Source organism: Thamnophis elegans, chromosome 16 (assembly GCF_009769535.1).
Source record: "Thamnophis elegans isolate rThaEle1 chromosome 16, rThaEle1.pri, whole genome shotgun sequence".
NCBI lineage: Eukaryota > Metazoa > Chordata > Lepidosauria > Squamata > Colubridae > Thamnophis > Thamnophis elegans.
The window spans coordinates 35,739,556-35,883,169 of NC_045556.1; the positions used below are offsets into that span (position 1 = coordinate 35,739,556).

At 45.5% G+C, this 143,614-nt stretch overlaps 1 protein-coding gene across 3 annotated transcripts; it reads left to right on the top strand.

The window, feature by feature from the left end:
* The first annotated feature begins 1,234 nt into the window (after positions 1-1,234).
* LMX1B (LIM homeobox transcription factor 1 beta) lies at positions 1,235-119,423 on the top strand. 3 transcript variants are annotated; one of them, XM_032233545.1, is made up of 9 exons: positions 1,235-1,373; positions 4,357-4,543; positions 103,640-103,872; positions 105,022-105,200; positions 105,877-105,954; positions 106,042-106,124; positions 106,986-107,011; positions 110,771-110,908; positions 119,266-119,423. In XM_032233545.1, exons 1-9 carry the CDS (start codon positions 1,235-1,237, stop codon positions 119,421-119,423), a joined length of 1,221 nt encoding a protein of 406 aa, XP_032089436.1. The 3 variants fall into 3 exon arrangements, with proteins under 3 accessions (XP_032089436.1, XP_032089437.1, XP_032089438.1); XM_032233546.1 differs by lacking the exon at positions 106,986-107,011 and having other exon boundaries at positions 106,042-106,108; positions 110,768-110,929; XM_032233547.1 differs by lacking the exon at positions 106,986-107,011 and having other exon boundaries at positions 106,042-106,108; positions 110,768-110,908.
* Positions 119,424-143,614: the final 24,191 nt, after the last annotated feature.

A 143,614-nucleotide genomic window follows, 5' to 3' on the forward strand; every position in this document is an offset into this window, starting at 1 on the left:
CAGGTTAGAAGGAAGGGCGCATATCCCCCTCCCCAGAAAGGAAGAGGAGCAAAGGAGCTTACCTGCCAAGCGAGGTGAGCCGGCTGTGAATTTAGGTGGCTGCTTGGGCGCAGGAGATGGAAGGTGGGGGGCACAGATCCACGCAGTCTTTTTCTTCCTTCTTGCTTTCTCTGCATCCCCCTCCCCGCCCTGTTCAGTTGACAGGAGCTGGGTAGTCCCTAACTACCCCCTCCCATTTGCAATCCCCCCCCCCCTCCGTTGCCTTACCCAATTATTAATTTTAAACCGCCCCACCGTAAACGTCTCTTTCTCCCTCTCTTCAAGTTTTCCTCTCCGGCATTTCTCTGCCTCCCACTCCCTCCCTTTCTCTCCGCAGCGCCTACTCGTCATTTACGTCTCCGGACGGGTTACCTGCCAAAAATTCCCCTCCTGTTCTCCACCTGGCTGAGGGTTCCTTTTGTCACGACTGACTGCCCCTCGAGGGAGGGGGCTTGCCTCGTCTTTCTCTCTCTCTGCCCCCCCTCCTTTCCTCTCCTCCCTGCTGTTTTCCTCGATCCCTGTCGCTCCCTTTTTTCTTTCTTTCCCCCGTTCACTTTTTTGGGGGCTGCCCCCATTTTTTTCTCCCCTGCGCGTAAGCGGCGGCACTATTTGACAGGCGAGGGACCGCCTCACTGCGGCGTAGGGATATTAGGCACACCGATTGGGAGTTCAAATGTCAGCAAGTTTTTTTTTTCCCTCTTTCCTTTAGCCCTCCTCCTCCTCTTCTCCCTCGGTCTCTCACTCTCACTCTGCCCTCCCCACGCCTTTTTGGGAAAAGGAGGGGAGGAGGAGGGGAGGCGCTGGCGGGGCGGATGTATTCCTCCGCAGCAGCTTTCCGCCGCTTGTAAACGGAGCGCCTCCCGGCTCGTGAGTTTTGGATGGCATTTGGGCCGAGGAGAGCTCCAGAGGAGACAGCTTGCGCTCGCGGGTGCATGCGTTGCCAGGCGTCCCCCTGCTTCGGGGAGGGCCTGGCCGCCCCCTCCACCCACAGAGGGGCCCCGGAGGCGCCTTCAAGCCAGCAGGTGACCTCCCCGGCCACCCCGCCGATGGACGGCCGGCTCCTTCGGCCTCTAGGCTGCGCCCCGCTCGCCTTTGCCCTCGGCACCGTCCCGCTTCTCCGCGGTCCGGATCCCAGCCGGGGAGGCCACTAATCGCCCGCTGCCTTCCCCTCCTACCGTAGTCCGCCTTCCGCCCCATGGACGTGGCCGCGGGACCGGAGGCGCTGGAAAACTGCTTGAATCGCGGCTCGATCAATTGCGCCAAGATGCTGGACGGGATTAAAATGGAGGATCGGCCGCTGCGCTCGGGGCCCGCGACTTTGGGAGTCCTGCTAGGTGAGTTTGGCTCTTCCGCTTTGCTCCCCTCCCAACTTTCCTGTAAGTTAAACACCTTCTCTTCCCCCCCCCCCGCGCCCAACATATATAGATAAAACTCGCCTTCCTTGACCACGATCCTGAGGCGGTTGGAGCAGCCCCGCGCGCCCTCCTTTCCTCCTCTCCTCCTTTCTCCCCGGTTTCCAGCGCCGAACTATTCCCGGCGAGAGATGCTTGGCAACTTGGCGAGGGAGAGGGGGGAGTTATCCCGGCCGAGAATCCACGCGTAAAGCACGGGGCAGATTGGGAGGAACCACTTTCCATGCCACTTGTGCGCCGGGCCTTGACTTACATCATTCCGGATTGAGTGGTACACAAGTATGTGTGTGTGTGTGCTTTTCTTCCCGCGTTGATGCAAGACTTCAACCGGAGCCCTTTGCGATTTATTTGATCCCTTTGCCAGCTTCCAATCCATTACGGCTCCCCCCCTCGTTTTGGAGGGGGCTCGCCCCCCCTTTAAAAACCCTGGTACTGATCGCCAGGCTACGTTTCGCGCGCGGTCCAATTTTGGAACCCGAATGGCTAGGCTTTTACCTTTCTTGGCGTGGACGATTAAAAAGAAAAAAATGGGAGGGGGGAAGCGAGCTGCATTTCAAAGGCCGCTGGTCTCACTTTCCTCTCGGGCTGCTTTGCACGTCAGAAGGGGCACCCGTGTTGACAGTCCCCGGATTCCAAGAGAGTTCGGTCGTTTGGCACGCTTGTTTTAAACGCCGGCTGAAAACGACCGGGCAGCAGGAGTGACGCCTGTCGGACGGGCTGAAGCGCTCAGCTTAGGCGTTATCTCCAAGGGGAGCCGTAAATTCGGATTGTGTTTGTGTCTGCGTGTGTTGTGCGCCTCCCCGATACTTCTCGCGGTGAACTGATTTTAATCTTGAACTTCTGGTTCTCTGAGGAAGCGGAGAAAGACGGGGCCCATTGCTTTCCTTCCGCCAGATGCGCTCGCGTTTTGTTCTTTCCTCTCCCTTTCTTCTCCCTCTTCTCACAACCTCTCAGAGTTTAAACCCGGCTCCAACCGGGCCTCAATCCCCACTGCAACTCCGCCTCCCCCCCCCCGCAAATTCCTTCCCTCCGCGCGTGGATCTTAAGCTGGCCAAGTTAAATCTTCCAGCCGCCGCCGTCCAAGAACACACGACCGTTCCTTAAGGCAAACTTTCCCTTAACTGTCTGCAGCGTTTTCCAGCCACCTCCCCAGTAACAACCGCCTGCCAAATTCCGAGAAAACTTCTCCCCCCACACCAAAAGAGAGAGATTTGTAGGCTGTCAATCCAGCCAAGGGCTCTGTAGCTCCCTCGTTTCTTCTGATTTGCAAGGCCCGTTCTTCCTTTCCCCCTTTTATCTTGATGGTGTTAATAGGGTTCCTCATCCCCACCATGCAGTTAATAAACCCTGGTATTTAGGCCACCCATACCTTAATAATGTACCAATTTAGGCCAGGGCTGAATAGGGAAAGGCGGTTAAAACTCTGTGTTTTTAACTTGGTAAGCATTGCGACAAACTTCTTGGCCTGTTTGTATAGTTGGACAAATGCGATTATTACTATTATTACTTCTTTTATTAACTAAACATGGGAACTCAGTCAACTGAACATTTAAAGATGGGTCACAAATACCATTGACTGGTGCTAATGGTTGATACGAGTTGCTGCCAGCGTCCTGGGTATCAACCAAGTAGTGGAACTTATTATTATTATTTCTTTTATTCATTAAACATGAAACTCAGTCAACTGAACATTTAAAGTTGGGTCACAAATACCATTTTCTGGTGCTAATGGTTGATTCGAGTTGCTGCCAGCGTCCTGGGTATCAACCAAGGACCTTCTTAAAATATACGATGTTCCGAGTAGCACAGGTTTTTTTTTTGCAACTCCGCTGATTTAACTGCAGGAAGCTGCAATTTCTTGATGTGTTTTGTAAAATTCTTGGACATGTTGCCAAGTGCCCCGATGACGATGGGTATCACTGTTGCATGTTTCATCCATATTATTATGGATTTTATTATTGGTATATACTTTATTCATTAAACATGAAACTCAGCCAACTGAACATTCAAAAATGCATCACAAATACCATTGACTGGTGCTATTGGTTGATACTGTTTGCTGCCAGCGTCCTAGGTATCAACCAACTACCTTATTAAAATTATTATTATTTAAATTATTATTATTAAAATTATTATTATTATTATTATTATTATTCCCCCGCCATTATCTTATAGTTTATTTTTTTTAGCCAGGCCGAAGGAGACAATAGTCATAATGACAACTGTGCGCTACAGCAGTACTATTGCTAGTAAAAGAGAACTGACGATGGTAACTTCTATGGTACAATAAATGTGCTTTTGAGGGGATGATTCCAGGCGAAGGAGTTCAGGGATACAAATGGCCAAAGGTGACTTTTGCCTTGACCACGATCCCAGACAGGTCTTCTTGGAAGTGAGCCTCAGGTGTTCCTTCTGAAGAGACCAGCAGTGGCAGGAGAGGTCTTAATAATCAAGAACAGAGATTGTACCTTTTTGGATTCCCATCAGAAACTCATCCCTGTCTCCCTTAATCTGGATTCTCTTCTCCTGGTGTTGGGCGCAGGTTGAGGAATGGAGAGCGGAGATTTTTAATTGTCTGCTCTTCTTTCCCAGACCAGTTGGCTTCTCCAGCTCAGATTCGTTTTGATCCCCCTGAAGTCCATGGCTAAACAACCAACGAGTAATTGTAGGAAGGAAGCCTTCAGATAACTATATCTGGCGCAATTCTAAATCTCGAGTGGGAATTAAGGAGGATTGAGCCATCCAGGCGTTTCAAAGCCAATCCTTCTTAAAAACCCTGTGATTGCTGCTTTTTCTTTTATTTTGGTGATTCTTGCCTTGCTTTTTTTTCATACATCTTTTTTTTCCTACCCCACTCCCCGCACCCTCTCTCTGTCTCTTCTCTTGCTTCCCTTCCCTCCTTCAGGGTCCGATTGCCAACACCAGTCGGTTTGCGAGGGGTGCCAGCGTCCCATCTCCGACCGCTTCCTGATGCGTGTCAACGAATCCTCGTGGCACGAAGAGTGCTTGCAATGCGCCGCCTGCCAACAGGCGCTAACCACTAGCTGCTACTTTCGAGACCGGAAGCTTTACTGCAAGCAAGACTACCAACAGTAAGATCTTCACCTTTATTTATTTTTAAACCTTTCCTTTTTTTTTTTTTTGCCACTGGAATTCTTCACCGCTGCTTTCCCTGGTTTGATCTCATTTATAACTGTATCCTGGTGGAATGGGGTAGTAGCGGGAGAGGCCGAAAGCAGTGAAGGCGAACATTTGAGGAGGATTTCCAAGAGAATAAGCGGGCTTTCGGATCAAAGAGCTGGAGCTCCACCCTTTTGCTTTAAAACCCCATTGTTGCTTCATCCAGCAGAAGTTCCATTGTTGCTTTAAGTCTCTTGAGTGTCACCATCCTGGGGTTTAACTGATTTCCCCCTCCGGTCTCTCTCTTCTTCCTTTATCCTCCCCTCCTCCTCTTTGACCTACTCTGCTGGCTTGTTGTGCGCAATTCAAAAATTAAAAAAAAAGGTCGCATAGGGTATTTGGGGTGGATATCGGAGGTTGGATCCGCGAAAAATGCTTTGACTTCACCACAAGTGGATTTGGTGTGTGTGTGTGTGTGTGGAGAGAGATGGCCCATTCGCTGCATATATGTGTCATTAAGTATTCCCAAGCGTATTAAGTTATTTTTTCGAGTAAAGGCCGAGGAAAGTAAAAGATCCAGCTTGGGTCGCTTTTGAATTTCATTTCTGGCAGATTTTGGGCCACTTCCTAGTCAGAATCCCCTCTGAGTTGCTTGCCTTCACCTTGGGTTATTTGTATTATTATTATTATTATTATTATTATTATTATTATTATTATTATTATTATTATTATTGTTATTGTTATTGTTATTATTATTATTATTATTATTATTTTCCCAAGGGAACAATTTATAGCCATCCCTTTCTCTGCCTTTTTCCTTCCTGTTTTCTCTTTTCTGAAATCTGCCTCTCCCCAGTTTTCTTTTAGATCGGGTATATTTCAAAAATCGACTTCTACTACTTTCCATGAAGCAATTCAAATCCCTGAAGGAGAGAGGTGGTTTAGAAATAGGGAATTTAAATAAACAAATCCAAATATTACTTTCTTTAAAAAAAAAAAAGGATTTTTAAAAAAAGTTTTTATTTTTTAATCCCTTCTATATACACATAGTTCACTATTCACGTAGTTATTATTCTTGTTTATCTTCATCACTTTTACAGTTTTTCCAGATAAAAGGTTAAAACATACATTCTGGCTTTGCTTTGCTTACCATGGTAAGCAAAAAAAAAAAATTATTTTTGAAAGCAAAATATATAAACACTCCCCCCCCCCTTTTTTGTCAACAATCCACCTGTGGAGAATTTTATAACTGCAATTGAAAATCCCATCCAAATTTTGTCCTTCCTTAAATAAATAAATAAAAACAGGGCATCTCTGCAAAGGAAGGGGTTATTATTATTATTATTATTATTATTATTATTATTATTATTATTATTTTCCCAGCCTGTTTTTAGGTTGGTATTTCGATCCTTGCAGTCTTGGGTAGAAGCCGCTAAAAACTGTAAACTGGGGGGGGGGGAACCAAAAGGAGCAATTAATCATCATCATCATCATCATCATCATCATCATCATCACGTTTTAGTTTGCATGCAAATGCATTTGGAGGGGGGTGGAGAAAGGCGTTGCTTATTCCCAAGGAAAGTTATGCAATAGAAGAAAGGTTTCAGGGATCTTTATATATATATATACTTAAAGTCACAACCCCTGGTATGCCCAAGTATGGGAGGAAGGTCACACTTCCACTCTGTGTCATTAGGCTCGTCACAAGAGACCATCCAGACAGAAACCCAATATTTTTTTTACTGTTGCCTTTTTTGTACTTAATTTATATATATTTATATATATAAATCCTTCCTGAATATGGTGCTGAAAAAAAACTAGAGCGCGGGCGTCTGTGTATGTGTCTAAAAGGAAGAATTTGATTTTGTACGTGAGAAGGCGGCCTTCTCCGAAATAAGCTGCCTGCGACTAAAAAAACGATTGGAGCTGGATTTTTTTTTCTCCCTTCGAACTAAAAAGTTTGGCAGTCAGGATAGAAAAAAAAAAAGGGGGGGGGAGGCGTAGATTCTCTGGAATCCATCTTCCCAAGATCGATGGCCAAGTAAAACCGAAAAGCCTCTTTTTTATTTATTGTATATATTTTTTTAAATCACGCATCCCGGTTTCATTGTGGCATTCGCTGATCATTTAGTCTTTTTTCTTTTCTTTTTGGAAGTTCTTTTGTTTTCCATCTTTCTTCTGTTTAACTCTCTCTTTTTTCCCCCCTGTCAGCCTACCCGGGACTCAGCCTCGCATGGATTAAACAACCCCCACCCACCCCGCTTTTTAAGCGACCCGATTCAGGAGTCACCCTTCTCCCAACCCCGCTTTTAACCAACGAGGTCGGGAAAGGCGCCTCCCCTTAATTCGGAGTCGGCGCGTGGCTTTTCAGGCCTCCAAAACCGACGCAGTTTTCGCGACTTTCGGGCGTTCGTTTCTACACCCCAAAACTCTAAAGCGGGAGCTGGAAAGGAGGGGGTGGGTGGGACGGTTGTTAAAAGTCTCTCCCCCCCCCCCGTCCCTGCCTTGGGTAAAACTGGCGACGTGTTTAAATGGGGAGGGAGGAATTATTGGCTTTGCAAGAAGCAACCAAAAAAAGCGCGGAATCTCTCTCCCCCCCCCCATCTCCAAAAAAAATATATATCTGAGTTTGTAATCCGCACAAGTTCGGCCGGAGGGAACGAAGGCGAGGAAGCCGAGCTGCCTGTTCGGCCCGGCCGCTGGCAGTCGGCTTAAGGCTGCCCGGTGAGCGCGTCGGGAGTGGAGACGCGTGGCTCGAAGGGAGGATAAGAAAGAGTGAGTGCTTCGCAGCCAAGAGAAGCCCCCCCTCTTCCTTCACCAGGCCTGGCGCTTTTTTATGGGGGGGGGGGGGAGAAGGAGCTGGGCTATCTGTTCCCCCTGGAGAGATTTCGGGGGGCCCTCACCAGCTATCTTCTTTTTCTTTCTCGCTTTCCTGTTATCTTCTTTCCTTCCCTTTCTTCTTTCCTTTTTCTCATTCCTCCCTTCCCTTCATCTTGTTTGTCCGTTTCTCTGCTCCTTACCTTCCCGTTCTCTCCTTCCTTCCTTCCTTCCTTCCTTCCTTCCTTCCCCTTTCCCCATTCTCATCTCCCTCTCCTTCCTCGTCTTTTTACTTCCTCTTTCCGTAATTCACTTTTCTGTTTTTCCTTTTGTCTCCTTCTTCCCTTCTCCCTTTTCTTCCCTTCCTTCCCTTCCTTCTCTTCCCCACTCTTTCATTTCCCTTTCTTATTTCTCCCTGTTGCCTTCCTTCTCTATTTCCCTTTCTCTTCTTCTTTCTACTCATCCCTCTTTTTTCCCTTTTTCATTTCCCTTTCTTTGCACTCGCTCTTTCCTTTCTTTTCCCTTCCCTTCTTCTATATTCCGTTCAGTTCCTTTCCCTTCCTTTTCTTTCCTCTCGTCTTCATCCCTTTTAAAGAACTGGCCCTTCATTTCCCATCTCTATTTAAAATTTTCGTGCGACCCCCGCCCACCCGACGGCAGACTAACCAGCCCTAGCTAAATGGAGCCTCTTATGCACAGCAAGCCCAATTCGCGGGCGCGGAAGGCAGCTTTCATGCCACAAACCAACCTTTAAGATCATCTCCACTGGTCCTTCTCGCCTTTGTTCTTGGTGTTTATCTCCACCCTCTTTATCAAGGGTGAGGGGGGGATGATTCCATGGTCATCCAGCTCTCCACCCCAAGTCCAGGCGGTCGCGGTTCCCCAGGCATCCCATAGTCGTGGCTGGTAGACAGACCCTCCAATGAAGCCCACCCGCCCCCAAGAGAATACGCTCTCTCTCGGGGAGCATAATTAGGCATTTTCGTTTGACTGACTTATTATGGAGGAGGCATCGTTCTACTCCCCCTCCCCGTCTTAACCTGAGCTTACACTGAAAGCCGGCGAGAAATCCCGAAGAAGCCGTCGAAGTTCGCCGGGGAAAGCGCGATTACGCACCTGCCGCGGGGACTCCGCTTCGAGTTGCGCCGCTTTAGGGGGACGTGACGGGGCCACAGATGGGCGGTGGGGATGATGACCGATCCACACCGCCCGGGGCCAAAGCCGAAGAGCGCCTTGGAGAGCGGGCGGACGGGCGGGCTCCCGAGGTCCGTCCTTTTGCGGGAGAGCCCGTTCGCTCTCGGTGGAAAACCTAGCACTGGCGCTGCGCTTTCCCGAGTGGCTGACATACCGAAGGGGAATCGGTTTCAATGGGCCCTCCGAAAGACCCTGGCGAGCTTCTGGGCCTTTTCCCCCAAGGGAGAAAGGCGGTGGGGCTGAGCCCAGGGCTGTCGCCTCCGGAGAGCCCCCCAAGAGCGAAGGCCAGGCGCCGCGACGCCCACGCTTTCTTGGCATTGGTGCGCAGCTTTTGGATAGCTGCGGGGGTCCTTTAAGGTGGGAACCAAGAAACAGAGAAGGCAGGGGACAGGGAGGGACCTCTGAATGGCTGTTTCGTGGTCGTTTAAAACAATAATCGGAGCTGCCCTCGCCATTAGGATCAAATGTGCCCTTAGCGCTTCCCACTAGAGCGGCTCCTTTTCCCTAGAGGTCCTTCCCCCAAACTGCCCGGAGTAGGGCGGCTGAGAAGCAGCTGGTGCCTGTCCAAACGAGCATTATTATAGCCAATATCCACCAGTCCTTCAAAGCGGGGCAATTATTCATTGCCAGCCTTTGCTTAAACCTGGGGAAGGCGCTTTATTTCGAAAAGCAAACAAAACCAGCCTGAATCAGATGCTTGGGTCTCCTTTGGGATGCTCTGGGACCCGCGGTTCTCCAAGGACAGGCTACAATTGCAAGAGGCTAGTCCTCAGGATGTCAAGAAGAAATTTGAGAAAGCTCCAGGAGGTCAAGAAGAAATTTGAGAAAGGTTCTCCCTTCCTTCCTTCCTTCCTTCCTTCCTTCCTTCCTTCCTTCCTTCCTTCCTTCCTTCCTTCCTTCCTATCCTGGGAGATGTCCTTTTTTATTTAATCTTCTCGTTTTAGACATTTGCTCATTCTTGATAACCCGGCTGATTCTTCAGACTGACCTAACATCACAGCCTACCCGGTTAAAACAACTCACCCAGATTTCATGGTTCCAAAACTGTGAAGCATTTCATTTATTGCAGCCAATTTCTCTAGTTCAGGATTGCATAAGCTAAAATTCTCTAGTTAGCCAGCGGGGAATACTGAATTTTGCAAGCCTTTACCCAGCATAGCATAAGCGGCTATTTAAATTTGCAACTGAACAAGAGACCTCATCACAAAGAAATAATAATAATAATAATAATAATAATAATAATAATAATAATACTCAACCCTTGTCAAATGCCAACCAGGGTTTCATTGCAGACTTTCCAAAGTTTCGCATGTATGATAGACAATTGCACTGAAAGCTCAGCTAAAGGGAATTCCCAGGTTGACTTTTGAAGTGGGAGCGAAATCTCCACAGGGCTGTAGGACATGATTGGCGTAAGGTGTTTTTTGTCCTTGAAATAAATAAATAAGTCACCACTTTGTGGTTCATCTGGACATCTATACTTCGCTTGGTGAGATGAAGCCAATTTGCTGGGACATTTTCTAGAGCATAAAATTGATGCAGGTCAAAATGGGGAGGGGGAGGGAAATGAGGCATTCTGTGGTGGGGTCTCCCCCCTGGTACATTAACAACACACTCAGAAATGGGCTGCTTCTTTCTGGTGTGAAGGAATTTAATTCGACTCCAACAAACCGGAATTTGAGTTCAGTGTAATCCTGAATTCTAACTAGGAAATTGTTTTTTTTCCCCCTCCCCTTCCTTTTTCTTAACACAAAAAAGTATATCCTTTTAAAATAAATCATTCATTTCACTCTCCGTAGTTTTTCTGTGCCTGCTGCTTTCCTCAACTCATCTCCTTTACTATGTCCCATCGCCACACAACAACAACAACAACAACAACAACAACAACACAAACACACAGGAAAAAATACATGGCCCTGTAAGCTTTCTAGGGTAGTGTTTTTGTTGTGATATCGCACAAGTTCTCAAAGTGACAACACATTCTCAAGTGTACACAGTGACAATCCCAATTCCATATTGGCTGTACGGTCAATCTAAGTGTAGGATGCCCAGAGATGTTTTTTTTTTTTAATTATTGATTTAATCTTTTTTTTAAAAAAAAAAAATCTTCTCTGCCTTTTTGACTTTCGGGCTGCTTCTAATCTCGGCCCCTTTTCTTTTCTCCCTGGCCTTTCTTTCCCACTTCACGCTTGTCACTAAAATTTAGGGCTGTCTTTGTGCCCGGAGTGGGTTAAAACATGGTCACTTCAATCGGCGCGACATAATATGACTTTGCAAGTGGTCTGCCGGCAGACAAAAGAGGACATTTCTGGTTGTACATCAGCTTTTGTCTAACATTCAGGAGGTTCTCCCCCCTCCCTCCTCATGATCGCCCCCAAAGGTTTGGGAGGGGTGGGCAGTTAAGAGAGAAACTATGTGTATTTCATAGCAACAACTCCAAAATCCCCTGCTATGGAAACCCGGGGGGGGGGGGGATAAGGGGTGTGTGTAATTGGTAAGGAGTAACTGCAGAGTATAAATATTGCGGAGTTTTGAAAGTCCTAGCTGAATAGTTGGAGCCACGAATGGCTTTTTTCCTCCCTCCCTCCCTCTCCCTCTCTCTCTCTCTCTCTCTCTTTTGCAAATATTGCCTGTCCAAAATGGACTTCTGTCTTCAACATGTCCATTTAGGAAAGCTTATGCTGGGGTTGAAAGATGCGCCTTTAAAAAGACATTTAATCCGGACTCGAGCAGAACCGGAGGGTTAAGGGGAAGCACACGTGCCATTTGCAATATCTCTGAACCAACCAAGCGAATTGAGACTCAATTGACAAAATAGAAAAAAAAAATTGTAAGCTGCCCAGAGTCACCGAGAGTGAATGGGAGGCCGTATAAACTCTCTAAATAGATAAATAAATACTTTTTAAAAAATATTAAGTGGGCAGGATATTTCCATGTGGCCACAAAGAAGCTTGTGCAAGTTTTATTTTTTTTCCTCACTGAGTGTTTCTAACTTGCCTTTTTCTCTTGAGAGTTTTCCTAAAGCTGCAAATGCTTATTGGACTAAAACCTCAGCCAGAATCACCATACGTTGCATAATGTGTAGATAATTCCTTTATTGAATTTCAAAATGGATAAAATACAGAATTACCAGTAAAATGTTAGAAAGAGAAAGAAAGCAAGAAAAAGCAGAATTATAAAAAAAAAAAATAAGATGGAAAAAGAGTAATCTCCAATTTCCTTCAGTTCAGATACATAATAAAACATCTTCCTTTAGGTTTAAACAAAAAATAAAAGTGCAACATGTAAAACATACCTAGCAAACCCAAAGCAATAAATAATAAAACACAACGTATCTCGAATCAAAATTGATCCAGTTCTCAAAGCATTATGCGCTACACCAATTTTGCAGGGTTTTTGGTAAGGACCTAGCTAATTTTTCTTTTTCAATGTTGTACCCGGTCTTTTTTTCATCAATTTTAGTTATGACAAAAATCTCAAACTGTGATCCTGTTTATGGAAATTCTCAATCATCCAGGTCATGGTTGTCTCAAAGGTGCTTTTTTTCCCCTTTCCCAAAAGCCAATCGGACTTCTTTGGTTTTCCCTCGAAGACGTTTTGCTTCTCAACTAAGAAGCTTCTTCAGTTCTGGATGAGAAGCAAAACATCTTGAAGGGGAAAAAAAGAAAGAAAGTCCACTTGCCTTTTGAAAAAAAGCATTTTTTTGGGGACAAAGTGTGACCCTCTTTTCTGGAAATCTGTCCTTTCAGAGCTGAAGTGATACTTTGTGGTCTTTATGGCCAATTAGTTAGTTGTCTTTGCATTTTTCCCCCCTGGTTGTTTATGTTTATTTCTCTGTTGTCCTGCTTCTGTGGGCATCCGATGCTTGTTTCACTGGAAGATGCGTAAACTATTAATAAGCCCTGAACATTTCATTCAAAGGCTTTGCTTGAATGCCAGTGTGCAAAGAGAAAACTTTACCAATAAAGGAGAATATTTGTAGCTCAGGATTGAAATGGGGAGTTCTTGGTACTCTTTGAACATGGTGATTTTCTTGCAAATGCATTACCCCAGCTAGGTAACAGAGTAACATTTTAATTTCTGTGGGGGGAAGGCTAAAAGGTTTGGCCCATTTCAAAATTAAAATATCAGACTTAAAAGCTGCTTTAAGAGTGGGGATGGAAGGGAGGGAGGGAGAGAGAAAGAAAGAAGTACTGTTGGAAGCTAGAAAACGAAATGCAGAAACCAGCGATCAAGATTGGCATTTCCACAGGGCAAATGACTGCAAATTACTGTACGTCCTTTGATCTCCTGTGTAATAATCTATAACTTTGAAGCCATTGGTTGTGTAGGTGTTAGGAGGAGCTGGCTTAAACGTACAATGGTGTGTGGGATTTTGTAATCGCTGTTTTGATTCTGTGGCTTGACTGTAAAGAAGCACGAACAAAGCAAAGATCACAGCTTGGCCCTTTGTTCTAACCTGCGCTGGTTTTCCTGAGCTTTGGAACAAATATCTTTAATTACTGTAAAGAGACGTCCTATTAACTACCGCAGAGTTATTGTCTACCGAAGTCAGGAGCATGCAAATGTATCTGTATGGTTGAGATACATTCGGTTTCTAGATTAGCCATAGGCGACTCACTTCTGAAATGCAGTGTGTGTGTGTGGGGGGGGGGGGAGTGGTTTGATAATGAACTCCATATCTTTAAAGGTTGTTACAAGTGAGGAAGCCTGAAAGAACAAATGAGATTTTTTTAATTTCCTTTTTAAAACTCAAGTACAGCTGTTTTCATGGCAGCTTTAGCGTGTTCGAAGGTGATTGCTGACGTTGGCCAAATATTTGCGAGCTTGTGATGACTTGCATTAACACGTGTAAACAAATATGTGTGACAGTTGAAAAATATCATCGTAGGAAAAACTGGACAGGCAAACAGGGCTAGCCCAGCAGTGTTAAAAAGATTTTTTCCCTCTGTGTGTGTGTGTTTTTTTTTTAAATGCAACCTAGATCTACACATGGCAAAATTTCTCTAGTTAAATGAACCTAGGCCTAGAATTGGTTATATTGCCCTGCAGATAGATAGATAGATAGATAGATAGATAGATAGATAGATAGATGATAGATAGATAGATAGATAGATAGATAGATAGATGATAGATAGATAGATTGATTGATATATAGAATTATATATAGAATTATCCTAAAAATAAGAGTTCCAGGTGTAGCTATAAGAAAAGAGAGAGACATCATGATAATATAATTTAAGTTCCGGAGAACGTGATGTCTTTCTCTTCGTGTGTGTGTGTGTGTGGTGTTGTTTGTTTGTTTGTGTGTGTGTGCGTGTGCATGTGTGTGTGTGTGAACCGGTTGTTAACTTTTTGAGCAGTTTGGTGAACTGGTTGTTGGAAGAAATCATTAGGACCGAGAACCGGTTGTGGCATTATTTGAATCCCACTACTGCTGAGCATCCTTTAGAAGGCATATGCATACCCTGGGTATTTGTAGGAATAATTTAGGGCACCAGACATTCAATGGGAACTACAAAATGCCCGCCCATCAAAAAAAAAAAACATTTCAATCGGTGGAATGGCTTGTCTCCAAAAGCTATGGATGCTTCGTCAGTGGAGGAGGTCTTCAAAAATAGACTGGAAAACCATTTGACCAGGATGGTGGAAAGTCAATGATGGCGAACTTTTTCGGCACCACGTGCCCAAATCAGAATGCATATGCCTGTCCGTCAGAGGTCGGTTCCTACCAGTTCGCACCTATTCGATAGAACCGGTTCGTCAAATCTACCGAACTGGTTAGAAGAGGTTCTACCAGTGGACCTGGAAAGCAGGCCACACCTACAGAAGAGGTTCCAAAATTTTTTGGAACCCACCATTGCTGTCCGTGCACCAGAGCACTGGTAACTTGAAGACCAGCTGTGCAGCACGTATGTGCCTGTTCTTAGGCTGTTTTCAGATCATTTTTCAGGCTGTTTTTTTTGGCCCCAAAATAGCCTGAAAATGACCCAAAAGACAGCCTGAAAACAGCCAAAAAAACAGCCAAAAAAAAAAAAAAAAAGGCCCGAAAACAGCCTGGTTTTGGGGCATTTTTATTTGGCATTTTCAGGCCATTTTCCAGTGTTCCAGCACACACGTGCCCCGAAGACCAGCTGGCAATGCTGTGCGTGCCCATAAAGAGGGCTCTCTCTGCCTGCCACTTCTGGCACACTTGCCATGGGTTCGCCATCACGGGTATAAGTTCTCCTGCCTTGAGCAAGAGGCTGGGCTAGAAGACCTCCAAGGTCCCTTCCAGCCCTACGATTCTAAGTTCTATTTCTTTCTTTTTCTTTTTTTAAAGAATATTTTTTAAAATTATCTTACATACCATTTTAAGTATACATTCACATAATTGCTACTCTTCCTTACATTTATCATTCTTATAGATTTGCTATTTCATTTAATAGGTTATAATATACAGTTTGGGTTGTTTTATTTACCATCCTTTTCTCCTTTTGTAATGCCACCTTCTTTTCCTTTTCTTTTCTCCCTCCCTCCCTTCTCTACTTCCTTCCTTCCTCCTTTCCTTTCTCTTCCTTCTTCCCTTACTTTTCTCCTACTCCTACTCTTCCTCTTCCCCTTCCTACCCACTCTCCTTCTCTTCCTCTCCCTTCCATCCTCCTCTCCTTTCCCTTCCTTCTTCCCTTCCCTTTCTCCTTCCCCTTCCTACCCTCTCCTTCTCTTTCTCTCCCTTTCATCCTCCTCTCCTTACTTCTTTCTCCTTTCTCCTTTCCCTATCTTCCTTTCCTTCTCTCCTCCTCTCTCTCTTTCTTTTCTATTATTGTAGGTGTCTCTTTCAGGTCTCAGTTTATGTTTCCTTGGAATGGTATTTCCACAAACCCAAATATAATTTGATATCACTACCTTCGCTAATCCATCCTAGCTATATTCCCCCCCCCTTTATGTCTCGCTCTTAGATATATACTTATATATTTAATATTTTCTTTTCGGTTTTCCCCTTCCCCCCTTCCTTTTCCATTTAACAATGCATCGCGGGGTTCTATATCTTCTCCCTACTTTCTTTTCCAGTTTAGATTCTAAGTTCTATTTCAAATTGCTGGCCCTATAAAAGTCTTTTTTTATTTTTTTTTTAAAAAACCTGGCTTCCATTTTTCTAATGCGAAGGCTCCCTGCGAGAGAAGTCTTCACGCGAGAGCAAAGCCCTGCAGCCTGCTTAGCTCTTCTTATAGCCGTTCTAATTGGTGGAATGGTATTTCCGGGTTGAGCCGAAATAAAAAGATATCAACTTGTTTCGGCCTTTTGTTAGATCTGACAGGACAAGCACACCTGCTGAGTGTGGGTTTCTCAACCCTGGACGAGGCCCGGAGGAGCAGCAGGAGGGGAGGCGAATGAAAGCGAGGGAAGAAATAGCGCCGGGCCCAGCCGTAAATCAATTCTCCCTTCAAAAGTTCCCCTTTTGAAAAATGTAACTGGGTACAGATTAAACAGTGTACGCCCTCCTAAAATCCCCCTTTCTCTCCCTTCTCTCGTGTTTTCTTCCAGCTCCTTGGGAATGGTTTGGCTATTCTGTTTTTCTCATCCAGGGACGGAGTTTTCACATTTCTAGAAATTTGGGATCTGTTGTGGCGGAGGACATTCCCTAGAGAATACATGTTCTAAGTGTCCTCTGTACCTTCTCCAGTCCTACTTATTTATTTTATTTAGTTTGCCAAGTACAAGATAACAGGAATAAGAAACACAGGAAATGGGCACGAATAAATGGGGAGAGTAGGCACGCTGGTGGGCTTATGCACGCCCCCTTTATGGACCTCTTAGGAATGGGGTCAGGTCCACAGTTGGACAGTTTGAGGTTGAAGCTGTGAGGGGTTTGAGGATGTAACAACGGAGTCAAGCAGAGCATTCCAGGCGTTGACCACTCTGTGGCTGAAGTTGTATCTTCTGCAATCGAGTTTGGAGCGATTTACCTTGAATTTGTATCTATTGTTTGCCCTGCGCTGGCTACCTGTTGATCTCCGGGTGCGCTTCAAGGTGCTACTTACCACCCATAAAGCCCTTCATGGTAGTGGATCTGGGTACTTGAGAGACCGCCTCCTGCCAATCACCTCCTCGCGACCAATTAGATCACACAGATTAGGCCTCCTCCGAATTCCATCTGCCAGTCAGTGTCGACTGACGACTACGTGGAGGAGAGCCTTCTCGGTAGTAGCTCCGACCCTTTGGAACGATCTCCCCGTGGAGATCTGTACCCTCACCACCCTCCAGACCTTCCGCACAGCCCTTAAGATCTGGCTATCCCTTCAGGCCTGGGGTTAGATTGTAATCCGTCCCCTCCTGAATGATGAATGTTGTGTTCTATTTTTAATTATGTATTGTTTTATGTCTCACTGTTTGTATTCCCCTCCCCATGAATTGTAAGCCGCCCTGAGTCCCCCCAGGGAAAAGGGCGGCCTATAAATAAACTTTCCAATTCCAATCCAATTCCAATTCCAATGTGTTATTTCCTGCTAGGGACAATTTATTTATTTAATTTATGTCCCACTTTTTTTTAAAAAAAAATAATCAGCTCAAGACGGCAAATGTTATTGAATGCTCTTTCTTCCTCCTGTTCCTCCACCCCACAACAACCCTGTGAGATGGGTTTGGTTGAAAGAATGGGATGGCTTTCACCCCTAAGGCAGGGCTAGAACTCCTGGTGATTGGCCCAAAGTCACTCCACTGGCTTTCATGCCTAAGACGGGACTAGAACTCCCAGTCTCCTAGTTTCGAGCCAGGTGCCTTAGCCACTAGACCAAACTTTGATCTTTCCACAGCACCCAGAAGTTTTTATAATGCTAAATCTGGAAGTCAGATTCAAGCTAGGATGACATGTTTTTGGAAGTCAGATTTGAACACTTCAGATACAGTTGTGTGATATAACATACAGTTGGGTTATATAACATTCTAGCCTTAAGCCCTTTTGTGTGTTCCCAATAATGGGGATGCGGTGGCTAAGACGCTGAGCTTGTCGATCAGAAAGGTCGGCAGTTCGACTGTTCGAATCCCTAGCGCCGCATAACAGAGTGAGCTCCCATGACTCGTCCCAGCTTCTGCCAACCTAACAGTTCGAAAGCATGTAAAAAAAAATGCAAGTAGAAAAATAAGAACCACCTTTGGTGGGAAGGGAACAGTGTTCTGTTCGCTCTCGGGTGTTGAGTCATGCCGGCCACATGACCACGGAGATGACTTTGGGCAGAACTGGCTCTTCGGCTTTGAAATGGAGATGAGCACCACCCCCTAGAGTCGGGAACGATTAGCACGCATGTGCGAGGGGGAAACCTTTAGGATGGGCAGGGGAGAGAAGAGTATAATATTTATTTATTAGCCTTTATTGTCATTGTACATCATGTATACAACAAAATTTGTTAGAGAGAGGAATGTGAAAGATTTTTGCTAGAGCAATCCACCCGTTCTTAAACAAACTTCAAGTTTGCATAATGTAAAATACTGAGGTTTTGGTCTCATTTCATCTAAGTGTGAGGAAGTAAATACGTGGCCTGCAATACCTTTGTGGCAAATTGCATTGAAAGAAAAAGTTGTCGGTTGACAAGGTCCAGAGGTGGGTTGCTCCCGGTTCGGCCCAGTTCAGCTGAACCGGTAGTGGAATTGTAGCCTGAGCCCCAGAACCGGCAATGACCCAGGCTTGTCACACACCCCCAAACCAGTTCCCCGATCTCTTACGCCATTGCCGGCATGTTTGTGCGCATCTGCAGAGCGATATTTAGCCAACTGTGCATGCGCCAGCAACATACGGCAAAGCGCACATGAAGCGAACCAGTACCGACCGGTATAGAAACCCACTCCTGACATGGTCCCGTTAGAAATATTATGTTGATAGCGTTAAGATAAGTTAGGTGCCCCAGTTGCCTTCCTCTCCGGATTTGCATTTAAGCCAAGAGAAAAGGAGTGCAGGCTTTTGCAAACATTTTCCCTCGTTTCGTCTTCCTCCCACAGTTTTTAATAAAAGTAAGATAATGCGGGTTTCTCCTCCCTAATTTTCCTATTCAGTAAAGCAAGCACATAATAGGCTGCCTCAAATATCTGGGTGGTAATTAGAAAAGGCAGCCCTTGGCTTGATGATTTGAGAACACAGCAAGAAAAGTGCTTAGGACCACATTAAATGCGAGATGTTTTTTTTTCAGCCGGGGGGTGGGGGGAGACGTGTTAGCTTCAATTGCTGGAATCCAAAACATTTTCTCTTGGACTCCCCCACTGGGATAATTTTAGGAGAAGTGAGGGTTGAAGATAATTTCTTTTTTTCTTTTAAAGGGATGGCGTGCAAGTAACTTCCAAGAATGGCATTCTTTTTACAAAATTATGTTAAAAGAGGAGTGGGAGCTTTTTGGTATACAGGTGGCCTTTATAACCATTTGATTAATTTAGAATAACAGAGTTGGAAGGGACATCAGAGGTCTTCTAGTCCAACCCCCTGCTTAGGCAGGAAACCCTACATACTTCAGACAAATGGTTATCCAACATTTTCTTAAAAACCTCCAGTGTTGGGGCATTCACAACTTCTGGAGGCAAGTTGTTCCACTGATTAATTGTTCTAACTGTCAGGAAATTCCTCCTTAGTTCTAAGTTGCTTCTCTCCTTGATTAGTTTCCACCCATTGCTTCTTGTCCTGCCCTCATGTGCTTTGGAGAATAGCTTGACTCCCTCTTCTTTGGGGCAGCCCTTGAGATATTGGAAGACTGCTATCATGTCACCCTTAGTACTTCTTCTCATTAAACTAGACACCCTAATTTGTTCAGTGACCGATAAAACAGCTGTAAAAATAGTGACTTTTGACCCTCTTTTAAACACTTATGACTGTTGCAACATCCCCGTGGTCATGTGATCCAAATTCAGACACCCCGACCACTGTCTCATATTTATGACCGTCGCAACTCACGTTTTTGCAAACTTTTGCAACCTCCTGGCGAGTGAAATCAACAGGGAAGCCCAATTCCCTTGGCAGCCGTGTTGCTAATTTCACGAGCGCGTTGGTTCACTTAGCAAACAGGTCGTAAAAGGAGGCCAAACTCACTTAATAACCATCTCGCTCAGCAACAGAAAATCTTGGGCTCAATTGTGGTCGTACGTGGAGGACTCCCTGCCTTGGTAAATGGAAGAGGACAGGAGAAACTTTGATTCTGGTCGTGACAGTGAATGGAATGCTTGCCCTGAATTCAAAGGGATGTCAGAAACAGAATTTATTGCCAAAATTTCATTCCTATGTGTGTGTATATATATATATATATATGTGAGATAGGATCGAGTACAGATCAAGAGTTTCTTGCATGATGCATATGCTCCAGGGGCAAAAAGCCTGCGAGCAAAACTCGGATGCTTTCTGTTGACGATGAAACGTCTTATGTTTGTCCCAGTTAATGCAGCTGGAATGAGCCCTGAGCTGAATGTGTCTTGAGATGCTGCATATTTTGAGTTTTGCCACTGGACTGAGATACCAGATGTGTCCTTGGTTCCTAGAAGCCTCATTGCATGGGATGTCTCAAGAGGGAATTCAGGAGCTGGAGTTGACCCAGGAATCACCTAAATCCCCCAAACTACCAAGTTACAAGGACTCGTCAGCTGAACCAAACACTTTTGCAGACACTATGGTGCGCTGAGGATGTTCCCTAGTTGGGTCATCAAACGTCTGCAAGAAAACAACCAAGCTCAGAGAGCACCAAGGACCCCACAGCCATTCTCCTCCTCTTCCTTCTCCTCTTCCTCCTCCTCTTCCTCCTCTCTGCAGACCCCACTCCTTTCTAGCACTGATGATGTTCCCTAGTTGGGTCATGAAACATCTTGCAAGAAAACAACCAAGCTCAGAGAGTACCAAGGACCCCACAGTCATCCTCTTCCTCTTCCTCCTCTCTGCAGACCCCACTCCCTTCTAGCACTGATGATGTTCCCTAGGTGGGTGACGAAACGTCTGCAAGAAAACAACGGGGCTCCGAGGGCACCAAGGACTCCAAAATTCAACCTTTAAGTACAAATATTCTCTTCTATTGAGACACTGTTGTCCATAGTCTAGAGTGCTCTAGGGTGGATGGGTGGATGGATGGATAGATAGATAGTAAAGAAGATAATAGATCAATGGTTAGGTAGCTAGACAGATAGACAGACAGACAGATAGAGAGATGGATGGATGGATGATAGAGGTAGATAGATAGATAGATAGATAGATAGATAGATAGATAGATAGATAGATAGATAGATGATAGAGATAGATAGATACTGTAGAGATAGACAGACAGACAGACAGACAGATAGACAGACAGATAGGTAATAAAGATCTCAGCATTTTAGCCATTGAGCCACTGTGTGATAGGAAGTAGGTGATAAATGTTTGATACATAGAACATAGAATAAAAAGAGTTGGAAGGGACCTTGGAGGTCTTCTAGTCCATCCTCCTGCTCAAGCAGGAGACCCGGCCTATACCATTTCAGATGAATGGGTGTCCAGTGCCTTTCTGAAAGCCTCCTCTGATGGAGCATCCACAACTTCTGCACTGGTTAATCCACTGGTTAATTGTTCTCACTGTCAGAAAATTTCTCCTTAGTTCTAGGTTGCTTCTCTCCTTGGTTAGTTTTCATCTGTTGTTTCTCCTCTCTGGGTGGGGTGGAAAAAATCTATGATGCAACCAGAGGTTCTGTTAAGGCTTGGGGAGGTGTCTCCTGCATGAGTAAGGGGTTGGACTAGAAGACCTCCAAGGTCCCTCCCAACTCTGTCATTCTGTTGAAGTTGGGGAAAGTACATTCTGCTTTGCTTCCTTCCAAACTCAAAAGGTGCTCCTGTGGATTTTTACCAGCCCAACAAAAAGTTCTACCTTCTCGATTTACGAAGGAGACTTTCCTTTAAGTCCGAACTTAAGAGGATCATACAGATTTAGTAGATTTAGATTAATAGATTCAGCTCTACTAATTACTCATAAGGTGGCAACATTTCCTTCCGGGAAACCTTTAGTGGGAAACAAACGGACTTAAAAGTGATGCAGTGATGTTCATCAAAGTAGTTCTGCTGTTGGCCTAGAAAATAGGAACGGATGAATTTATTTATGTTTATGCGACTGTTCCATTCTTTAACATTAGCTGTTCTTTTCCCTTCTGCTCTGTTGTGGGTTTTCTCTCCTTTTTCTTGGAGTGATTTCAAAAGTTCAGGTTACATAAACCTGATGGATTATTTTTCTCCCTGCCCCCCTTTCAATTTTCCCCGAGTGCAAATATTTGGCATGTGGTTTTGCAACCAGAAAAGTTAAACGGGTGGGCTGTTTCTTGGAACAATGTGATGGGAGAGATTAAAAACTGCAACGACTGATGTATCCTAAGTTACATTAACAGAGGGATACAATCAAGATCAAGGAAACGTCTTAGCCACTGAGCCACCGTGTCCCTTAGGTCCTAATATTGTGTCATTAAGAGAAAAAGGCTGACTGTGGGTCTAACACAGGGGTCCACAACCTTAAACACTCAGAGCCAAAAAGGTCCTAACTGGAAGCCTCCCCCCTCAATTCTGGAGCCAACCGGAAGTCCGGTTCCCCCACCATAGAGTCTCCTCCTAGCGCAGCATCCTTTTTCCTCTACCTGTCCTAACCCAAAGCCCTATCAATTGTAGAACCAACCAGAAAACCCGCCCCTTGCCATAGAGTCTCCTCTGCTCCCTAAAGAGAAGCTCGTCTCAAAATGCTGGAGTCACAGCAGAGGGATGAAAGAGCCACATGCAGCTCCAGAGCCACAGGTTGCTGCTGACCCCCGGTCTAACAAATGGATAAACGTTGAAAGTTAAAAAGAGTTAAAAATTGCAAAAAATCAGCTGCTTCTCTTGTGATATGTGGATTCATGTTGGTGCCATGGCAATGTTACCAATATTTTATTACCCTTTTAGTATTATTACTCACTGTTTTATGGGATTTATGTCCAAATTGGAGTTTCAAAGCTTTTGTTGGTGCTGTAAAACACCAAGAGTTGGTTCCACTTGGCAGTTTATAAATCTACCAAATAAATCAATGCATTGACTTTATTTCCAAAGACCCGACATCAAATTCTTTAAACTCTTTGTTTGATGGAGAATATCTCCCCCCGCCACACTTTTTTTTCTCTCTAATGTATCCTTTGGCCAGGAGCCCAAATGGAAAAACAGTGAATTGACATTGCTTTTTTGTTTTCCTTTTTTTAAAATAAAAACCATGCATGTGTAATGAGTCTCGCTGCTCAAACCTCAAAATATAGGAGAGGGGGGAAATAAGGAGATGCCTGGATGGTACGATCCTCTCTAACGTGGATTCTTTTGCCACTCCCTCAAAACTGGAATAGAAATAATTATTTATAAGGTGCTTTTGTTAGAAAGGATACTATTCTGACCGAGGCTTCCCGAGAGCAATGGGTTGTACTAGAAGACCTCCAAGGTCCCTTCCAACCTATTATTTATTCTGTGTTCTATATCTGTTCCCTGGTTATTTTTAAGCCTTGTTGTTAGTTGCAAATTCATGTCTGACCTATTGCGACCCCATGGACAATGTTCCTCCAGGCCTTCCTGTCCTCTACCATCCTCTGGAGTACGTTTAAGCTCACGCCGGCTGCTTCGGTGACTCCATCCAGCCACCTCCTTCTCTCTCGTCCCCTTCTTCTTTTGCTCTTCATCGTTCCCAGCTTTGGGCTCTTCTCCAGGGAGTCCTTCCTTCTCATTAGGTGGCCAAAGTCTTTGAGTTTCGCCTTCAGGATCTGGCCTGCTAAAGAGCAGTCAGGGTTGATCTTCTCTAGCACTGATCGATTGGATCGCCTTGCAGTCCAAGGGACTCAATGCAGGAGTCTTCTCCAGCATTTTTAAGCCTATTCTTTCACTATCAACTCTAGGTAGACGCAGAGCATACTATGAAGAACTATTTTTACGGAAGGAAAATATGACTGGTAGCTCTTGGATCCTTTGCTCGGGATTCTGAACAACTTCGGAAAAAAGTCATGGTTTGCCTCGACTTGTTTAACAACCTGGGAGCTGCTGGGAATCTTTCCACGACTCCTTTTATGTCCAAGCCTCAGGGCTTGTCTGAGCTCAATTCTCAGCTGACAAATCTTGGTTTGGGATCTTTAAATCGAAGTGGGGCTTCACGTCAAAATCTCCTTTTTACTTAGGGAAATATCATTGTTAATGCGCTGCCTGCCTCCCCCCCCCAGAACACAAAGCAAGTGGTAGATCCCAGAAGCATGAAGCTTAGAGCAGCAAAAATAGAGAGTTTTCAGTTTAACTTTACTTGACCAGCTTCTAGCTGGACTAGATTTTTGGATTCTAGGAATGAAATTTTTGAACTGCAACTTTACGTGTGGTTTTGATCTTCTTCTAATCTAGTCAACTAAAATTCAGTACTAAATTGGTGCCAGAAATGAGTCAATGGATCCAAGAGGGATTGGAGTTGGGTTGTTTGTGGCAACGTAACGATTCTAGGCTGATGACACTCTTCACTCCACCCCCAGCTCTGCCTGATCTTCTCCCACCGATGCAAAAATGATGTCCCAGTTTTGTCTCCCTTCAAACAACATGGTTTGACGTGCCGAAAGTGAGCCCCCAAATACTGAAGGTGCACATAGGGAGTTGTTACTGAAGCTGAGAAGGACATTTCTTGACTCATGTTTAATAGCTCATGTGCTTGGGAAACAATTGCAGATTTAAATGGGGGGGAGAGCATTCTTCGAGCCACACTCCTTTAGCGATAATCCGCTAAATCTATTTGATAAATGGAGCATGGAGCCTAGAGTCAGCTGTCAGTAGGGCCACCAATTCGGTTGGTGAGATCCTTTCTTTTTCTTGAGCAACACGCAGATAATTGGAATTCCTCTTTGCAGAAGAAAGTTAGACAGTTAGGCCAAAGATACAGTGGACGATTGCTTGATGTAGAAAGCAAAGAGCTTCAAAAGCAGATGGCATCAGTGGGCTTTGAATTCAACCTCACTTTATACCTCATTCCTAACCTGCAGAATTAGGTGTGCAGCTCTCCTTTCCAAATTAAAAAAAAGTTCTTTTTTCCCAAGTTTTATTTGTTTTATTTATATAACATCCAATTTTCATCGAACAGTGTGTGTCCTGGGTACAACTGTGCTTAAGTAATCCTATTATACATTTTTGTTGTTATACTTCCTCGCCATCATATTAATAATATAACATAATAATACCATAACATTGATATTTAACATTTAACATCATCTTACAGGAAGATGATTCTTCTAACAGAAAGATGATTCTTCCAACAACTCTCCTGTTTATCTCCAGTTTTATCGCCTCCTTTCCAACTTCTATTATTTAGCCATTGATAAAATGTGTCCCATATCAAAAAGTATTCCATTTCTTCTTTATCCTTAATAGCAAGTGTTAATCTATCCATTTCTGCACAGTCTAATATTTTCTTGATCGCGTTTCCCTCAGAAGGGACCGCATCATCTTTCCATTGATACGCAAATACAATTCTAGTTGCAGTTAAGATATGCAGGGTCAAAATGTGGTCTGTTTATCCTATGTTTCAGGTAGGATGCCTGGAAAAAATCATCTCTGGTTTCAAATCTATATGTTGTTTTGTCATTTTTTCCCCAGCCGTGTATGTATTTTTGTCCAATATTTCTTGCTTTGGGCATGTCCACCACATATGACAGTATGAGCCTTTCCAATTTTTTTAAAAAAGTTCTTTTTTAAATTAAAATAATCCTTACCAAAATCAGACCAGATGGCTTGGGAACTATCTTGGCTGACCTTGGACATTAACCACAGTGGACGAGATCGACGCTTAGATGGGAAACCACTGGAAGAGCCCAGCACTAATTTGTGACGTTTAAAAAAAAAACATTGGCAGAAAACAGGAATCACTTTCCGCAGGAACAACCCATGCAATCCAAGCGAGATTTAACTGATTTATCCCTCACCGGAACTTCCTTGGAATTATGGAAGGATCTGCAAATGTTATGCTATATTTCTCCTCTTCGGTTGTCTCTTATGAGGGTGCAAGTCTTCCCTCTTTTTCGGGGAACGTGCTTGCCACCCACAAGGATGCACCGGGTGCTTTTCCTGTTGCTACACATTGAACACAAAGTGCCTTTGAAAAGTTGGCGTGCCTTTTTCAAGGAAGCTTTTTTCCCCCCCCCCCTCTCTCATCTTTGGTCTTTTCAACACCTTATCCAGAAAAAAAACAACGTTGGCTTGTTCCCTGAAGCGAGATTGGATCTCTCTCTTTGCAAAAGGAGACAGTTTCCTACACGCACCAGTGGGTGGGAAGAAGCAAACAGGATATGTGCATTTGTGGGTGATATGCCCAGAGCGGTGGCTCAGCGGCTAAGATGCTGAGCTTGTCGGTCAGAAAAATTAGCAGTTCGGTGGTTTGAATCCCCAGCACCGCATAACAGAGTGAGCTCCCGTGACTTGTCCCAGCTTCTGCCAACCTAGCAGTTCGAAAACATGTAAAAATGCAAGTAGAAAAATAGGAACCACCTTTGGTGGGAAGGCAACAGCATTCCATGCGCCTTTGGCATTGAGTCATGCCGGACACATGACCACAGAGACGTCTTCGGACAGCGCTGGCTCTTCGGCTTTGAAACGGAGATGAGCACCGCCCTCTAGAGTCGGGAACGATGGGCACATATGTGCGAGGGGAACCTTTACCTTTAGTCTTATGCCCAGAGCAGGTTCTTTCACACAGTAACAATTCTGGAATGGTTGTGAAAACAGAAAGGCTTTTTTCTAGTACATTTATCTGGAGTTGTTGAACTTTTTTTTTCTTTCTTCCTTTTTTTTTTTTAATAAAGCGGTTTCAGGCTGAAACTTTTCATACAGTTGCAATTACTGCTCCTGCTGACATGTTGTAACACTAAGCATCTGTTTGAGTCTGGGTGATTCATAGCGTTAGATACTTTGGTGTTTTTATTATGTAACCATCCTCCTGTTATTTAATGCTTCTGTACAGCTTGTCAAGGGGACAGGCAACCTCACGGTTCTTATGGTGAGGAAGCTATGGCCATCCTTCACTTTTGAGGGGCCGTGTCTTTGGATGGGAGAAGAGCCAAAGCTGGACAAAGGTCAGGAGGGCAGCCAATTTTAACTGGAGGAGAAGGAGAAGAAAGAGGGTTGGAGGCTGAGAAGGAGAAGGAGGAGAGGGAAGGGAGATGGAGGAAGAGAAGGAAGGAGGATGGAGATAGAGAAGAAGGAAGATGGAGAAGGAGGAGAGATGGAGATGGAGAAAGAGAAATGGAGAAGGAAAGTTGGGGAGGAAGATGGGCCAGTCCTGGAGTCTGGGGAAGGCTCTGATGAGGGCTCTGTGTCGAAGGCAGAGAGGGGGCCAGAGCCGCATGCCAGTTATCAGCTGCCTTTGGAGTCAGACATCAGTGAGGCAGAAGAACAGTTGGAGCCTGTTCCCAGTGTGCGCATGCACAGAGTTACCAGAGGAAAGGAACAGCTAAAGAACAGGGGTCGACATGGGAGTATGGCCACAGGTGGGCAATGAACGGCCCCTCCCACAGGAAATAAAAGAGGAGCGAAAGGGGAGTGGAGTTTGCAGGAGACCATTAGTTCGCTTCATTGGTTCGTGACTCTCCGAGACTCCTTGCCAAGTTCTGCAGATCTCGGCCTGGCAGCTCTCCAAGCCAGAGAAGGTCTGTGACTGTAAATCCTCCCTTGAAAGACTTGGCTGGATGCGAAGTAGCAGAATTCACAGTCAATTAATAAAAGGTTTTTTTTTTGTCAGGACCAGGAGTTTCCTTCATGCTCTCGGGAAACCTTGGGCATGAACATAGTATCTGTGGGCAACTCTTTAGAGTGTGGACACCGTTTCTCTGCCACGTGAGCCAGAGAAAAGACACTGGTGCTTTAAAGAGTGGCAGATAGGAGTCAAATCTGCTCCTGAAGAGGTAGCTAGGAGTGGCCTGTTTGGGATTTTAATCCAAAGCACCTGAATTTGTGGTTTCTGTGTATCTCTTGCAAGGTATCATCTGGGGAAGAAAAATCATGCCACCAGCCCAGCATGCAAGTCCCAACTTTCAGTTTCTTAAGGGTTATGGCTAACCCTGGAATTTCCCTCCCTATCCACCCGTTTAACAATCCATTCTGTGTTCTCAGCCAAGCGGAAAAGAAACAACTTCCCAACTTTTTAACACCAATTTTCAACACCCCCACCCCTCCCCTCCGCCTCCCTTTCTTCTGTCTTCGGGGACTTTTCCGAATGGAAGTACCTTTCAGTGCTCTGCATTTATAGATTTTGCAAAAAAAAAGGAAAAAAACTGAGGAGTTGAATGGGATAAATGACGTTTTTTGTTCCTGGCCGTTGCAGCCAAGGGGAGAGGGGGGGACGAAAGACCCTAAGAAGGGAGGAAGTTTTATTCCGGAGGTTGAGCGGGGTTCAATTGCCATAGCATCAATCTGGCGGTGAGAAGGGCCTCGTCTTGTAAGGTGGGTGTCATTTGATGCCAAAAATAACACTCCCGAGCGCTCAGAAGGCTGATTGAATTGCCTTCCTCATTGCTTTCAGTGTTTATTTGTTAATCGTAGACCCCTATAAAATAAAAACAAAAAGAGAGCTGGTCTTGACCTTAAGACTACACGTGAATTTATCTCCTGTCTTCCCTGGTGGGGGGAGAGGTGGGGAGAGGGAAAAGTCAGATTAAGTTGATGTAATTTTTCAAGAGTAATCAATACAACTGAGGCGGGGGTGGAGGGAGAATTTCTCTGCCTGTTTAAAATATATTTACTTTTTTTTATTTTATTTCTAAAGCCGCCCGTCTTACATAAGGGACTCTCCATCATAAGTTTTTTGAGGTTCATCCGCAGAGCAAGGAAAAATTTCACTGACGATTAGAACTTACAGACTTATCTTTATTTCTATAGCTGATCAACTCACATAAGTCCCACATAAGAGGGTTGTTGTTGTTGTTGTTGTTTTGGCCAATTCAGCATGCATTCAATCATTGGCAGAAAAACTCTCAGGGCTTTTCGGTGCAACTCTAAGGTTTGTAAAGGTAGAGGTTCCCCTCGCACATCTGTGCTAGTCGTTCCCGACTCTAGGGGGCGGTGCTCATCTCCGTTTCAAAGCCAAAGAGCCAGCGCTGCCCGATGACGTCTCCGTGGTCATGTGGCCGGCATGATTCAACGCCCGAAGGCGCACGGAACGCTGTTCCCTTCCCACCAAAGGTGGTTCCTATTTTTCTACTTGCATTTTTTAACGTGCTTTTGAACTGCTAGGTTGGCAGAAGCTGAGAAAAGACACGGGAGCTCACTCTGTTACGCGGTGCTAGGGATTCGAACCACCAAACTTTCTGATCGACAAGCTCAGCGTCTTAGCCCCTGAGCCACCGCGTCCTTCCATAGATGTATAATCCAGTCTAATTTTCGCATCCTGTGCCATTACGATTTCTTCTTTCTTTCCCCTTTTTCCCTCACTTTCAAATCACCTCACTGAGTGACCCTGTGCGATGAAAGTACATCTAAAGTGGCGACAATCATTCCCTAATTTTATTTTTTAAAAGAACAACAACAACCATGATTTGCATGGCTGAGAACCTCCATAGACAAATCCCCAGCTAGTCTAGATAGAAGGAGTCTTGGGGGTGGATTTGGGGTGTGTGTGTTTGCGTGTGTGGAAATGCCAATGGAATTTATCTCTCCCCCCCTTTCTTTCCTTCTTAGAGGGCTGCTCTTGTGGGGGGGGGGGACAACGGGGACCCCAGCAACCAAATACAAAGCTTACCATGTTGTTTGAGAGGATGGAGGGAGTGATCTTGTCAACCAGGACTGTCTTAAGCTGGGCCCCTTTTTTGTAACCGGACATGAATCAGGGGATTAAAACCTCCAAATTTCCGCTCGTTCACTCTCAGGGACAAAAGACAGTGAAGGTTTTAGTGTCACCCTGCCCGATAAAAGTATAGGAGCCTGTCACTCAAACAGGCTCTGCAGCACTTGTGCCCCGTGACATAATCTTATTAGAAGATAAACCTGCAAAATCCCTTTCATCGGGGAAAGTTACATTTAATTACTTCGACCCTCCTTTTTCCTTCCTTCCTTCTTTCTTTCTTTCTTTCTCCCCTCCCCTCTTCCTCCCCTCCCTTTCTTTTGAATTCCTCCTCCGTTTGCATCCAACCAGCTGATGTTTTACTTCCAAGGCTGAGTCCCGTGTCCCCCCCCCCCCCAGCACCGCCCTGCAGGAAGCAAGCAGGGAGTGGACCAGCTGGACTTAGGCTAATGAAAAAAAAAGAGCATCGGTGTTTTTTTCCCCCCTAGACTGAGTTTTGAAAGCCATGGTTTGGGCTTCACGTGTGATGTTAATCCGGGGTTGGGTGATTAAACTGCCATTGGCTGGGTTCGCGCGGCCCCCACTGAGCTGCCAGCAAACGAGGACTTGGATGGCTTTGGCTGTGTTCACCCAGCGCGTAAATGTTTTAAGTGGAAACTGCATCAAACTTGCAGGGGCTATTGTGCTGGCATGAATGGCTCTTGCTAGCTTAAGTGGAAACACAAATAAATATGTTTCTCCTCTGCTTTTTGAGGGACCCTTACGTTGAAATCCATTGGGAAACTCTTAGAGCAGAGGGGGGCCTGAAATCAGAGTAGAGTAGAGTAGAATAGAGAGTAGAATAGAATAGAATAGAGGATAGGATAGAATAGAAATTAGGAATAGAAAAAAATAGAATAGAATAGAATAGAAAATAGGATTGAAAGACTTTGCTGGATGTGAAGGAGCAGAATTCACAATCAATGAATAAAAGGGTTTTTTTCAGGACAAGGAGTTTGCTTCATGCTCTTGGGAAGCCTGGGCAAGAACACCGTTCAACCCTGAGCTACAATTATTCCCTTTTAAAAATCCATTTTAGAACTGAACATCTTTTCTTGTGATTACCTGTGCATACTTAACTGAATTCGAACTCCTTATTTAGCTAGGCCAGTAAATATTCCCAGGTTCCATTAATGGGCCTGGCGAGTTTGCCAAGTATTAATTTTCTCTAGTCAAGCCAATGTTGTTTTCACCTGCCAAGTTTATTCATTAACCTTATGTATCATGCTTCTCTTTCTCAGGCTATTGAGACAGATAGATAGTCTGAAGAAGCCTCTCTTGACTAGGTGGGCAAACTCAGACCAACACATACATATAATGTGTGATAAGGCCATACTGCATTCAGTGTTGGTCGCCCCGATGTAAAAAAAGATGCTGAGACTCTAGAAAGAGTGCAGAGAAGAGCAACAAAGATGATTAGGGGACTGGAGGCTGAAACATAGGAAGAACGGTTGCAGGATCTGGGCATTTGTAGTTTAATGAAAAGAAGGACCAGGGGAGACACGGTAGCAGTGTTCCAATATCTCAGGGGTTGCCCCAAAGAAGATGGAGTCAAACTATTCTCCAAAGCACCTGAAGGCAGGACAAGAAGCAACAGATGGAAATTAATCAAGGAGAGAAGCAACCTAGAACAAAGGAGAAATTTCCTGACAGCTAGAACAATTAATCAGTGGAACAACTTGCCTCCAGAAGTTGTGAATGCTCCAACACTGGAGGGTTTTAAGAAGATGTTGGATAACCATTTGTCTGAAGTGGTGTAGGGTTTCCTGCCTAGGCAGAGGGTTGGACTAGAAGACCTTCAAGGTCCCTTCCAACTATGTTATTCTATTCTGTTCTGTTCTGTTTTCTGTTCTGTTCTATTCTATATAGACACTTTCTAAGTGTTTGAGACTATCACTGTCATTATATTTGAACCTGGATGAGGTTGGTGGGACCTGTAATGTCCACTTGGCCAATAGTGGCTAAACTGATGTCCACTTCTTCCTTCTCCTCCTCTTTTGGTACTTTTATCCTGGCTTTTATCCCAAGTATTGTGGCCCTAATCATTCCCAGAAGTTCTTGGGTATATGCAAGGTTAGGTATCCAGTACGTAGCAAACAGAACTCAGCAGGACTTTCTCGTGTGGCTGTTGATAAAATTAGGATTGCCAACATCCGATGGAAGAAGAAGAAGAAGAAGAAGAAGAAGAAGAAGAAGAGGAGGAGGAGGAGGAGGAGGAGGAGGAAGAAGAAGGAGAAGGAGAAGGAGAAGGAGAAGGAGAAGGAGAAGAAGAGGAGGAGGAGGAGGAGGAGGAGGAGGAAGAAGAAGGAGAAGGAGAAGGAGAAGGAGAAGGAGAAGAAGAGGAGGAGGAGGAGGAGGAGGAGGAGGAGGAAGAAGAAGAAGAAGACATAGCAATTATTAGCGGTATTTTTGTTTAAAGGCAAGTTTATAGGTCTTTCCTCGTAGCGTTTCCCCATCCTGAGATGGATAAGAGTAAGGAAAAAGGAAGCATTTGTGTTGGGGGAATCTCATCATCTCCTTGCCCATGAACTCCAACCATTCTTCTTCTTTTTTTCAAAAGAGAACTTTTCACCCTCGCAGAGAAAGATACGAGTGGTAGAAATCTTTGGAGATTGAGTTTCAGAGCCTCCCAAACGCCATTCCTGCCCCTCCACCCCCACCCCTAAATCAGAATGATTTGCACTCCGAAGTCTCTGACCTTGAGACACCTTTGGACAGATGGGCAGAGAAGCCCAGGAGTGCTGGTGGATGGAGAGGTCCAAGCCAAATGGACATGGTTCAAATCAGGAGCCCCTAATGAGTGATGACAGAAAACAGCCGATGGCTCTTTGCCCTGGGCTTGGCAGCCAGGTGCGTTACAACCAGATCTAACTTGGGAATTGGGGTTTAGAAAACATTATCAAAGAAGGTAACACCATCAGCATTGAGCTGAACCTGTCTTGAGATGTTGCATATTGGAGTTTTGCCACTGGACTCAAGTGTTCTGATCGAGGCTTCCCAAGAGCATGAAGCAAACTCCTTGTCCCGACAAAAATACACCCTTTTATTAATTGACTATGAATTCTGCTCCTTTCATATCCAGCAAAGTCTTTCAAGGGAGGATTTACAGTCACAGACCTTCTCTGGCTTGGAGAGCTGCCAGGCCGATATGTACAGAATTTGGCAAGGAGTCTTGGAGAGTCACGAACCAATGAACTAATTGTCTCCTGCAAACTCCACTCCCCTTTCGCTCCTCTTTTATTTCCTCTGGGAGGGGCCATTCATCGTCCACCTGTGGCCTTACTCCCAAGTCAACCCCTGTTCTTTAGCTCTTCCCTTCATCTGGCAACTCTGCGCATTCGCACACTGGGAACAGGCTCCAGCTGTTCTTCTGCCTCACTGATGTCTGACTCTGAAGGCAGCTGATAACCTGCATACGGCTCTGGCCCCTCTCTGCCTCCGACACAGAGCCCTCATCAGAGCCTTCCCCAGACTCCAGGAACCGGTGAACTGCCGATCTTTACAAGCTCAGCATCTTAGCCACTGAGCCACTGCATCCCTTTATTTTTTTTCTTTCTTTGTTTTTTGGTGTAAGGAGGGCAATTAAAACACTGAAAAATGTGTAGGAGAAGGAAGTGAATAGCAGTTGGGGAGGGGGGGTTTGAAGAGAATAGAGAAGGACACAAATGGCTGCAATATTGACTTTCAGACATGCCATGCTGCAATATCTTATTATTTTCATTACACCTACTTGTGTATTTTCAATTGCCTGCTTGTTTTTGTTTCAAATCCTCTGGCTTTCCCCGCCGTCGGATAAAATGAAACTAATCTGGGTGATACAAAAAGGGAGTTTTGGGACATAAACTAGCCAAGCGCTGTAAAATGAGACCCCGAAAGCTGAAACGAACTTTTAAACAGTCTTGTTATTGACTATTTTTTAAAAAAACACAGCGGGTTTTCCAGAAATGAATAGGCAAGAGAAAGAAAGAGGGGGGGGGGAAGTCCCAAATATTTCCATCCAAAATGTGCGGGGAGGACTGTGATGTTGGAATTTGCTGCTCGCTCGGCAGTTTTTGAAATCCCTGATGTTGACAAGCGAGCGTGCTTAGCTTTTTAAAACCAGGGTGTTCTCCTTCTGTCACCGGGTTGTGCTGTTCAAGGCAGGCTAGCGTGCACATTCCTGGGCTCACCAGCCATTTCTGAGAATCAGCTCACCTTGGTTTGCTCATCTCCATCTGCTTCCCATCTGCGTTCCGAGATTTTGCTTTTCAGAGAGGCCTTTACCTTCATTGAAGGCAGGGGATATTTTAGCTTCAAGGCCTGGTGCAGGCCTTGCTTGTCCGCACACACACACGTGTGTGTGTGTGTGTGTGTGTTTGTGTGTTCTGACCTAGGCTTTCTGATACAGTAAAAAGCACACACTTAGTTCCCCAAACTCTCTTTTTATTTCAACTGCTGTGAATTATGTTCATTCACAGCCCTTCATGAGTCACAAATAGTTTGCAAAGAGTCTGACAGAAGTTTGCCAAAGTCTTTCAGGATAAGGCTGATAAGCACCCACCTTTATTTCCCTTGAAATGCTGCCGAAGACCAAATTGGCAATTAGCTTACAAGGACACCAAGAGCACAGAGTCAAAAAGGAGCTTCAGAATTTAAGCCGAACAGCATGAGCAAAGTTGCTTCCTGCAAAGGCTCATGTGCCTTTGCTCCCTCACGGGCCAATCACTTCCAAGCCTTACTCCCGAGTCATCCCTTTTGTCTTAACTGTTCTCGCCTTCTGGCAGCTCTACACATGCGTGCACTGGGAACAGGCTCCCCCTGCTCCTCTGCCTCGCTTATGTCCGACTCTGGAGGCTCCGGAAGCAGAACATAACTCCCAGATGGCCCTGGCCCCCTCTCTGCCTCCGACGCAAAGCCCTTGTCCGAGTCTTCCCCAGACTCCAGGACTGGCCCATGTTCCTTCCCAACCTCCTCACTGTCCGAATCTGCTGCCAGCTCCACAGACTGCAGGTTCCCCATTGGCTGGAGGTGCGGCACGCGGCAAGCCTCTCATTAGAGCTTGATGAAACCCTAAGCCCAATTGTAATTATGAATGAACACTTTAATCCCATTTGATGGCTTTCTGCAGATGATGCAGGTGGATTTATATTGGATGCAAATTAGACTTCCCGTCAGGCATGAAGAATCGAGATCATACATAAGTTCCAGTTCAGATGATGTATTGCTGACGCCTGGACACAAGAATCCAGTCACCTAACAGCATTAAATTGGCACTAAATAAGAGTTAGGGGCATGGCGGCTCAGTGCCTAAGACACTGAGCTTGTCAATCAGAAAGTTTGGCAGTTCGAATCCCTAGCGCCGCATAACGGAGTGAGCTCCCGGATAGGATGGGAAGCCAAACGTCTTCAAATAAAATTGTCCAGAAAGTCCAGTTGCCTCTTGAAAAAAACACCTTTGGGGAAACCATGACCTGGATGACTGAGAATCTCCATAGATTTGAACAAGCAGAATCTGAAATCAGGGTGAACTCCTTCCAAGCTATGGAGTGAATTGCATCCATTCTCCAACTCCTTCTCCGAATCCTGAAAACCCTTCCCCCCTTCTCTTGCAGATGTTTGACCTGTCCTGTCAATCTCCCTTCCTTAAGTGACCTTGCGTTCTGGCAATATAACCAAGGGTGAAATATCTATCTATCTATCTATCTATCTATCTATCTATCTATCTATCTATCTATCTATCTATCTATCTATCTATCTATCTATCTATCTATCTATCTATCTATCTATCTATCTATCTATCTACCTACCTATCTATCTATCTACCTATTATATCTACTATATCTATCTATCTATCTATCTATCTATCTATCTATCTATCTATCTATCTATCTATCTATCTATCTATCTACCTACCTACCTACCTACCTACCTACCTACCTACCTACCTACCTATCTATCTTCATCTTTTGGGGAAAATTCTGGCCTGACCTCTTCCCCTGTCCTCTTCTCCTACCTTGCCCACAAATCAAACCAAGCTGAACTACGCAGCTTATTGTAACGCTGGGAGAAGCCTGGTTTGCAATCTTTATTAGCGTTCTCCAAAAGTCATGCATAAAATATGACTTGGATATTATGCTTTCAGACCAGATGTTTCCTCTTTCCCGTGTCTTTTCTCAAGCGATCTTCGGTTCTTTATCAAGCTATCTCCCACCTTTGGAGATGATGGGTTGGAAAAGCTTCCAAATAGATCCACTGCAAAGGTTTTTGTTTTTTTTAGTGGGGGATGGACAGCAATTTGGGGTGGGTGAGAAAAAGGAGGGATAAAAAAAGACATTATCTTAGCTTTACGGGCACAAATTGCATCTGGCTATTTAGCTTTTACCACATGCTGGATTTATTTCTTCTGGTTTTGAAGGGTATTTCTTTGTGATAGTGTCTTCAATTAAGTCGAAAAAAGGGATCCCTGCTACAAAATGCGTTTTTTTTTCTCCTGAAATCAGGGGAGGGAAACAGCTCTTACAACCACAACATTTACTGTCAAAACCTGTTTCCAGTCAAATCTCGCTTAACCGCAGCCCAGTGTTTTTCTGTTTTCTTGGACGAGCTTCAGCTCTTTGGATAAACAAGCTCTTGAGATGCGAAGATGGGCTCTTTGCTTGCCATTATTAGGGTGCCATTCCAGTCCTTGCCTGATTCTTTGGAGGAGATGCTGTTTTGGTCTTGGTCGGGCTAACCCACTTCGAGCTTGAGATGATGTTTCTAAATCCTTCTGGTGGGCAACCTGTTGACTCTTCCATTCCTGTGGTTGTTTGCAAAGGAAGCACCTCAACAAAAAAAATCTGGCTTGGACCGCTGACAAAAGAAAGCTAACCTTGAACCTGGGTGGGGCAGGGAAGTCCGACAATTGGTGCGTGATTGTGAAATTTTGGGGGTTCTTTTTGGGCTGAGGGCCGTCGCTCGGAGTTCTGATGTTAAAATCCATAGACAACGATCACCGTTACGATCTGCCTATCCCAGGTCCTTGGGAAGGACTCGATAGGTGGATAAAAAAAAAGCCAGATCCAGTCTAAACATCTGGTTGGTGATGCGATCCACCACAATAATAGACTAATAAAGTCCACACCATTTTTGTTTCCTTCTAACTTCACTACAAAAAAGGGAGGGAGAGAAGGAAGGAAGGAAGGAGAAAGAGAGAGGAAGAAGGAAGAGGAGAGAAGGAAGGAAAGAGAAAGAAGGAAGGGGAAGGAAGGAAGGAGGGGGAAAGAAAGGAGAAAGAGGAGAAAAGGCAGGCAGGAAGGCAGGAGAAAGAAAGGAGAAAGAGGAGAAAAGGCAGGAATGAATGAAGGAAGGAAGGGAGGGAGGGAGGGAGGGAGGGAGGGAAGAGACTTATCTAAGTGACCAATTCTGAATGACTGTGCATATATGCATATCTACGTATAGATGGCTGGATGAATAAGATAAAGCTGCACCTCCTGTGAAAGTTCTTCTGATAGGTTCTTCTTCAAAGAACAGAAAATTAAGTTTCTGTTAAGAAAAATTAAGAAAATTAAGTGAAGGAAGGAAAATAAAAGAGAAGGAAGGAAGGACTGTAAGATGCTGAAGGGAAGGAAGGAAGGAAGGACAGATCAAAGTCAACCCATCCACTTCAAATGGAGGTGGATATCTTAGGTGGAACTCCACTGTCACGTTGATGATCATTGATGTTGTGGAACCTTCTCAAGGGATCCAGTAATTCTCTGTGCCCATTCCTGCTTCCTTTTCAAACTTTTTAACATTAAAAAACCCCACCTTTCTCCATTCCTGTTCAGACCTTGGTAGCAACAGGCCTTTCCTTGTATCACAAGAGAAGCTAAGTCAACCTTTCTGAAGGACAACATTGCCAAAAGACAACAGGGCCCTCTCCCAAATTCTCAGAAGACCCCAAGGAGGCTTGCTGAGACCGTTCTAGAGAGACAATCTTCCCAAGGTGGAAAGTTGCAGGGACAGGAGAACCCAACAGCAAACGAGTCCATTCAGATTTTTTTTTGCAAGCAGCTCTCGGCTTTGAGTCCTTGAGCAATTGGCACATACATGTTTAGGCACCAGCTCTGGCTGCCCTGGGACTGAACCCTGGTATCAGCATTGTAGAGACTTGAATTGTGCCCCAAACTTGATTTTCTGTTCTTTGAAGAAGAACCCATCAGGAGGACTTTATCTCATTTATCTATCCATCTACAGTATATGTAGATATGCATATATGCAGTCATTCAGAATTAGTCACGTACTGTAGATATGTCTCTTCCCGTCCTTCCTTCCTTCCTGCCTGCCTGCCTACCTGCCCCGCCCACCTGCCTGCCTTCTCTCCTCTCTTCCTCCTTCTCTCTGCTTCCTTCCTTCGGGCCTGCCTGTCTTCCCTCCTCTCTCCGTTTCTCTTTCTGCTTCCTTCCTTCCTTCCTTCCTTCCTTCCTGCCTGCCTGCCTGCCTGCATGCCTGCATGCCTGCCTGCCTGCCTGCATGCCTGCATGCCTGCATGCCTGCATGCCTGCATGCCTGCATGCCTGCATGCCTGCATGCCTGCATGCCTGCCTTCTCTCCTCTCTCTCCTTTCTTTCCCCTTCCTTCCTTCCTCTCTTTCTTCTTCCTCTTTCTCCTTCCTGCTTTCTTTCCTTCTCTCCTCTCTATTTCTCTCTCTTTCTTCTTCCTTCTCTCCTCCCCTCCGTTCCTTTTTGTAGCGAACTTCTTCAGAACCTAGAAATAAACCAAACTCTCCTTACAGACACCCATTCGAAAAGGAAATATGGTTTTTGCAACCTGGCGCGTTCCCCTCGAACCACCCTCCCCAACGCATGCAGGAGTCTTGATGATCCCCACCACCACCACAGAGCTGTACCCTGATTTTCACCCTTGGTGGCACAAGGCCAGCTCTCTGGTGCCAAAGCTGCCTTTTCATCGTCTGCGTCTACTGCCCTCCTCATGCCAGCTGGCACCCTTCGGGGCCCCGGCAGGCGTAACAGCCTGCCCTTTCTGGGCCGCAGCTGGGCTCGCAAACAGTCGAGACCATAGTGGCATCTGGTAGGAAGGTTTGGGTGATACAGCACCATGCAGAATAGGGCCCGGGAGAGCCACTAAATAGATGGAGGCATGGTGCTGGATGAAGCTCAGCAGAGACTAGGAATTCTTCCAGCGATTGTCAGCTAGGAACATATAATCCAGCACTAACTATCTAGGCAAGATGGACGTTATGTTTGGAAGCAGCTGGAAAAGCCACTAAGCAGGGTTGGATAGAGAGAGCAGTTCCCAAAAAGTTTTAGGTTGTCTGTGGAGAATCTCCATCTCAACCAGGTCATCCAGGTGTTTTTCAAGAGCCAACTGGGTTTTCTTGGCTTTTTCCCTTGAAAGTCTTCCTTGAAAAAACTTCTCATCTAAGAAGCTTCTTCAGTCCCGACTGAATAGTGAGGAGTAGAAGGATTTACATTCTGGGTGTTAAGGACCAAGATGGCTGCAAAGAATATAAATCCTTCTATGAAATGAGATACAGTTAGTCCTCGGCTTAGCCCAAAGTTTCTGCTGCTAAGCGAGACACTTGTCGGGTGAATTTTGCCCCGTTTTATAACCTTTCCCAGTGGTTAAGTGAATCTACAAGGTGGCTCAGCAGCTAAGACGCTGTGCTTGTCAATCAGGAAGGTCAGCAGTTCGGCGGTTCGAATCCCTAGCGCTGCATAACAGAGGGAGCTCCTGTGACTTGTCCCAGCTTTTGCCAACCGAGCAGTTTGAAAGCACGTCAAAAATGCAAGTAAAAAAATAGGCACCACCTTTGGTGGGAAGGGAAACAGCGTTCCATGCGCCTTCGGCGCTTCATCCAGCACCATGCCTCCATCTTATTAGCGGCTCTCCCAGGCCCTATTCTGCATGGCGCTGTATCACTACAGGACCACGGAGACGTCTTCGGACAGCGCTGGCTCTTCTGCTTTGAAAGGGAGATGAGCACCGCCCTCTGGAGTCGGGAATGACTAGCACAGATGTGTGAGGGGAACCTTTACCTTTAAGTGAATCTACTGCAACTGTTAAGTTAATAACACTGGTTACTACATGAATCTGACTCTCCCCTTGAGTTTTGCTTGTCAGAAAGTTGCAGAACCTGCAACCCTCATAAATACGAGTCAGCTGCCAGGGGTCTGGATTTTAATCACATGACCAGGGGGATGCTGCAAGGGTCGTAGCTGTGAAAAAAAGTCATAAGTCACTTTTTCAGTGCTGCTTTAACTTGAAAAGTCACTGAGTCATCTTCTCTCAATGACCCCTTGATCCCTTGTGTAACTGAATGAAGCAGGAGTGTTTCCTGGCCAGATGCTTTTCCTGTTGCCAATGCGGAGTTTTGTTCTGCAGACATATTCTCATTCTGCCCAGAGAGAGAACTATCTGCCTCTGCCTAGGATCGAATTCACAGCCTCCTTGGAAAAGTCACTGAACGGACGCTTGTAAATGGAGGACTAGCTGCATTGCTTGAGTCCTCTGATAAGCGATAATTTTTTCACTGCCAATTCCACTTTCCTCCTAAGAGAAACTTATATGTGCTTTGTGGAAGAATATCTTGATTTATTTGAGCATTGAAAGGCTACAAGATCCGTTCACTATATCAAACTTGGCTTGCTCCTTCATTCCTTTTTCTCAGTTTGCTGGGTTAATTTGCATGAGTGGCTTTGATGCTTTCGAATTGCCTGTCTTGTTTTAATTTATCCCCGTCTTTTAATTTATTACTGTCATATTGTGCAGCTCCCTGGGAAGATACTTTGGGGGCTGAGAGTGGGGGTGGTTGAAGCAAAGGATGTAAACAATATATTTTTTTTAAAAAACCAAGCAAATTGGTCACAAGCAAATTGATTAATAACACTCCAAACATAGATAATATCAGCCAAGTTTTGGAAAAAGCGCTTTTTAAAACAACACGAGAAATTGGCTTAGCGTGCGATAGACATGGTAACAATTTGATCTAGTGGTTAAGGCATCAAGCTAGAAAGCAGTAGACTGTGATTTCAGGGCCCAGTTTAACCATAAAACTGGCTGGGTGTCTTTGGGCCAATCACCAGGAGACGATGAGTTCTAGTCCCAGCCTGGCTATTAAAGCAGGCTGGGTGTCTTTGGGCCAATCACCAGGAGACGGTGAGTTCTAGTCCCACCCTGGCCATTAAAGCAGGCTGTCTTTTCGGTCTTGAATTATTTGTAAAAATAATAAACTGAGGACACAAATAAACAAAACTCTTCTTTTAGAAAGGCTGCTTGCAAAGGTAGATCTTTTGTGTGCGTGAAGGAGGAAAACGTACCGTAGTTTTTTTATTATTATTATTTTATATTGTTTTATATTGATTGCTTGAAATGTGATGGGCTTCATTTATCTTTTCCTTGGCGCGGTTGTCTAAAAGCAAAGCAATGAATCACAGGCGCGGGGCTGTGACCCCAATAAAACTTATTGACTGGCCGAGCAGGGATGTCCACACCCTCAGTTTGATCCGAAAAGCCACGATCAATTGAACTAGAAAGTCGATTCCGTTTGTCAAAAGAATTAGGGCTCGATCCTGATCTTCTGCGTGTGACATCCATATCATGTACCGGTTGGTTTTTCTGAATGGAGCTAGTGATTTAACAGTAACAAGAGTTGAAGGGACCTTGGAGGTCATCTAGTCCAGTGTTTTTCAACCTTTTTGTGCAAAGGCACACTTTTTTCATGAAAAAAATCACGAGGCACACCACCATTAGAAAATGTTAAAAAAATTTAACTCTGTGCCTATATTGACTATATATAAAGTAATTTTCCCACGGCACACCTTACACTATGTCACGGCACACTAGTGTGCCGCGGCACAGTGGTTGAAAAACACTGATCTAGTCCAACCCCCTGCTCATGCAGGGGACCCGTACTAGGGATTCGAACTGCCAAACTGCCGACCTTTCCGATCAACAAACTCAGCGTCTTAGCCACTGAGCCACCGAGCCAGTTTCTGAACTGCAACCGTGATTCAAATGAATTCCTCCTGGTTTGCACCAGTTCGCGATTTTTTTTTGCCTTCTCAACATACTTGCCAATATGACTCAGAACTTACCAAAATATAGAAAATATTCTGGTCCCTTTATTCTCACCATTAGGTCATTTTGAGCTTTATTGAATGTTGCCAAGAGGCTAAGCCATCTGAAAGGCCGTCTAGGTCTATGAAATAATTGAATAAAACAACTCCAAATGGAGACCTGGTTTCTCTCAGACTTTCTTAACAACTTTTTAATAAGTGAGAAAGGGAAACAATTCCTCCAAAAGGGTCAATTAGAATGTTCTTTCTGCTGTTACCGAGTCTCAGTTTTTGGCTTGTTTTGCTGAGTGGTAAATACATGGTCAGTCTATTAATATATAGCAAAGTCTAGCAGAGAAAAAAAATACCTATTTTTAAATTGCATGAAATATATTCATTAAAAAGATAGGACTACACTTTTGAAAAATGAAGTAGAATATTTCCTTCCTTCCTCCCTCCTCTTCCTTCCTACTTCTTTCCTTCTTTCCTTTCTCCTTCCTTCCTTCCCATTTCCTTCATCCTCTCCTTCCTCCCTTCCTTCCTGCCCTCAATCCCATTTCCTTCCTTCTCTCCTTCCTTTCTCATTCTCATTTCCTTCCTTCTCCTTCCTTCCTATTCCATTTCCTTCCTTCTCTCCTTCCTTCCCATTTCTTTCCTTCCTTCCCTTATTCCCATTTCCTTCCTTCTCCTTCCTTCCTATTCCATTTCCTCCCTTCTCTCCTTCCTTCCCATTTCTTTCCTTCTTTCCCATTTCTTTTCTTCTTTCCCATTTCTTTTCTTCTTTCCCATTTCTTTTCTTCTTTCCCATTTCCTTCCTTCTTTCCCATTTCCTTCCTTCTGTCTCTCCTTCCCATTTCCTTCCTTCTCTCCTTCCCTCCTTCCCATTTCCTTCCTTCCCTCATTCCCATTTCCTTCCCTCCTTCCCTCTTCCCTCTTCCCTCTTCCCTCCCTCCCTCCCTCCCTCCCTCCCTCCCTCCCTCCCTTCTTTCTTTCTTTCTTTCTTTCTTTCTTTCTTTCTTTCTTTCTTTCTTTCTTTTTGGCAACATTTCTCTGGGAGTGTTAAGAGATATAAACAGACCAGACACTCCCCTGGAAATCAACAGACACTCCCCTGGAAATCAAATTTACCAGTCGATTTTTCCACTATTTGATGCCCGACTTTGCTAGAAGCTGTCGCAACTCCATTCAGTCAGCATTTGACATGGCACCTCCAATGCTAATATCCCCCACACATCTGGATCCAGCCAGCTCAGAAGTGAGGGATTTCCTGCATTTTTTCCACCTTGGATACTGAGCCTGGGTGAATTCCGAATTTGATCTTGGAAGTGGGGTTTGAGTCACCAGGTGTGACTTTGGCTTATCCACACAGAAAGCTGAACATTGTCCTGGATGTGACTAGTAACGAGCGTGTTTCTGTCAGCAACAACTGGATGTGTGGCTGTGCTCCTTAGGAAAATAGCCTTTGGGTGTGAGATGCAGGCAATGCCATATGAGTTAGAGCATTTTCTCACCATATTCCAGATGTGTTGGGATGTCTCCAATCATCGTCATTCGCGCCTGGGCAAACTCTTGCTCTTTATATTCTAGGTCATTTTTGCTTCCAAGATATGGGGATGAAATAAGAGTTTTAGACCAAGGATGTTTTCTGTGGATTCCTTGGTGCTCTCTGAGCTTGGCTGTTTGAAGGTGAGATCCTCAGATACCTGGAGTTTGAAGATGTTGCCTAGGCACATCAGGGAAAGTCTGCAAACCAGCTTCCTTCTCCTCTTCTCTGCATTCCCCTTCTAGCACTGATGATGTTACCTGGTTGGGTCGTGAAATGCCTGCAAGAGGACAACCAAATTCAGACAGCACCAAGGATGCCACAGGTCTCCTCCTCTTCCTCTTCCTCCCCCTCCCCATTTCCCACTGCCTCAGTTTACAACTAAGAAGCTGGAATGTTAGGAATAATTTAGTTGTGGATCCGCAAAGGAGCTCCCACATACATAATGCATACAGCCAGCTTTCAAACAGCGGATGGGCAAAAATTTGGGGACGTTCTGGTGGCTGATAGGGGGGGCGGGATGAAGGAGAGGACCAGGGACACACAAGAGTTGCTGAGATTTATCTTGTCTTTTGGCTGACAGTCAAATCGAGCGATTGCCAAGGCAATCTGGCAGTTTTTAATCATTTTATCTTTCTTTCCCCCCCCTCTCCGGGGAGACAGACAGCGTTTAGCAGTCTGCACAGAACACCTTGGGCGATTTTTCCGCAGCGGGGGGGCTCTGGGGCCACCAGTTATTAGCTCTGCTCCTAGGAGCACACTCGGATCTCTCCCCCGGGGAGCCGGTGTGAAAAATTAACACCCGCTCGGCAATGGATCGGCTGCGGCAGGAGCGATGTTACTGTAATTACTCCATTGATATTTCTCGTACAATAACCGCTGTCATCCGTCATTTGCATAAACTTTGTTCTGCCCCCCCTCCACTGGCTGAGACACAGCCGTGTGTGTGTGTGTGTGTGTGTGTGTGTGTGTGTGTGTGTGCAAAGCACACACATGGATGGCTCCTTTTGGGCCCAAGAATTGTTCCTCCCCCCCAACCTTCTTTCCCTTGCTGGTTTTGTTCTCTGTCTTTCTAGCATCTCTAAAAAGATGGGGCGGGAGGAAAGAAGGAAGGAAGGCGAGGGAGGAAGAAGAAAGACAGGGAGGGAAGGAGGGAAGGAAGGGGGCAGGGAGGGATGGAGGAAAGAAGGAAGGAAGGAAGCAGAGGGAGAAAGAAGAAAGACAGGGAGGAAGGGAGGGAGGAAAGAAGGAAGGAGAGGGAGGGAAGGAAGGAAAGAGACAGGGAGGGAGGGAGGGAGGGAGGAAGGAAGAAAAGAGACTGGAGGGAGGAAGGGAGGAAGGGAGGAAGGGAAGAAGAAAGGAGGGAGGAAGGGAGGAAGGAAAGAAGAAAGGAAGGAGACAGGAGGGAGGGAGGGAGGAGGCAGGAGGGAGGAAAGAAGGAAGGAAGGAGACAGGAGGGAGGAAGGAAGGAAATAAGGAGACAGGAGGGAGAGAGGAAGGAAGGGAGGGAGAGATACAAGAGGGAGGGGGGTATTGAAAGTCTCTAACCTGTGGTTCTGTCATCAAGAGGTGAATCCCTGACCTTGATAGACCTAAATTGCTACGTGTTGATGTAGGAGAACGATTACATCTACGGCCATCTAATGAAACGGTGCAGGGCTCCCATACGTTTGTCAGTACAAACTCCCCCCCTCTCTGCCCATCCCTTTTAACTGCTCCATCCTTTAGGTTGAGTCCTTCCTAAGTTTCTTCCTCCTACCAGACCGTTAAGTGGCTGAGGGCTCCTGCCTCTCTTCTCTGAAGGCTTCCTAGGCAGCATCTCCACTTCTTCTTCCCAAGATCCTCTGCAAATTCCACTACAGGCATGAACCATTTCTTGGGGAGGGGTGTGTGTGTGTCCAAAGGGGTTTATTGAAGGGGTGGGCACCATTCCCTTGCTCTCCTTCTCTTTCTTCTCTCTCCAGTCCCTATAAACAGGTTAGATGACTCTGGAAAAAAGCACCTTTAGTGATGTCAACACCAAAAAACTGTGTTGCTGCATGGATTGGGGTTGTGTGTGTGTTGTGTCTTAAGAAGGGAGGCATTGATGGAAGGTGTGTCCCTCTCCCTCGGCCCTCCCCTTCAATTTTCACCTCCTGAATCTTTAATGAAGGCCCAATCCTGGGTTTTTATTTGGCCCGCATGTCCATTTTTTTTTATTGTTCCATCAATAGCTTCTCATCCAGAACGCGATGATGCTTAGCAGCTGCTCCCTGGGGAGACCTCGCCCGTTAAATGCAATTATGGATTTTTGGAGGACTCCCGCAAAGCCTCGGATATTTTCCTCGCTGATCTAATTTGCAGGCTGGTCGTTTATTGTCTGGCATTTTTAATGGCGTCAGGATGCTACGGGAAAATTTGATTTCTCGGGATAATTTCTCCCTTCCCCTCCCACAATGATATTAATGCGAATTGTCAAGCCGCGTGGATTCTTGAGAGGAGCTGTCCGTCAGAATTCCTAGAAACCGAAATTAAGACAAAGAAGTGGAAGAGGGATGGGGGTGGGGAATAATCTGATTTTTAATACATAAATAAATGTTGGATGGCTTTGACTTTCGGGCACATTTTCGTACCGTGGTGATTTTTTTTTTGTTGAAAGTGGGGAAAAGAAACAAAGGTTTTGAAATGGCTGGATCCACTGGTCTTTGAGGTAGAGTTTGTGTGAAGTTGAGATAGGGTTGGAAAGTGGGAATAATTAGGCGATTGCCGGGCAACAAGACAAATATGGAATCGAAAGAAAATAACATGAGCACCTCAGATGTTCCCTCACAAAATCAAGGGAGGACAGATTCTGTTGAAACCAAATATATGTCCATCTTCCCCCCTTCCCTCCCTTCCTCTTTCTCTCTCCCCAGTTATCTATATACAGTATCTATCTATCTATCTATCTATCTATCTATCTATCTATCTATCTATCATCTATCTATCTATCTATCTATCTATCTATCTATCTATCTATCTATCTATCTATCTATCTATCATCTCCCTATCTCTCCAATATCTCTTCACACACCCACCCACCTACCTCTCTTTCTCTCTCTCTCTCCAATATCTCTTCACCTACCCATCCACCTACCTTTCTCTCTCTCTCTCTCTCTCTCTCTCCCTCTCTCTCCCTCTCCCTATCTATCTGTCTGTCTGTCTATCTATCTATCGCAATAGCACTTAGACTTATATACCACTTCATAATGCTTTTACAGCCCTCTCTAAGTGGTTTACAGAGTCAGCCTCTTGCCCCCAACAATCTGGGCCCTCATTTTACCAACCTCAGAAGGATGGAAGGCTGAGTCAACCTTGAGCTGGTGAGATTTGAACTGCTGAATTTCAGCTAGCAGTCAGCAGAAGTAGCCTGCAGTATTGCACTCTAACCACTGGGCCACCTTGGCTCACTCTATCTATCTATCTATCTATCTATCTATCTATCTATCTATCTACCTACCTACCTACCTACCTACCTACCTACCTACCTACCTACCTACCCACCCACCCACCCACCCACCCACCCACCCACCCATCCATCCATCCATCATCTGTCTAGATCTATCTATCTATCTATCTATCTATCTATCTATCTATCTATCTATCTATCTATCTACCTACCTACCTACCTACCTACCTACCTACCTACCTACCCACCCACCCACCCACCCACCCACCCAGCCATTCATCCATCCATCATCGTGCATCATCTAATCTATCTACCTACCTACCTACCTACCTTTATTAGATCTGGCATAATAATAACTACAGGGTGAACTTAAAATGAAGAAGCGAACATAAATATCCATGTATTTATTGACTGCAGTTCTTTCCGTTCCACTTTGGGAACAAAGTTTTCCACCATGACTCGCGAGCAACCTGAACCACTGCAAATAGGAAATGCCATCAATAGTCATTATGTTTTTTTGGAAAATGTTTTAGCATTCTTCCCACCGGGCAGCTGTCGGTAGTGACTGCCTAATGTGCGCAACTGACGGTATTTGCAAAATTGTGTTTTGGTTTAAATCAGCAGTCGAGCCACCAGTGGCCTCTTGAGCTCTTTTTTTTAGCATCCTCAAGAGCTCTTGGCTGACCTCTGTTTCTAGAAATCAAGAGCAAATTCCTTGACACTCCAACATAATATAAATGCCAGGACAGGCTCAGTGCAGACTGAAGAAGGAAATTTACCCCCTCAACTCCTCTTCTGAACATTGGTACTTAAACAAGCCTACTCATACCTTGATGTGAGGCTTCCGCCTTCTTCCCATTGTTATTTCCCCTCGGCCAAAAAGGCAAAGGAAGGAGCAAGTATGCTAAGAAGGTGGATGAACGTCAGGGGTGACATTCAATTTTTTTTTTTACTACCGGTTCTGCGGGTTGTGGCGTGGCTTGGTGGGCGTGGCTGGGGAAGGATGCTGCAAAAGTCTCCATTCCCACCCCACTCTGGAGCCAGCCAGAGGTGGCGTTTGCCGGTTGTCTGAACTACTCAAAATTTCTGCTACTGGTTCTCCAGAACCTGTCAGAGCCTGGTGGGTTTCACCCCTGGTTGAAGATGCTAGTAAGTGAAAAATTCCTTCTTGGTGACCAAGCACCGTCGTAAGTTTGAACCGGTGTAAGTTGAGGCTTGCTTCTGAAACCTTGAATCACTCTTTGTTGGTATGTTGGAGATCCAGCTCTTCTTTTGCTTTTGAGAGTGAGGGGAATCCATTTGCGGTTTTATTTGCTCAAGGCATAAGGGGATGCTCCTCCCCTGGTGATCTGATCTTAGGGTTTCTGGATTGTGCAAACAACAACCCTTTTTTTTTACTTCCATGCCCCCCCATCCCTCCTCTCAGGTCGAGGGTCCTATGTCAGACTTAGGAAAGTGATCCGCTTCGGATGGGGGAGGTGCCTCTGTCACCCTTCCAGTGATCTGTCAGTAGATGATGGATGAATCTGGCTTCTCACTCAGCGATGCCACTCGCCTCGCAGCATTTGCCCGAAATATCTGTCAAGACGTCAAGTGGGTGGCGGCCCGTTTGCAGGGGGATAAGACCTGTGTAATCTGATGTTCCACTTAAGAAAGAAAACACCTCCCTACACCTTCAGTGTGTCATTAGAACATTAGAATAAACAGAGTTGGAAGGGACCTTGGAGGTCTTCCCGTCCAACCCACTGCTTAAGCTGGAAACCTTACACCACAAATGTTATCCAACATCTTCTTAAAAACGTCCAGTGTTGGAGCATTCACAACTTCTGGAGGCAAGGAGTTCCACTGATTAATTATTCTCACTGTCAGGAAATTTCTCCTTAGTTCTAAGTTGCTTCTCTCCTTGATTAGTTTCCACCCATCGCTTCTTGCCCTACCCTCAAATGCTTTGGAGAACAGCTTGACTCCCTATTCTTTGTCGCAGCCCCTGAGATATTGGAACACTGCTATCATGTCTTCCCTGGTCCTTCTTTTAATTAAAGTAGACATACCCAGTTCCTGCAGCTGCCCTCGTCACCTCAAGACTGGATTACTGTAATGCGCTCTACATGGGGCTGCCCCCTGAAGAGTGTTCGAAGACTTCAGCTAGTCCAGAATGCAGCCGCGCGAGCGATTGTGGGTGCACCTAGGTACACCCACGTTACACCTATCCTCCGCGAGCTGCACTGGCTTCCCATTGGTCTCTGGACAAGCTTCAAGGTGCTAGTCGTTACTTTTAAAGCCCTACATGGTATCGGACCTGGCTATCTGAGAGACCGCCTTCTGCCAGTTAGCTCCCAGAGACCTATTAGGTCGCACAGATTAGGCCTCCTCCGGATTCCATCTGCCGGCCAATGTCGGCGGGTGACCCCCCGGGGGAGGGCCTTCTCTGTAGCTGCTCCGGCCCTATGGAACGATCTCCCCGTTGAGATCTGGACCCTTACTACCCTTCCGGCCTTCCGTAAAGCAACTAAGACCTGGCTGTTCCGGCAGGCCTGGGGCTGTTGACTTATCCAGCCCCATCCTAAGTTATGAATGTTGTGGAATTTTTAATGTTGTTTTTTTATTTTTTATATCTCCCCTTCCCTTTTTATTTGTAAGCCGCCCTGAGTCTTCCGAGAGTGGGCAGCATACAAGCTAATTAAATAAAATAATAAATAAATAAAATAAAATAAAATAAATGTTTTGGCCTCCAGTCCCCTAATCATTTCGGTTGCTCTTCTCTGCCCTCTTTCTAGAGTTCCCCACTTCCGAATTAGCTCAGGGATGGTTCATTCTTGGGTGAGACACAACCAGGAAACCCTTGACTGGAGGCCTGGCTGTGAAATTGGAACAACCCCTAAAAGAACTAAGTGACAAAACCACCTCTGCTGCCAAGACCATTTGATAGATGTGTCCCCTTTAGCAATTTGGGACGCTTCAGATGTTGTAACATGAAAGTCCCTGAAATTCTCCTCCAGCTTTGTCAGACCCACCCAAAGAGGACTACAGTGAGCTTCTGTTCTGCGTTTATTCTATACGCCCCCTTTTCTATGCAGATACATTACTGCAAAGACCTACATGTAGAGAAGGAAGTAGGTTTCTCTGGGAGGTCAAATGGATTTTGGCCCAGCGATGTCTTCTCTATATATATATTTAATGCTTGCCATTTTATGCTCCTTATTTTCTATTCGTCTTGGCCAACTGGCAGGGGAAAGGGAAGCGAAAAGGGAGAATTGGATTTAGTTTGATCTGTGTAATTTAATTACACGGAGCAGGCTACAATTTCCATGCAGGCATAATTTCCGTCCTTTTGTTAATGCGCGCGGTTTGTCCAAGTTCTGCTTGGTCACCCCGCTCCTCACCCTTTTCCTCGCCATCTTCAGAAAGCAGTCTTCTAGAACTTTTTCCATCTCTTTCCAATCTTGTCATCCAGCTTCGCCCCCCCCCCCCCCGAAAAAAAACAGAATCATTCGTAAGGTTGCAAGCATAGACAAGAGCCAAGGTGGCGCAGTGGTTAGAGTGCTGTACTGCAGGCCACTTCAGCTGACTATTATCTGCAGTTCAGCGGTTCAAATCTCACTGGCTCAAGGTTGACTCAGCCTTCCATCCTTCCGAGGTGGGTGAAATGAGGACCCAGACTGTGGGGGCGATATGCTGACTGTGTAAACCGCTTAGAGAGGGCTGAAAGCCCTATGAAGCGGTATATAAGTCTAAGTGCTATTGCTAACTGCTAATTGACGGGGGAATGAAGGGGGAAGCACTTGGATCTCTTGCAATGCAAGGATTCCAAACAGATGACGCATTTAACACACACACCCCCCCGCTCTGCATGCTCCTCCTAAAATTCAGATTATAAATATGAAAGTGCTTACGGTAGAGTGCAAACTGTAGCCTGCGCGCCTTAGCCTGTTGTGTATCCGCTGCTAATTGTGACTTGTTTAATAAACCGTGATGAAACAAACTAGGGCTTACCATAACTTTGAAACCTTGCTATTTTCTTTTTATTGGGGGGGGGGGGAGAAAAGTAAAGAAGGAGGCTTAAATGTTTTTAAGACTTGGGGAAGGTCCTTGAGTGGGTTGCATTGTCATTTAAGTAAAGAAAAACAGAATAACAGAGTTGGAAGGTACTTTGGAGGTCTTCTAGTCCAACCCCCTACTTGGGCAGGAAAACTTACACCACTTCGGACTGCATTTCAACTGCACTTTTCCTCCTTTTCAAAGGTCCACAGTGACAACCCATGTTACATGGGTTGTTATTATTTTATATACAGAGATCTTTTTAAATCATAGATAGATAGATAGATAGATAGATAGATAGATAGATAGATAGATAGATAGATATAGATAGATAGATAGATAGATAGATAGATAGATAGATATAATAGATAGATATAGATAAATAATAGATAGATAGATGATAGATAGATAATAGATAGATAGATAGATAGATAGATAGATATAATAGATAGATATAGATAAATAATAGATAGATAGATATAATAGATAGATAGATAGATATAATACATAGATATAGATAAATAATAGATAGATAGATGATAGATAGATAGATAGATAGATAGATAGATATAATAGGATAGATAGATATAGATAAATAATAATAATAATAGATAGATAGATAATAGATAGATAGATAATAGATAGATAATAGATAGATAATAGATAGATAGATAGATAGATAGATAGATAGATAGATAGATGGATGGATGGATGGATGGATGGATGGATGGATGGATGGATGGATGGACGGACGGACAATAGATGGATGATAGGATGGGCAGACAGATCTTATTTTAAGGGGAAATATGTTGAACAATGTATATTTCATAAGTGTAGACTTATGAAACCCTGGGCAGAAAATGTCATGGCCATTACCTCAGATGGTTTTAAAAAGGCAGAAAATTGATAAGAGTCCTGGTGGAGTTCAGCAAGGGCATGCTGTGACCTTCAACCATGGCTGAACCCCTGGTGACCACAGGAAGCTTCCTTCCGTGGTCAGCGTCTTGTTGTTCATTGTGGGACAGCAAAGTGTTTTGCGTACTATGGACCATTGATCCTGATCCACCAATACTTCCACGAATTCAAGGTTCTGTTGGGTTTTTTCTTTCCATGAATTCCACAAGGCCGTCAGAGTCTTTCTTCAAGGACTCTACCTTTCATGAAGAAGAGGTTTTCTGTTTTCTTGACCTTCTGCAAAAAGGGTCAGGCTAATCCCCTTCCAAAGAGGGAAGGCGACAAGAGCAATCCAAGAAGAGAGGCTTGTGAAGCCAAGCAGAACACACACAACCTTATGCACAGAAACACACAGACACACAGACACCTACCTTCTTCCTAACCGGAGCATTTCGCAGCCACCAAACTCAAAACAGATGTAGAACTATACGGCAACTGTGGTGGCCGGCCGTTGGCCAGCTGCTGAGAGTTTTGTTTTTGGGTAACTTGGAATGAAAAGAGGATGGACGCGCCATGCCAGGGATGAAGCTGGTGGGACAGAGGAGATAAAAGAGCCACGTGGCCGAAAGGTTTGGGAAGCAATTGGAGCAGGAAGACAGGCAACCCAAATCTGGACCCCAGAGCATGCCATTTGTGTTTGTGTGTGTGTGTGTGAAGGGCAGTTGCTAGAATGGAGACTATGCTCTTGCTGTTGTTAGTTGTGAAGTCATGTCCGACTCATTGACCACATTCCTCCAGGCCTTCCTGTCCTCTCCCATCCTCTGCAGTCCATTGAAGCTCACGCCAACTGCTTTGCTGACTCCATCCATCCACCTCCTTCTCTGTCGTCCCCTTCTTCTTTTGCCCTCCATCGTTCCCAGCATTGGGCTCTTCTCCAGGGAGTCCTTCTTCCTTCTTCTTAGGTGGCCAAAGGATTTGAGCTTCCTCTTCAGGATCTGGCCTTCTGAAGAGCAGTCAGGGTTGATCTCTTCTAGGACTGACCGCTTGGATAGCCTTGCAGTCCAAGGGACTCAATGCAGGAGTCTTCTCCAGCACCAGAGTTGAAAGGCCTCCATTCTTTGGTGCTCAGCCTTCCTTAGGGTCCAACCTTCACAGCCACCCATTGCAACTGGAGAAACCACAACCTTGACTAGACACACTTTTGTTGGCAGAGTGATGTCTCTGCTTTTTAGGATGCTGTCTGGATTTGCCATCGCTTTCCTCCCCAGGAGCAAGCCTCTTTTCATTTCTTGGCTGCCGTCCCCATCTGTGGTGATCTTGGAGCCCAGGAAAGTAAAATCTGCCACTCTCTCCATTTCTTCCTCTTCTATTTGCCAGGAATTGAGAGGGCCGGATGCCATAATCTTAGTTGTCTTAATGTTGAGTTCCATGCCAACTTGGGCACTCTCCTTGTTCACCCGCATCAAGAGACTCTTTAGTTCCTCTCCACTTTCTGCCATTAGAGTGGCATCATCTGCACATCTGAGGTTGTTGATATTTCTCCCGGCAATCTTAATTCCAATTTTTGATTCGTCTAGCCCCACCTTTCTCATGATTCTGTGTCCATTTTCTCACTGTTGCTTCTTGACATATGCATATGCTATGCTCTTAGACGGGGGCAATTTTCAGAGTTCAGAGGTGTCACTTTGCCTAGTCCTTCTTTTCATTAAACTAGACGTACCCAGTTCCTGCAACCGTTCTTCCTATGTTTTAGCTTCCAGGCCCCTAATCTTCCAGCTTCCAGCCCCCTAATGATCTTGGTTGCTCTTCTCTGCACTCTTTCTGGAGTCTCCACATCTTTTCTACATCGTGGCGGCCAAAACTGGATGCAGTAATATACTATATATTAACCTGAAAAGCTTCTCCTAAATCAGAGAGTGTTTTGGAGGGTTTCAGTCTTTGCTTTCTGCTTCTCAGTTCATATTCGCAGAGGATAATGAAATAACACTTGAAGCCAAAAGAAGGAGGTGGGGAAAGGCCACCTCTTTTCTAGGCGTGCAACCTGACCTTGAGTTCACAGTTGTTTATTTTATTAACATACTCTTTTTTTGCTAATGTGAAAGCAAAACCTCTTTTTTTCCCCACCCGTCTTTAATGCCTCCGACATCCCCCTCCCCGTCCCTCCAATCCCTGCTGTTCTTAACAGGCAGCTGAAGACAAGAGTAGCTTGATAACTGCCTAACGCAGTAGAAAATTGCCAACGCAATAACTCCAGACTGCCTTGAAAAATGGCTTTAAGCTCTCTTAGGTGACGCTTCTGGGTTATATCCAGGGAGAAAGAATGTCCTACGGAGAAGGAAGGTGGGAGGGAGGGATGCAGTAATAGGGTTATATCAAAGGGGGGGAGGGTTGGAATTTGGTTTTAATTGGGATCGATGCTCGGCCCCAAAATGGCTATTTCAACAAATGTCAGAATTGATCGGGGAAAGATCTGGCAGATGCCTTTTTGGGATGCGTTTTTCCCCCCCTGGATGAGGGAATTCAAAAGGGATAGGTTTCAAACAATCTGGAAGAGAATTTTAGGCTTCAAAGGGATTTTGGGAGGGAGGGAGGAAGTGAAGAATGCGAAGGAAGAAAAATAAAGGAGAAGGAAAGACTGTAAGATACTGAAGAGAAGGAAGGAAAAGGGAGGGAAGGAAGGGAAGAAAGAGGAAGAAAGGAAGTGAAGGAAGGAAGGAAGGAAGGGAGGAAAATAAAAGAGAAGGAAGGACTATAAGATGCTGAAGAAAGAAGGAAGAGGGAAGGAAGGAAGGCCTGAAGAGAAGGAAGAGGAAGGAAGTAAATGAAGGAAGGAAGTGAAGGAAGGAAAATAAAAGAGAAGGAAGGACTGTAAGATGCTGAAGAGAAGGAAGGAAGGAAGGAAGAGAGTTCATAGCTTGATGGGAGATTTTTTTTCTTTTTTATTATTGCATTACATTTATGTGGGATTTCCTGCCTCAACATGGCAGGGAACTCTTCACCAAGATTTGGCAGTTGTGGTTAGTGAGGGATAATGCACACACAAAGGGTGGGGGCACGTGCTCTATCTAGCATTGTTATCTAAAATTTGAAGAATTGCTCCAATCATTTTCCTGAGCATTACATTGTGTTGGCCAGGGCTTGATGGGGGAGGAGGGAATTCATCAACGATGACGCTATCAAAAACTAGTCATCATGTAGACTCCATGTTACCTTTGAGTTGACAGACAGCAATACTTTCAAGCCTCAACAGGGTTATGTCTCCATCTCCTGCTTGTCAGCATCTCCGGGGCATCTCATTGGCTTCTGGAGAAAGATGAACCTTGGTAGAAGAGAATATTTGTATCTTGAACAGTGGAGTCCTTGGTGTTCTCTGTGTTTGGTGGTCTTCTTGCAGATGTTTCGTGACCCATCATCAGTGCTCAAAATGAATGGGGTATCTGGAGCGAAGGAGCAGGACGACTGTGAGGTCCTTGATGTTCTCTTGGAGGTTTTCTTGCAGATGTTTCCTGACCCAGCTAGGGAACATCATCAGTGCTAGAAATGAGTGGGGTGCCTGGAGTGAAGGAGAAAGATGACGGTGGGGTCCTTGATGTTCTCTTGGTGGTTTTCTTGCAAACGTTTCCTGACCCAACTACTGAAGCACTGATGATCTTACCTAGATGGGTCATGGAAGGAGAGCACCAAGGGCCCCACAAGTATCCCACCGCATTTCCCACTGGAAAATGTTCCTTTGCAACTTGAGTTAACTTACTCAACTCAATGTCTACCCATAGGCTACACACACAGTTTGGGCTACGTTGGTTTGGGTTTCCTTGCAGACTAAAGTACTAGTAGGGTATGAAATTCCTGATGATGTTACCAAGTGGGGTAATGAAACATCTCCAAGAAAACCACCAAGCTCAGAGAGCACCAAGGACCCCAGAGATGAAAGCTTTGACCTAATCCCGAGAGGCAGCTTCCAGGGCAGTTGAAGTCCATCCTAGTTTGGTCGGCTGCACATTTAAGCAAGGCTGGGGTAAGTCAAAGGTGCCCTTTGGCTCGACAGGGTATCGCCCGAAAGAGTTTTCCTCTCTTGAACTGGGCGGGAAGAACCTGGCATCCTTCCAGGAGCCGTGGACCAAATGCCAAGCTTCCCTTCCCCCTGCTCTTCCCTTGCGGGCAGGATCAAAGCTCTCCCCAAATATCGAGCGGGTGGGCTGTGAACCCGATACAGTTCTGCAAGGCCCGATAGTCACGGATAATATCCATTTGGATAACCGAAACCCTCTTTTTCTCCTTCTCCCCCTCCACTGGGTATTCCTTTTCTCTCTCTCTCCTTGTTCTTCATGTAACCCAATCCCCTTCTCTCTCTTTCTCTCCCTCCCTCTCTCTCTCCCCCCCCCCCCGCTCCTACTCTTCTCCCAGCCTTGGTGACCCCCCTCCCCAGCCAAGGAACCGGACAGTAGGAAAACATGTCAGGCATGAAAAGCGGCCGAGCCACCCCCACCCCGCCGCTCCAGCTCCCCGTTAAGGGATCTTCTCAGAGAGCGTCAAGTCAGCTCAAAAGAGGAAGAGGGAGGGAGCGTGAACATCTTGCAGCTCGCAAGAGAGCCAAGTGTTTTGTTTTAATCACGAGGGAGTAGGGTTGGCACAACCCCTGCGAGAGCCAAGCTTTGCAAGCCGGGGCTGAGGAGGGCTTTCTCCAAACAGCTTGGAAAAACAGGAGTCAGCAAAGGAGGAGAACCAGGCCAGCAGGTTTTGAATGGGTTTTGATAACAAGAAACATGGAGGATCTCAGAGAAGAGCCAAATTAACTGAGCTGGGAGTGGAGAGACCTTTAGCTGCTTTGGGCTCTACGCAAACAAGGTTGTTTGGGAAGGTGACACCTGTAGAAAGTTGACCTTCTTAGCTCAGCATTATAGCCCATGAATGCCAGCCTCTTCGTCTCTCTCTCTCCCTCCCTCCCTCCCTCCCTCTCTCTCTCTCCTCATCCTAGTTTACAGGTCAAAACCTGGCCAGCTGCTTGTCTGAATTGCCAGAACCTTCTTTCCTCTGGGCCTCAAGGATTATATGAACTCTTTGAATGGAGATGGCCATGGATAGGAATAGCAATAGCAGTTCGACTTATATACCGCTTCATAGGGCTCTCAGCCCTCTCTAAGCGGTTTACAGAGTCAGCATATCGCCCCCACAGTCTGGGTCCTCATTTCACCCACCTCGGAAGGATGGAAGGCTGAGTCAACCTTGAGCCGGTGAGATTAGAACCGCCGAACTGCAGATAACAGTCAGCCTGAAGTGGCCTGCAGTACTGCACTCTACCTACTGCGCCACCTTGGCTAATGGATGGGTGCCATTTTGTTTTTGGTTTTTTTTTAAATCAAAACTGTCAAGAAACAGTCCTTCAAATGACCTTTTACACTTAAAAACTTCTACTTTATCTCACCCTACCAGCCCTGTTCAGCCAATAAGACCTTTTGTGGTTTAATTATGACACAGTTATATCAGCCAGTTGTGTTTTTATAAATGGGGGGGGTAGGCTTTAGCCTGTTGTGGGCACCCTAGTCAGTATTGTTTCATGTGTTAAACCCAGCTAATGCCGCCAAGTTCACTTTTCTCTTACTCTTCTACTACTCTCTTCAAATTGTTTGACATTTTGAGGCATCAGCTATAAAGGAGGAAAAAAATAATTTCTCAAGATTGCTATGGTAATTTGTCAGAGTTTGTTGCAGCACACACAATCCAGAAAGCGCACACAGATAACTGATTCAGCAGGATTCATTAACTTCTCTTTATATATAATATAATACATGAAGTAAATATACAATACCAAAGGCAGGTTTTCCAACATGGTAGTAAATACAAGCAAAAGACAAGTAGGGGAGAGAATAGTTTCAGAGCAGCAGCTCAGCACAGACTTGTCGCTATAGAGCTAAGCCATGCTCAGGCTCCTTGCTGGCTTCTTGTTGCTCTCACAGCAAATACTGTTTCAGTTTCCAAACAGCCCTCACTGGCTGACCCAGTTGCCATGTTTCTCTTCCAGTCATCAACTCTCAATACTCTGACAAATACTCAGGGGTTGCCACAAAGAGGAGAGAGTCAAGCTATTCTCCAAAGCACCTGAGGGCAGGACAAAAAGCAATGGGTGGAAACTAATCAAGGAGAGAAGCAACCTAGAACTAAGGAGAAATTTCCGGACAGTCAGAACAATTAACCAGTGGAACAACTTGCCTCCAGAAGTTGTGAATGCCCCAACAATGGGAGTTTTAAAGAAGAGATTGGATAACCATTTGTCTGAAATGGTGTAGGATTTCCTGTTTAAGCAGGGGGTTGGACTAGAAGACCTCCAAGGTCCCTTCCAACTCTGTTAATTGCCTTAAAAAAGGAACACACAGCCATTCAGGTCTCAGTTGCCCCTCTCTTTCCCTCCTCCCCTCCCCCATCCTTTTCTCTTTCCTGGGTTTCCATGTGGCGGAAGCGATGAGCATCCACCTATCTTAAACACAAGTGTAATGGTTTATGGCCCATGGAGGGATAATTACGAAGTACAGAAGAGCAGATTTTTTATCGCGGTCTTTCTCCCAAGGGCGCCGTTAAAGGAAACCGTATGTGTCATGTAGCCAATTTAGGTAATGATTCTGATAAAGATAAACGGAATTGTTTATTATAAGTAATTGGGGCGGCCATGGATCCTACTCTTCCCCCCTCCCACAGCCCTTTTCTTTTCAAAAATTAGACAAATTATTGGGATGGTAGCTCAATTTCATGAATTGGGGGAATTTATTTTAGAACCTGTTTTTCTTTTATCTCCTTTTTCTCCCCTTTGTTTTTTATTGTGGTTCCAACTGGAGTGATGCCTCCATGTTGGATAATTTCTCCTAGATCAGTGATACCACATAGATGTAACCCAACCCTTTGCTGGTTGAAAGTTTCTTCTGCACAACTTCTAATATTGAGGGGAATTTTTCTCTTCTCTCCTCTCCTCTCCTCCCTTCTCTTCATCCTCATGTTCTTCTCTCCTCTCCTATCTTCTCCTCTCCTTTCTCCTCTCCTCTTCTCTTCATCCTCACTTTCCTCTCTTCTCTACTCCTTTCCCCTCTTCTCTCCTCACTTCACTTCATCCTCACTTTCTTCTCTCTTCTCTTCTCTCCTCCTTTCCCCTCTCCTCACTTCACTTCATCCTCACTTTCTTCTCCCTTCTCTCCTCCTTTCCCCTCTCCTCACTTCACTTCATCCTCACTTTCTTCTCTCTTCTCTTCTCTCCTCCTTTCCCCTCTCCTCACTTCACTTCATCCTCACTTTCTTCTCCTCTCTCCTCTCCCTCACATCTTTCCTCCATCCTCACTTTTTCCTCCCCTCTCTCCTCCCTTCTCCCTTTTCTCTTTGCCTCTCTTTTCTCCTCTCCTCCACTTATAAAACTGGAGTGGGGGGAAGGGGAAGGCGGACAGCATTTTTCCTTCTCTTCTCCTACCAAATGCTTCCAGGCAAGAAGGAGTCGTGTTTGCCACTGGGAAATCCTGACCCTCTCAGGTTCTTATCTCTCTCCAGATAAGATGCAATCTGTCATTCTTGAGTGGGGCACCTTGTCTGACTATTAGCCCAAGACAACTTTCTGTTTTCCTCTCTCACCTCTCTATCAATCACCAAGGAATATCCCTGATTATCCCCTAATAACCAGACCTTGAGCTGGTCTGAAACCAGACTGTATTCCTACAAATAAGAAAGATTTTGACTTGAAACTTGAGGTGTTTGTTCAAAGGGTGATGTATCCATGTGGTTAAACTAATGACAGAGTCGCTCCAGTTTTGCAACCGAAAATCCAGATGGAATTAAAAGGAAAACCGGGTGGAGTTTAAGTCACTCCTTTCTATCCGACTTGAAATCTTCTTTGTCTTTTGTTTCTTTGCGTGGTTTATGGTGGCAAAAACACCACAATATCCGAGATGAATTCTTTTTCTTTTCTTTTTCTTTTCTGGATAAAGAAGTCAAAATTGAATTATTTCATAGTTGTTAGTAAAGATAGGTGGTGGCTCAGTGGCTAAGATGCTGAGCTTGTCGATCAGAAAGGTCGGCAGTTCGGCGGTTCGAATCCCTAGCACTGCGTAACGGAGGGAGCTCCCGTGACTTGTCCCAGCTTCTGCCAACTTAGCAGTTCGAAAGCACGTAAAAAATGCAAGGAGAAAAATAGGCATCACCTTTGGTGGGAAGGGAACAGCGTTCCATGCGCCTTCAGCATTGAGTCCTGCCGGCCACATGACCACGGAGACGTCTTTGGACAGCGCTGGCTCTTGGGCTTTGAAACGGAGATGAGCACCACCCCCTAGAGTCGGGAACGACTAGCACAGATGTGCGAGGGGAACCTTTACCTTTATAGTTGTTAGTGAGTATGGCTTGTTCATTTGTGTACAGCAGCAATAAGACACCCAGGCTGTAAAATTCTCCGACGAAGCAATGAAAACCCATGTCATTCTGGGGCATTTGTCTTGAGCAATGAAGCCTATCCTCATAAAGACTAGAAGCTTTTTTTTTTTTAAAGCAAACTTTGGCAACATTGGTAGAATTTATGAAGCGGTGTCACATTTATTGGAAAGTGCACTGTAAGAGCACAAATAGCTCAGGCCCACGTCTCTCTACTGAACATGAATGCGCTTGTGTTTTACACCACTAGTTTTACCTTCCTGGATGGATTGAACTATTATGTAGGTGTGCACAAAACATTCCATCAGAACACAGCTGGGAGGGACCTTGGAGGTCTTCTAGTCCAACCCCCTGCTCAGTCAGGCAGCCCTACAGCATTTCAGTTATCCTACCCCTTCTTAAAAACCTCTTTGGGTTGGATCACCCACAACTTCAAATGAATACAAGTGAATAGCACTTTCAGTTGACTGATTTTCTGTAACAACATTACTATAGTACAGCCTTTATTGTCATTGTACAAAATAAATACAACAGAATTGGGTATTACTAGAAATACTCCGGTTTTGAGCTTAGATTGGAATTAGAATTTAAAAACGAAAACAAAACAAGGCTCATTTATTTGCATAAGAAGGCAGCGGATGGGTTATATCAGATTCATAAAATGAAAGCATCACAGCAAGGAATGGAAACCATCCTTAGTGGCTAAGAATATTCAACATTCCAGTGACTTTCTTGATTTCTACCACATCACAGGGCTATTCAACAGCTATAAAAATATTGCAAGCATTCGTCTTCCCTTCGCCACCTATTGAGTATTCCCTTAAAGTAGCTTTAACTGTTATGACACCTGGCCAGCAAGAGAAACGATATAAAAATTACCAAGCCTGAGATCTCTGTATCACAAAGGTCGGAAAATATTCCCCAGCAAAAGAAATCTTTATAGATGTAAAGGTGAGCGTTCTGTTATTAAGACTCGGAGGCAAAATCGATTTTGCCATAACAGGATCTGACTTCATCCCGACGTTTACAAACCTTCCTTCCATCGATCGGTCCCCAGCCTAATAAAACCTAAGGTAATGCACATATGAGCTAGTCGTTCCCGACTCTAGGGGGCGGTGCTCATCTCCCTTTCAAAGCCAGTGCTGTCCGAAGACGTCTCCGTGGTCACATGGCTGGCATGACTCAACGGCGAAGGCACACGGAACGCTGTTCCCTTCCCACCAAAGGTGGTTCCTGTTTTTCTACTTGCATTTTTATTTCCATAGAAAGTTTTTATTTTCCATTTTCATAACATATAATCACATGTATACTATTACATAGTCAATATCATGTTGTATTATTAAGTACTTACATCAATTCATCTTACCATCAACTACCAAAGGAAAAAAAAAGAAAAACCCAGTTATTGGCTCTTCTGCTCTCGATACACCATATTTATACCTTATCCGACACTTTCTTCCCCCTCTCTCCTCCCCCTTTCTACATCCTGTCTTCCCTCCATCATTTTCTACTCTACTTCCCCTTCCTTTCTCCTTCTCCTCTCTCCCCTTACCACTCCTCCTTATAGACCTCATCTTCCCCCTTCACCCTCTCTCCTATTCCTCTCTTCCTACTTGCATTTTTGACGTGCTTTCGAACTGCTAGGTTGGCAGAAGCTGGGACAAGTCACGGGAGCTCACTCCGTTATGCGGCGCTAGGGATTCGATCCGCCAAACTGCCAACCTTCCTGATGGACAACCTCAGCGCCTTAGCCACTGAACCACCTTATAGTAAAACCTAGAAGGCAGCAAATTAATTTAGAATCGACTTATTGCAAGCGATCGGTGGGAGGGGCATACCATTGGGTGTATCCTTTGGTTGATGGAGCTGAAACAGCCAATAAAATGGATCTTGCCGATGTTTCGGTGCCAGGTTTTCTAGGGAATAAAACCTCCCTCGACGTGAGATGCTTCTCCAGGACATTGTATAAATGTTAGGCTCAGTAGCCCCATGGATGTCTCCAGAGCCGGAGGCAATCTGAGCTTAAAGGAGCTTGGATGGGCTTGAGTGATTTGTAACAAATAGAAGTCCCTGATGGATGAGCTGTGGTAATGTTAGATCCAGTGGATAAACTTGATGAAAGAGGCGAGGGTGGGTTTCCCCCAACCCTTTTCTTCTTTTCAGCATGGCCCAAGGCGCTCACCCATTGTAGGAAAGGAAGAGAAAGAGAGAGAGCAGCTTTAGAAAGAAAGAAAGAAAAAAGCACAGTTTAGTTACAGCTTGACTAAGAACCGGTTGTCATTTAGCCCTGTTTACGGTAATAGGTTGGCTGGTTGCATGTCACTAAAAATAATAAGAGTGAGGAGTATGATTACACACACACACACACACACACATTCAAAGTGGCGCTGATCTTCATTTAGAGGGTAGTGATGGGGAAGTAGTAGTCCCCTGGGAGTGAGCAGCATCAGGAAATGTGCATTTTCAGGCTTAGGTCTGTGAGTAGAGGACTTTCTGAGAAAGGCGATGGAGAATCATAGAAGGCAAGTAAAAGGAGGACCTATTCCGACTCGCTTTCCACCACTGCCATCATCCCTTCTTCAAAAGGGCCTGGCTTTGAGATTCACTTCCTGGACAGAGAACAAGCAGGAATGCCAAGGGAGAAGGAGGAGGAGGAGAGGGTGGAGGAGAGGGAGGTGGTTGCAAGAGGAAATAACTGATGAAGTATCTTCCGCTGAAGGTGGCCCTCCAAACTTTCTTGTGGCAGGGAGTCAAAGGCCTACTGTTCCAATTGAAGAGAATATTTGGAGCTCAGGGTTGGACGGTGGGGTCTTTGGTGCTCTCTGAGCTTGGTGGTCTTCTTGTAGACGTTTCAATACCCAACTAGGGAACATCATCAGTGCTAGAAGGGAGTGGGGTTTGGGAGGAGGAAGAGAAGGAGGAGGAGGAGGAGGAGGAAAACTGTGGGGTCTTTGGTGCTCTCTGAGCTTGGTGGTCTTCTTGTAGACGTTTCAATACCCAACTAGGGAACATCATCAGTGCTAGAAGGGAGTGGGGTTTGGGAGGAGGAAGAGAAGGAGGAGGAGGAGGAGGAGGAAAACTGTGGGGTCTTTGGTGCTCTCTGAGCTTGGTGGTCTTCTTGAAGACGTTTCGTGACCCAACTAGGGAACTGAAACTAGATAAGGGTCTTCAGCCAAGGTTTACACTGGAAAATGTTCCTGACTACTCAACTCAATGTCTACCTACCCTTAGGTTACACACAGAGTTTGGGCAACATTATTTGCGATGGGGAAGAGGGGGAGAAATGAGATCTAGCCTCTTTTGTGAAGTTTGAAGGTCCCATCCCAGGAAAGTTAAAGCTTTGATATATAAAGTGCCTTTTTAAAAATGTAAAACTGGAGTGCTGGAAATAGCCTCGTGTAAATGAACTGTTAGCTTCTTCATCTTTCACAACGGCCAGCCTGAGAAGCAAACAAATTTGCCAAATCTGACTTGGAGTGGGAAATTTTCCCTATAAAATTTTGACTTCCACCCCCTCCCCCACCAGAAACATTTTCATCTTTGAAATGTTTCCACCTGGCACGGATTTGGACTAATCTGAGAGATATGGAGACCGTATCTACTACAATCATTACTTGACCCTGAAAATTTTCTTGGCACCAGTTTATGATCCTGTTGCACCTGACTTTGTTATTTTTTTTTATTTTATTTTTTTTAAAAAGGGTTCCTTTAATTTAAAAGGTTGAGTGATCCCCGCGGGAAATTGTGCCAACCTGAAGCAGATTATCTTGAGACTTCTATGCCGCTATTATATTTGGGGGGTTTGCTTGGCTGCAGAACAGCAGTCAGACAGCTGCCCTCTTCATTTCCACGGCTAACCAGGAAAGTGGGGTTCCTCCCCCCTTTTCTTTGAGATCCACTACAAAAGCAAAACTATTTCAATTTTACCAGTAGAAGAGAATATTTGTAGCTCACACTGAACAATGGTGTCCTTGATGCCCTCTTAGCTTGGGGGTTGAGAGGAAAATCAAGGACCTCGTTTGATTCCCCCCCCAAGCATTTCTGATCATGGAAAGTCTCCCAACCAGGGTTCCCCAACCTTTCGGATCTCAGGGACCACTAAATTCATAATTTTAAATCCCGCTCACCACTAATATGATCTGCCTAATGACCGTCTGGGTGGGCATGGCTAGGTGGTTATGTGACTGGATGGGCGTCACCAACTCAATGTCACTCACGTCGAGGGGTGTCTCAATGGCCTCTATTCGCCCCTCCCCTCCCAGCCCCTCCTCGCCTGCCCGCCAGGGCACCTTAGGGCCCCAACAGGAAGCAGTTGCTGGAGCTAAGCAGCCTCCAGGAGAAAGAGTGGGCAAAACAGCTCAGTTCAAATTGGATCTGACCGAGAAGGAGGCTCAGCAGAAGCACCTCACTGAGGACTAGGAGCATAAGCTTTCCAAGCAGAGGAAAGACCTTCGGAAGTGCAAGGCCAGATACAGGCACCTGGAGGTTCAGCGGGCTGAGAGGGTCAGCCAGTTCCAGGCCGTGATGCAGTCCCACTGGAACGAGGCCCTCCGACTCTTCGCCACCAGCGGCTCTTCCCTCCAGCCTTTGCCCAAAGCCCCCCACCAGGAGGCTAAAGGAGACCCCAAATTGGAATTTCTACCCCCCTCCGACCCTCACAAAAAGACCCCAAAGGGGGAGACTCTCTGCAGCAACACAAGCCTTCATTGCACGTATCCGTCCCAGGGTCCGTAGTTTGAGGACCCCAGATTTAGTGTAATATAAAAAATGCAAATAATTTTTCTGCCAACCACCAACATTTTCTCACGGACCACCAGTTGGTTACCGCTGCTCTAAAGAGGGAGTCGGATTGGGGGGATTCGAAGTATTTATACCTGAAAACTGATAGATTTCCTCTTTATTTTCTCCTGGGTGAATTGGATGAAAGAGACAATCTGGGTTGTTTTGACCCTGACAATTGGTTCAAAACCTTATGAAAGGTTGGAGATAGTTTTTTTTAGCCGCTAAGATCTTTGGGACAAACCTTGAAAAATGTATAAAATGGGGTAGAAGTGTGAGCTCCTTGGTGATCTCCAAGCTTGATTGCTTTCTTGCAGACGTTACTTTACCAAACTAGGTAGCATCACCAGTGCTGCCATCTGGACTAGCACTGATGACATTATCTACTTGGGTCATGAGATGTCTGCAGGAAAACCATCCAGCTCAGAGAGCACCAAGGAGCCCACAGTCCTTTTCCTCCTCCTCCTCCTCCTCCTCCTCCTCCTCCTCCTCCTCCTCCTCCTCCTCCTCCTCCTCCTCCTCCTCCTCCTCTTTCCCCACCACCACTGATGACGTTATCTACTTGGGTCATGAAATGTCTACAAGAAAACCATCCAGCTCAGAGAGCACCAAGGAGCCCACAGTTCTTTTCCTCCTCCTCCTCCTCCTCCTCCTCCTCCTCCTCCTCTCCCCCACCACCACCACTGATGACGTTATCTACTTGGGTCATGAAACGTCGCTAAGAAAACCATTCAGCTCAGAGAACATCAAGGAGCCCACAGTTCAATCCTGAGCTACAAATATTCTCTTCTAAGGGTAGAAGTACCCAGCCACCTATGTAAGACTGGCATAAAACATCCCGCTTATGTGTCTCATACCAATGCTGATCATTGGCTAAAGAACGCTCACCCCTAGAATCAATGCAACTTTATTTGCCACTTGATTCTTCTTCTTCCATGTTGGATGGAAGACGCTTCGTTTCCAGACTAGAAAAGTCTTTCCGAGCTTTCTCTTTTCATTGTTCCATTGTTTCGGATGACCAGGGCGAGGGCCCCCCACGGTATTTGCCTCCAGTCTGATTTGATTCCAGCGACGGCATAATGACGACGGCCCCCATGTTTTTGCGAGAAAAAATAATAATAATAATACGGCATAATGGCGAGAGTTTACATTCCCAATGGAAAGGATACATCTGTTAAGATGAGTTTCATTAAAATTTTAACCGAAACAGGCGGGCAAATTGTCAAATTGATTCCATCTTCAGGCAGCTTGCTAGGGGCTCTCTTTGGAGAAGGACATCCCAAACACACACACACACACAAACACACACACACACACACACAGTCTCTCTCTCTCTCTCTCTCTCTGCGTGTCTCTGTCTCTCTCTCACACACAGACAAACTTTCTCTGTCTCTGTCTGTCTCTTTCTCTCTCTCACACACATACACACACAAATACTCTCTGTCTCTCTGTCTGTCTCTCCCATTCTCTGTCTCTCTCTTTCTTTCTCTCTGTCTGTCTGTCTCTCTCTTTCTATGTGTATGTGTCTTTCTCTCTCTTTCTGTCCTTATCTCTCTTTCTCTCTTTCTCTCTCTCTGCCTCTCTCTTTCTCTCAGTCTCTGTCTCTCTGTCTCTGTCTCTGTCTCTCTAAAACAAACAAAAGAAAACAGAAAAGTGAATCCCGTTCCACGAACAGGACTCACCCTTCCCACAGGTCACCATTTCAACCTCTCAATTAGATTTGGGATCTGCTAATTAGATATAATTCATTAGCGGGCGAAAATGAGATCAGAAATCAAGAGCGGCTCTTCAGGATACAAAGGGGCCGCCCCCGCTCATCCATCATTGTTTTAAGTAACCAATTTAAAGGCAGACAAATGCATAACTGGCATTATTGCCTTGTCATAACTAGTTAGGGGAGAAGGAGCTGGAAAGAGCTGGCGTTATAAATGGTTTTTATCACATTACTTTACAGTTATCTGTCAGCCCCTTTGCTTAAGATGAATGCGGGGCAAATAATCAAATGATGAAGCTGGGATGTAGGGGGCGGGGGAAACAGGGGTTGGTGGAGGCCTTAATTGCTCTTTGGGGCAAAGGGAGCAGAGGTGTTATTCAGCCAGTTCTGAGTGGTTCTTGCCAACCAGTAGCAGAAATTTTGAATAGTTCAGAGAACTGGCAAATGCCACCTCTGGCTGGCCACGCCCCATCTATTTACTGCCTCCCGAGTCCCAGCTGATCGGCTAGGTCTTTTTTTGTTGCATCTATCAGCAGGTGGGGTACCAGTTCTCTAATGATCCATTTGTCCCTCTGACCTTCTTCCCCTGGAGCTGATATCCTAAATTATCTCCTTCGTCCTCCTGCCCCCCAACTCCCTCTCCAACCTGAAGAAGGACAAGCAGAAGACATCATCGAAAACTTTCTCATTCTTCTCTTCATTCAGTCCTTGTAGTTCAAGCCACCCTTGTCCTTCCTCCCTTGTGGTTAACTGTGATTCTTCCTCCTCCTTCTCCTCTCTAGATGCATAACTTTGACAAATGGTTAGCATTCATCTCCAGAACTTAATGAATGCCAGTCCAAAACCACACAGCACTTGTCTCTTTTATTGGGTGATTGTTTTTCCCTTCCCCTTTCTTTTTTCCTTCAAACATGCTTTAATTGCAGTGTTACTTATGTGATGGAAATGTTACTCTCAGAGGGATTATTTGAATGAGAAACGATGTCTCGGGGAAAGAGGAGAAAGCCAACTTGGTCTGTACTAAATTACAGGCTTAATAATGAACACACACACTCTCTCTCTTTCTCTCTCTCTCTCTCTCTCTCTTTCTCTCTCTCTCATTCTGTCTCTCTCTTTCTCTCTGTCTCTCTTTTTCTCTTTCTCTCTCTCTTGTCTCTCTCTGTCTCTCTTTCTGTCTCTCTGTCTCTCTCTCTTTCTGTCTTTCTCTCTCTGTCTCTCTTTCTGTCTTTCTCTCTCTGTCTCTCTCTGTGTCTCTGTCTCACTCTCTCTCTTTCTCTCTCTCCCTTTCTGTCTCTCTCTTTCTATCTCTCTCTCTTTCTCTCTGTCTCTTTTTCTCTTTCTCTCTCTGTCTCTCTCTCTCTCTCTTTTTGTCTCTCTGTCTCTCTTTCTTTCTTTCTCTCTCTGTCTCTCTCTGTGTCTCTCTGTCTCTTTCTCTTTCTCTCTTTCTCTCTCTGTGTGTCTCTCTGTCTGACTCTCTCTTTCTCTCTTTCTCTCTGTCTCTGTCTCTCTTTCTCTCTGTGTCTCTCTCTCTGTCTCTTTCTCCCTTTTTCTCTTTTCATTGAGCTGTCTTAAAAGAAAGGAGAAGACCCTTCTGGAATATTGGATTCCCCCCAAAACTAGCCTGGAGCACAACTGATGGGGATGTCTCTCTTTTGTCTCTCATATTTTGGGGGTCCTCTGTTTGAGGAGGGGGCCAGGCCAGGCGGAACAAAACACCTGGGGATTCAGCTGCCTGGGAGGGGCATCGCACAGCTCATCAGGGAAATAAAAGATGACAAGTTGCCCTAGGCGGACGGGTCATGGAGGAGGGGAGGGTGAGACGCACACACTTCGGATTTCTATTGTAGGTATTAGTCAGCAACCTGCCCCCCCCCCCCACGCCCGTTTGACACCTGGGCAGCTCTGGGTTAGGAAAGGGAGCTGGGAGAGACCTCCTGCCCCCTTGAGGTCGAGCTGGTGCCTTAGGCGGTGGGCTGCGGATTGGGGGGCGAAGGCCTCGCCTCTCGCGCTTGCCGGTGGCAGGGCCGCGGCATTGAATATCATCTCCATTATTCATCGGGGCGCTCCCAAACAGCTGGTCTTCAAGGGAAATTACCTAATGAATCAACAATAAAGCCATTTGTGGAGGCGTGACATCGCTGATAATAAATTCAGGGCTTGGGGAGGCGGGCCACCCCTGTGTTTTCAAGGCCTTCAGCTGCACAGAAGAGGAAGAGCCAGAGGATGGGGAGGGGGAGACCAAGATGATCATCAAGCCCCCTCCCCTCCCCAAAATCTCTCTCTCTTTTCTCTCTCTCTTTCTCTTTGCCTCTCTGTCTCTCTCTTTGCCTGTCTGTCTCTCTGTGTGTGTCTCTGTCTCTGTCTCTTTCTGTCTGTCTCTCTCTGTTTCTGTGTGTATGTGTCTATCTGTCTCTGTCTCTGTCCCTCTCCCTCCCTCCCTCCCTCCCTCTCTCTCTCTCTCTCTCTCTCTCTCTCTCTCTCTCTCTCCCCCCGATTAGTCCTTGGTTTCTTTGCCAGCCTCATTTCATTTGATTTGGGCTGTTTCATCCAGGCCACCTTGTTGGAGATGTCCTTTCCTTCCTTGAGTTTGACCTCTTCATTAGGTCTGATTTTTCGTTAAATACAGTGTGGAATTTGAGTTTCAAAGGGGTATGTGTGTAAATAGGGGGGGGGGCCTCCGGAGTGTTAGGGAAGGTGGAAGGAGGGGCTGCAGTCCTCTTCGTTTGAGCCGGCTGGAGCTGTCACCCAGACGCTGGGGGTACGCGGTGTCTTTTTCTCAGAAAGTTTTCCAGAAAATCAGCATAATGACATGAAGAAAATCCAACCCTTGCTTCCACCCCACAAAAAATGTCTGGATAAGCTTTCTGTTTTGAAGAATGCCTTGGCTCATGGGAAGCATACTTCCCAGATTACTATTTGAAAACAAGCGTTTTGTTTGCATTTTTCTGCTGTAGCATTTCTGATTATTTTGAAAAGGGAGGCATGAGATAATTAGAGAGCGATTAAACACTCTTTCTTTCTTTCTTTCTTCCCTTCTGTCCTCCCTTTCTCTCTGCTTGCTTCCTTGCTTCCTTCCTATATTCTCCATATCTTTCTCACTCCCTTTCCCTTCCTTCCTTCCTTCCTTCCTTCCTTCCTTCCTTCCTTCCTTCCTTCCTTCCTTCCTTCCTTCCTTCCTTCCTTCCTATATTCTCCAGATCTTACTCCCTCCCTTTCTCCCCCTTCCTTCCTCCCTCCCTCCCTTCCTTCCTTCCTTCTTTCCCTTCCTTCCAATATTCTCTTTCTCCCTCCCTTTCTCCCCCTCCCTTTCGCCCACCCTCCTTCCTTCCTTCCTTCCTTCCTTCCTTCCTTCCTTCCTTCCTTCCTTCCTTCCTTCCTATACTCTCTAGATCTTACTCTCTCCCTCTCCCCCTTCCTTCCTTCCTTCCTTCCTTCCTTCCTTCCTTCCTTCCTTCCTCCTTTTCCTTCCTTCCAATATTCTTTTCCCCCTCCCTTTCTCCCCCTCCCTTTCTCCCACCTTCCTTTCTCCCACCTTCCCTCCTTCCTTCCTTCCTTCCTTCCTTCCTATATTCTCCATATCTTCCTCCCTCCCTTTTCCCCTCCCTTTCTCCTTCCTTCCTTCCTTCCTTCCTTCCTTCCTTCCTCCCTCCCTCCCTCCCTCCCTCCCTCCCTCCTTTCTTCCCCCTTCATTTCCTTTCCTTCCCTTTCTTTCTTTTGACACTGATGGTTCCTGGTTAAGAGGGAAAGTTGAATCCGCTCATTGTTTCTGCTGAAGGCTTCTTACCTTTTTTTCGTCTTCATCCAATATCGTGGAACCAGTTTCTTAAGGGTGAATCAGATGCGCTTTTTCATAACCACCTTTAATAAGTCTTTTCAAAAAAGAAAGAAGAAGAAGAAGAGGAGGAGGGGGGGGAGGAAAGCGTTGAGTCTTTTTTTTGCCAGATTTGCCAGGGGGCAAAATGCATACTTTGATTCACATTCTCAGGGAGCAGAACATGATAAGTAGGAAGTTTGTATTCTTAAGCGATGGGAAGCAAAGCTGAGATCTAAGGAGAACCAGCATGTTGGAACAGGTAGAGCATTTTCATTCCACCTTCTCGGTTGTTCCTTGGTGGTAGCTCTTTTTCACAGAGCATTAACAATGCTCTTGGTTCCCTGGTTACCATGATCCATTTAGTGACTGTTCAAAGTTATAATTGCCCTGTTCCTACCGAGGCTTCCCAACAGCAAGAAACAAACTTCTTCTCCCGACAAAAACCCCTTTTATTAATTGACTGTGAATTCTGCTCATTCACTTCCAGCAAAGTCTTTTGAGGGAGGATTTATGGTCACAGACCTTCTCTGGCTTGGAGAGCTGCCAGGCCGATATCTGCAGAACATGGCAAGGAGTCTCTGAGAGTCACGAACCAATGAAGGGAACTAATGGTCTCCTGCAAACTCCACTCCCCTTTCGCCCCTCTTTTATTCCCTCTGGGAGGGGCCATTCATCGTCCACCTGTGGCCTTACTCCCAAGTCAACCCCTGTTCTTTAGCTCTTCCCTTAACAAAGGTCTCGCTTAGCAACCTGGAAGCGTTGGGATGAATCTTAACGGTCAATCTCTTTGGGGTATCACTGAGGACTCAAACAACGAGTTGATAACACAAACCATTTGTCTGAAGTGGTGTAGGGTTTCCTGCCTAAGCAGGGGGTTGGACTAGAAGATCTCCAGGGTCCCTTCCAACTCTAAGTGTGCCTGCAAAAGAATTCATAATTTGCAGCTCAGGGTTGAACAGTGAAGCGCTTGATGCTCTTTGAGATTTGTCTGGCACTTGAAGTCACAACCAACTAGACATGTTTGGTTTGAAGCTCTTTGCTCCAACGTTGAAATATTTCCTTCTGGTCAAAATCTGGCCTTTTTAAGCTCCATGTTTGCTCGCAGAAAGAGAGAGAGTCAAATGCACTCAACATTGTTCTTTGCCCAGGGCTGAGATTCATGCAAAGGACAGGACAAGAAACAGCAGCTCTAAGCCCCTTTTAGTCTTCAACAGTGGGCTCTGGAGGATGAGGCCTAGTGGGTTGCCATGGCAATGGTGGCAAATTCTTTCCAAAGCGAAAGACGTATTTGTTTTTCGGGCACGATTTTAAGACACCCCAAAACTCACTCTGTTGGCCTCTCTCTCTTTCTCTCCTCTCTTTTTGAGGGGATGGAAGGTGGAGAGCAAGGAAATCAGAGTTTCCAACACCTGCCGATCTCTATTTTGTCCTTCTCCAAACCTCCTGCTGATCAGAAATTCAAATATTCTCCCCCTTCTTCACTAATCTCCATTGTAATCTGGAGAATGATGGGTATTTCATGGTCTCCGGTTAAATAGGTTTTTCTTTTGGCTGTGATGCTGAAGGGAGATGGAATAGAGTATGGAATGGAATGGAATGGAATAGAATAAGAGAATAGAATAGAATAGAATAGAATAAGAGATTAGAATGGAATGGAATGGAATAGAAAAAGATTAGAATAGACTAGAATAGAATAGAACAGAACAGAACAGAATAGAATAGGATTCTTCATTGGCCAAGTGTGATTGGACACACAAGGAATTTGTCTTCGGTGCCGATGCTCTCAGTGTACATAAAAAGACAAGATACATTCATCACAAATCCTAACATACAACACTTAATGATAGTCATAGGGTACAAATAAGCAAACAAATCATATTAGGAAACGATCAGTATAAATCATAAGGATACCACCAACAAAGTAACAGTCCTGCAGTCATAATTGGGAGGAGATGGGTGATAGGAATGATGAGAAGACTAATAGTAAAAGTAATGCAGACTTAGTGAATAGTTTGACAGTGGTGAGGGAATTATTTGTTTAGCGGAGTGATGGCATTTGGGAAAAATAGTCTTTGTGTCTAGTTGTTATGGTGTGCAGGGCCCTATAGTGTCGTTTTGAGGGTAGGAGTTGAAACAATTGATGTCCAGGATGCGAGGGGTCTGTAGATATTTTCACGGCCCTCCTTTTGACTCCTGCAGTGTGCAGGTCCTCCGTGGAAGGCAGGTTGGTAGCCATTGTTGTTTCTGCAGTTCTGGTTATCCTCTGAAGTCCGTGTCTGTCTTGTTGGGTTGCAGAACCAAGCCAAACCAGACTGATCCAACCGATTGCCATTATCTGCCCCCCTTACCCTGCCTCTCTGCATTTGCAGTGGTGTCTTTTCCTTTGTTTATTTATTAAATCTATTCACCTCTCTGTCCTATGTTTCATGGAACCCAGAGGGCAGGAAAGGAGAAATAAGGTTCACTGACAAAAGGGCGACCGACAAAAGTGCGCCCGACTAAACCGCGGTGACAAAACCGCGAGTTCTAAACCACGCCAATGAATGAGCGCTGAATCGCGCCGACAACAGCTCGCCAACAGAAACGTGCTGTAAACCTAAACCTAACCCTAAACCTAACGCTAACCCTAACGCTAACTCTAACCCTAACCCTAACCCTAACCCTAACCCTAAACCTAACCCTAAACCTAACCCTTACCTTAACTTAAATCGCGCTTCTGTCGATGCGCTGTTGTTGGCGCGTTGATGACGTCGCGGTTTTAGCGACGTGGTTTTGTCGGCGCGCTTTTGTCGTGCGCGCATTTGTCGGGTCACGGAGAAATAAAACAATTTAGCTTGAGAAAGCAAACCATCCCTTGGTGGGTCAGCTTGTTCTTCGTGGTCTTTGTGAAGAGTATTGGTCTTCAGTTATGAGGAAGTAAATTCCAATGCTTGTTTCGTGAACTAGGATTATATGGGACAAAACCAATGGGCTTCCTGGTGGTTTCCAAGCTTGGATTTTTTTCCCCTTGAAGATGTTTCATCGCCCAATTAGGTAAAGGTGCTAGGGACGCAGTGGCTCAGTGGCTAAGATGCTGAGCTTGTCGATCAGAAAGGTTGGCAGTTCGAATCCCTAGCACTGCATAACGGAGTGAGCTCCTGTGACTTGTCCCAGCTTCTGCCAACCTAGCAGTTCAAAAGCACGTAACAAATGCAAGTAGAAAAATAGGGACCACCTTTGGTGGGAGGGGAAAAACTTTCCATGCGCTTTCAAAGCCGAAGAGCCAGAGCTGTCCAAAGACGTCTCTGTGGTCATGTGGCCGGCATGACTCAATGCCGAAGGCGCATGGAACGCTCACTCTGTTATGTGGCGCTAGGTATTCGATCCGCCAAACTGCCGAACTTTCTGATCGACAAGCTCAGCGTCTTAGCCACTGAGCCACTGCGTCCCTATAGATAGAGGCTATGGATCTATGGCTAGACGACATCTAACTAGCGGCTATACAAATTTAGCTGCTATACAAAAATTAACTATTAAATCAATTTTTAAAAACATTACATTGAAAGCACTCGATGCTGAAAACACTGCAATGGCTTGTTTGTCCCTAACATAAAACAAGCAGAGAATTTGCTTCTGCAGCAGTGGGGAGAAGGAAGGAGGAGATAGAGTATCCATGTGTTAAACATGGTGTCTTTCCTGTTTGTTCTCTTTGTTAGTCCGCCAAGGTAGCGCTTACGCAACTGATAGTTTGACAGCGATCCCCTAGCAACCAGCATCTCCAGGAACCTTCCTACCTGTGGTTCAACAAAACAGCTCATGCCGGGCTTAGTAACGTTCATAAAAACAATGAAAAAAGCCTCAGTAGGGCAATTTTGCTAGTGACAGGTTGAATGCATTATGTTCCTGCAGCTTACCTGGAGCCTGGAGCGTGACCTGGAGGAAGGTGCATCCTTTTGCTCTTTTTTAAAAAAAGAAAAATTGCTTTCTGTTCTGCAGTGAGAAGGCCACTTCTGACAAGGCGGCCTGTTCCTCTTGATTCAGGATAAAAAAAATTGGGAGAAGCTCTGCTTTAATACTCCCTGTGTTAAGCTGGAAAGGTGCCTGCACATAAATTCACAAGAGGGAGTTCAACAAGCCACCAGCACCTACATACAGACTCATAGGGCTGGAAGGGACCTCAGAGGTCTTCTAGTCCAACCCCCTGCTCAAGTTAAGTGGTCGTCCAGTCTATATTTGAAAACGTCCAGTGATATTTCCTATCAGGAAATTTCTCCTCAGTTCTAGTTAGGATCTTTCTTCAACCAAGAAACCATTATTTCTTACCCTGCCTTCGGGTGCTTTAGAGAATATGTCAATCCTCTCTTCCTTGTGACAGCCCCTCGGTTATTAAAGATAAAGGTTCCCCTCACACATATGTGCCAGTCGTTCCTGACTCTAGGGGGCAGTGCTCATCTCCGTTTCGAAGCCGAAGAGCCAGCGCTGTCCGAAGACGTCTCCGTGGTCATGTGGCCAGCATGACTCAACGCCGAAGGCACACAGAACACTGTTTCCTTCCACCAAAGGTGGTTCCTATTTTTCTCCTTGCATTTTTACCTGCTTTCGAACTGCTAGGTTGGCAGAAGCTGGGACAAGTCACGGGAGCTCACTCCATTATGCGGCGCTAGGGATTCGAACCGCCGAACTGCCGACCTTTCTGATCAACAAGCTCAGCGTCTTAGACCCTGAGCCACCGCCTCAGTTATTAGTACATCCCTCCTAATTCTTCTCTTTGATAGGGTAGACATACAGTACCTTGTTCCCAACTTCTGGGATGAAAACATCCAATTTCTTTCCTTCCAAATTCACAGCATTGTAGAGCCATAAACAATGTTTCACTCAAACTCAGTGATAAAAATAGTAAAAGCTCAATAGTAGCAATTGTGAGAAAAATCTTAAGATTTTTCAGGTGGACAATCACTGAAATAGGAACAGTGGAACAGCTTGTTACCAGAAGTTGTAAATGCCCCAACACTGGAAGTCTTTAAGAAGATGTTGGAGAGCCATTTGTCTGAAATGGTATAGGGTTTCCTGCCTAGGCAGGGGGTTGGTCTAGAAGGCCTCCAAGGTCCCTTCCAACTCTGTTCTTATTCTGTTCTTCAAACTCGCATAGGACTTGAGACAAAGTTGACTCCTCCACCCCATTCATTCCACACCTCCCCTAAACAAAGTCATTTCCCCCTCCCTTAACAACTCCAAATCCAGAAGTTTCCCATCAGGCCCTTTCATAAAACCCGGCCTCCCAAGGGCCCTTCTTAAGAACAAAGCTAGAGCCTCCCTTCGTTTTCTTATTCTGGCTCGTTGTGAGCAAACCCCTGGCTCAGACACGGAGCTTTGCTGGGTAAATAAATCGGATAGTAATCCTGTGCTCGAATCCAGCTAATTAAATCCTGTCAAAACATCCTTTCTGGCCCAATAACAGCAAAGACAAGAAAGGGAAGAAGAGGAGGAGGAGGAGGAGGAGGAGGAGGAGGAGGAGGAGGAGGAGGAGGAGGAGGAGGAGGGGGGGGGAGGAGGAGGAGGAGGAGGAGGAGGAGGAGGAGGAAGAAGAAGAAGAAGAAGAAGAAGAAGAAGAAGAAGAAGAAGAAGAAGAAGAAGAAGAAGAAGAAGAAGAAGAAGAAGAAGAAGAAGATGAAAATGGCTTGGACTGGACATGGCAAAGGCAGATTTAGAAAATTCAAGGAGCTCTTGAATTCTGCATCTTTTGGTGGAAAAACACTTTGCTCAAACAAGGGAGAGGTGGGTCAAATTCAGTTTTTCCTCCCCAAAGTAAAATCCTTCCTTTAACCAGCAGCTTGGCTACTCCCGTGTCCTTCCAGTGGTGTCAAAATAACCTCGAAGAACAAGAAGAGGCAGCTGGGGGGGGGGGGGGGACAGAAACCTCCAAAGAGAAAAGCGAGGTATCCAAGAATGCCATCATGCTGCAAAAAAATGGACGGCCCATTTTTGATTAAGCAGGCGTCCACTTCAGCTGACCCCAGCTTTTCTCCGGCTTTTCGGAGGTGGGATTATCAGCTGCTTCTGTTTAATTACACCTCAGAGGGAAGGAGCAACAGGGAGGGGTGGGGGAGCAGGCTTTGATTCCTCTTTAGAGGCCCGGTTAAGTCAAATAACGTGTCTGGGAGGCTGGACTTTCCACTGAGATAAAGAGGTTTTGGATGGGCAGAGCACTGGACAGTCCCCAGTTAATATCCACGTTCCACGGATGCTTTTAAGCTCCAGATCGGTATTCCCAGCCAGGCTGGGGAGCCTTGTTCCCGCCTTGGAAGAAACAGATGCGAGATATTTATTTATGGCAGGAGGGAGGGGATGAAAACGAGGAGAACTGGGAAGCTATTTTTTAGCCACTTTAGAAAGAGAAATCCTCATTCCTCCCTCTTTGTCTGTACATTTTTGTTAAACTCTCTCCAATACCAACTTACTGTTTAGCGTATGGCAAATACGTACATGGACTTACAGTAATTCAACTGTTAATGTCCATTAACATTAGCACCAACTTGTAATAATAATAACCATAAGAAAGAGGAAAAAAAAAGAAATGTTTGGATTGTGGACAGCAGAAGAGAAGAGAAAGAACTGGAGAAAAAACATCAAAGACCTGCAAATAACAGAATAACCGAGTAGGAAGGGACCTTAGAGGTCTTCTAGTCCAACCCCTTGCACAAGTACTATACCATTCCAGACAAGTGGCTCCCCAGTTTCTTCTTAATAAAAACCTCCAGTGTTGGAGTACCCACAACTTCTGGAGGCAACTTCCATTCCATTGATTAATTGTTTCTCACTGTCAGGAAATTTCCCCTTAGTTCTAGGTTGGTTCTCTCCTTGACTAGTTTCCATCTGTTGCTTCTTGTTCTGCCTTCAGGTGCTTTGGAGAATAGCTTGACTCCCTCTTCTTTGGGGCAACCCGTGAGATATTGGAAGGAAGGAATGAAAGAAAGAAGGAAGCAAGGAGAGAAGGAGGGAAGGAAGGAGAGAAAGATGGGAGGGTAGAAGGAAGGAAGGAGAGAAAGAAGGATTTCTCCTTGATGAGGTTCCACCCATTGCTTCTTTTCCTGCCCTCAGGTGCTTTGGAGAATAGCTTGACTCCCTCTTCTTTGGGGCAACCCCTGAGATATTGGAAGGAAGGAATGAGAGAAGGAAGGAAGAAAGGAGAGAAGGAGGGAAGGAAGGAGAGAAGGATGGGAGGGTAGAAGGAAGGAAGGAGAGAAAGAAGGATTTCTCCTCTTTTTTTTGGTATTTATTAGACATTTATAGGCCGCCCTTTTCCCTGAGGGGACTCAGGGCGGCTTACAATCAAAAAGGAAAGGGAGTGTAGGACAATACAAAAAGAAATGTGCACAAAAGTAAATTAAACAGTAAAACTCAACATTCACTCAGCATTCGGGAGGGGCAAAAGTAAACTTATCCCCAGGCCTGATGGGCTAGCCAGTTCTTGAGGGCTGTGCGGAAGGCCTGGACGGTGGTGAGGGTACAAATCTCCACGGGGAGATTGTTCCATAGTGTCGGAGCCGCAACAGAGAAGGCTCTCCTCCGAGTAGTCGCCAGTCGGCACTGACTGGCGGATGGAATACGGAGGAGGCCAACTCTATGCGATCTGATGGGATTCTTGATGATCCCTTGCTTCTTGTTCTGCTTTCAAGTGCTTTGAGAGAATAGCTTGATTCCCTCTTCTTTGTGGCAACCCCTGAGATATTGGAAGGAAGGAATGAGAGAAGGAAGGAAGCAAGGAGAGAAGGAGGGAAGGAAGGAGAGAAGGATGGGAGGGTGGAAGGAAGGAAGGAGAGAAAGAAGGATTTCTCCTTGATGATCCCTTGCTTCTTGTTCTGCTTTCAAGTGCTTTGAGAGAATAGCTTGATTCCCTCTTCTTTGTGGCAACCCCTGAGATATTGGAAGGAAGGAATGAGAGAAGGAAGGAAGCAAGGAGAGAAGGAGGGAAGGTAGGAGAGAAGGATGGGAGGGTCGAAGGAAGGAAGGAGAGAAAGAAGGATTTCTCCTTGATGATCCCTTGCTTCTTGTTCTACTTTCAAGTGCTTTGGAGAATAGCTTGACTCCCCCTTCTTTGTGGCAACCCCTGAGATATTGGAAGGAAGGAAGGAGAGAAGGAAGGAAGCAAGGAGAGAAGGAGGGAAGGAAGGAGAGAAGGATGGGAGGGTCGAAGGAAGGAAGGAGAGAAAGAAGGATTTCTCCTTGATGAGTTTCCATCCGTTACTTCTTGTCCTGCCTTCAGGGGCTTTGGAGAATAGCTTGACTCCTTTGTGGCAGCCCCTCAAATATTGGAAGACTGCTATCCTGTCTCCCCTGGTTCTTCTTTTCATTAAACTAGACCTACCCAGTTCCTGAAACTGTTCTTCGTACTGTTTATGTTTTAGCCTGGAGTCCCCTAATTGTCTTTGTCGCTCTGTTCTGTTTTCTTTCTGAAGTCTATCAAATTTATTAAATAGAAATAGAACAACTCTAGGAAAAGAAAGCAATGGCGGTAGCGAAAGGTACCTTGGGTATGATCCCAAAAGTCCTGGAGCACTTTTCGCACACACACACACACCCGACATTGATCAAGTCTCCATCGGTCAATTTCAGAAGGCAGCTTACATCCTACAAGGATAACTTTAACGTTATCAAGCAAGGACATCTGCCTGTCCCAGGTCTTTGGGAAGGACTCAATAGGTTGACAAAATCATACCAAATCCAGTCTGAACATCTGGCTGACTGTGCAACAGACCATAATAACAATGTCATTGATGGAGATACGAATGTGAGATTCTTGGTTTAAAGCAGTTTAGCTTCGTCGGACATCTTAACCCATCTGACAGCGATTAAACGAAGCAAGCTGGTAGATTTTTTTCCCCCTTAACTAAAGGAAACAATAGTTTAAAAAAATCTTTCCACAAATATGTAGCAATTGATCATCCTGTCTCTGGTCTTTCTCATTTTAAATTGAGTTGGATGGAGCGAGCGTCCTACATCAAATCAGTAGGTTATTACCTGGTCACAGGGATTTACAATCAGTTATATGTGGGAGGTATCTCTGCCTCTGAGCTCCTTCCCTCCGCCAATTCCTTCCAGATTTTCTTGCGTCCATGGGATGTACACCAGAACGATGATTTTTTTTTTTGTAACAGAAGCAAATTTAGAAGGCTTGAGTTTGGACATTCTGGTTTTGAACTGTTAGCGGAAGGGCGATGGGAATTTTGAAGATTATGAAAGAAGACTAAGAGTTTCATAAAGACAATGACAAGATTAATTTTGTTTGTGTGTTTATTACTTTCAATAAATGGCTATGGATACCCAACACTCAACAATGGCCAAAGAGGATTAATAAAGATCAAGAACCAAAGACAAAAAGGTATTATGATAAAATATAGATAAATGGCCTGAGTCACTGCAGTGGTATATACAGTAAATATAACAAATTATCAGTACATACACAACAAGCTCTCTGAACGTGATGGTTTTCTTGCAGATGTTTCATTACCCAGCTAGGCAACATCGTCAGTGTTAGAAAGGAAGAGGGGAAGAGGGAGGAAGAAGAGGAGGACTGTGGGATGCTTGGTGGGCTTGATGCAGACATTTCATTACCCAACTAGATAGCATCAACATTGCTAGAAAGGAGTGGGCTTTGCTCTCTGTTTATATAAAAATAAGCAGAGAGCAAACTCCACTCTCAACTAGCACTGATGATGTTGCCTAGTTGGGTCATGAAATGTCTGTGAGAAAACAGCGCCAAGGACCCCACACTTCAGCCCTGAGCTACAAATATTCTCTTCTATTGACACAACTGTGAAATTATAGTGGCAACTTCTTTAGCTGACATTGGCCTTCATACATGTCAAGTTCTCCCCAAGAATTGTATGTTATAATGTAACATGGTAGTCTATAGCAGTGTGGCTTTTGGCAACTAACAGATAAACATTTTGTCAAGGCGCAGTGGAAGGCTTTTTGATATGACACCCAGTGTCATAAAAAAACTTATTTATACCTTAATATTTCAACTTCAGTTTTCAGATCTTGATACTTTCTGATCTTCTCCAATTCTTTGTCTTCTATTCTATTATCTCCTGGTACAACTACATCAATTATCCATACTTTCTTTTTTTCAACCACAGCTAAATCTAATAATTATGAGCATTATTAGATAGATGTAATAGCATCTAAGCTTTTTCCTTTATCTTCTGCTCCAAATCATCACAACTTTAGGAAGTCCAAAATGGGCAGTTGGACAAAACAGACAACTTTCAGCCCGGAGTTTTTTCTTCCTTTCTCTTCTTCTGTTTTCTTCCACGTTAGAATTCACCAAAGACTTACAGCTGATAGAACTGCCAGCCAAAATTAAACTGGGGAAGAATGGAGGTGCATGGATAAAAAAATATAGTTAAAAAAAAAAAACCATCGCAACCTACAGTTTGCTGGCTTTAAAAAAATATTTTTTGGTCAAGAAATAAAAGGCCTTCAGAAAATTATTTTGATGAGCCAATGTGCGGGCTAAAGAAGAAAGAAAAATTGGCGGGGAGCGGAGAAAGAAATATCTCTTTCTTCCTCATATTCTACCCACTTAAAGAACCTTTGTCAATATGTTTCACATTAAAGCTATCGTGCTTTTAATACTGGTGGTTAGCCGGGAGGGCTGGGGGTGGAATTGAAATAACCCAAAGATGTATCTAGCTGGAAGGCCTATGGTAGCTGCATATTTAATGGTTTTTATGTGTGCTGAGGAAGTATATATTTATTTAGCAGGAAAATTATCAATGGTCAAACAGATTCTTTTGTTGTTGTTGTTGTTGAGATGAGTCGGTAGGTTATTTATTTATTTGGAGATTGATTGATAACATTCCCAATATCCTTGTCAGTGAGAACGATTGATCAGTAGAACGGCTTGCCTCCAGATATTGTGGCTGCTCTTCCATCACTGGAGGTTTTCAAGAAAAGACTGGACAACCATTTTTCCAGAATGATATAGGATCTCCTGCCCTAGCAGGGGGTTGGACTAGAAGACATCTAAGGTCCCTTCCAAGGTCTATTACTCTGTGTTCTAGCTGTGTTTCCATTACTTCACTGACTTGGGAGGAGAAACACAATGCCCTCCGCATTTCTTGCCCTCCATTTCTACAAAATTCTTGCTCTGATCTGACCAGCAGCTCTGGAGGCTAATCCCGGTGAATAAGAAGATCCCGTGTGGCTTTAAGCAATGCGTGCAGATTAATAGGCATCTTCTCCAAAAGGAAGGCTGTTAGACTTCCATTGACACATGATATATTTTATTACATCGCTGAGAATAATGGCATCAACCGTGCCGACACATTCATCAGCAGGCCTGCCAAATTGGTTATCTCGCCTCCAGAATGATGCTTAGGAAGATTTCCCTACTCGGAAATTGGGTTTTTGCTATTTCTACTTTGATGTGATCCCCAAAATCAGCAGCAGAACTTAATCTGATTGTTCTGTCCCAAAGCGCTCCTCTTTCTCCTGCCCACCTGCCCTGATGCTCGATGGTCTTATCTAAGACAAATGGTTGGATAATAAAGCATCGCTTGTTCTCGTTCGCATGCTTCCGTGATAGATTGCTGGCTCACTGGGCCTGCTCTGTCTAGGAGAGGAATGGGCAACCTTAAACACTCAAAGAGCCATTTGGACCAGTTTCCCACAGAAAAAAACACCAGGAGCCACAAAACGCTTCCCGTGACTGACGCATATTTTGAGTAACAGGGAGCTGCAGCAGGGGGATGATGCAGCTCCAGAGCCACGGAGTTGCTGACCCCTGATCTAGGAAGAAAGGAAAGCTTATTCCTTTTTCTTTCTCATTTGTGCAAAACCACATACGGTGGTACCTCAGCACTTGCCGTTAATTGGTTCTGGAAAGGCAGGGCAAGTACCAAAACAGATGAGCGCCAAACACATTTTTCCCATAAGGAATAATAATGTACATGAATTTAATGAGGGGAAAATGCACAAAATGACCACGGAAGCTAAGATAAGACCAGATTAACACGTGGCCCTTTGTTTCGTCTGGAAAGGATAACAAGTCAAGAGGCAACTGACAATGCCAAGTTCTAGCTTGCGCGTCGAGTATCGAACAAATGATGAATATCAGGATGAAGTCTTCCTGTTAAAATGTGTCAAGTACCAAATTTGGCGGTTTAAAAGCAGCCGAATACCAAGGGGTGAGTATATATGCAAGGCTAATTTTAGATTTTAAGAAAGGAATCTCATTCTGGATCCTTTCTTGTCATGCAGAAAAGCTTTCCTAGGTATTGTGGGATACCCAGCATTCTGGTTGTTAAGAAACCTGAAAGGTGACCAAACTCTGCCTTACAACATCCCTGTGGTTTAGTTCCCATCGATTTGATAACCACGGAGTGGAACAGCACAACCCGCTCCATGGGTTTTGCAGGAAGCTTACAACACATCTCCCCATTCTGGGACGTGTGGCAAGACAAAGAGAGAACCAGCTTAGAACTAAGGGGAAATTTCCTGACAGCGAGAACAATTCATCAGTGGAACAGCTTATCTTCAGAAGTTGTGGGAACTCATCAAGGAGAGATTGAGAAATTAAGGATAAATTTTCTGACCGTGAGGATAATTAATCAATGGAAGAGCTTCCTTCCAGAATTATGGGTGCTGCAAAACTGGAGGCATTGAAGAAGAGATTGGGCAAAAACCAGCCTTTCTCATTTCCTGGAGCAGCGATAGCTGTCAGAGATGTTGAGCCCTGCCATTGTCTTCAGGGCAAATGGCATTTCCTAAGGCTGTTTTCCCTTGGATCGCCATCATCTTTAACCTTCATGCCAAGGAAGAAGGCAAGAGGAGACGTAAATAAATGAATCAGTGGAGCCCAAAGGGCGTGGGGAAGAGTTGCTTCTCCACCATGGGCTCCTGATGGCAAATATTGACTTCTTGAAGAACATTAGATGTTGACCTTGGTCTACCAGATCTCGGATGGGTTCCACAGCTGATCAGCTGCCCTTGGAGAAAATTCTGGCTTGGCCATTGTTTTGTTTTGAGGTTAAAATGTATATGAAGAACTTTCAGGAATTGGGTATGTCTAGTCTAGTGAAGAGAAGGACTAGGGGAGACATGATAGCAATCTTCCAATATTTGAGGGGCTGCCACAAAGATGAGGGAGCCAAGTTATTCTCCAAAGCACCTGAAGGCAGGAGAAGAAGCCACGGATGGAAACTAATCAAGGAGAGAAGCAACTTAGAACTAAGGGGAAATTTCCCAACAGTGAGGACAATTAACCAGTGGAACGGCTTGTCTTCAGGAGTGGTAGGTACTCCATCGCTGGAGGCTTTTAAGAAGAGACTGGACAGGCACCTGTCTGGAATGACATAGGCTCTCCTGCTCAAGCAGGGGGTTGGGCTAGAAGACCTCCAAGATCCCTTCCAAGTCTATTATTCTGACCTGCCGTAAAAATGCCAAAATTAGTTTCTCAAAGCTACGATGACTGTTATGACTCAGAGTGCCAAAGAGACGGGATATGGCCATGACAGTGGCAGAAGCCCAGAAATGAAGATTTCAGGTGGAACCTGTCTTTGACTGCGAGTTGACAGCTGATGGGTTTTGGAGAAGAATGCTTTTCCACAGCTGCCTTGGGATTTTCACAGGGGCTGAATAATGCGCCAGCACAGGCGATGAAATCAGGAAGAGTCGGCATTGTATCTTCTGTTAGATTGGAGTAAACAAAGAAGGCCTCTCCCACCTCAGGTACACATAAACTGTTTGGACAGCTGCAGGGTCCGTTTTGAAGGATGCCATCTCTTGGCAGGCTGTGGGCTAGTTACAAGGCTTGTGGGTGTTGCCATAGAGATGGCAAAATGCTCAGCAGAATGCACGCCTCTCGAGGCCTCTCCATCCAAGTCAGAGAAAACCAACTTAGCTTCTGAGCGGAGATACAGGGAAGCTGCCCCTAGACAGCAGTGAAACAGAACAACAGAACAACAGGCATTTCTCCTTAAAGGAAAACATTTGTAGCTCAGGGTTGAAATGAGGGATCCATGGTGCTCTCCGAGTTTGCTTGTTTTCTTGCAGGTGTTGCACTGATGATATTCCCTAGTTTGGGTAATGAAACGTTTGCAAGAAACCATCCAAGAGACAGGGAAGTGGAGTGGGGTGGGGTGGAGGAGAGGAGGAGAGAAAGGTTGAGGGAAGAGGAGAAGGAAGAAGAGGGAAGGAGAGAGGGGAAAGTAGAGAAGGAAATGGACATGAGGAGAGGAGTAGGAGAGAGGGGCAGGGAGGGAAGTGGAGAAGAGGGGAGAGAAGAGGGAGAGGAGAAGAGGAAAGAGAGGAGAAGGAAGGAGAGAAGGGAAAGGAGAGAAAGAAATGGATGAGGGAAGAGAAGTAGGAGAGAGGGAAGGAGAGGGAATGGAAAAGAGAGAGAATAGGGGAGAGGAGAAGAGAAAAAGGGAGGAGAAGGAAGCAGAGAGAGGAAAGGAGAGAGATAAATATAAAGAATGTCATGGTACAGTTATGAAAATAATGTCTATAACTATGACACACAACATTATGTATTTAAAAGAGATGATAAATGTCTGATTAAGAGAATGTCGGTTATAATCAGGGTGTATAAAACCATGTATACTCCAAAAGGACTGGATTCAGCCAGGACACTGCTGTGTTAAAACTGGAAATATGATGTATTATTAAAAAAAAAGTACAGTAAAAATATTTATTAAAAAGAAAAAGAAAGAAAAAAGCCAAGCAAACTCAGAGAGCACCACGGACCGCTCGTTTCTCCTTAGTTCCAAGTTGCTTTTCTCCTCCGTTAGTTTCCATCTGTTGCTTCTTGCCCTGCCTTCAGCTGTTTTGGAGAATAGGTTGTTCCTTATGGCAGCCTCTCAGATATTGGAAGATAGCTGTCAAATGTATTAAATAGAATGTCACGCCTAGTATGACATAAACACAGTGAAGTGCTGTGAGCTTTATGGCTGGTGAGGCAAAGCCCTGACGCGGCTTTCCAAAAGCCATCGTCAGGGCAGAGGGGAAAGTGGCAGCAGCAGAGGAAGCGGCAGCGGCGGCCAATGAAGTTCTCGTGATGCAAAGTGCCCGTCTCCACAAGAAAGAAGCGAGGGCTTCTCCCGCCTGGCTCTTGCAAGGAAACCCCCGGCTAAGCGTTTTATGGCTGGCTGAAATGCACGGACGTTTCCAGCCACCCACAGGGCGAACGGCTGCCCAGCTGCCGCCGGAGAGCAGCCCCTGGTGCCATTCTTGGCATGTTTTTCTCCGGGTAAAGTGGAGATGGGAGGGGGACTAGGAGGGAAGGGGTCACTCCTCGGGAGTCTATCTAGCCAGCAGCCACAGGAGACACCCCCCCCCCGAGAAGAATTGGGGCCACCAAAGCTCCCACACCCACCCACCTTTGGGATGCAAGAGACAGCAAGGCTCTCGTGCGGTCTCTTCTGACAAGAGCGAGCCTCCTCCTTCTCCCCCACTCCTCTCCTCTGAAGCGCGCCCTCCGAAATAACCCGCCCAACGTAAGCGTGCTCAACTGCAACAAGGTATGATTCACTGCTCCCAGATCAGGAGGCGGGAGAATCAGTGCCTCCTTTGCATACAAAATTTTTTGCTTTTTAACCCTTGCTTAACTTTTAAAAGGCGAAAAATTCCTTATGCAAAGGAGGCCCATAGTTCTCTCGCCTCCTCCTATAGTTAACACTAAGCAGACTCCAAGTCACTGTGACTCGGAGTCTGGTAGCAACTACCTTGGCTTTAATTATTTTTTAAAAATTCTTTAAAATTCTTTCCTTTTCCTCAGGAGACTGGTGAGGCCCCGCCTCCCCTGCGTCTAGTGACTGCACGTCCCTGCATAGACACAAGGGAGATGCTCACACCACATTTAACAGTCCTCTTAATAGAATAACCAGGTTGGAAGCAGTGGTGGGATTCAAATAATTTATAACCGGTTCTCTGCCCTAATGACTAGCTGGGTAGGCATGGCTCAGTGGTCATGTGACTGGGTGGGCATGGCTAACTCAACACCACTCACATCGATGGGTGCTTCGCCTTAGCTGCTACAAATGTAGTAAGGGTTAACCGGAGAGGCAGTTTAGGTAAGCAGGGCAGTGAAGATTAGTCTAGAAACAACACCAGAATGTTTCCTTCCTGCCTTTCTTACAGGATTAGCCCTGTAAAGTGGGGGGGAAAAACAAAAGGAGATTTCTTCCAACAACCGGTTCTCTGAACTGCTTAGAAAGTTACCAACCGGTTCTCCTGAATTTGTGCGAACCGTCTGAATCCCACTACTGGTTGGAAGGGACCTTGGAGGTCTTCTAGTCCAACCTCCTGCTCAGGCAGGAGTCCCTATAGAATTGGAAGGCTCGGGGTAATCGTTTGATTCTAATTTCAGAATTTTTGCGACTGGGTCTTGTTGAGTTCATCCTGAGACTACATAGACCATGTGGGTCTCTTGGCGAGATTTTCGGGACGGGTTTTGCTCTCTATCATCCTCCTCCTCCTCCTCCTCCTCCTCCTCCTCCTCCTCCTCCTCCTCCTCCTCCACCTCCTCCTTCTTCTTCTTCTTCTTCTTCCTGGGTCTGAATGAGAAGGAGCGGCCCAAAGTCAGATGTTTTAAGATTTTGAATAGGAATACTTTATCCCCTTACGCACAGATGGGATTTGAATACGAAACAGCTTCCGTATTGAGCTGTAACCTCCCTTTCTCTCCCAAAAATGTGTCTGGCTTCGATAGAAATTGGGCCGTCTTGATTAATCTTCTCATGGAGAAATCCTTGAGCAGCTTCCAATGAAACACGGCTTGGAAAACATCGATGTCATAGACGATTGGGTTGGATCCAATTTTGCCTCTCTTGAATCTCGAGAGTTGAGCAAATTCATTTGAAAACCATCAAAGGTTTCCCCCCTAGCATTTCCTTCTGTGGGAAACGTAGTGTGGCTGCTATATTGTGTCACATCTCTCTTTTCCCAGTGCTGATCCGTGGCCATCTGTGGCCAACACTGAGAAATCATGGATGCTGTAATCCAAAAAAATTACCTAGATTGCTAAATCCTGGACCATAAATAGGGACTCCTAATGAATGAAGGTGAATATACATATACTGGCATAATATTTCAGGATCCAATTTGAATTGGTCACCGGGATCTATCTATCTGTCTGTCTGTCTGTCTGTCTGTCCATCCGTCCGTCCTTCCTTCGTTCCTTCCTTCTATCCATCCATCAATCCATCCATCGATCGATCGATCGATCGATCGATCGATCGATCCATCATTTATCTATGTAACTACCTTTTTATCTATCTATCTATCTATCTATCTATCTATCTATCTATCATCTATCTATCTATCTATCTATCTATCTATCTATCTATCTATCTATCTATCTATCTATCTATCTATGCATCTACCATTTTATCTATCTGTCTGTCCATCCTTCCATCCATCCACCCATCTATCTATCTATCTATCTATCTCTATCTATCTATCTATCTATCTATCTATCTATCTATCTATCTATCTATCATCTATCATCTATCATCTATCATTTATCTATCTATGTATCTATGTATCTATCTATCATCTATCATCTATCATTTATCTATGTACCTACCATCTATCTATCTATCTATCTATCTATCTATCTATCTATCTATCTATCTATCTATCATCTATCTATCATCTATCTATCATCTATCTATCTATCTATCTATCTATCTATCTATCTATCTATCTATCTATCTATCTATCTATCTATCTATCTATCTATCATGAGATCTATGTGTCCCAGGATAATGTTGCAAGATCCAATCTGGGTCGGTCACCGGGACCAGAGTTTTAGTCTTCCAACCTTTGGGACTCGTGCTGGAGCCCATCCTCAGGGGATTCCCCTCTCTCACCAGAATCTGTCCTTTGGCCTATTCGATGCAGTGGCCACACACAACCAAGCGCCACATAAATACTACGCATTGAACAGCCTTCTCTCTGGTAGAGAGAAGTTCCCTGAAGGTGGGCTCCAGCATGAGTCCGGAAACTCAGAAAGCTAAACCTCGGTCCAGTGACCGACCCAGATTGGATCGTGCAAGGACTCACAACTCTTCCGATGTTCCTCAACTATTGTGAGATCCTAGCAATTGCCCTTTAACACCCTCTGGAAGAGCACAGGTTGACCATCCCATAGATAGACTAATTCCTTCCCACGTAGGTTGGATGGTGACACCCACAATTCTCAATCAGTTCACCCAACAGCACTGCTGGCAGAAGCTGATGGATGCCATAGTCTAGTCTCTCGACATCTTCTGGCTTGGCTTTCTTTGTGGAGAGAAAGTGGGAAGGGGGATTGGTTTAGCAAGCGGTGGTCCAGACAACAGAGATTTGTTTCCTTTCTTCGCACTCACAGCCCACCTCTTTCACACTTCCTCTGTTTGGCGAGAGGTTCTTTGGGATCTCGGCAGCCGGACAACGGTGGAATGCCAAGAGTCAGCCAGCTGAAAGGGACGTCTCGATCCCGAGACACTTAATTTGAAGTATCTGCCAAGCCAGCTTGAATGCAGTTTGGAGGGTCCCAAACATAGCTGAAGGCTAGTTAGCTCTTTTCCCTAGCAACCTCAGGCTGACCTGCGAGGCAGAGATAGATCTTGTGGAGGACTAAGAGGGCTTAAGGAAGGCCCCCTCTCAAAATTTGGGAGAGTATTTGTCTCTTGAGAGAAAGGCAAATCTTACTTGAAAATGCACGAAGACATGGTTTGAGTTGATATAATTAGAGAGGAAGGCACTCAATGAAATCCCTTTCCTTTCTTTTCCTCTCTTTTCCATTCCTTTCCTTTTTTCCTTTTTTCCTTTTTTCCTTTTTTCCTTTTTTCCTTTTTTCCTTTCTTCTCCTTGCCTCTTCTTCTCCTTGCCTCTTCTCTCCTTTTCTTTCCTCTCTTTTCCTTTATTTTCCTATCCTTTCCTTCCTTCCTTTCCTTTTTCCTTTCTTTTCTTTCCCTTTATTCTCCTCTCCTTTCTTTTCCTTTTCTCTCCTTTCCTTTTCTCTCTTTTCCTTTATTTTCCTCTCCTCTCCTTCCTTTCTTTTCCTTTCCTTTCCTTTTTTCCTTTCTTTCCCTTTCTTCTTCTCTCCTCTCCTCTCCTTTCTTTTCCTTTCCTTTCCTCTCCTTTCCTTCTCCTTTCTTCTCCTCTCCTTTCCTTTCCTTCCCTTTCCTTCCCTCCTATTCATGTAGGCACGAGCCATGCGTGGAAATAACTGGCTGTCATTGAAATCCAGGCTGATACTAGGTTGTATCTGGCTGCAAGCAATGGCAGTTTCTGGTGACAGAGGTCTGCCTTCTTTTGCACTCAAAGCTCTGGGATTTAGGACATCAGTGTCACAGCCAAAGTGGGCCTTCCTTCCTTCCTTCCTTCCTTCCTTCCTTCCTTCCTTCCTTCCTTCCTTCCTTCCTCCCTCCCTCCCTCCCTCCCTCCCTCCCTCTCTTTCTTTCTTTCTTATTTTGGAAGAGAGAGCGTTCATTGCCCTGGTGCCCAAAGCACAAAGGGAAACCCACCCAGACTCTGGATGCCATCTTTGAAATAAACAAGAAGGTTTGAACACGAGTCAACTCCAGGACAGTACCAAAGGATCTCATTCCACATTTTTTTGGGGGGGGGGGCTCCCTATATCCGGTTGGATAAAAATCAATTAATTCAAAAGGCAAATAAATCAGGGAGCTTCAAAATAAAATGGGAAGAAGGAGGAAGCCTTCATCTCTGGGCTTCCAAGACCGTTCAAAAAGTTGATGTCAAACCCAGCTCCAGTCTTTAATCTGTCGGAAGCTCTCGACAACTCATAAGGATCAATGTTGCCTGGCTTGCCAAGATGACTGGAAGTGATGCCAATCACTTGCAGCTTCTGGGCCTTTCAAGGCGGGGGAAGTGGTGGGGGGGGGGGTCAGAGGAAAGCCTGAGATCTTTTTTTGTGGAGGACACATGGGTGGGATGGCCTGAATGGTCAGTACATGGCCGACTTCACCCACCCTCCCTGAGTTTCCCAGGCGCCCAGGCCAGGAAAATGGCCAACCGATGGCGGGCGCCTTCTCCTCTTCAAAGGGTTAAGTCGTGTGCGATCTTTTTAATTGTCAAAAGCGCTCTAGGCTATTAGGGTTGGCAGATTCTTCAATAATCTGTTTTATTTTTACCTGCTGGGAGCTTAATTAAAAAACAAAGAGGCTCAATTTAAAGCTGATTACTATGCTAATTTTGCAGGAACTGGGCTGCGATTAAGCAGCTTTAAAAGGGGGGACTTAGTTTGCCCTGGGGGAATAGGTTGGAGGCCGTCTTTGATTCCGTTTCATTACTTAGCTACAATTATTTATAAACTAAATGGAAATCATGATATTAAAGAGTAATAAAAAACACGAGTGTCTATGTATTATTGAGCAGGCGAAGTTTTCTCCTCTCTCTCTCTCTCTCCCCCTCATCTTTTTTCTCCCTCATTTTTTAATTTAGCACCGAAACGTGCCGGGACTTTATTACGATGACTTGCAGTTAACACAGCTAAATGCAGTTGTTAAATATAAGATGCCTTTTATATGGGCCCATAAATTGCGTCCTGTCTCTTCCGCCTTCCCCCAGATAGATCACGTGAATAAGTTTATAAAGTCATCACAGTGACAACCAAAATGAAGCTCACGTTGTTGGAGCAGAGAGTTTTATGAGACGAGAGGCAAGGAAGTCTCTTTAAATGGAAATAAATTATCTCGGATGCGTGGCTAAGAGTCCTGGGAATCTGGGGCTTGGGCATGGAGGAGGCAAGCTTGCAATCCCAGCAGAGCTGGGTTGATCTGAACTGCTCAGAAAGCATCTGAAGGAGGAGATCTCAACTCGTTCTGAAGGTCTCCTGTGGTTTCATGGCTGGAGAGTCCAAACGACATGTCCAAATCTCTGAATTCAACTGCTTCAGGGCTCGGTGGATTGTTGCGAACATGAAATAAATCGTTGGGGACATTTGTTGTTGTTGTTAGTCGTGAAGTCGTGGCTGACCCATCATGACCCCATGAACAACGTTCCTCCAGGCCTTCCTGTCCTCTACCATCCTCTGGAGTCCATTGAAGCTCATGCCGCTTCAGTGACTCCATCTACCCACCTCCTTCTCTTTCCTCCCCTTCTTCTTTTGCCCTCCATTGTTCCCAGCATGAGGCTCTTCTCCAGGGAGTCCTTCCTTCTCATCAGGTGGCCAAAGTCTGAATTTCCTCTTCAGGATCTGGCCTTCTAAAGAGTAGTCAGGGTTGATCTCCTCTAGGAATGACTGGTTGGATCACCTTACAGTCCAAGGGACTCAATGCAGGAGTCTTCTTCTCCAGCACCAGAGTTCAAAGGCCTCCATTCTTTGGCGCTCAGCCTTCCTTATAGTCCAACCTTCACAGCCCTCCATTGCAACTGGGAAAACCATCGCCTTGACTCTATGCACTTTTGTTGGCAGGGTGATGTCTCTGCTTTTTAGGATGCCATCTAGATTTAAGTTTAAGTTTAATAAATTTATATGCCACCCAATCCCGAAGGATTCTGGGGAGGAAATCTATTTGCCATAGCTTTCCTCCCCAGAATCAAGCCTCTTTTAATTTGTTGGCTGCCGTCCCCATCTGCAGTGGTCTTGGAGCCCAGGAAAATAAAATCTGCCACTCTCTCCATTTCTTCCTCTTCTATTTGCCAGGAATTGAGAGGGCCAGATGCCGTGATCTTAGTTTTCTTAATATTGAGTTTCAAGCCAACTTTGGCACTCTCCTCCTTCACCCGCATCAAGAGGCTCTTTAGTTCCTCTTCACTTTCTGCCATTAAGAGTGGCATCATCTGCATATCTGAGGTTGTTGATATTTCTCCCTTCAGTCTTAATTGATTCATCTAGCCCCGCCTTTCTCATGATGTGCTCTGCATATAAGTTAAATAGGCAAAGGCAACAGTATGCAGCTTTGCTGAACTCCTTTCCCAACTTTGAACCAATCAGTGGTTCCATGTCCAGTTCTCACTGTTGCTTCTTGACCTGCATATAGGTTTCTCAAGAGACAAATAAGATGGTCTGATACTCCCATCTCTTTAGGACCTTGCCACAATTTGTTGTGATCCACACAACCAAAGGCTTTGGCATAGTCATTGAAGCAGTAGTAGATGTTTATGTTGTCTTAAACTCCACAGACGAAGGACAGGAATCATGAGTAAGAAATAAAACAGGGAAGCCCTGGCAAAGGACGAAGTATCGGGGGAGATGTTTGACACATGGCAGGATAACAGGAAGCCTCTCGTGAGGTCTCTATGGAGATTCTCCATCATCCAGGTCATGGTTGCCCCAAAGGTGCTTTCTCAAAAGGCAACGGGATTTCCTTGAGTTGTTTTCCTTGAAAACATCTCACTTCTCATTCAGAAGTAGAATTGAAGAAGCTTCTTGGATGAGAAGTGAGATGTTGTGACTTGTGGAGACTCTGGAAAGAGTGCAGAAAAGAGCAACAACGTTGATTAGGGGGCTAAAACATACAATGAACAGTTGCAGGAACTGAGTATGTCTACCCTGATGAAAAGAAGACATGATAGCGGTGGCCCGTTTTCTCAGGGGCTGCCACAAACAAGAAGGGGTCAAGCTATTCTCTAAAGCACCTGAGGGTAGGACAAGAAGCAATAGGTGGAAATTAATCAAGGACATTTCCTGTCAGTGAGAACAATTAACCTGTGGAATAACTTGCCTCCAGAAAATGTGAATGCTCCAACAGTGGGAATTTTTAAGAAGAGATTGGATAACCATTTGTCTGAAGTGGTGTAGGGTTTCCTGCTTAAGTAGGGGGTTGGACTGGTAGACCTCCAAGGTTCCTTATAACTCTGCTATTCTACTCTGGTTCTGTTCTGTTCTATTCTGTTCTGTTCTGTTCTGTTCTACTCTACTCTACCCTGTCCTACTCTGTCCTACCCTACCCTACCCTACCCTATCCTACCCTACCCTACCCTACCCTACCCTACTCTATTCTATTCTATTCTATTCTAGTAATAGGGTGGCTAATTCTACTCTCTTTGTTTTTTGGTCTTGTCTCCATTTTGTTTTTAAAAAATGTGATCTCTCATATTTTAAACATGTGTCTGTTCATTTCTGTTCAAGATATAATTCTCTTTCAACCCCCTCCCTCCCCTTCCAACAGTGTTCTTTCTTGCATCCATGACCAGGTGGCTTGGTGGGATGGGATGAAACCTGTCTTGGCTCCCAATGGGTTTGTTCATCTTTCCCCGGAAGGACAGGACCAGTAGCGATAAGCTAGCAGAAGCAGGTTTTTTTTCCCCCCAGAAAGCAGAAGAATTTTTCCGACACTAAAGAGCTGCTAACCGTAAAGCAGCCACCATCTGTGAAAAAATATTCCATCTTGCTTGCTTCTCAGCCTCCAAAAGGGCCTTGAACGAAACATCCCTTGGGTGTGAAAAGTCACATCACGGAGAACGTTTTTTGAAGAACACATTGGCTTGGGAGATTGTTTGGAGCCTGTGGTCTTTTGAGAGGTTCATCCCCCATCTTTCTGATCTGCCTCCTGACCCAGAGAACACCTTACATTCTTCCTTTCATGACCCATGCAGTGGGTATGTGCCCCCAAGGCACCCCTCCATTCGCCCCCAGTCCTTCATCAAAGGGACTGTTTACAGATGGTTTGCGTGGTCGGATGCCCCATAAACAGTATTCTTTTTGTCTCCAAAAGGAGGAGTGGGTTTGGGAGGGGGGAAGCTGCTTAAGCCTTTAATAATAAGGATTTGGAGATGGAGGAGGTACTTTGTCAAAGCAAGGCGGGGGATTGTCCACCATCAGCCCTAGTGAGAGGGAAGACGGGGCATGATCCTGGCACAAGGCCTTTGTTCCTTTCTCTTGTGGGGGGGGGGGTGGATTCTGGATTTTGTGGCCAAGTCAAAGACGGGAAGGAAGAGCTTTGGCCAGGGGACTTCTGGGGGGAAAGCTTAAGATGTTTGTCACACTTGACTAAGGCCATGGAGGTCTTCAAAGAAGGCCTCCAGGGATTTGGGGGCAGGGGGCAGGTGGTGGTGGTAGGAAACTAGAAATAGCAGTGGGAGTCCTGTTGCATGGAATTGGTCAGGGAAGGGAAAGGAAAAGAAGGGAAGGGAGAAGGGAATGAAAGAGGGAAGGGAAGGGAAAGGAAAAGAAAGGGAAGAAAGCGGGTAGAAGAGAAGGGAAGAGGGAAAGAAAGAAAGGGAAGGAAAAGGAAAGGAGGGAGGGAAGAAGAAGAAAGATAGGGAAAGAGAAGGAAAGGAAAGGAAAGAAAGGAAAGGAAAGGAAAGGAGGGATAGAAGAAGAAGAAATGTAGGGAAAGAGAAGGAAAGAAGGAAAGGAAAGGAGGGTGGAAGAAGAAAGGTAGGGAAAGAGAAGGAAAGGAGAGGAAAGGAAAGGAGGAAGGGAAGAAGAAAGGTAGGGAAAGAGAAGGAAAGGAAAGAAGGAAAGAAAAGGAGGGTGGAAGAAGAAAGGTAGGGAAAGAGAAGGAAAGGAGAGGAAAGGAAAGAAGGAAAGAAGAGGAGAGGATTTCTCTTCTGTTCTAGCTGTAAGGAAATATCTCTTATCTGTGTTTGTGGAGCTTCTGGAATGCAGATGATCAACCACAGCCAGAGAGTGGGGAACTATAAGGACTTTTAGCCAACAAAGCCAGTTTTATGTTCTTACCCAAGCTAACACAGCACGCACACATCAATAGATATTAGGACACGGTGTATCAGTTTGTCATTAGTGACGCCCTTGCTAGTAAGGAGCAAATTCCACCTAGGAACAGATTCAATTTTATTCAAGGTAGCTTCCTTCCCAGCAATGTTGGGACAACGACAATAGACTACGTGATGGGAAATCTCTGCCACACAATATTATAGTGGTTTGTGTTTTTCCTACAGGGAAATTTCCTAGTCAAATGCAGTATATTTGGGTGCTCTAATTTGCTAGGGATTTGAAGGGATGCAGTGACTCAGGGGCTAAGATGCTGAGCTTGATGATCAGAAAGGTCGGCAGTTCAGTGGTTCGAATCCCTAGCGCCACATAACGGAGGGAGCTCCCATGACTTGTCCCAGCTTCTGCCAAGCTAGCAGTCTGAAAGCATGTTAAAAATGCAAGTAGAAAAATAGGAACCACCTTTGGTGGGAAGGAAACAGCGTTCCGTGCGCCTTCGGCGTTGAGTCATGCCAGCCACATGAACCCGGAGACGTCTTCGGACAGGGCTGGCTCTCCGGCTTTGAAATGAAGATGAGCACTGCTCCCTAGAGTCAGGAACAACTAGCACATATGGGCGAGGGGAACCTTTCCCTTTCCCTAATTTGCTAGGAGATGCAACAGAGCTGTGGTTTTACAGAAACTGGTGATATTCAAGTTGTCCCGCTTTGAAGTGAAAAGCAGAAAGACAAATCCGTTTTAAACACTGGTTTAGAAGTCAGTGCAAAAGATTTGGGTTTTGGTTTGATCCGTATTCTGTGGCTTGTTCCTAAGAGTGCGGTCCAGCAACGGAGGGGAGGGGAGTGGTGTTTAAAGCCAATATTGATGTTTTACGCGAAAGGTGCCCTGGCTGACTTTACAATCTTCCGGCTTATCGGCAAATCTGCAAATACAGGTGCGTAGTGTCCAATTCGCTAAATCTCCAGAGCAAACACAGATGTTGAGAGGATGAAAAAGGTCTGGTTGTTGTTCTTGGTCCTTTAGTGTTGATTAGTGCAAGGATAAATACTCAGATGGGACCTGCTCGGACTTTCCAAGAGGTGGTGGGCCCAGTTTTCCTAAGTCCTTTTGCATCCTTGGTTTCCTCCCCACCCCCTCTATTTCTCTTCTGTTTGATTTCCTGGTGGAGATTGCATTATTCAAATAGAGCAAGGAGTAGTTCTCGACTGTTTGCAGTTTTGCTCCCTTCTCACCCCAAATCTCTATGAAGGAGGAGGAGGACAGACTAACTTCGTCTTGGGTGTTGACCTGTGGGATCCTCGGTGCTTTCTGAGCTTGTTGGTTCCCTTGCAGACGTTTCGTTACCCAACTAGAGAACATCATCAGTGCTGGAAGGGAAGCAAGGTTTGCAGAGAGGAGGAGGAGAACCATGGGATCCTTGGTGCTCTCTGCTCTTGGTTGTTTCCTTGCAGGCGTTTCATGACCCAACCAGATAACATCATCAGTGTGACTTGTTCCTTGTATATATACAGTAATACAATACAATAAAATAGCAGAGTTGGAAGGAATGTTTATTTAATTTGTATGCCGCCCCACTCCCGAGGGACTCGGGGCGGCTAACAACCAAAAGCAGGGAGGGGATACAAATAAGACAAAAGACAGACAAAGTAAAAACAACAGCAGTCACAACATTTCAAGTGGGGCTGGAAATTCTTCAGCCCCAGGCCTGCCAGAACAACCAGATCTTTGTGGCTTTGCGGAAAGCCTGGAGGGTGGTGAGGATCCGGATCTCCACAGGGAGATCGTTCCAGAGGGCCGGAGCAGCCACAGAGAAGGCCCTCCCCCGGGGATTTGCCAGTCAGCACTGGCTGGCGGATGGAATTTGGAGGAGGCCTAATCTGTGGGATCTGATCGGTCGTAGGGAGGTAATTGGCAAGGGACCTTGGAGGTCTTCTAGTCCAACCCCCTGCCTAGGCAGGAAGCCCTATACCGTTTCAGACAAATGGCTATCCAACATCTTCTTAAAGACTTCCAGTGTTGGAGCATTCACAACTTCTGGAGGCAACTTCTGTTCCACTGATTAATTGTTCTAACCATCAGGAAATTCCTCCTCAGTTCTAAGTTGCTTCTCTCCGTGATGAGTTTCCACCCATTGCTTCTTGTTCTACCCTCAGGTGGCTTGGAAAATAGTTTGACTTCCTCTTCTTTGTGGCAACCCCTGAGATATTGGAACACTGCTATCATGTCTCCCCTAGTCATTCTGTAGCTCTGGTCTTGGCTGTTTCCTTGCAGACGTTTCATTACCAAACTAGGTAACATCATCAGTCCACTGATGCTCTTACATAGTCCGATAATGAGATGTCTGCAGTGATGATGCTTCCTAGTTGAGCGGTGAAATGTCTGCAGGAAAACAACCAAGCTCTGAGAGCACCAAGGACCCCACAGCTTTCCTCTTCCTCCTCCACTCCGCAAACTCTACTCCCTTCGGGGACTGATGATGTTACTTAGCTGGGGGATGAAACGTTTGCCAGAAAACCACCGAGCTCAGAGAGCTCCACAAACGTACATTCTCACCCCCGCAATCCAAAATGGCCCGTTCCATCTCCTGAAACAATCCCAGAGTGTGCCCAGGTGGACAGGCGAATGCTAAAACTGGTTGGTGACCTAGGAAATAGAGGGGGTTTGGTGGAGGAGGGGAGGAGAGAGGAAATGGTTCTTTCTTCCCCAACCGCAAATCAAAAGACAGAAGGAAGAATCCTCCATCGGCAGCAGCATTTCTTCCCCAGTCTGTTGTGGGCTTTATTTTTATGTTTTTGTTGCTGTTGCTTAACCTGCACCCCACTGTTTCATGGCGAAGGGTGGAGGCGAGGAGCCGTAACTCATGAAACATGTTGTTTGGAAAACGCCTGTGTGTTTGTTTTATCTTGCCCTCTCCTCCTCCTCCTCGTCCTCCTCCTTCCTCCCCAGGACACCCTCCTCCTTCCCCCCCCCCCACTGCAATCTCGATAATGGATGTCACCACTGAGCCTCGCGTGTGTCTTCTGCAGCAACGCCAAACGCCCAAGCTTTTCATAGGGTTATTAATAAAAGATTGTGTTGATGAGTTCGGAGTTTGGTAATAGACCCCCCGCTGGAGGAAAGGGGGAAGAAAAAAACATTAACACCGCAGGACGGTGAAATGTCTCCCTTGCAAATCAGCAACTAAACGGCTTTTCTTGATGGACTCCAGGCTGTGGAGTGTCTCGGTAAGGCCGAGTAGAAAGTTATTGTCTTGTTTTATGCCCAGCCTCTGGGTAGATCTGTAGCCCCCTCCTCTCTTCTTAATGTCCCCCTTTTGGGAAGAAAAGGACCATTATCCTTGCGTGCTCTAAGTCATCCTTGCCAGCCTGCCAGCCCACCCATCCCCACCACGCCAACCTTCAAGACACAACATACATTAAAAAAAACACACACACACAACAAAAACCAGTGATCGGGAGTTACGAACGGCGCTGGAATTGGCACCGAAGGCGGCCCCCAAATAGCCGTAATAACAACGGTTGTTGGTGAACTTGGGCAGCTGAGTTTTGTGCATCCCACTTCCCTGCATGAAGGACAGTTTTTCTGAAGGATGTTCCTCCCGCAGCTGGTGGGTGTGGGGATGCCAGGCCAGGCTAAAGGGAGACGTAACGTGCCACCTCAATTGGGATCATTGACCAGAATTTGAGATTGATTGTGTTTGGTGGTGGTGGTGGTGGTGGTGGTGGTGGTGGAGCGGTTTGGAGTAACCTCTCATTTGGGTGTGGGGGAACCACCTCCAAAGTCCATGTTGTTGATCGCTCTTATCGTTGAACAAGATGGGACTATGAATATCCCTGGAGTCTCTTCTGTGATACATTTGCAGAATAGCAGAGTTCTAAGGGAGATGGGAGGTCTTCTAGTCCAACCCTCTGCTCAATAGGAGACCGTATTCCATTTCAGACAAATCCATTTCAAACAAATCTCTTCTTGCAAAGCTCCCATGATGGAGCACCCACAACTTCTGAAGGCAAGTCCTTCCACTGATTAATTGTTCTCACTTGTCGGGAAATTCTGCCTTAGTTTTAGATTTTGTGTTTCTCCTTGATTAATTTCCTGTTGTGGTTCAGATTCGGATGGTGAGGAGGTTGAGGAGGAACCTGGGCCAGTGCTGGAATCTGGGGAAGGCTCTGATGAGGGCTCTGTGTCAGAGGCAAAGAGGGGGCCAGGGCCATATGCCAGTTATCAGCTGCCTTCAGAGTCAGACATCAGTCACTCAGAAGAACAGCAGGAGCCTGTTCCCAGTGTGCACATGCAAAATTGCCAGATGAAGGGAACAACTAAAGAACAGGGGTCGACGTGGGAGTAAGGCCACAGGTGGACAGTGAATGGCCCCTCCCAGAGGAAATAAAAGAGGAGCGAAAGGGGAGTGGAGTTTGCAGGAGACAATTAGCTCACTTAATTGGTTCGTGACTGTCCAAGACTCCTTGCCAACTTTTGCAGAGATCGGCCTGGCAGCTCTCCAAGCCAGATAAGGTCTGTTACTGTAAATCCTCCCTCGAAAAACTTTGCTGGATGTGAAGGAGCAGAATTCACAGTCAATTAATAAAAGGGATTTTTGTCGGGACCAGGAGTTGGCTTCATGCTCCGTCAGAACATTTGCATCCATGGCTTCTTATCCTGCCTTCAAGTGCTTTGGGGAATAGATGTACCCTCTCTTCTCTGGAATAGCCCCTCAGGTACTGGAAGACTGCTGTCATGTCACCCCTAGTCCTTCTCTTCGTCATACTGGATTTGTTAGACTATTTCTTGTCATATGTAGTAGAAGAGAAGCCGCAAATGAAGTGGAGAATAAGGTACTATTGTGGCTGCTGCCACATACCTCCCAGCGGCCAGTAAGATCCCACAGATTGGGCCTCCTTCAGATGCCAAACAGTGTCAGCTGGCGGGCCCTCGGAGGAGATCCTTCTCTGTGGCTGCTCTGACTCTCTGGAACCAGCTACCAGCTACCCCCGGAGATCCGGACCATACCCACTCTCATGGCCTTCAGGAAAGCTGTAAAAACCTGGCTGTTCCGGCAGGCCTGGGGCTGTTGACCTCACTGTTGAGGTCCAGCATCGATTAGAATGAATGTATGAGGGTGTTTGCCGTTTTTAAACTGTTTTCTCTTTTATCGTTATGTGTTTTTTTTTTTCTTATATTTTTTGTAAGCTGCCCGGAGTCCTTCGGGATTGGGCGGCATATAAATATACTTAATACATACATACATACATACATACATACATACATACATACATACATACATACATACATACTAAATAAATAAATAAATAAATAAATAAATAAATAAATAAATAAATAAATAAATAAATATTAGCCCCGACAGCCCTGGGTTCTACAAAAAGGAAGGAGCCTGTTTAGTCTAAAAGCAATTCCATACAGCCACCCTACTAGGATTCCAAAAAAACATTTCCCAAGTCCTGGTGTTGTCCTCCCTACAGGTATTATGAGAAGGAGGCCAGGAAGAAGCCCCAGCCAGCGTTCCCCCCACACCCACATTCTTGCCTTGTCATGTTTCCATTGCCAGTGAGGAAGTGACACAAGCTGGCTTGTTTGCAACATACCCCTTCCCCCCCCCCCCCGCCCCGATGTTTGCAAGGACGCAGTGGCATTCTGCAGGGTTTGCATCTGCTGTAGGCAGGGGAGAAAGCTATGGGGGCCGGAAGGCTGGAATTGGCAGGAGTCCCTGCTGACGGGGAACCTGTCCACCCTCCCCGAATGCTGCCTAGCTCCAGAATCTCAAATTGCAAAACAAAAGCGTTGCCGTGCGAGCTACGCTGCAGCTTTGCCAGAAGGGAAAAAAACTTGGCTTCGTGAGAAAGTCACGAAGAACCGTGACTCCGATGACTATTGATCCGGGAGTGGTGCCAAGATTCGGGGCGGGGGGGGGGGCGGGGGAGGATCCCCAAGGCAAGAAGGCTTCTTAGCCCAACTTGGAGATGTTGGCAGGTGAATCTGGAGCCTTCTTTATGCAAAGCAAGTGATCTATCTCTCAGTTAAGGCCCTTGTGTAATATCTAGTTCTCCTATCCAGATCCCTTCCAGTCTTGAAGCTCCAGAGATGTGGACTTCAACTTCTCTGCCTTGGCTGAGCTGCCAGGCGAATTCTGGAGATGAAGCCTCCATACCTGGAAGTTGTCCAGAGTTGGAAAGCCTTAGTTGCCTAGTAGGAGCTGCTAAGTAGAGGGAGGAACCAATACCCAACTTAACTCCTTCTCCCCCAAATGAAAGGAAGGCCTCATCCAAGCAAAAGAATAAGAGAAAAGATTGGTTGTATTTAACCATTGGTGGGTCTCTCTAAATATCACCCCCTTCCTTTATAAAGGTTGGGTTGGAGAACCCTTCCCAGAGAGGACACCTGGTGAATGCTTTTAAGGAGTGGGCTGCCTATGAATACTCCTTCAGACCTTCAGTGAAGGCGACTCAGTCTACTCCAAGTCTCAGGTTGATGCTCTCCTTCAGTCCCAGATGTTCCACCATGAAAGAGGATCCTGGTTTTGTTTCTGCTTTTCTGTTTTGGAGTCTCCAGATCAGGGCACGTGAGAAGTTCTTCCAAATTTCTCAAGCTTGCTTTGTTTCAGCCCTGTCAGGGCTTGGAGGTACAGTCCCACCTTTCTGCATCTTCCTTAGCTGCCCCGCATTCCCAAACTTTAAAAAAAACACAGAATAATAATGGATGGAGAGTCTTCTTAACTTCCTCCCTTGGGCTTTGAAGGATGGCGAGCCAAATGTTGCTGAAGGGAGAGATGATAGCATTATTCAAGAGAGGCTATCTTGAAGCTCAATCAAGGTGAGATTTCTGTCCTCCTACAGAAATGTCCCTCAAATGCTTTTCTCCTTTGAAAGCAATTCCCAAAGCGAATTCTCTTTTGCGAAAGAAATAACCCCTGTCAGGAAGAACAAACTGCAACTGAATTGTTGTTGTTGTTGTTAGTGGCAAAGTTGTCTCCGACCCAAACTTACTTTGAGTTTGTATATATTGTTTGCCTGTGTATTGTTGAGGTCAAAGCTGACAGGTAGGACATCCAGATTGTCCAAGCCCCAAATTTCGAGCCTGCAGAAAATACGACTCCAGCAACAGAGTGGTCAATGCCTGGAATTCTCTACCTGACTCCGTTGTTACATCCTCAAAGCCCCCACAGCTTCAACCTCAAACTGTCCACTGTGGACCTCACCCCATTCCTAAGAGGTCCATAAATGTGGTGTGCATAAGCGCACCAGTGTGCCTTCCGTCCCTGTCTGACTGTCCCCATTTACTTGTACTCATTTCATGTGCTCATGTCCATGTTTATCTTATACCTGTTATCTCGTACATGTTTGACAAGCTAAATAAATGACTAAACTTATCCTAAGTTTTCTCTCTGTGCCTGGAAAATAATATGTGGGGACGAGTGATCAAGAGAAGGAAACATGATTTAATTACCCAAGAGGCCTCAATCCATTTACCTCCCCAATTGATTAATACGTCCTGTAATACGGCTACATCCAAAAATCCACCTTGTCCTGCCTTTATAACTTCCTCCTGTTTAGCCAGTCTTTTGAACCTTGCTTAATGCGGACGGCAAACCCAATGCGGCACAGGGCTTATCTCAACCGGGGCGAGCTACAACACAACCGTTAACAATCATATTTGCCCCACAAACAGGAGGAAATTAAAGACCGGGACAGTAAAGGTTAGTTGTTAGGGCTTGATTATAAGAGCAAACAGCACACAAGAGGAATTGGGAGGCAGGGTGGATTTAAAAACAAGATAAGGAACTAAAAGGCAATAAATCAGGGACATGATATAACGGGGCCAGATGGCTTTGAATCCTGGCACTGCCAACCAGTGGCAACAATGCCAAGGGCCCTCTTGTGCTGCTGGGGGCATTCCCGGCACATAGGTCATATGGGAACAGCGAGAATCATGCTAGCTTTTTCCCCAGGACTTAAGAACCTGGAATCCTAGGGCTGGAAGGGATCTTCTAGTTCAACTCCTTCTTCAAGCAGGAGACCTTATAGCATTTCTGACCGATGGCCGTCCAGTCTCTTCATCACTGGGCCGTTTCTTCTTCTCCCCCTCCCTCTCTTGACCGGTTTTAGATTTTTTTTTAAGTGAAATAACTTGTTTTCTTTACAGTGCAATGAAGAGGCTGCCCAACTCCATCCCATCTGGGGGTGGCCTATAAAATTAATAAATAATTTCAATATCGGCCAGCGGTAAACCTAGAATGGTGGCTATCCAGCTCAAGCCCAGAGGATTTGCTGGCGAGCATTAGCCATCAGTTGAGTTCAGGTCCAGAAATGGGCAGGGATTGGAATGGGGCCAACTCGCCACGGGACGATTCAACAAATGCAAAAATTAAATTAATTTCAAGGGGAACCGTGGCCAATAATAATAATAACAAGAGAAAGGAAGTCAATCCAGAATTACGAGAGTCACAATCATTTTGATGACAATGTGGTCACCACTAATAAAAGTAACCCGAATGAAACTATTAATATTAGCATTGAATTGTCTCCCTGCGAATCATCTTAGACCAGGGGTGTCAAACTCAATCTCATTGAGTTTGACATCCCTGCGTTAAACCCTCAAGAATGGGGTGTGTTTTGAGCTCCCCCCAGTGCAGAACCATCTGAATACATCTCTCTCTCCCTCCCTCTCTCCCTCCCTCTCTCCCTCCCTCCCTCCCTCCCTCTCTTCCTCTCTCCCTCTCTCCCGCTCTCCTTCTCCCTCCCTCTCTCCCTCTCTCTTTCTCCCTCCCTCCCTCTCTCCCTCTCTCTCCCTCTCTCTGTCTCTTCCTCTCTCCTTCTCCCTCCCTCCCTCTCTCCCTCTCTCCTTCCCTCCCTCTCTCCCTCTCCCTCTCTCCCTCCCTCTCTCCCTCCCTCTCCCTCTCTCCCTCCCTCTCTCCCTCTCCCCCTCTCCCTCCCTCCCTCTCTCCCTCTCCCTCCCTCCCTCCCTCTCCCTCCCTCCCTCCCTCCCTCTCTCTCTCTCCCTCCCTCCCGCAGATTGTTTGCTGCCAAATGCAGTGGGTGCATGGAAAAAATTGCCCCCACTGAGTTCGTCATGCGGGCGCTGGAGTGCGTTTACCACTTGAGCTGCTTCTGCTGCTGTGTCTGCGAGCGGCAACTGAGAAAAGGGGATGAGTTCGTCTTGAAGGAAGGCCAGCTCCTTTGTAAAAGCGACTACGAGAAGGAGAAGGACCTGCTCAGCTCCGTCAGTCCAGATGACTCCGATTCAGGTGAGGGTCCCTTCTGAAATGGACCACCCTTGCTTGGTGGGGCTTCCAAATCTGGTTGGCCACAGTGTGATGCAGGATACTGGACCTTTGTCTGAATCAGAGCTCAGGGCTCTTCTTATTAACATTTCTAACAATCAAAGTTTTCAATAGAACATAGGCTTGGAGGTCTTCTAGTCCAACCTTCTCCCCATGGCAGGAGATCTTCTACCATTCCGGACTTTCTTTGAGTTTAATGGGATGGATACACCTGATCATAGAATAGAATAATAGAGTTGGAAGGGACCCCAGAGGTCCTCTGGTCCAACCCTCCATCTGTAGCTCAAAGTACAACTGTGAACTCCACCGTTAAGGGATGATTAATCAATCTTTGTTCAGTAGGTGGGAAAAATTGACATGCGTCCTTACCATAGGATTAATGGCTATTTCCGTTCCCTTTTTTGCACCGGTCTAATTTTTTTTAAAAACAGAAGGGGTAAATCCATCCACTCTAGTTTATAAATCTGGTGCAGTGTGAGGTGTAAACCAGATGATGTCATTTAACCAAGGAAAGCATAGTGTTGTGGCCCGCCAGCGGCCAGTAGAGCTGGCAGCAGATTTGGCCAGTGAGGAGGTTGGGGAGGAAGATGGGCCAGTTCTGGAGTCTGGAGAAGGCTCTGATGAGGGCTCTGTGTCGGAGGCAGAGAGGGGGCCAGGGCCGTCTGACAGTTATCAGCTGCCTTCGGAGTCAGACATCAGTGAGACAGAAGAACAGCTGGAGCCTGTTCCCAGTGTACACATGCACAGAGCGGCCAGACGAAGGGAACAGCTAAAGAACAGGGGTCGACTTGGGAGTAAGGCCCAGAGGAAATAAAAGAGGAGCAAAAGGGGAAGGGAGTTTGCAGGAGGCAATTAGTTCCCTTAATTGGTTCGTAACTCTCTGAGACTCCTTGCCAAGTTCTGCAGATATCGGCCTGGCATCTCTCCAAGCCAGATAAAGTAAATCCTCCCTTGAAAGACTTTGCTGGGTGTGAATGAGCAGAATTGACAGCCAATTAATAAAAGGGGTTTTGGTCGGGACGAGGAGTTTGCTTCATGCTCTCGGGAAGCCTCGGTCAGCCCACACAGCTTCCTGCTTCTTAGCCCTGCCATATTTGCACAATATATCCACAGTGAAAAGCGACGATGAGGACGGGGACATCAAACCGGCTAAAGGGCAAATAACCTCCGGGAAGGGGGGTGACGATGCAAAAGACCCCAGAAGACCTAAAAGGCCACGGACAATCCTAACAACCCAACAGAGAAGAGCGTTCAAGGCCTCTTTTGAAGTATCTTCCAAGCCTTGTAGGAAGGTAAGCTTCTCCTCCATCACGCCAACCTTTGCTATTAATCCTTCGTATAGTTACTCTTTGTGCACAGAAGGTTCTTAACTCCATCCCAGGCACAGTCGTGGTAACTTAGACATATTGCTTATGGGTCAGGCTTGATTGTCTCTGGAATTCTCTCTCGTTATGCAACTGCTGTGTCCTTCTATCATCCTTCAGTGGGGTGGTAAAAATTGATGTGCATCCTACTGCAGCTGACAGCTATTTCCCTTAAATTTGTGGCTCTCCAGATATCCAGTTTCTTAGTGGGAGATAAAAGTATAACCTCCATCTCACCAAATAAAGGAGGACATCTTCAGCTGAGTCCAGGGAGCCGGAGTCTTTTAACTACTGCATTACTAACTTAAATAACTGCAGTGATTCACTTAACAACCATGGCAAGCCAACGGGGCAAAACTCGCTTAACAACTATTTCACTCAACAACAGAAATGTTGCGCTCCGTGGCAGTTGTAAAGCGAGGACTGCCTGGGCTCTGGGAAATGAAGGGTTACGTCGAAGCTCGCTGCAACACTTAGCGTTGAATCTTTGCACGCCATTATCATTTCTTGGAAATGGGGGGGCCAACTTTGCCAGGCGGATGAAAGGGAGGATTTTCGGAGGATCGTGGCAAGCTCGGTGACCTGTATTTGGCCTTTCTTGCAGGTGAGGGAGACTCTGGCGGCTGAAACCGGCCTCAGCGTTCGAGTCGTCCAAGTCTGGTTTCAGAACCAAAGAGCAAAGGTAAGAAACTCAAGGAGGCTTAGCGTGAGCAACGTTGCCTCAACAGAGGGAGAATCAGGCTGACCTTGACTCTCTTTCCTTTCGCAGATGAAAAAGCTGGCCCGGCGGCATCAGCAGCAGCAGGAGCAGCAAAACTCACAGCGTCTCGGCCAAGGTAACTGGCCTGCAAAGCTTAGGATTGGCTGTTTATTGATAAAAGAGAATATTTGTAGCCTGAGGTGCAACTAGGAGGAGGGTCCTTGGTGCCCTCCAAGCTTGGTGGCTTTCTTGTGGACGTTTCGTGACCCAACGAGGGAACATCATCAGTGCCAGGAGGGAATGGAAATGTGGTGGAGGAGGAGGATTGTGGGCTCCTTGGTGCTCTCTGAGCGTGGTGTTTTCTTGCGGACGTTTCATGACCCAACTAGGGAATAACATCATGCTAGAAAGGAGTGGGGTTTGTGAAGTAGAAGAGAGAAGAGGAGGAGGAGGAGCAGGAGGAGGAGGAGGAGGAGGAGGAGGAGGAGGAGGAGGAGGAGGAAGAAGAAGAAGAAGAAGAAGAAGATTGTGGGGTCCTTGGTGCTCTCTGAGCTTGGTGGTATTCTTGCAGACATTTTCACGACCCAACTAGGGAGCATTATCAGTGCTAGAAGGGAATGGAAATGTGGAATTGAGGAGAAGGACTAGGACTGTAGGGTCCTTGGTGCTCTCTGAGCTTGGTTGTTTCCTTGTAGACGTTTCATCACCCAACCAGGTAACATCTTCAGTGCTAGTATGGAGTGCAGAGTTTGCTCCTCGTAGTTTGCCCCGCAGCCAGCAATCAATACCCTGGTGAGCTGCTCTTCCTCCGGTCTGCCAAGGTTGTTCTCACATCCCGGTTACAGAAATATAACCTATTTTTGGGCTCTGTTGCATTTCCAGTTTCAAAATAATCGCAAGCTGTGCTGCCAATTTTGGCCAACTGTGCATTAAATTTGACAGTGTGGTTGGGGAAATATAAGACACCCATGCAAAGGGGGGGGGGAATGGATATGAGGGCTGCATACATCCAGGGGTTGCCAGGGGTTTGGAAAGCAGCGTAATTGCCCCCATTCTGTATGTTCCACCAGAATAAATCTTGCACCGCACTTCCAAAGGGAATGTAGCTGGTTTCCTGAGAATCTATATGCCTTGGCACAGTTTCAGCTCTGGCACCCTTTTAATAATTGGCATTCAGTTCGTCCTGTCTGCTTTGGGCCATGCTGGCACCAATCAGGCGCCAGTCAGTCAGGGCTGGCAAAGTGCCACAGCAGAGACTGGACAGATCCAGGGCCTCTGCCCTACCCAGCTTGCAAAATCTGTCTCGGGCGAGGACGCAACAGCGCCTCTTGCATATGGATGAGAGACGCAGCAGCCCTCGTCAAGACGGGCATTGCTCAACGTCAGAGGGTGTCGGCTGGTGCCAGGCCTCGTGGGAGTGGAGTCGAAAGAGCGATCGGGCAACTTCTCCTTCCATCCTTAGCAGGGAATGAGTCACCGCTTTCAAGCAACCCTCGGATGGGGCTGAGAGATTGGGTGGTGAGGTGGTGGTGGTGGTGGGGAAGTTAGGAAAGATTCTCCACAGGATCGAATCAAATCCAGATTCTAAATCTCAGAAGTCAAGGAAGGAGGACGTTGCTCAGGAAGCTTCCTTTCTAAAGAGAATTTTATTTATTTATTTAGTTTGTCGAACATGTACGAGACAGCAGGTATAAGCATAAACATGGACATGAACACAGGAAATGGGTACAAATAAACAGTGCAATAGGACAGGGGCGGAAGGCACGCTGGTGGGCTTATGCACGCCCCCTTTATGGACGTCTTAGGAATGGGGTGAGGTCCACGGGGGACAGTTTGAGGATGAAGCTGTAGGGGATTTGAGAAAGCAACAATGGAGTCAGGTAGAGCATTCCAGGCATTGACCACTGTGTTCCTGAAGTCGTATTTTCTGCAATCGAGGTTGGAGCGGTTTACACCTTGAGTGTGTATTGATTGTTTGCCCGAGTATCTTTGCGGTTGAAGCTGAAGTAAACGTTGACAGATAGGACGTTGAAGCAGACAATTTTGTGTACTACGCTTAGGTCAGACCCTAGTAGTTCCAGGTTGCCCAAAATTTTGAGAATGAAATGGGCTGCTTTGTCCTTATTTAGCGACAAGTGGTCCAAAAACACTGGACATTATTTAGACAAATGGCCCCTGTGTGAGCATTGTGAGATCCTTGGTGCTCTCTGAGCTTGGTGGTTTTCTTGCAGACATTTCATGACCCAACTAGGTAACATCATCAGTGCAGGAAGGAAGTGAGGTTTGCTCTTTGGTTATACACAGTAATTTCTCCTGCCAGTGTTGATGAAGGTGTGATTTTTTTCTTCTTGGTACTTCCTTGATCAGAGTATTGTTTTCTGCTTGATTTGTTTGTGTGGTGTTAATCCCTGTTTATCTGGTTACTGGTTGATGGGCGCTGGTTTCAGGGCAAGCCGCTGGATATAAACAGGGAGTTATCCCCACACTCCTTCACACTGATGATGTTTCTTAGTTGAGTAGTGAAATGTCTGCAAGAAAACGACCAAGCTCAGAGAGCACCAAGGACTCCACAGACACCATTCTTCTCCAATTCCTCCTCCTCTACTCTGCAAGCTCCACTTTCTTTCAGCATTGATGATGTTCCCTAGTTGGGTCGTGAAATATCTGCAAGAAAACCACCAAGCTCAAAGAGCACTCAGAACCCCACAGTTCAACCCAGAACTACAAACATTCTCTTCGATTGGTTATTGCGTTCAGACAACTCTCTCTCCAACCTGCAATCTCACTGCCGTTCCTTATTCAATCTTGTCCTCTTTGCTTGGAAAGGTGTTCTCTGGGGGGGGGGGGAAGCAAAAAGTAACAACCCAACAATAGTTTCATTTCCTCTTCTTTTTCACGATCCTTTGTTTCCTCTGCCTGGTTTGCAGCCACCCCTTCTCCCTCATTATTTTCAGCCCTGTTCCTCTTTTGAAGGGCACCGTGAGCTAATCGGGAAATCACAGAGTTGATACGATGTGCTTCATGTGCAACCAAATGAAGTTGGGGGGGGGGTGGAGTCACTTCCTACAGAGTTTCTTCAGTTTTTCATAAGTAGGCTCCATAATCCCATCAAGATGATACAGGGCTGGTTTCGTAAAAATGTGAATTCTTGGGTTTGCCATGTTTTGAAAGAAGTTGGGTATGAATAAGATGTTGAGTCCTAGCAAATATGGTTACTCTTTTAAGTTTGAACACAGTGCCATTCGCCACCCAGAATCTCTGCAACAGTGAGATGGGCTGCCAATAAATTAATAATAATAATTATTAGGGTGCCGTGGGCCATACAGTGTCAGCTAGTGACCCTCAGGGGGAGAGTCTTCTCTGTGGGAGCCCCTTCCCTCTGGAATGAGCTGCCCCCGGAGCTTCGCATAATCCCCGACCTCCAGTCCTTCTGACGCGCCCTAAAAAGTTGGCTTTTCCAGCAAGCCAGCCTGGCCTGAACAAAATAAAATAAATGATTGATTTAATTGTTAATTTTAATCTAATTTTTAAAATGTTATTGTTAATATTAATTGGGTTTGTTTTTGGATACTCTATCTAATTTTCTTTTTAACCTTTGTAATATGTGTTTTTTTTTTATGTTGTACGCTGCCCTGAGTCCTTTGGGAGAAGGGCGGCATATAAATCCAATAAACAAACAAACAAATATAATAATAACAACAACAGCAATAGCAATAAAATTACAACAATAATAATAATGGATGTGGCAGCAGAATAGAAGAGAAAGAACTGGAGAAGATAACAAAATACATAGACCTACAAATAGAAATAGACCTACAAATAGAAATAGAATGACTATGGCGAAGGCAAGCAAGGGTAGTACCAATTGTCACAGTTCCCTTGGGAGTTGCCTTGAAAACAACTGGAACATCCAACCACTTGAACATTGTCAGCATTGACAAATTTGCCATCAGTCAATTGCAGGAGGCAGCTTTACTTGAAACTGCTTCCATCCTGCAACGATATCTGTAACACCGTCAAACATCCAGATTTGCATAGCTCAGGTCCTTGGTAAAGGCTCGATAGGTAGACAAAAATCCCAAACCCAGATTGAACATCTGGTTGACTGTGTGATGATTAATAATAATAATAATAATAATAACAACAACAACAATAATAAATATCATTGGCATTGACAAAATTTATATCAGCGGTTCAAATCTCACCGGCTCAGGGTTGACTCAGCCTTCCATCCTTCCGAGGTGGGTAAAATGAGGACCCGGATTGTTGGGGGCAATATGCTGACTCTCTGTAAACCGCTTAGAGAGGGCTGAAAGCCCTATGAAGCGGTATATAAGTCTACTGCTATTGCTATTGCTATATTAGTCAATTGCAAAAGCTGTTTATTCATCCGGTGCTAATACCTTTAATACACCCACATCTGTTTATCGCAGGGCCTTGGGAAGGACTCAATAGAAGGAATAAAAATGCCAAATCCAGTCTAAACATCTGGCTGGCTTTGCAACCAACAACAATAATAACCACCGGCATTGACGCCATCCCCATCAGTCAATTGCAAAAGGCAGCTTTGGTAGGAACAGCTTACATCCTTGACATAGTCCTTTTTTAACCCCATGAAATCACCACATCTGCCTATCCCAGTTCCTTAGGAAGAACGACGGCTGGGCAAAAACGCCAGACCCAATCTGAACATCTGGCTGATAGTGCGATGAACAATAATAATAATAATAAATACTTCTGGTAAGTTGACTGTGAGTCAAGCATTACTTAGAGTTGTCTTTGTTTCATCTTGCAGAAGTGATGTCCAACCGGATGGAAGGGATAATGACATCTTACACACCCCTTGCACCACCGCAGCAACAGATTGTAGCAATGGACCAGAGCACCTACGCCACTGATCCTTTCCAGCAAGGTCTCACCCCGCCACAAATGCCAGGTGACCACATGAATCCTTATGGTAAGACTCCCTGGGAATCAGCTGCCATTGTCATGTGCAAGTAAGACCTTCAGAACATCTGTGGAAACTCTGAGGTTCTCCTCTTAACATCTGGAAGGGCGCAGAAGTGTCCAGAGAACCAGTAGAGTGCAGTGGTTCAGGATGGGCTCAAGAAACACCTATTTGTCCATTCTTGGCCTGTGGAACTCGCTGGGTGATTTTAAACTGGTTGCTTTCTTTCAGCCCAAACAGATTTGCAAGCAGGGTTGCCTAAACTGCTTTTATCTCCTAAAGCAAAGGAGAGAAATCTAAATTCAGACATCCTATCGGTTAGTCTCTTTCTTCTTCTTCTTGTTTACTTGTTTCGAGTTGGATTTGACAAAGCAGAGCTCCTAGGAATGGAGAGATCAAAACCCATCCTATTTCTGTGTTCATCGGCGGCTTCATTTTAATCCCAGCCATCCCCACAAAGGATCTGAACACACATTAGAGTAGTCCACGGTCGTGAGAGAGTTAGAGGATTTGAAACGCTGCTTCTGTTCTTCCTTCCTTCCTTCCCCTTGTTCCTTCAGCTCTCCACACCCTGTTGGCAAACGTAGGGATTAAATCAGCTTCTTTCTCATTTCCTGGAGCAGCAGTAGCTGTCAGAGATTTCGAGCCCTGCCATCGCCTTCAGGGCAAATGGCATTTCCTAAGGCTGTTTTCCCTTGGATTGCCATCATCTTTAACCTTCATGCCAAGGAAGAAGGCAAGAGGAGACGTAAATAAATGAATCAGTGGAGCCCAAAGGGCGTGGGGAAGAGTTGCTTCTCCACCATGGGCTCCTGATGGCAAATATTGACTTCTTGAAGAACATTAGATGTTGACCTTGGTCTACCAGCTCTTGGATGGGTTTCATAGCTGATCAGCTGCCCTTGGAGAAAATTCTGGCCTGGCCATTGTTTTGTTCTGAGGTTAAAATGTATATGAAGAATTTGGTATGTCTAGTCTATTGAAAGGTAGGGACGTGGTGGCTCAGTGGCTAAGATGCTGAGCTTGTTGATCAGAAGGGCAGCAGTTCGGCGGTTGAAATCACTAATGCCACGTAACAGAGTGAGCTTGTCCCAGCTTCTGCCAACCTAGCAGTTTGAAAGCACGTTAAAAAATGCAAGTAGATAAATAGGAACCACCTTTGGTGGGAAGGAAACAGTGTTCCGTGCGCCTTCAGGAGTTGAGTCATGCTGGCCACATGACCCCGGAGACGTCTTCGGACAGCACTGGCTCTTCGGCTTTGAAACGGGGATGAGCACCGCCCCCTAGAGTCGGGAATGACTAGCACAGATGTGCAAGGGGAACCTTTACCTTTTTAGTCTGTTGAAAAGAAGGACTAGGGGTGACATGAGAGCAGCTTTCCAGTATTTGAGAGGCTGCCCCAAAGAAGAGGGAGTCAAGCTATTCTCCAAAGCACCTGAGGGCAGGACAAGAAGCAATGGGTGGAAACTAATCAAGGAGAGAAGCAACTTAGAACTAAGGAGAAACTTCCTAACAGTGAGGACAATTAACCGGTGGAACTCCTTGCCACCAGAAGTTGTGGATGCCCCATCACTTGGAGGCTTTTAAGAAGAGACTGGACAGCCACTTGTCTGAAATGGTATAGGATCTCCTGCTCAAGCAGGGGTTGGACTAGAAGACCTCCAAGGTCCCTTCCAACTCTGTTGTTTTATGCATCTCTGCATCTATTATGAAGTCAGGATATGAAAGAGCCCTAAAGAGTTAAACCACCGCATTATTCTAGTTATGTGCTTCTTATTTTTAAGGAGGCCTGGAACTGGAGAAAGTAGGAGGGGGGGGGGCATCAGCCATCCCAAGTCTTGTCTTTTCACAACCACATCAGTGGGAAGGCTGCATCAGATGTGGTTTGGCAGAAAGCTGGTTTACCCTCTTGCATCCAGAGCTGTTTAGCATGCAAATTGATAACAGCTCTTATCGCACTCACAACAACGGCATGCAGGGGGTGGAATGTCCAGATTCCCAAACTGGGGGTGCCAGATGGGTGGCATGGAAATTGGAAAAGGCACCCCTCCCCCAGTTGATCTCTGCGGCTGGGCGAGGATCTGCCATTCATATTTTGCCCTTCGCCCATCAAGCCGGGTCTCGTATGAGATCCTGCTGCTTGTCTGCTTCGAATAATTCAGAATAATTCAGCCGAGTTTTGTCTTATCAAGCCTTAATGTCCCTGGAGCAGATCAAAGAATTAAGTCCTTCTCTTAAGCAGGATAGCAGTAGCCCTTAGACTTATATACCGCTTCATAGTGCTTTTAAGCCCTCTCTAAGCGGTTTACAGAGTCAGGATAGATAAATAAATAGGTAGGTAGGTAGGTAGGTAGGTAGGCAGGCAGGCAGGCAGGCAGGCAGGCAGTAGCACTTAGACTTATATACTGCTTCACAGTGTTCTACAGCCCTCTCTAAGTGGTCAGCTTATTGCCCCAACAATATATGTCCTCGTTTTACCAACTTCGGAAGGATGGAAAGCTGAGTCAACCTTGAGCCGGTCAGGATCGAACTCCTGGCAGTCGGCAGTAGCAGCCTGCAATATTGCATTCTAAGCACTGCGCTACCAGGAAGGAGAAGGAGAAAGGGAATTAAGAGAGAAAGGAAGAAAGGAAGGAACAGTAATAGCACTTAGACTTATATACCGCTTCGTAGTGCTTTTACAGCCCTCTCTATGTGGCTTACAGAGTCAGCCTCTTGCCCCCCAACAATTTGGGTCCTCATTTTACCCACCTTGAAAAGATGGGAGGCTGAGTCAACCTTGAGCCTGGTGGGATTTGAACTGCCAAATTGCAGGTAGCCGGCAGTCAGCAGACGTAGCATGCAGTACTGCACTCTAACCATTGCGCCCCCGTGGCTCAGGATGATGTTTGGAGGCCTACACGTTCTGGAAGATCCAGGTGTTATTGCTCATTTTAAAGTCAACTGAAGTCATTCCCATCTCCAAAGAGCTTCCATATTTTTCTAGCTGCTCAACAAGGGGAATCTTTTCTGGATTCTCTTCGAATAAAAGATGAGGTTCCAGAAATGAAAAGAAAAGTACGAAAAGACTTTACGGTTGACATAAGAATTGCACAGTCAGGGAGCAAGGTTTCTTCCCCAGTTTTGCAATGGATTGCAAAGGCAATCCGTGAGCCCTGTTGCAACACAGTTATCTAGGGATCTAGTCCTCATGATTTATCTCCTGACACCAGACTTCCAGGCAGCGTTTTCTAAGAATGGAAAAACTTCCTTGCCATCTCAAACTGGGCATGGTGTTTGCCGCCCTCTGATTTCACCATAGGGGGACAAATGAGTTTGCGGAGCAGTGGCAGGAATGCACGTCAAAGAAACAACACATGAGGAAGGAGGAGAAGAAAGCAGACTCAAGGACTCATCCCTCTTCTGTTGTTGTTGTTAGTTGCGAAGTCGTGTCTGACCCATCGTGACCCCATGGACAACGTTCCTCAAGGCCTTCCTGTCCTCTACCATCCTCTGGAGTCCATTGAAGCTCATGTCTGCTGCTTCGGTGACTCCATCCAGCCACCTCCTTCTCTGCCGTCCCCTTCTTCTTCTTTTGCCCTCCATCCTTCCCAGCATGAGGCTCTTCTCCAGGGAGTCCTTCCTTCTCATTAGGTGGCCAAAGTCTTTGAGTTTCCTCTTCAGGATCTGGCCTTCTAAAGAGCAGTCAGGGTTGATCCCCTCTAGGACTGACCAGTTGGATGGCCTTGCAGTCCAAGGGACTCGCAGGAGTCTTCTTCTCAATTCTTGGGCGCTCAGCCTTTCTTATGGTCCAACCTCTTGTAGCAAATCTAAAGATGAAAAATAAGACTGAACTGAAAGAAAGAACTTGTAGAGTTCTCAGCTGAGCTGGTGAAATATTTCTGCTTTTCACTCTTTCATTTCCTTTTCAAATCGTTGCAAAGGGTGCAGGTGGGGAATAGCTCTCAAAGTCCCGTGTGGATTTCTTGAAGTCCATTTCCACCCCATTGCAATTCAGTCCGTCCACTTCTTCCAATCATGCTGTTCTGACCTAGGCTTCCCCCAAAAGTGTGAGGCAGAGTCCTGGTCCCGACAAAACCCCTTTTATTAAACGAATGTGAATTCCTCTCATGCACATTCAGGCAAAGGCCTGGCAAACAGTCTTTCAAAGGAGTATTTATGACTACAGACCTCATCTATCTTGGAAAGCTGCCATGTAAATATTTTCCAAATGAGGTGCTGTGCAAGGAAAGGCTGGGCACAGAGTCTCTGAGATTCATGGATAGATCTTCACACTCCTGAAATGAACTAACAAATTGTTTCCTGCAAGAGCCCACTCCCCTTTCGCTCCTCTTTTATTCCCTCTGGGGGGGGGCATTCACCGTCCACCTGTGGTTTTACTTCCAAGTCAAGCCTGATTTCTGAGCTTTTTTTTTTTCTTCTGGCAGCTCTGTGCATGTGCAAACTGGGAACAGGCTCCAGCTGTTCTTCTGCCTCACTGCTGTCTGACTCCGAAGGCAGCTGAGAACTGCCAGACGGCTCTGGCCCCCTCTCTGCCTCCGACACAGAGCCCTCGTCCGAGCCTTCCCCAGGACTGGCCCAGGTTCCTCCCCAACCTCCTCACTCTCCGAATCTGCCGCCAGCTCTGCTGGTGGGCCACAACACCTGCCCCTTACCTGACTGCGGCTAGGGTTGATGGGACATGTAGTCCACCCCATTCGGTGGACGCTCTGTCTCAGGTGGCAGAGAGACATTAACTGAGTGTCTTTCACTTTGGGTAACATCCTTGACTGTTTTTAAAGTCATCTTCCTTTTGGTGAGCCAAATTTGCGTCAGGGGGAAGGGATGAAAAATGGAGCCCCCCCCCCCCCAACTGGGTTTCTCCTCTTTCCTTTTGCAATGCCTCTTCGTTTTCCTTCCAGCGGCAACTTTTATTGGCACTGACAAGATTTGATTCTGACATTCCTAAAAGCCACAGTTTCCTCTGATGGAATGCAGGAGCTTTTGTCTTTTGCCAGCTGGCTTGCCACAGATTATTTGCTCATGTCAGATAAAAAAGGATCTTTCCCGTTCTTTCTCTTTCGTCATGTTTTTCTCTTTTTTTCCCCTCTCTTCTTTTTCTTCTCTCTGTCTCTCTCTCTCTCCCTCTTTCTCCCTGTATCTTTCCCCCTGTTACTCGCTCTTTCTTTCTCTCTCTTTTCCTTTCTTTCCCTCTCTTTTTCTCTCTCTTTCTCTCTCTTTGTCTCTTTCTCTCTCTGTCTCTCTTCCTTTTTCTCCCTGTTTCTCTCTTTCTCTCTTTTCCTCTTTCTGTCTCTCTTTCTGTCTCTTTCTCTCTCTCTTTCTCTTTCCTCTTCTTTTTCTCTTTCTTTCTCTCTCTTTCCCTCTCTTTCTCTCTTTCTCCATGTTTCTCTCTTTCTCTCTCTCCCTCTTTCTCCATTTCTCTCTTTCTTTCTCTTTCACTCTCTCTTTCCCTCTCTTTCTTTTTCTTTCTCTCCTTCTCTAACTTTCTCTTTCCTTCTCTGTCTTTCTCTCTTTCTTTCTTTCTCTTTCTTTCTCTCTCTCTTTCGTTCTTTCTCTCTCTCTCCCTCTCTTCAAACTCTTTTGAAATGTTATAGACTGCAAAGCAAACAATTTGCTGGCAGAGAGCCGAACCATTTCTTACATCTCGCCCAATGATGCTATCATAGTGCCATTAAAATCTCTATCAAAGAGCCAGGCCTGCTTTTTCTCTTCATCTGATTCTTCAAGTGCAAATTATTCTGATTTTTTTTGCAGCAGAGAAAATCAGCACAGCTGAAGAAAAAGCACAGCCTTCCAAAAGATTACAACAACTCACAAAGCACCCAGGGCATATGAGCAGTATTATTGTTATTGTTGTTCTTATTATTCCCAGAAACCAAACACCCTGGAGATTTAAGATAGGCTTCTTAAAAAAAATTTCTCCGATGCTTTCGTTTGCTATTCGCGGTTGCTCTTTGGAACAGAAGTATATCCAGATGTGGCAATCATGCACAGAAATTCCTCCTGGGTCCACAAATCCTACAGCGCAGCTAGTAAAAGCCTTAACCAAAAGTTGGCTACGTCAATCCGGGTTTGCGGTGATGCAAAAATTGAAGCAGGAGTATTTCCAGCTCCCCAGATATGACTAGATTTCTGATGTTACCAAAATCCTGTGACTTGAGTTTGCCTAGAGTATGTCATTTGCAAGTTCAGGGAAAATGCAAGTTCAGAGATTGCGAAAGAGAAGAAGTAAAATGGAATGGAATGGAATAGAATAGGGAAGGGAATAGAATAGAATAGGGAAGGGAATAGAGAAGGGAAAGGAAGGGAATAGAATATAGAAAAGGAATAGAATAGAATAGAATAGAATAGGGAATAGAGAATAGAATAGGGAATAGGGAAGGGAATAGAGAAAGGAAGAAAATGGGAGTGTAATAGAATATAGAAAAGAGAATAGAATAGAATAGAATAGAATAGAATAGAATAGAATAGAATAGAATAGAATAGAATAACAGAGTTGGAAGGGACCATGGAGGTCTTCTAGTCCAATCACCTACTTAGCCAAGGAAACCCTACACCACTACAGACAAATGGTTATCCAACATCTTCTTAAAAACTTCCAGTGTTGGAGCATTCACAACTTCTGGAGGCAAGTTATTCCACTGATTAATTGTTCTAACTGTCAGGAAATTTCTCCTGGGAAAAAGTTAGAACAACAAGAAGAATTGGTCTCGTTAACCTTCTCCCAGATGTAACAGATAGTCAGTGTTGGAAGGGACCTTGGAGGTCTTCTAGTCCACCCTCTGCTCAAGCAGGAGTTTCTAAAACATTTCAGACAAACACTTGTCCAATCTCTTCTTAAAAACCTCCATGAGATGGAGCACCCATATCTTCTGGAGGCAAGCTATTCCATTGATTGAGTGGTCCCACTGTTAGGAAATTTCTCTTTAGTCCCAGGCTGGTTCTCTCCTTGATTAGTTTCCATACGTTGCTTCTTATCCTGCCTTCAGACGCTTTGGAGAATAGGGTGACCCTTTCTTCTTTGTGGTGGCCCTTCAAGCATTGGAACACTGCTATCCATTTAACATGGAAGAGCCTTAAAAAACAGTACCTCCAACATAAATGGGACCTCTGATCCTTCTCTTCATTAAATGGGACACATTCCTGTCCTTCTGAGAAAAGGAGACAACAAACTGTATTCTTGATAGCCTGTTTCACCCATGAGACTGTTCCACATCGCAAAAGGATTCCAATGCACTGGCCTTCACAAGGCCAACATTTGTTGGGTGGCAAAATTACAAACTTACACGATGGGCATCTTCAACCTTCTAAAAAGAACCATGTTGTGTGATATATCTCTGTCGTACAGGAAGGGTTTAAAGCTGATGGAAGCAGGTGTGCTGGGAACACTTTGGTCATGGGAACTGCTGGCATGGGTGAAACCATATATGGATCGTATCTATAGAAATTCTCAGTCCTTCAGATCATGGTTGTCCCCAAACTGCTTTTTTCCCCCCAATGGCAACTGGACTTTGTTTTTCCTTGAAGACATTTTGCTTCTCCTCCAAGAATCTTCTTCTGTTGTGGCCCGCCAAAGGCCACCAGAGCTGGCAGCAGATTTGGACAGTGAGGAGGTTGGGGAGGAACCTGGGCCAGTCCTGGAGTCTGGGGAAGGCTCAGATGAGGGCTCTGTGTTGGAGGGAGGGGGGGGCAGGGCCGTCTGACAGTTATCAGCTGCCTTCAGAGTCAGACATCAGTGAGGCAGAATAACAGCTGGAGCCTGTTCCACATGCGGACATGCACAGAGCTGCCAGACGAAGGGAAGAGCTAAAGAACAGGGGTCAACTTGGGAGGAAGGCCACAGGTAGGCAATGAACGGCCCCTCCCAGAGGAAATAAAAGAGGAATGAAAAGGGAGTAGAGTTTGCAGGAGACCATTAGTTCCCTTCATTGGTTTGTGACTCTCCGAGACTCCTTGCCAAGTTCTGCAGATATCGGCCTGGCAGCTCTCCAAGCCAGAGAAGGTCTGTGACCGTAAATCCTCCCTTGAAAGACTTTGCTGGATGTGAATGAGCAGAATTCACAGTCAATGAATAAAAGGGGTTTTTGTCAGGACCAGGAATTTGCTTCATGCTCTCGGGAAGCCTCAGACAGAATATCTCCTCCTCCAAGAAGCTTCTTCAGAACTTCTTGGGTGGGAAATGAAAAGGAAAAAACGAAGTACAGTTGCCTTTGAAATAAAAATCAGCTTTGGGACATACATGGAGCATCTTCTCAGAAGATTAAAGCTCCCTGCCTTACTCAACCCAGCATATTAACATGTCTATATTCCTTTTTTTCCCCCTTCCTCTCTCCATCCCCCACCAGGAAACGACTCCATTTTTCACGACATCGACAGCGACACCTCTTTAACGAGCTTGAGTGACTGTTTCTTGGCTTCCTCGGAAGTAAACTCCATGCAAGCCAGGATAGGAAACCCCATTGATAGGCTGTATTCTATGCAGAGCTCCTACTTCGCCTCATGAAAAGCGACTGGCAGGGAAACCAGCCCAGCTCTTCTGAACTTCTTTCCTGAACCGATTGTCCACAAGGAGCTCCTTCCCGGTTTCCAGCTGGAAAAAAACAACAACCACACACACACAAACACAAACACAAAGAACTTCATACAGCCATATTTCCCTTGTTTTCCTCCACCCTGATACTGGTCCCCTTGGGAATGACAGGAGCAGTGAATTAAGGAGGCCTCTGAGAAACAGACAGGCCAGGAATCCTCAGCCAGAAGGACAAAACGACCAGGCGTCGCTCTCAAAAATCGCCAAGGTGGGACCAAGGAAACGCCGATGCCCCTGTGGTTAGTTTCTTCTCGAACCCCATCATGGTGGTGGCAACACACTTGGGGACCTCTTCCAACAGTGCGGTGTTTTCTCCAGGCTGCCCTCTCGCCCCCCCCCCCCCCCCGAATGCAAAGTTGGTCCAAGCTGAAGAAAGAAATTGGGAATGTCCCAATTTTATTCTGCATGCTACATCTCCCGCCACAGACTGAAAACCCTCAGGGCTACGAGATGTTTTTGACAGAGCTGTGATTCCTATATAGGGATGTCCCTATTTCCCCCTCGGCTATTCTTTTTTCTTTCTTTTCCTCTCCATCAAACCAAATGGACCGCGCCCCCCCGCCAAAAAGCCCTATAATCTCTGGGGCCATTAAGTTATAGTTGCTGCACTTCCTGGAAATGGGATGGGGGGGAGGAGTGGGAGGAGAGAAGGGAGGGGGGAAATCCCCAGAAAATAAAAAGAGGAATGCAAAGAGAAATCGTCATCGTGATGACATTTCTTGGAGGGGAAGAGAAAGAGTAAGAAAAAAAGATGCTGAACCATGGGAGGCAAACTTAGATGGGTTGCAATTACACCTTTACCTGAAAAAAAGCAATTTGATAAAAGGTAGGGCCAGAGATATTCTGGGACACCTGATTTTGATTTCAGGTTGTTCGCCATTCTGGGTGTGTTAAAACATTTTTTTTAAATAAGGGTGAAGGAATTCAGTGCCAAATTTCATATCTACCCACCTAACCCTTGTTTCTCTTAGCTTTGATTGACAGTCATCTGTTGGTGATTCCTATTTGTTTATACCGATTTGACAGCGATACCCCCACAGATCCTTGCTTCAGGGATCATGTTAATTAGAGCTGACTTTAGTATGGGATCTTTCTCCCCCCCCCCTCAACGGGGTTAGAAGAAACCCCTTTCCTCCCCACCACCACCACTTATCCATCATGTAATTTCAAAAAGCAAGCAGGGATGGCATTCTGTAAAGCTTTACTCATAGTGGGCACTGCTGATTCCCAAGCGGTTCCATTATTCCCCACTGCCCATGGACCAGTTGCTACCTTGTTTCCCCGAAAATAAGACCCCTCCCAGATAATAAACCCAATCGGGGTTTTGAGCGCTTGCGTTAAAATAAGCCCTCCCCGAAAATATTGGAGCAGCAGCAGCCACGAGGTGACCACGCTCGCCGCCTCCTGCACCTCAAAAATAATAAGACCTCCCCGAAAATAAGGCCAAGCGCTTATTTTGGAAATTAAAAAAATAAGACCCTGCCTTATTTTGGGGGAAACACGGTAGTACAAATTAAACCTTGGCAGATGCGAAGATGTGAAACCCATTTTAGGATGCTTACCACTAAGAGTGCCAGGGAAATTCCACGTTTGGTGACTGGTTAGATCAGAGGGTAAGCTAACATGGGGTCATTGAGAAGTATGCTGAGAAGGAAAAGGGGATGGATCTGGGGATTTGATTTGATTTAAATTATATTTCAAGGGTAAAAAAAAAAACAAGTCAGTGAATTGAATATCATGGCTACCCACGTATTTTGCATTTCACGACTTCCACCCGGTTTAAATTGCAGTGGGCGAAGGTTTGATTAGAAGCGTCTTCCAAACCATTCTTGGTCCACCAGTTTTCCATCGTCTCATTGCCCTTTCTTCCTGGGTTCCAGATGTTTTGGTCTACATGTTCCCATCAACCTCAGGTAGTTTAGCTCAAGCTCCCACCAGGTGTGATTGCCCTCAAGTCTCATGGTTGGTTTTTATTATATTTTTCATTGTCCGTTTTGGGGAAACGTAAACTGGAGACAACGCTTAACCTCATGTCCTGCTTAGGGACTTCTAGAAGTATCTGCTCAGCTACCCTGGGAATGTATTGGGGATAGACTAGATGGCCCCCACGTTCTGCAGAACTTTGATATAATGTTTTTTTTCTAATGTTCATAAAACAAATTAGGGATAAGCTTCACCCATGTACACGCCTCTGGAGTTGATCAGCCTTTGTCAATTTGGAGGCTGTTCGAGATGTGTGGATTTTAATTCACTAGCATTCTCCAACCATTGTTGAGTGTTGAATTCCACATACCTTAATGGTATCCGGATCCGAGAAAGGCTGGATTAGGGGGAAACTTGAGCTTCATTGCTGAAATTTCATAGCCATAGCTGAAAATTTTGGGAATCAAGATCCCAAAACCTCAAGTTTAGGGAAAACTGACTTAGAGATTTATTTTGAGTATTTGTTGGCAAGTCCAGTGCTCACGTAAGCGTAGATCTATATAAGCAGTGGTAGGATTCAAATAATTTAGCAACCGGTTCTCTGCCCTAATGACCAGCTGGATAGGCATGGCTCGGTGGTCATGTCACTGGGTGGATTTGGCCAACTCAATGTCACTCACGTTGATGGGCGTTTCACCTTAGCTGTGACAATGTAATAAGGGTTAACTGGAGAGGCAGCTTCTGTAAGCAGGGCAATAAAGATTCGGCTAGAAACAACACCAGAATGTTTCCTTCCTGCCTTCCTTACAGGATTAGCCCTGTAAAGTGGGGGGAAACAAAAGGAGATTTCTTCCCACAACCAGTTCTCTGAACTGCTTAGAAAGTTAACAACCGGTTCTCCCAAATAGATGCGAGCTGGCTGAATCCCACCACTGTATATAAGCCATGATCCTCTTACTGTCTCTTCTTTTAGGGTCATGTTAGATTGATGATAGCTACACGTTTTTGAAAGCAGAAGAGTTCCAGGAATAAGATTTACAGGTAGTTCTTGATTTGCAACCCTTTGTTTAATGCCCAAAGTTATGACAAGTGCTGGGGAAAGTCACTTATAACATGGCCTTGCACTTACGACCGTCCCAGGATCCTGACAGTCACACGAGCAAAATTTGGGTGTTGGCAACTGCTGTAATGCCCCGGACTTTCCTAGGCAGCTTCCAAAAAGCAAAGTCAGGTGGGGAAGCCAACAATCACTCAATTTGCCTAAGGGCTACCACAAGATAGATGGTAAAACTGGGCGTGACTCACTTATCAACCGCCTCACTTAAGAATGGAAGTTCCTGTCCCAATTTTGGTCAGAGCTTGAAGACTATCTGAGTTAAGTTCCTGTAAGGTCTTTTCAATATTTATTCCTCATAATTTGAGGGCCAAGCACAAAACAACTTTGGGTAGAAGAACCAGTTGTCCTTACTTGATTCCAGTTAGTCTCTCTCTCCCTCCCCCCCCCCACGATCGTATTAATGCATTCTAGAAGTTAACGATGTGTGAAAATGTACATCTTTTCCAGTGTCTTGAAATTGCTGCCTACATCAACGGCCTTCTTAAAATGACTTCAGGTAAGAAGAATGGCTGTTGTTGTTGTTTTTTAAAATATATATATAATAAAATCCCAAAACACAACCCTGTTCGGACAAAAGAAATTAAAATATTGCATCATTCTGAAACCAAATCATTTGCCCATGTGGGAACACCCTGTTTGATCCCTTCCTTTAGGGCATGAATGCCTTGAAGAGAAGCCGATCTAACTTTCTCCAAAGAATGTCTTCTGAATCTAAAAGTAGAATCCTAGGAGGATTTATCAAGTGGATCTGGAAGCCAATTTCCACAGGCCATGAAAGGGCGGCATTGTCCAAGTGTGCAACTTCCCAATGGAACAGCAAAAAGAGACCCCTTTTAATCATTAATCATTATTAATTATTCAACCACATCCAATGATGCCATTCCCTGGTTTCATCCTCAACTGAAAGTTCTGTTGAGAAGGCAGATGTTCAAAGTTCCATATCTTCTGACCCCCCCACAAATATGACCACGTGGAGAACTTAGGAACGATGTTCAGGCTTTTCCATAGAGATACTTTGTCCTCCAAATTGTGATGAACGGTATTCCTTCCTGTCCAACGCCACGAAAAGCCGCCACGGCCAACTCAACCATGGCCAACTCAACCACGGCCAACTCAACCACCACCAACTCAACCACGGCAACTTGGCATGGCCGACTCCCTTGCGGGACAAGAGTTACGCTCCTGTGAAAGAAATGGCAGAATAGAATCGTTCAAGAAAGGATGAAAAAGGAGGGACCGAAAGGAAAGACGAAGGACAAAAATTGAGATGTTTTTCTTTTAATTTATTTTAAATCATTAAACTGAATTGTTAAGATTGTCCTGCAGCGAGTTGGCCATGGGGAGCTGGCTATGGCAAGTTGTCCCATTCCTCCTAGAGCAGTGATGGTGAACATTTTTGGCACCAAGTGCCCAAACCAGAATGTGAGTTCATGTGCTTCGACCAGCTGGTCTTCGCGGGCGCTGGAGCACTGGAAAATGGCCCGAAAAATGCCCAAAAACCAGACCATTTTTCAGGCTGTTTTCAGGCTGGTTTTTTTGGTCCATTTTCCAGGCCATTTTGGGGCCAAAAACAGCTGGAAAACAGCCTGGGTTTTTTGGCCATTTTTAGGGCCGTTTTCTGGTGCTCCGGCACCAAAGACCAGCTGGCCAGCATGCATGCGCACACCAGAAAACAGAAGAGCAGCTGACGATGGCATGCGTGCCCACAGAGAGGGCTTTGCAGGCCACCTTTGGCACCCATGCCACAGGTTCGCCATGCCAGTCCTAGAGTAACAGCGGATTCAAAGGCAGAGTTGACCCTAGCGAAGCTATTCAAACTTGCTTTTCTTTTCCCCTGGCTGAGATAAACGTCACTCTTATTTGCGGCGTGGACGATTGCTCTCAGGAATCTGCTGGCTGTGTGAGTTTAACCTGGGGCTTCAGGGTCAAAGGGTTGAAAGCAGGCCCTTGACCCCCCTCTTGACTTGAGGCTCACTCTTGCATTCTCAGGAGAGATTCCGCTGGATAAGTCAAGCAGACAAGAGAGCAAAACAGGTAGGAATGTTGATGTCTTAGATGGAGAAAACCTTCTTGGGTAAATCTGGGCTGAATGACAGCCCGTATGGGATGTCAAATGGCCATTGCAAGCAGATTCTTTGTGCCACGCACTCCTTGTCTGTGCATTGTGCAATCTGTACAATCCCTCCGGGATTGGGCGGCCTATAAATCTAATAAATTAAATTAAATTAATTGTTAGGATCCCAAGTAAGACCCCCCCCCAAATGAAATAAATCTCCGAGACTTGAGGTTCCTCAAAGTTCCGTTTTATTAGAGATGTCCTATTGGCACATCTGGGAAAACCCGAATCTGAAAGCTTCCAGGTTCCCCCCCCCCCCCCGAAGTGAAAGTCCAAACCCCTGCCCAGCACCCACATGTCCGTCCCATGGCCCAATCAGGCACCGTCCCAACTGTGGAGATGCCTCCCAGTCACGCCACTCCAGGCGCAGGACAGAATGTCCTTGACTCTCTGAGAAAGGAATGTTGTTTTGACTATATGTCTCCTGTACGCCATATAATCCCCCCTCCCATTTTCCCACACACCTGCACACAGATACGCAGCCTTTCAATCACATTGTATCCAGGAAGCAGAGAACAGAGCGGAAATGGTAATGAGGCATATTTATAATAATAGAGAGAAAGATATTAGGCTGCCATATCTATAGTGAAGTTAATAAAGAAAGGTGGAAAGGAGGGATCATCCATAGAAATTCTTCTAAAATTTCAAAGGGTTAAGACGTTAAGTGAAGGAGGAATTTTACTATTTCCAAACACAGAGTTAAATCTATTCCGAAATGCCATTTATGTAATGTTATGCCCAGTGGTGGGTTTCAAATTTTTTTAGAACCTCTTCTGTAGATGTGGCCTGCTTTGTGGGAGTGGCTTGCCAGCCATGTGACTGGGTGGGAGTGGCTTAGTAGTCATGTGACTGGGTGGGCATGGCCAACTTGTAAAATGTGATGGAACTCACTTAACAACGCTCTTGCTTAGCAACCAAAACGTTGGCTCAGAAACTCTGGGATTTGAAACACGCAAGTCTTAAAGCTGTCAAGTTACAAGACCCTTGCATCCCTAACCCTTTAGGGAAAAAAAACCCAGGGGTGTTCAAACTTGACAGCTTTAAGACTTGTGGACTTCAACTCCCAGAATTCCTCCTCCAGTCATGTTGGCTCAGGAACTCTGGCATTGAAGTATGCAAGTCTTAAAGCTGTCAACGTACGAGACCCTTGCACCCCTAACCCTTTAGAAAAAAAACCCCAGGGGTGTTCAAACTTGACAGCTTTAAGACTTGTAGACTTCAACTCCCAGAATTCCTCCTCCAGTCAAGTTGGCTCAGGAACTCTGGCATTGAAGCATGCAAGTCTTAAAGCTGTCAAGTTACAAGGCCCTTGCACTTCTAACCCTTTTAGAAAAAAAAAAACCAGGGGTGTTCAAACTTGACAGCTTTAAGACTTTAAGGTTTAGATAGGACTTTTAGAGGCCGATGGGGCGATTGGTGAGCCAGCCAATCAGTGAGTGGCGGGCGGGGCAAGCGTGGTGCGGACGGGCGGGGAGGAGGGAGTTGGAACCGGTTCTAAGCGGCATGGTAGATTTATGGAACCTCTTCTATAGAAGAGGTTAGAACTGGCAGGAACCCACCCCTGGTGACGCCACTTGAATAGTCTCATTGGCTATTGCAAAGTCAACGGCAAAGAGCCAGATTCGCTTTAACAACTGTGTTACTAACTTGTCAACGGCGGTGATTCCCTTAACAACCGGGGGCAAGAAAAGTTGTAAAATGGGACAGAACTCAAACCCATGTCTCACTGAGCAACATAAATTCCCGGCTCGGTTGTGGTCGCAAGCTGGGGACTTCCTGTATACCTCACACGTCTACCTACTTAGGGGGATCGCTAGTCCTCATAATTTTTAGTAGAAACCTCGGAAGGCGGCATTCAACATTTTTTGTTTTTGTTAAAAAACCTTGCCAAAATCTTAGCCATCTTTTTAAAAGACGGACAAGCCATTTTCTCCCACTTGGAGACCGGTGCTATTCTGCATTCCACCGAATTTCAGTTGAACCTAAAATAATTACCACCAACAAGTGATTTATTTATTGCCTACCTTGATAAAACACTATAATAATGGAAGAGCAATTGGCCCGCATTTACAATGATCTCAACTGTGTCGGGTGACCCTTCGATAAATCGTTCCATAAAACCCATTTTGACCCACTCCGATCAAAATGCTTTTTTCTCCTTTTTATATCTGATTTGCTCAGCCTCTCCTTGTATAGGCAGTCCTTGATTTACAACAATCCATTTAATGGTTGTTCAGAGTTACGACACTGGGGGGGAGAGAAAGTGATTTGGGAACATATTTCACAGCTACCCTTGATCAAAATTCAGATGCTTGGCAACTGGCATGTACTTCTGACAGTTGCAACATCCCGGGGTGGGCAGGAGAGGGGGTTTCCACGTGATTCACCTTTTGCGACCATCTGACAATCAAAGTCGACGGGTAAGCCGGATTGGCTTTACAATCGAGTTGTTGACTTATCGCACCGCAGTGATTCGCCTAACAGCTGCGGCGAGAAAGGTCATAAAAACGGGGCAAAACGCACCTAACCAACGTGTCGCTTAACAACGGAACGTCGGGGGCTCAATATCGGTTGTAACTCAAGGACTACCTGTATTCCTTACCACGGGGGTACAGGACGTGGATGAGACGCTGCAAAAAAGTCATTTTGATTTTCGGTGTGTTTGGGAAGGTTTTCTTTTTTTTGTGTACGATCGCAAATGTGGTGTTTTTTTATTTATTTCACCCAACATGCAGTTATATGATATGACAGCGCTCCCTTTAAAATGTCCCTTGGGGTCCTTTTCACGTCCGCTCTAGTGGGTTTGATTGATTCCTACTGAACCCCCTTTTCTTGGTGACATTCCTCTTCAGCGATTGTTCTCCTCTGCTGTAGAGTTTTCTCCCTGGGTGAATTTGTCCCTTGGGCCTTTGAGGGAGGAAAATTGCACCCTGAATTCTAGAATTAGCTTTATTCAACCAGAAGCAGCTGCCCAGGGACACCAGGCTAGGGGGCAACCTCTAAGGTGGTGGGGAAAAGATTTGGTTCTTGAGGGCATCACCGAACCTTGACCTTGAGCTGAGGTGGCGCAGTGGTTAGAGTGCAGTACTGCAAGCTACTTCTGCTGACTGCGAGCTGCAGTTCGGGCAGTTCAAATCCCCCCAGGCTCAAGGTCGACTCAGCCTTCCCATCCTTCCCAAGTGGGTAAAATTAGGACCCAGATTGTTGAGGGCAGAGGGCTGTAAAGCACCGAGAAGCGGTATATAAGTCTTAGTACTATTCCTTCCTTCCTTCCTTCCTTCCTTCCTTCCTTCCTTCCTTCCTTCCTTCCTTCCTTCCTTCCTTCCTTCCTTCTGTATGGTACAATGATTAGAATGCAGTATTGCAGGCTGACACTGCCTATCACCAGGAGTTCGATCCTGACCAGTTCAAGGTTGACTCAGCCTTCTGTCCTTCCGAAGTGGGTCAAATGAGGACCCAGATTGTTGGGGGCAAGAGGCTGACTCTATCAACCGCTTAGAGAGGACTGTAAAAGCACTGTAAAGATAAGTCTAAGCACAAGGCACCAGGGAGTTCTGGCAAAACGCTCCGTTTGTTGATTCTCGTCCACTTCCTTGGCTCTTCCACCATGTTTTCAATTTCAGGTGATCTATCCTGCCCAAATTTTAAGCTGAAAAGTGGGGGGGGGGGGAGAAAAACCAAACCATTTGCTGAACTGCCCCATCGGATCTCATCCTCAGTGAATGCTCCCGTTGGGTTTCTGTCACTTCAAAAGATTCCTTATTGGGTCTTCTTCATTCTCTTCTTTATTTTTTTATTTTATTCCTCCCCCCCCCCCCGAGTCCCTTTTCCTCTTCCTTCCCTTCCCCTGTTTCTGTTTCACTCACATCCGGCTGTATCCTTTGTATATTTATATATTCTGTATTTATGTTAGCAAAACGTAGTCTTTTGTAGCTGTTCCAGTTTGTTTAACTTGTAAAAAATACCGATGATGATAAAGATCATCCTTTAATAACTCATTCTGATGCTCCCTGGCCCTTTTTTCAATTGGTTGGGGTTTTTTTTGCCATCGGCCACTAGCCTTGGTTCTGCCTTTTTAATTTAATGACTTGCCATTTCTTAAATTATTTATTAGTTGTGTTGTGTGTGTGTGGGGGGGTGTCCTTTTCATGTCCACGTGGCCACAGCGGATGGTTGGATCCATTTTGACGTCTTCTCTCTCCCTGCCGTCCACGGACGGCTCGAGCGATGTGATTCTCAAACGTCGCACATTTGATTTTCCTTACGTGGGAGTGGATGGGCGCGCGCACGGGGGCGAATGAATGGAAGGTTATACTTCAGTATATTTGTAAATAAAAGCAACCTGTAAATGAAACGGAGTATTGTTGTTGTGGTGGTGGTGCTTGTTATTCATCGCACAGTCAGCCAGATGTTCAAACTGGGTTTGGCATTTTTTTTTTGTCTACCCATCGAGTCACTGTCAAGGACCCGGGAGAGGCAAATCTGGATGTTTGACAGAGATCGTCCCCAGGATGGAAGCTCTTCCAAGTAAAGCCGCTTCCTGCAATTGACTGGTGGCAGATTTGTCAATGCCGTCAATGTTCAAGTGGTGCTCCAGTTGTTTTCAAGGCAACTCTCAAGGCAACTGTGACTATTGGTTGCCTTTGCTACAATCGTTCTATTTCTATTTGTAGGTCATAGTATTTTTTTATTTTCTCCAGTTTTTTCTCTTCTATTCTGCTGTTTCCAGGCACTGCCACATCCTCTATTCATTCTATCTATCTATCTATCTATCTATCTATCTATCTATCTATCTATCTATCTATCTATCATCTATCATCTATCCATCCAACCATGATCTATCTACCTATCTATCATCTATCCATCCGTCCATCCATGATCTATCTATCTATCTATCTATCTATCTATCTATCTATCTATCCGTCCATCCATGATCTATCTATCTATCTATCTATCTATCTATCTATCTATCTATCATTATCATCTATCCATCCATCCATCCATGATCAATAAATCAATCAATCAATCTATCCATCCCTCTGTCCATCCATCCATCATTATTATTATCACCATTATCATCATCCCACAGTCGGCCAGATGTTCAGACTGGGTATGACATTTTTGTCCACCTATTCAAGTATCAAAGGTCTCATTGCAAGGTGTAAGGTACTCTTAAGTCAAGCTGCCTTTTGCAATTGTCCGAGGGTGAATTTGTCAATGCCTATGGCAGAGATTCTCAACCCTTTTTTCACTATGGATCCCCTTTAAATATCGTTTGTGGCAAAGAAACCCCAAAACTTAAGATTTAAATCTTAACATTTCCATTCCCTCTGGTATGACAATGCACACACACACACACACACACACACACACATGGTTTCTCCAGGTTGAGAACCAATGGCCTATGGTGTTCATTATTAACACACACAGAGTCTAACAGATGGTTTTGGCTGGATTTGGCAATTTGATTATCAGATTCTCCCCAAGGATTTAGAATAAAGGTATCTTCAATTCATCCATCCATCCATCTATCCATCCATCCATTTATCCATCCATCCATTCATCCATCTACATCCATCCACCCATCCATCCTTTAACACAGTCACAGACAAGAATAAAAATTAAAACAAAATAAAATAGAATAAAAGTATCTTCAATTCATCCATCCATCCATTTATCCATCCATCATCCATCCATCCATTTATCCAACCAGCCATCTCTACATCTATCCATCCATCCATCCATTTATCCATCCATCCATCATCCATCCATCCATCCATCCATCCATCCATTCTTTAACACAGTCACAGACCAGAATAAAAATTAAAACAAAATAAAATAGAATAAAAGTATCTTCAATTCATCCATCCATCCATTTATCCATCCATCATCCATCCATCCATTTATCCAACCAGCCATCTCTACATCTATCCATCCATCCATCCATTTATCCATCCATCCATCATCCATCCATCCATCCATCCATCCATCCATCCATCCATCCATTCTTTAACACAGCCACAGACCAGAATAAAAATTAAAACAAAATAAAATAGAACAAGATGTAACAGTGGATTACAATTAATAGTGAGGCCATCCATGGTCACCATGGTTGGCCTAATTCTACAGATGTTGTCATCAGCCGTTTGGTCATGTCCGACCCTCAGCCACATGGTGGTTCAGCACTCTCCAAGACCTTCTGTCTCTCGCTGCCTTCTTTAGATCCGCCATGGCCATCTCAGTGTCATCCTCTCTAGTGTCCAGGACTAGAAGCCCTCGAAGATTCCTTCCAACCTATGATTCTAAGTAGTGCTTTTCCACTTGTTGCTCCAGCAATGGAGGTTTTCAAAAAGAGACTGGGTGGCCATTTGCCCAGGATGGCACAGGGTCTCCTGCTTGAGCAGGGGATTGGATTAGAAGAGCTGTTATTCTGTAAGAACAGGTAGGGGGAAAATGTTTTTCTCAGGAGCCTAGGTGGTTAATTTCCCAGCCGGGAATAGCTTTGCTGAGCACAACAACGAATCGGGTGGATTTTGTGCAGGTGAGGAGACACGACTGATGATAGAGACAAAAGAATACATCATCCTGATCTCCAAAACATCACACCACCAAATCCAAGGATGATTAATCTGGTGCCTCTTGTACCTTATCTCATGTTGTTCTCTCCCGGCTTCTGTTTCTGCTGTCACCAAGTTGCAAATCAAGACTGATTTACATCTTACAGCTGTACTAAAGAGAAGGCAAATGAACATAAAACACAGAAAGGAATACACACACACACACAAACACCACAGTGATCGGGGGTGGGAGAGAATTCCTGAAAGCATCTGAAGCATTGTTCCTCCATCCTACACACAAACAAACCCACATCCCCGAGCAGCTCTAAATCAGATTGTCAGTGAGGATGGGTAGTTTAACCATTCAGATTTCTTAAATCAGTCTAGGGCATAAATCAAAATTGCAAGGAAATCCTTCCCCTGTTTGCCATCTCTTTTGTTTCTGACAGATAGAACAATCAGTTTAATGACTTGCCTCCAGAAGTTATAGATGCTCCATCACTTGAAATTTTTAACAGTAAACATTTGGCCAGAATAGTATAAGCAGGGTCTCTTGCTTAAGCAGAGGGCTGGGCCAGAAGACCTCCAAGGTCCCTTCCAACTCTGTTATTCTGTTATGCTGTTATTCCGATCAATCAGGGGACTGATGCCAAGGCGGAGAGCTGAAGGGAAAGGCCAATCATTTCAAAGAACCATGGAGGAAAAAAATCCACCTGGTTGAAGGTAAATTAAGAATCCTAGAGAAAGTGGCTTGTCTCAATTCTTCATTCGCATTGAAAGGGAGAGAAGCTGAGGAGGTTGGGGAGGAGCATGGGCCAGTCCTGGAGGCTGGGAAAGGCTCGGACAAGTACTCTGCATCAGAGGCAGAGATGGGGCCAGGGCCATCTGGCAGTGAGCAAGTTCCTACGGAGCTAGGCAGCAGTGAAGCAGAGGAACAGCTGGAGCCTGTTCCCAGTGTGCGCATGCGCAGAGCTGCCAGAAGAAAAGAACAGCTCAGAAATCAGGGTCGACTTGGAAGTAAAGCCACAGGTGGACGGTGAATGGCCCCTCCCATAGGAAATAAAAGAGGAGCGAAAGGGGAGTGGAGTTTGCAAGAGGAAATTTGTTCATTTGTTGGGTCAGTCATTTTAGGAGTCTGAAGATCTGTCCGTGAATCTCAGAGACTCTGTGCCCAGATTCTTTCCCTGCATAGCACCTCATTTGGAAAATATTTACACAGCAGATTTCCAAGATAGATAAGGTCTGTAGTCATAAATATTCCTTTGAAAGACTGTTTGCCAGGCCTTTGCTGAATGTGAATGAGAGGAATTTGCATTCGTTTAATAAAAGGGGTTTTGTCGGGACCAGGACTCTGCCTAGGTCAAAATTATATGTACACAAATATTGTTCTCCAGAACATATCCTGCCGCAATATCTAAACATAGCATAAGCATACCGGAGATGCACCCAAGTTTGTATCATGGCTCTTCCTCCTCCTCCAAACATTTATTCCAAATGGTGTGAAGGTGTCCATGAGATCTCCAAATGTCAACTTGTCAACGCAAGCAAAAGTGGCATCTACAACAAGCCGACATCAGTCGAGCAATGTTTGCTGATGTTGACAAAGAGAAGGGTTGGAGTTTGATGAAAGGAGATCAGGAAATCCCCCACAGTTTGGGAAATTTTGAAAAAGCACCCTGGAAGAAGAGAGTGGCAACACCTTGTTGCCAAGATGTATCTCATCGGAGACAGGTTAGCTTAGAGGCCAGCAGCCCATGGCTCTGGAGCTGCATGTGGCTCTTCCATCCCTCTGCTGCGGCTCCCTGTCACTCAAAATATGCGTCACAACCACCAATACCTGCCAGCATGCGATTTGTTGAGCTTTTCAACCCCCAGTAGGCCAACCATGGATAAATCCAAGAAAAGTTTCAGAAGAAAACATTTAACTCAACTACATATTGTCAGGCCTGCAGTCATATTCATTTTAGGATCTTTGGCCTGCCACACTCTGTATTATTTTACTGTGCTGTTTCATTAGTGGGGTAATTGGGAGGGGGAATAGTAAGGAGCAGAATGTGTTGTTGTCAAAATAAAACATTCCTTTCTAGAAGCCCAAGGTCATCCTTTGGCTCTGCACCTCTGCACCTGACCAGAAGGGGATGGGTGGAGATGCCAACGTGGCAATGGAAGATTGGACCATAGGATGGACTTGTGGGTGTCGGGGGCAAGATCACGAACTTTCAACTGGGTGGGAACCCCAGGAAGCTTTCAGATTCGGGTTTCCCACAGATGTACCAACATGTCTCTCTTATTAAATTGGAATTTTGATGAAAGCTATGCCTTGGACTCTGATTTAATTCTGGATGATATTTGGAATGCTGACACATATGCTAGTTTTGTGGCAACTCAGGAAACGGTCAGGCCCGGGAAGGGTTTGTGGCTCCCTGCATTTTCTTTTCTGTCGGAAACGGGTCCAAATAGCTCTTTGAGTGTTTAAGGTTGCCGATTCCTGGGTTTGCTGGTCACTTGTTGGCTGGATTACTGCAACACGCTCTACATGGGGCTACTCTTGAAAAGCGTTCGGAGACTGCAACTAGTCCAGAATGCAGCCACGCGAGCGATATTGGGTGTACCTAGATACACCCATGTTACACCTATCCTCCGCGAGCTGCACTGGCTCCCCATTGGTCTCCGTACGCAATTCAAGGTGTTGGTTATTACCTTTAAAGCCCTGCATGGCTTAGGACCAGCATACCTGCGAGACCTCCTACTGCCACACTCCTCCCAATGGCCGGTAAGATCCCACAGGGTGGGCTTCCTTCAGATGCCATCAGCCAGACAATGTCGGCTGGCAGCTCCCCGGAGGAGAGCCTTCTCTGTGGCTGCTCCGACCCTTTGGAACGAGCTACCCCCAGAAATCCGGACCTCACCCACTCTCATGGCCTTCAGAAAAGCTGTCAAGACCTGGCTATTCCGGCAGGCCTGGGGCTGTTGACTTCATTGTTGAGGTCCAGCCCCGACTGAAATGAATGTATCTGTGTTGTTGTTTTTTTAACTTGTCTATTTTATTTTAATTTTATTTTCTTTTATTTTCTTTCCCCTCTCTGTAAGCCGCCCGGAGTCCTCCGGGATTGGGCAGCCTATAAATAAAATTAAACTTCAAACTTGTTGACCCTAAGGAAGAGACCACCTGCAGTAACTTCTTCTGTGGGTCTTTTCTCACGCAACTGGGAGCTTTCTTCTGTTTTCAGCAGGCCGCTCATCATTTCTCTAGCATTCCTTGAAGACATGGAGGCAGGAGAAAGTGGGAGAGCCCAGGACACTCAAAAACGTTTGCCTTCTTTCCTAGGCGAGTTAACACTTCGACGTTTGCTCAGAAATGTGATCTCCGGTCCAGAAATGAAAAAAGAGAGACCGGGGTGGGGTGGGGGTGTCTTCTGTAAGACGGAACTGCGTGCTGTACTAATTTCTTGGAAGTTCTCCTCTCCCTAAGCCATAAATAGTTAAGCCCAGCCTCTCCTTCATCAATGAGAACTAGTAGCATGAAGTGCAGGGGGGGGGGGAAACTTTCACGCCCAATGCTATAAAAAGGAAGAAGCTGCCTGCACCAAGGGCACACCGTTCCGGTGGCATGCCAAGGATTTCGTTTCTCTCATCGTTTCTCCTCCGTGCGGGCAGCCTTGCCAGGGTAAGAAACCTGCCGGCAGCTGCAGCGCACTGTTGCTACACGCTCCCAACCGGCGCACCAGCCCCTGACCTGGTTTTCATCCTGCTCCGGGGCAGAGGCACACCTGGGCCACCGACTTCATCCAAGAGCCTTGTTTTCCATAGCAAGAGGTTCCCAGCTTGGGATAATTACCACCAGGGGTGCGAGAATGTGAGCATCAAAAGCATTCTCTTTTCGCATCCACCCTCTGCGCCGTCTTCCTCCCTTCCCCCTCCCCATTCCTGCAAATGATGTGCCCTAACATGCCGGGTAATGATTATTCTTCCCACACACACACACGCTGCAGATCAGCCAAAATCTGGCTCGCCTCTCCACGCAGGTCTATTCCACCAGCGAGTCTGAAGGAAACTGTCCAGCTTGTCACCTCGGAATGAGTTATGGCTGATCTGATTAGCCTTTTGAGACATGCCACATGCGCACATTTCTTCTCACCTGCCCTGAGCGATCCCTATCTGCAAAGGCAGAGATCAAGGCCACAGCTCATGAATCATTCCCTCCTGACGTCTCCCTTGTTCTAAATGGAACCGCAACAGCAGGGAACCAGACACACCCACCAATACCCAGCCTGCGGACCCCTCCCCAGCTTCCCTCAAGATATGACACTGTGATCATATACAAACCAACCTAATATCCACGAAAAAGGCGGGGGAAGGCGGAGATCTCTGAAGATGGCTGGCGGCTGAATGGCACAGGCTGGGTTTCTGGCATGAGATTTCCATTGTATTTCCTGGTTAGTTGATCGTGGAGGATTTCCACATTGCCCAAGCCAAAGGGCTCTGGGTGGCTTCCGTTAATAATAAAAGACAAAGGTTTCTCCTGTCCAGCTAGGGGCTCATTTTATTTTATTTAGTTTGTCAAACAGGTACAAGATAACAGATATAAGTATAAACATGGACATTAAAAAGGGAAATGAGTACAAATAAACAGGGCAATAGGACAGGGACGGAAGGCACATTGGTGCGCTTATGCACACCCCCTTTACGGATCTCTTAGGAATGGGGTGAGGTCCATGGTTAGACAGTTTGAGGTTGAAGCTGTGGGAGTTTGAGGATGTAACAACGGAGTCAGGTAGAGCATTCCAGGCGTTGACCACTCTGTGGCTGAAGTCATATTTTCTGCAAGTGTGTTTGGAGCAGTTTACCTTGGGTTTGTATCTATTGTTTGCCCCTGTATCATTGCTGTTGAAGCTGAAGTAGTCATTGATAGGTAGGACGTTGTAGCAGACAATTTTGTGTTAGGTCCGACCAAAGGCAGCGTAGTTCCAGGTTGTCTTACGCCCAAAATTTCAAGCCTGGTGGCATAAGGGATGCTATTGTGAGCAGAGGAGTGGAGGACTCTTCTCGTGAAATACCTCTGGACTCGCTTGATCGTATTAATGTCCGATATACAGGGCGGATTCCAGACAGACGAGCTGTATTCGAGAATTGGTCTGGCAAAGGTTTTGAATGCCTTAGTTTGCAGTAGAATGTTACTGAAGAAGAAGCTTCGCAAGATTAGGTTAACAACTCTTAATGCCTTTTTGGCAATGCTGCTAAAGTGGGCTCTGGAACTTAGATCGTTTGAGATGAGGACTCCTTGGTCCTTGACTAAGTGACAGTTGTCTATGAGGTGGTGTCCGCCCAGCTTGTATTTGGTGTTCTGATTTTATTTATTTTGGGGGCCAATGCATAAGACAGAGCATTTGTTGGCTGAGATTTGGAGTTGCCAATTGATTGACCATTCAGGCACATAGTCAAGGTTGTTTTGAAGGGCTACAGCAATTGTTGGTGGTGTCGAATAAGTTTTACGCCATCAGCGAAGATGATTTAGCCAAAGGAATTCTGGGAATTGCAGTCCCAACCCCATTGAAGAGTGCTTAGGTATTCCAAAGCGAAGAAAGAGAAAATGATACCTTTGGACCAACTTCCCCATAATGGAGTAGTTGCTACTGTTCCAAACCTCTTAATTTTCATCTATTTGCTTAGGAATTATTTTGCTCAATTACCGGGGACAATTAGATCGGCAAGGTTTCTTCCCCTCCCCCTCCCCTCACTTCTTGAAAAGGCAACTGAGATGGAAAACCCTATAATTGGGTGCATAGACTAATGACTACTCCTTCGTTAATTACAGAAAGGGTGGATTCCTGTTGGCTCTCACCTGTCCTACCTTCCCATCCTTGAGACCATCTGCATCTAAGAAACCTCAGGCCCTCCTGTAATTTTCACACTCTGGATTCATCCTGAAGGGGCTTTTTCGAGGTTACTTACTTGGGTAGGACCAATCCCCGTTCTTCAGATGGTTTAAAAATCATAGATTGATGCGTTGTCTTGCTCCCATGGAAGGCAAAGGCAGGTAAAAAAGCAAGGAAATTTTGGATACCAATTCATCTGTGGTTAGAAAAAAGTTATAGCGTTCAAGTCAGGCATTGAGAGCCTAGGTGGCGCTGTGGTTAAATGCAGCACTGCAGGCTACTTCAGCTGACTGCAGTTCTGCAGTTCGGCTGTTCAAATCTCACCGGCTCAGGTTGACTCAGCCTTCCATCCTTCCGAGGTGGGTAAAATGAGAACCCGGATTGTTGTTGGGGGCAATATGCTGACTCTGTAAACCGCTTAGAGAGGGCTGAAAGCCCTATGAAGCGGTATATAAGTCTAACTGCTATTGCTATTGCTATTATACCAGTTGGCTATGAGAAAGGGACAATGATACGTTATACTACAAATCCTGACTGCAGAGCAAAATCAAAGCTGGCTCTTTGGCTTTGAAATGGAGATGAGCACCGCCCCCTAGAGTTGGGAATGACTGGTACACATATGTGCGAGGGGAACTTTTCCCTTTTCCCTAGCAAATGTTGGAAATCCAAAAAATGGCACTTTTTATCATATGTGTTAAAGCTATATAAAAAAAGGAGGGGGAACAATACACAGACAGATAGAAAAGATAATGAAACACGTCGATTTTAAACCTGAACTGTTTTTACTAGGGACGATATCAGAAAAATTTGATAAGAAAAGTATATCTTTAATATTACATGTCTAAACAGCAGCGAGGACTATTTTCGGACAATATTGGGAAAACGAAGAAATACAGCAAGAGGAAGAGATAATTAAGAAGATGTTAGATTGTGCAGAAATGGATAGACTTACTGGTACATTGAAAATCAAACAGAAAGAAGAGACAGAATATTATCAAACATGGAACTTCTTTTACCAGTGGTTGGGAAAAAGGGGTGGAGAGTAAGAAGGGAATTTGAATTGCTAAGCAATTTAAATGCCCAGACAACACAATGTTTATTAAGCACAATTGATTGCGTGAACCCAGCTGTAATCTTTATATTTTGTGGAATCCATGTTCTTCAGAGAAACCTGACATTGAGGCAACGGCGTTTTCTGAACTCAGGTGGAGCATGGAGCATGCTGCGAGAACCCATCACATATGGAAGCGTGCAAAGTGTTTGAGCAGGCAAACTCTCTTTAAAATAGCTGTATGCACCACCAACAAACATTCATTTGCAAAACTAGTGCAAAAGGCCTCAAAAGAGATGCTTTAGAATGTGAAGGCGTTTGTACAGAATAGCAGAGTTGGAAGGGACCTTGGAGGTCTTCTAGTCCAACCCCCTACCTAGGCAGGAAACCCTACGCCACTTCAGACAAATGGTTATCCAGCATCTTCTTAAAAACTTCCAGTGTTGGAGCATTCCCAACTTCTGGAGGCAAGGAGTTCCACTGGTTATTTGTTCTCACCGTCAGGAAATTCCTCTTTGGTTCTAGGTTGCTTCTCTCTTTGATTAGTTTCCACCCGTTGCTTCTTGTCCTGCCTTCAAAACTCAGCAAAGCCTTTTCACTTGCACAGCTAGTTCAGAAGATGCTCCTATCTGTCTCATGCATGTATCTATCTTGCTTCACTTGGATGGGGGGAGTCCTGGTTTCTTCTTTGGTGTTGCCCCCAAGGTGCTTTTTCCAGTGGGGTGCCAGTTTTTCTTTGAAGACGTTTCACTTCTCCTCCAAGATGCTTCTTCAGCTTCGGTGTTGTCCTTCTCTTGGCAACGCCATGGGCTCTTACTTATGCTTGAAATGCATAGATTTCTCCTAGATATTGGAGCGAGCAGAGTCTCCCATAACTAATTAGTCTTAAGAACCCGCCTTAGCTAAATTTCACATGCAAAACTCCCTCGTGGTAGTAGTTGTAGGGAGGCTCCCTCAATAGAAAAAGCTCCAAGCAATCCTGAGGCCCCAAAAATGTTTTTAGGGATATGTAGAATACCCGTGAAATTTTGAGTGTACAATTAACAGGGTTGTTTGTTTTTTTTTAAATAAAAAAAAGCTTGTTATGCAGCATGAAAGTGTTTGCTTACAAATTGCCAGGAGGAAATAATTCTTTGCATTATAGCCATCCACGAGACATTCGTGTTCTACAAAAATTGGAGTACAAGACAACTGCTCTCTGAAGTTAATCTGTTTGCCAGGCTTTTGAAAACAATTGCAAAGACTTTGGGGGGAAAGGCTTTGGAAATGCAATCTTTTAATGAGAATAGAATAGAGCTGGAAGGAGGTCTTCCAGTCCAGCCCCCTGTTCAGGCAAGAAGCCCTGTAAACATTCCAGATAAGTGATAAGTGTCCAATCTCTTCTTAAAAACCTCCTGTGATGGAGCACCCACCACTTTTGAAGACAAGTCGTTCCACTGGTCAATAGTTCTCACTGTTGGGAAGCTTTTCCTTAATTCCAAGTTGCTTCTCTCCTTGATTAGTTTCCATCCATTGTTTCCTGCCTTGCTTTCAAGTGCTTTGGAGAGTAGCTTGACTCCCTCTTCTTTGTGGCAGCCCCTCAAACATTGGAAGACTGCTTTCATGTCACCCCTGGTCCTTCTTTTCTCTAGACTAGCCAAACCCACATACCGCAACATACATAGATTTCTTCTTGATATTGGAATATATTGGACATTGATCTTGACCACTTCCAAGCATTAAACCAAAGGTACAGAGTTGATTATATGTTTTATAGGTTTCCAGTGTTCTCTTTTGTCCCACTCTTTGAGCATTGGTTGGTAATTTAATTCAGCAACAATATTTTTGTTAGATTGTAGTCGGAGTTCTCAGGCGTAGGCCCATTTCTAAATTTGATGAACATCCTAATTACTCAGGAAGAATAAATCAGTGTATAAGGGTGGCTTATTCCGTTGATAAATTTATAGCGTCTCCAAATGCTTCTTTGCATTTGCAGGGAAGGGAAGGGGGAAAGGAAGAAGGGAAATGGGAAGGAGAAGATGAGGAGAGGAAAGAAAGAAAGAAGGAAGGAAAGAAAGAAAGAAAGAAAGGCCCACCAGCATACCTACCGTCCCTGTCCTACTATCCCCATTTATTTGTACTCATTTCCTTTGTTCATGTTTATACATATCTTTTGTCTTGTACATGTTTGACAAACCAAAATGAAGGAAGGAAGGAAGCAGGAAAGAAAGAAAGAAGGAAGGAAGGAAGGAAGGAAGAAAAAGAAAGAAAGAAAGAAAGAAAGAAGGAAGGAAAGAGAAAAGAAAAGAATTGAATTCTGGGCAAATAAAATCCATGACAAAATTTGCATTTTAGGAATTCAAATGAGGCAGTGAAAAAAAAATATATCTATAGACCTGGTCTACATGTGAAGGACCTTGCTGGATCTGACTATTTTCAGTGCCCTCGTGGTGCAGAGTGTAGAAATCAAGCATCCTTCAAACCTCCTCCAATGCCAGCATTTCCTTTAGAAGATGCCTACCCTGTTCCAGGAGAAACCTCCTGCCTTCCTTTTCGAAGAATGATTCAATGGTAAAAGAAGCATTTCCATGCTCCAGACCTCCATCCCAGGCACCCTTTGACTTGGGCTCGCAAGAAAGAATCCAAAGGCTTGGTGCGAATCCCTTCCTCCAGAAAACAAACTTTTTGTCACGCTGCCAAATGTAAACTTTTGGCAACTGCTTGCAGAAGCAAAGCTGTTCCAGGAAGATTCTCCCCACCCAGGTCTTGTGAGGCTTCCCAAGTGTGTGTTTGTTTGAAACATCCCAAGTAGGCCTTCTTATTCTTATTCTTCTTATTCTTTCCTCTCAGTTTCTCAAAGGAACATCCCAACCTTCTGGTATATCTCCCCTTTCTACTGTTTCATTGGCTGACTTAGGCACTGTTGTTGTTGTTAGTTGCGAAGTCCTGTCTGATCCCATGGACAACGTTCCTCCAGGCCTTCCTGTCCTCTACCATCCTCCTGAGTCCATTTAAGCTCACGCCGGCTGCTTCGGTGACTCCATCCAGCCACCTCCTTCTCTGCTGTCCCCTTCTTTTTCTTTTGCCCTCCATCGTTCCCAGCATGAGGCTCTTCTCCAGGGAGTCCTTCCTTCTCATTAGGTGACCGAAGCATTTGAGTTTCCTCTTCAGGATCCAGCCTTCTAAAGAGCAGTCAGGGTTGATCTCTAGGACTGACCGGTTGGATGGCCTTGCAGTCCAAGGGACTCAATGCAGGAATCTTCTCCAGCACCAGAGTTCAAAGGCCTCCCTCAGCCTTCCTTAGGGTCCAACCTTCACAGCCGTCCATTGCAATTGGGAAAACACAACCCTTGACTACACACACTTTTGTTGGCAGGGTGATGTCTCTGCTTTTTAGGATGCTGTCTAGATTTGCCATTGCTTTCCTCCCCAGGAGCAAGCATCTTTTAATCTCTTGGCTGCCGTCCCCATCTGCAGTGATCTTGGAGCCCAGGAAAATAAAATTTGTCACTCCCTCCATTTTCCCCCCATCCATTTGCCAGGAATTGAGCGGACTAAATGCCATGATCTTAGTTGTCTTGATGTTGAGTTTCAAGCCAACTTTGCACTCTCCTCCTTCACCCGCATCAAGAGGCTCTTTAGTTCTTCTTCACTTTCTTAATTACGCACTAAGACTCCAAAATATCCTACGATAAATCACCCATCCAAAAGAAGACAACACTATACCATGGCAGGTTTGAAAGAGTTTTGGCACCCCCGTTGGGAAGCCGACATGTGAGAAAGAGTTGGCATGGAATAGCTATCTCAATAAGCATCTTTGGAATGGCTCCAGTTAGGATTAGCAAACATGCATGTCTTTGGGAAAATCAGCTGCTGGAATGTTGAGCACTGATCCATAAGGCACATTAACCAGCTTATACAAGATGTGTCCTCTTCACAAGGAATGATGGGAGATGTAGTTCCATGGAAAGAGGTGATAGCAATAGCACTGATGATATTACCAAGCCAACCCCTGTTCTTTAGCTGTTCCCTTCGTCTGGCAACTCTGTGCATGTGCACACTGGGAAGAGGCTCCAGCTGTTCTTCTGCTTCACTGATGTCTGACTCCGAAGGCAGCTGATAACTGTCAGACGGCCCTGGCCCCCTCTCTGCCCCCGACACAGAGCCCTCATCAGAGCCTTCCCAGACTCCAGGACTGGCCCATCTTCCTCCCCAACCTCTTCACTGTCCGAATCTGCTGGCCGCTGGCAGACCACAATAATTATACTGAAGACTATTTCCGAAAAACAAGATGTTTCTTGACTGATGATGATGGAGCGATGGAGTCCTAATTACATGTCAAGATGGTGATTCTCTCACAGAACTCCATTGTCCAGATGGAGACCAAGGAGGTTCTCAAACTGTATCAAGACTCAAAGACCCTCCACAGAAGCCCTTCCTTCCTTTCTTTTCCCTGATCTGTCCAGGGTGCTGATTAGTCTTACTAACCATTTGACATGATGCCACCTTGAGTGGAATGGGACAACTCTCCACAACCAATTCACTGCAACCAAATCACCACAGCCAACTCACTACAACCAACTCACCATGACCAACTCATTACAACCAACTCACCCTGGCCAACACTGCAACCAACTCACCATGACCAACTCACTGCAACCAACTCACCATGACCAACTCACTGCAACCAACTGACCTTGGCCAACACTGCAACCAACTCACCATGACCAACTCACTGCAACCAACTCACCCTGGCCAACTCATTACAACCAACTCACCCTGGCCAACACTGCAACCAACTCACCATGACCAACTCACTGCCACCAACTCACCATGACCAACTCACTGCAACCAACTGACCCTGGCCAACACTGCAACCAACTCACCATGACCAACTCACCACAGCCAACTCACTACAGCCAACTCACTACAGCCAACTCACTACAACCAACTCACCCTGGCCAACACTGCAACCAACTCACCACAGCCAAAACTGCAACCAACTCACTGCAACCAACTCACTGCAACCAACTCACCACAGCCAACTCACTGCAACCAACTCACCCTGGCCAACACTGCAACCAACTCACCACAGCCAACTCACTGCAACCAACTCACCATGGCCAACTCATTGTGGGACAATTCGCCATGGCCAACTGGTTGCAAGACAACTCACCACAAGACCATTTAACCATTCCGTTTCATTATTTAAAATCCATTTTAAAAATTACTTTCGTTTTTGCCATTCACGTTTCGTTTTCTCCTTCCTCTTTGCACCCGTTCTTTCATTATTCTATCCCACCATTTCTTTGATTTTTAGCACAATTCTTGCCCCATGGTGAATTGTCCCACAATGAGTTGGTTGTGGCAAGCTGGCCATGGCGAGCTGCCTTCGATCCATGCTTGAGAGCCTCCCTTTATAAAGCTGTTAAGCTGGCGCACAGAGGGAAAATATTCTGAGAATGTACACAATCTTAGCCCGTGG

Coding starts and splice junctions, on each gene's coding strand:
- LMX1B (XM_032233545.1), top strand. CDS start 1,235: ATGGACGTGGCCGCGGGACCGGAGGCGCTGGAAAACTGCTTGAATCGC. Junction 4,544..103,639: donor TGCAAGCAAGACTACCAACA/GTAAGATCTTCA, acceptor TCCCTCCCGCAG/ATTGTTTGCTGCCAAATGCA. Junction 107,012..110,770: donor CCAGGGGTTTGGAAAGCAGC/GTAATTGCCCCC, acceptor ATCTTGCAGAAG/TGATGTCCAACCGGATGGAA.